Raw genomic sequence first — 136,073 nt, forward strand, 5'->3', positions numbered from 1 at the left:
TACTTTTACATCCCAGCCACCTACTGACACCTCGAGTGACCATGACCCAATGTTGACTAACAAGCTCCATTTCTCCACAATAAGAACAGACACACAAAGTAGTTGTTAGAGTCACTGTTAACATCCCAGCTTGCTGGAGGAGAGCTGTCACACACTCACTGTTGATTTGTGTACACATTTGTTTGTGCAGAAAACTTTACTTAAGACTTTACCTAAGACTTTCATTTCCATATAAACATTTTCTCCCTACTTGTTTTAAGCAATATAAATATTATGGAAAGGGTTTAAAAAAATCGAGACAATGAAGATTAGGTGGTCTTATCGTGGCAAAAGAAGGGAAACATGTAAGTGAAGTGAGACAGATTTCCTTTTGCATCTATTCATATCAGAAAAGAGATCCCCCCTATTCCAGGTGTTAATAGAGCTGGAGGAAGGGAATGTGAGAAGTGTAACTAAGTGGGAAAGGAAGGCTGCAGTGAAGGAAAACCCCTTGGTAGAGGAGGGAACGTGGAGAGCCTGGTGCTTTGACTGTATGTTATGGAGGCAGGGACAAGGACTCTGCACTGCCAGGGGATTCTCTATGATTTTGAGATCTCTTTACCAGGAGCAGTATTGGAGAAGGAATATGAAGCTGCAGGTAATGTTACCATTAATATATGAAAGCTTTTATCCAGTAGTCTCTCGGTAGAGCATGCCCTCCCTCTGTAGTCACTTTAGACTCTGAAATCCAGTTCTGTCTTAAATTCTAGTGACCCCTAGCTGAGGAGTCCTAGTGCTTCATATCCTGCAGCCAGGAATAACCATTCCTCAGCGTATTCTCTGAACCACAGCTCAGACCCTACAGGAATCTTGCTGGGATTGGTGTATTTAAAAATTCTCTTCTAATGCAGGCTTGGGATACTGTGGTTTGCATAACAAAAAGAATGCCCAAGGTGTTTTCATAAGCAGCCATCCCACAGCACATATCAGATGGGTGCAGGTGCCATCATCTGTGCTGCACCAAGGGCCAGGGTGTCTGTAAATGGGATAAGGCACTAGGAACAGATTTGCCTATCCAGGAAAACCTTGCTCCCTGCTCATGGGAGGGACAGCACAGAGCCTGTGCTGCTGGAGGGGAGCCCTGGGTAGTCTGTGCCTTTGGACAGGATGGAGTGAGTTTTAACCTCAATTAAATATGTATATAATATTTATATGTGCTTTGGGATGGCAGCCACCTGCAAAGCTACAAGATCCTTCTAATTCAGTAGGAGCTGTGGGCAGTGTGTGAAGGTGAGCCCACTTTAACCACGGGATATACCAGCAATGGGTGTTGAAATCTGACACATTGCAGATATACCTAATGTTAAAGTTAACCAGAGGGTTACAGCTGAGTTATGGCTGTTCAGTATAATTTCACTTTTTTTAAGACTTAGGGTTCCAGGAAATATATAGTCTAGCAAAACATCTCTATTTTTGTAAGCCGTTGATAAAAATTAGTTTGGCACTTGAAACAAAAATATGGTTGGCTGAATAGTTAAAATTGTAAAAGAGAATAAAACATTATTTTTAATTATTTTTTAATTCCGTGGCAGCCTCTTGGGGCTTTGCCGCCTCTGACTTTTGCAGACCCCCGGGGGTTTGCCCGGTGCTCCTGGGCTGGGGGTCGGGGGAGTTCCTGTGCTGGTGGACGACGCAGGTTGGTGACAGGAGCCTCTCAGAAGAGAGGGATCAGCCGTGCCTCCTCTCCGTTAGAAGGCACCAGAGATCCACCGTGGCTCTCCCATTTCTCCAGCCGGGAAAGCTGGGGGGGGCTGTTGCGCATGACGAGTGCCTTGCAGAGCCCACTTCACTTCCCCGAACTTCTTTTTCTAGTCCCGCTGAAAAAATTCCCCTACTTGAGGCTTCCCTCTGCTTGAGAGCCTCCTTTTTCTGAGCTGACGCAGTAGGAAAGCTCCATTCTTAAGAAAACTGAGGGAAATGTTTACTGTTTTCTTTTTTCTTAGTGTGCTCTCTGTTTACTGCAGACCAAAGCCCCAGCTGAAGGACATGAGGTTCTCTGTTTCCCATGGAAAATGAATCCCTCACTAGCTCTCGACACACTGAGCAGAGCAGTGTTTTCCCATTGCCCAGTGGGGCTGGACCAGGTGCCTTTGCAGTCCAGGGGCAGAGTTGGCTGTTCTGCAGGAGCTGTTGCAGAAGAGCTGCTTTCTGTCCTCTCATTTGCTGCTTCTTTGTCCTACTCAGTAATTAGGCTTTAATATTTCATTTCTGCCAACATACAGAGATCCTGAAACTCTCCAGATGACCCAATCTGCAGACAACAACTCTGGACTAAGACTTTTGTAACATTTCTGCTTCTTATTCCACTAATTCTCCTGGAGTATAGCTTTTGTTGGAAATAAAATTGGAAGAATAATGTTTAGAAAAAAATTCTAATGACTTACGGCAAAAAAATTTCAAATTTCATTTAAACCACTACTGTGAAAGATCAAATAGAAAGGATCTTCAGTCCAGCCAATTTTAGTCCATTTAGGAAAAGCTGCTTTGGGCATGCAGAAGACCACAGGTGGAACCTCTGAAAGGTAGGGAAGGGAATCTTGGGCCTCCCACGATGCTGGAACTGTAGATAAATCACTAACCATTTATCTGCAGCACGAATCTGTTATCCTATCCACCACAGATGGGTAAACCACTTTGTTACTTGATTTCTGTGTGGTAACTGCTGGATCCCCATCCTTGCTGTAGGGCTGTGCAGGTTGTCTCCCAGGACAGGAGCTGGGGTCCCAACACACCTGTCCCCAGAGCCCTGGTATGTGTCCTCACCTCGGGGCTGGGTGCTGAGGATGGGTGTCCCCTGGCCCAGCTCTGCAGGAATCCAGCTTCTTTCTCCCTCTGCAGTCCATGGGTTTATTTTTCAGATAATTTGATTTGGTTTAGATAGTTTTAGGGGAGTCCAAGCCGTGTTTCAGCTCGTTGGTTCTTCTCTAAGTAATACAAGAGTATGGCTAAAGCTGGATAATTGCTCTGACTTCTGTCTGCTCTGGGACAAGGACTGCTCTCCCTTGAAACCCCGGGAGTCTGAGCCTGCTCCTGGCACTTAGGAATGAGAGAAGAGAAGCCGATGTTCGAACAGTACGGACAATGGGGTGGGAAATGTGGTGTGTCTCTTCTTATGGGACCCTTTCTTTGGGAGTGCGGTCGGGCAGGGAAGGTGCCGTGAGCCCGGGACTCAGCTTTACAAAATCAGAGTGACCGGGGCCGGGCTCGAATGGGACCCTGCTCTGCTCGAGGCGGGTGGGTGTGGGGGGGGTGTGCGCACCTGGGCACGGAGGGCAGAGCCCGGCCCTCCCCTTTCCAAAAGCGATAAAAGTCACGGCACGAGGCTCGAGGAGGATAAGCCAGGAGCGAGGGCGGCAGGGTGGTTCTGGCGGTGGGCTAATCGGGGGAACCGTCCTTACCCGCCGCAGGGCGGGGACGGGGACGGGGACAGGTTCTGGCGGCGCGGGGGTGGTGGCGTGTCCGTGGCGTGTCCGTGGCGCGGTCCCGCGTGTCCCGCCCGCGCTGCCGCAGCTCCTCCCGCAGCCGAAGGGGGTCCGGCCGGGACCCCGCGGGCGGACGGGCGGGCGACGGCGGGGCTGCTCCTCTTCCTCGGCTGCTCCGCTCTTCTGCTCCCGGCTCCTCCGCTCGGGGCTCCTCCGCTCCCGGCTCCTCTCCTCCTGCCCGCCGGCTGCTCGGTCCCGCCGCGGACCCCGCGCTCCGCTCTCCCCAGGTAGGCTCTCCCCGGCTGTGCTCTCCGGACCCGGGCTCTGATCCGCTGCCCCGGCGGCGGGGCTGGGCAGTGGGGGCGATCGCTCGCTGCTGGCGGCGGCTCGGGACGTGCGGTGCCCGCCGGCGGCAGCTCCGCCGCTGCCCGCAGCGTGTTACGGGCCGGGGTTCGCGCTGCCAGGGACCGGGCTGCGGCGAGGAGAACCGCAGACGACAGCCATGGCACTGATGGTGACACCCATGGCACTGATGGTGACACCCACGGCACCTGCTCTCGTCCTTCCCGAGCGCCGTTGTGCCCGCGGGGGAGTTGAGGGTCGTTGGTTTCCCTGGGACCGCAGCGCAGGGTGATGTCCCTCCTGGCTGTGTCACCGTTCAGTCCCAGCCGCTCGGCAGAGCCGCAGCTTCCCCCCGAGCGGTGCTCGGGCAGCGCAGAGGGGGTGGGAGAAGTTGTCTGTGAACCCTCGGAGATCGTGGTCCTCTTCCAGGGGCTCAGCAGTCCCCACCAAGGGGAATGCGGCTGCTGCTCGTCCTCCAGGTGCACGTCCAGCCCTTCCCTCAGTCCCGCTGCGCTCCCTTCCTCTCAGAGCACACCCTGCTCGCGGTGCGAGTGCAAACCGCGCAGGTGGCTGCATTCCTCTGCTTTGCTTTGGGTTTGCGTTCATCTCCGGGGCTGGGGGCCGGGATCGCCCGGCTGCCTTCACGCCTGTAAGATGCTCGCTGACGAGACCCCGGGAACAACGAGGGTCCGACTCGAGCATGATGTTAGAGTGGAAGCATTAGTACTCTTGGCCCGAGGAAAAGTAATTATTTTAATAATTTTGTGACTTTGCAACGTGAAAGAGTAAAGGATGTATCATTACCGTACCCCAGGTACACTTTGTAAAGATGCAAATGATTGTAATTAGTACTCAGATTAGCTTAACTTCAAGGAATACCTGCACTCCCTCCTCGGAGCTTGTACGTATTCATGTATTTTCAATAATAAATTCAGCTCCAGACTGCTGTACAAGGGAGTTTCCTTGGGTGTCTGAGCTTGGCTGACATCAGTCAGATCACCAGGGTGTAGAAACAGTGGCATGGGAACCTGATTTATGGCTGTTGCATCTGAAGGTCTGTTTTTTCCTCTGAAGAGTAAGTTTTGGGGCTTGAAAAGAGGTGCTGGAGTGGCTTTGTTTGAAACTGAAGGCTCAGACTGTTCCTTTCAGAGGCACTGATAGGGATCGTAAACGTTTGCTGCTTCATTTGTTTTATTGTTGGATCTTGTTTCAGTTCTGAGATGGGAAATCAAGATTTTATTTTCCTTAGCATGAGAGAAGGAGCTGAGTGTGCTGATGTGGGAACCCACAGCATCCCATGGCAGCCCCAGTTCCCTGTAATTCTCTTTTCTCTGACATATATTTTATGATTCCTCCCTTTTCTGGTTCAATAACGTGATTTTGTTACTTTCAAAGTAAAAAAGTGAAGCTACTTAGTAGGTGTTTTCATAGTGTAGATCTGAGAAAATATTCCATGAACGAACAGATGCCCTGGAAAATGCTCCGGGTTGGACACAGTCCAGATCCTGATGCACTGTTACTCCCTCATTTTATTCTTTTAGGGCTTTGTACTTCCAACGAGAAATAAACTCGTATGTCAAAGGGATGTTATTATCAAAACCAGGCAAATAAAGGTGCTTTGCATGTAAATGCTTCAGATGTAAGGTGGCTGCTGTACCCTATGGAGAGCATTCAGACTCTCTCAGCTGTCACTGAACTCTACAGAGTGCTACACTCCAGTGTTCCCATACGTGTCAGGGAAAACTGAAACCTGTGCTGTCTGCTAATGACAGCTGTTCCTTTGCAATGGGAGAGGAAAGCCAGCCACTGCAGCCAGCACCAAGCCAGAAATCAGGTTTACTTTTTTGTTCATAGCTCATATATGAAAAAAATTTTTTAAGAACTTGCGTGATAACTGCACCTTGATTTTACATGGAATCTTTTCAATAAAAAAGCCCAGAAAGGTATGATTTTGTCCCAAATGAAAGACCTATGTAACAGCTTAGACCAAAAGGTTGACACTTTGAATTTCTTCTTCTATAGCTTTTACTGTCCCATGTGACCTCAGCAGTCAAAAGTGCTTTTTGATTTTTGTCTAGCCAAGTCACTATGTCCATTTATTTTGGATATTGCCCTCACTACAATTAGTCATCACTGAAGCTACAAAATATGTGTTGGATAATATAGCAAACACGAGCCAGATCCTCGGATCTTTGGGTCTGCTGATCTGTTTCTACCCTTCCCATAGTGGGCAGCAGTCCTGGTCTGGGTTACAAGGTTATGGTGTTACTGGTTTCCCTAATAAACTCCATTGTAATGTGCTTTTTCCCTGACACTCAGCGTTTCCCTCAGAGCAGTGAACCTCTAGTGAGAATTTTGCAAGCTCTAAATGCTTCTTCATCCTGAGTGATGGTGAATTTTTGCCTCCTGCCCTCTCCAGGATGCACTAGGACATTGCTGAGTTCTGCTGGGATTGACCCGCAGTAGCACCGTCCCAGGGCTGAGTGGAACCAGAGGAGTGGGGAGCACTGAGCCTGGGCTGAGCACACCATGGGGGCAAACACCTCCAGCAAGTCACCACCCTTCAGTGGGAACGAGGATGGTAAGAGCTTTTCCTGTTTGTTCTGCTGGACTGCAGAGTCCTCGGTGCAGACTGTGACTGTGAGGGTTGTGGGCAGTGCCCATCCTGGGGCTGCAAAATGCCCGGGAGCTCTGGGTCAGCAGGGGTGTGTGGAGGTCAGCAGCAGCAGCACCAGCAGCAGCAGTGTGCCCATAGTCCCTGCAGAGCTGTAATCTGTTTTTTGGGGTCCTTTTGCCTCCCCTCGCAGCAGCTGGCTCTGGGAGCAGGACTGTCAGCAGAGCTTTGGTGTTGAGGTGTCCCTGGCACGCAAAGGCAGGGACAAAACACTGCTGCTCTGGAGGCTGGGGAGGTTTGTTCTGGAGGTCCCAGCATGTGGAGGACCGGTAGGAAATGTGGTGGGAAGGTGGCTTGAGCAATGAGTGTTCCCATGGGTGTTCCTGATAGCTGCCCATCTGGGCAGTGCTGCCCACAGGCATGGGGAGGCCAAGCCTGCAGCCTAGGTCAGCTGGAAAAGGAGGGTTGGAAAAGTACTGCTTGGAGCAGTATTGAAGGCCAGGGTCCCTGTGCTGCCAAGATTACAGAGGCAGTCATTAAAAGATTGCTCCATAAATATATTTGCTGTTGCATGAGTCAGCTTGCTGACTGCCATATGGGCTTTTACCTAGGTACAACAACAAAATGCATCTGTAGATAAATACAAATACATATAATTAAAAGTAAAATATGCAAGGACCTGGATACCCCATCAACTCTTGTCCAACGTGCCCCATGGTGCCACTGCAGGTCTGTGGCTGTTTGGCTAAACCAGCTGCGCTTTCCAATTTATTAATGTAACTGCTTGCAAGTTTTCTTTGTTTTTCATATTTTTTCCCAGTTGCTGTAGTGCAAAAGAAATCAGTGCTGTAAAGTTTTCCTGGAGATTTTATTCCTGGTGCATCTCAATGCTCAGTTTTGGCATCTCTAATGAACAACCACTTGTGCTTGCTCGGGATGATGAGCACTTCTGTTCCTGACCACCTTCCTCGGGGTGATGTGCCCTGGCTGTGGGATTTTCCCTGAGGTGGCTGGTCTCTGCTGGGTGTCTCTCTGGGTTTGACGTGATTCATGCAGCACTAACTCCTGCAACAGAAACACAGCAATGCCAGGAAAGGCCCCGTCCTGACCATCTTGGGTGGTTCAGTGTCAGTCTGTTGGGCTTCAGTGGGCTCAGGGCCACCCTTCCACACTGATGCAGCTTCCAGACCAGTGCAGTTCTGCTTCCATGGCCCTACCTAAATTTAAAAAGTGGTAGCACATTTTTTTCTCTAATTTGTTGTGTTTTATTATACTGAGGGAAGAGAAATCAGGCTGAAACGGAGATGTCCTCTATGGAATTTTCCATTATCTTGCAAATCAGTGACCACAGGCTATATCACCTTAGACGTCACAATCTTGTCCTTACTCTAATTTCAACTTAAATTGTAGTTAAGTAAGAGCTGCTGGGTACAGCAGGAAGCAGCACAGTGTTCCATGGCACGGGCAGGTCCCTCCCCCGGGCTGTGGGCAGTGGGGACCAGTCCCACCTCTGTGGCTGTGCCACAGGGAGACTTTTCCTTTGGGACCAGTGAGGGTGGGTGGAACAGCACAAGTGGTATGGGTGCTCCAGTGCCAATCCTAATGACTCTTGCATATTTTCCCAAATTGCTGTTGCTATAATTTCACTCTTTTCTGTGGCACCATGATTTTTATTTGAACTTTTTGAAGGGCTTCGTTTGCCTTCAGCTGAAGCAGGGTGACAGTATTATTTTTTCTCTCAGCATTTCCTCTGATAATTGTGGATAATAAGCAAGTGAGCTGAAAAGAAAATGTAATAATCAGACAGAAGGTTCAGGGCTACAAAGTGATCTGACTCCTGGCATAGTCAGGATGAGACCATGTGAAAAGCCAGATTTTTTTTGCGCTGTTCCTGTGCTGAAGGGCGTGGGAAGAATCCAAGGGGGTGGCAGCCTGGTGTTCTCCCCACTAAATTTGGTGGAAAATAAACCAGAAATAGATAGTAGGTGAGGACAGTGGTGGGTCAGAAGGACACACATCATTCCATGGTCCTTTGCTGGTGCCCTCTCCAGCCCACCAGCAGCTGCTCTGAGTTTAAATCACCCTTGGACTGAACAGAGCATCAGCATCATCCTCTGCCTGGGTCTGCACCACGTCCCACTCTCCAGTACAGAGGGACTGGCATGATCACTGAGTGGCAGTACTTGTTTTCCTGAGGCTGCAGAGCAGAGGAGGAGAAAGGGAGGGAGAGACTATGATGAAAATGGGAGAAATTGCAGTGAGAAAAGGAAGGGGAGTTGTAACAGACTCTGTGGTGCTGTGCTTGCTGTGCTGGGGTGGGCAACAGGGTCGGGGGGACCTGAGCTCCTGAAGCACTGATTTTCCTTGGCAGATGACCCTGGGGACTTTGGCAGGGTTGACTGATCTTTGTTAAGGATGTTTTTTGTGGCTGGTTGGGATCTGTACTTTTTAATATAAATATTGTTCCTTGAACCTCAGTTTAGAAATATGATCCCTGCTTACAAAATAGTGTTTCATGATTATACCTCAGTTACTTCTTTATGGCAATTGTATTATCTTCCTTTGCATCTCCTAAACACTGTTTGTCTGAGTTGGCAGAGCACATGAGTTTTTTCTCTGAAGGGCAAAAGCTTTGTCTTTTTCTTTGTTTTAGATGCCATCAGGCAGGGAAATGTGGCTTGTCAATTCTGTAGCTGTGATTCAGAATGAACAGCATGTGTTTGGTTCCCGACTTGGACACCACAAACTTCAGTGCTCTTCAGGAGCGGGATGGTAGGAAGGCTAAACCAGGAAAAGGTTAAAATTTGCCTGTACCTAGTTTGAGAGTCTTAAATGAAGTATGCAACTTAGCTTTTTTACACCCAGCTCAGTTATAGGCCTGTGTTTAAAATGTTAATGAAAACATCAACATTAAATAACAAGGAGGAAGAGGGTGTGAACATGTTCATGAAAGCATTCCTGTAAAGGACAATAGAGATACAGGGGGTGGACATGCAAAAACTGGCTGCTGGTCTAACTCCTCTGGATTTGCAGCCGTTCCAGATGTTAATGCCCAGCTGTTAATGCCATGGTCTGCCCTGCTCTGCAGAGCCCCATGTGGGGTCCCAGTGCTGGGGACCAGAGATCCCCCTCTCCCCACAGCTGAGGCTGTGGCACAGCACAGGGCTACTGAAGCTGACCTCTCTCTGCAGCAGGCACCTCTCTCATCTTCCCCTGCAGGTGATAAGCATCTTCACCCTCCCTTTTTGTTCTGCAGGTACCCTTCTCTCTGATGGTCTCGCTGGCAAACAGGTCCAGTTAAACTCAGTCATCATCAGCTTGGATTTACTCTGATATTTGCAGCTGTTCTGGGTTTGAGAAAGGGCATCTGTGCCTGAAAGCTCGTGTTCCTTCCAAGTGCTGTAGCTGGTCACCTTAAACTTTGCTTTGGTTAGACTGTGCCATCCTACCTGAAAAGGTAATGGCAATGTTTTCATGAGGTATAAGGGTTTCATGGACTAAGCTTTGCATTTGTTCTCAGCAGGAGCAAGATGAGGCTGATATCTCTAACAGGTAGGGCAGGAGGGCAGAGTGAGAACATCAGCTTGGTGGTTCTCTGCCTGATCTACCATTGACAGAGTCTGACCCAGGGAATTTCCCTTTGCAGCTGAGCTGGAATGAAAAAAATCCCTGTTAAATGCCAAGTTTAAATAACACCCAAATCTCCAAAAGAAACAGAGTGTTGCTGGGGTATCCCTCATTTTTCTCAGCTCATATGGAGGAAAAATAGAAATAATGTGATATCATCAAGTGTTTGCTCAGCCATTTAATACTGAAATATTTCCTCTTTCTTGCAGTTACCTTCGACCATTTTGAGATTTTGCGAGCTATTGGGAAGGGCAGCTTTGGAAAAGTGAGTGTTTTGGGACCTAATCACTGTGTGGACAGCTGGAGGTGTAACTGGGTGGAAGTGGGTGAACTGGAGGCTTGCATGACAGCACAGAACCAAAGCCCTGCATTGTCAGTGAGCCTTGACCTGAGCTTCAACTCCTGGTAATCAGGAAGGATTCAGAGCTCGATTCCTCATCCATTCTGTACCCACAAATTATATTACAGGAGATTAAAATGAGAAATTGATCAATCAAATGAATGGAATTTCGTTACGTTTCTGAATTAGCATTTCCTAAGATTTCCCAGCAAATCAACACTGAACATCATGATGCATATTTAATAAACATCTACAATCAATATGAAAGCCTGGCAGGTTTTTTAATATGTTAAATATTTCTCTGTGAGACACAGTGTTTGTTATTAAGCATCAAGTTTCGGTCATGCATTTTATTTTTATGCTGTTGTGGAATTTGCCACTTGTATAGGCTGGCAGAAGGTCATTTGCCTCTTCACATAAAGGCACCCTGATGCCAGAAGTGGGATGTGTCTTGGGTGCAGAGGGCAACAAAAATCTCAGACAAAGAGACAAAGAGATTTATCTGGAGGAAAAAAAAAAAAAAAGTTTGACTGAAACTTGCAAATTCATCCCAACCTCATAAACTGTTGTGTAAACAAATCCGAGCCACTGGCCTGTTTCATTGTGCACTCTCACAGGCTCGGAGGCTTGCCTTGAAGCGATGTTTCTTTCTAGATTTGGGGACATATAAGAAAAGTTACAATTCAAAGCCCAGTATCCCTAAAACAAAGCTCAGGATTCACTGTGAGCTGAGTGACACTTCCCAGGAAGGTGAGGATCAGGTGCTGCTCCCCATGACCGAACTGTAGTTCTGTGGTGGAGGGGGCTCTCCCCAGCAGTAACTAGTGTGGGAGGGATGGACATGACCATTATTAGTGAGTGATATTAAATTAAATGTTGACTTCTGTGCCATTCCCTATCTCCCATCTTGTGGTGATAAATTCATTCTGCTCACCTTCCCCACAAAATTTCTCTTCAGGTGAAAACTAGGCAAGAAATTCCTGGGCAAGGTCCAGTGTTGCAGCATCAGTGCACGGAGTTGTGCCTTGGCAGTGTGGACTCTGCCAAAGCCACTGGAGAACACTTGTGTCATTGGGTTTTACCAGCCAAAATTAGCTGACAAATCATCTCTGATTTATCCCCTGATTTGCTCTCCTAGGTCTGCGTGGTGCAAAAGACCGACACCAAGAAGATGTACGCCATGAAATACATGAACAAACAGAAGTGTGTGGAGCGTAATGAAGTCAGAAATGTTTTCAAGGAGCTGCAGATTATGCAGGGCCTGGAACACCCCTTCTTGGTTAATTTATGGTAAGAGGTGGTTCCTTGGCTCACTGTTCCAGTCAGCACAGTCAGTTACAGACACCTTTGACACCAGACCCCCCCTAGTCTGCTGCAAGCCTGTCCTGGGACCAGCTGGTGTGTTCTGCTCACCAGGGCTCTGGTTTCAGGGGAATCCTGTTTAATGAAACAAGCAGTTATCTATCTCCCTTGTCCCCCCAGACAGCACAAGAAAGCTTATTCATGTGTCCCCTTGCAGTGCCCCCCTGGCAGATATTGCCCATCACCATAACCCACCTGTATTTAATGGTGCTCTTTGCAGCAACAGCAGGTCCCAGCAGCAGTACAGGATCGATGGCCAAGCAGGGCTCTTTGCAGAGTGTCCCTTGGCACTGCGTTCTTCTTAATTTTATTAGGACACCAGTAACATTCCAAGTGGTGTGAGCTCATATACCATGTGATAAAGTGGCTAATATCCTGTAGGTATAGGAGTCCTTTGGGGTGGTAGGTAATCACATTTATTGAAAATTGGATTTAATTTTAGAATAAAGTAGAACTTATCGATGCTAAACACAAGAAATGAGGCTAAAACACATTGAAGATCACAAATCTTTGAATTACTGTTCCTTTTTGAAATCCTCTGTAACCTGGGTACTGTTTGGTGAACCCTTGGGATTTTGCTGCAGCTGCCATTCAGTGTTGGTATGAGTGGAAAAGGTGCAGCCACACCTCCCAGGTCATATCTCCATACTTTGCTTTCCTACTTGAACACACAGTTCCAGGCAAAGCTCACTCAGCAGCTGAGAACTGACCAGCGTGTGCATATGTACAGACCTGTAGGGAACAAACCATGCAAGTGTCCCTGTTCTTGCCATGCCTTCCCTGGCCTCAGAATGCCTTTACCATTCCTGTGGCTTTCCTGCACTCCGAGTGATACACAGACTATAAGCTTTGAGTGGCCTGTGGTGTGGTTTGTGGTGCTGTTCATCCCATCAGGCAGTTGGTGTGTTGGTAAGGAAAAATCCATGAGGAAAGGGCTCATAGCTGGTAGTCTGCCCCTCTCAGAGGGACACTGGGTAAACACTCCATCAAATAAGGTCACTCACAGAGGGCTGGCAGAGAGCAGCTGCACCCCTGTTGTGCTGAGCACGTGGGTTCATGGACAGACTGCTGCTGGGAGAGCTGGCACCCGACAGCGAGACCAGAGGGTCTGGGCAGAGCTGTGCTGGGCCAGGGCTCCTCTGTGTTGCTCCTGTAGTCACTTCCCACAGGTGCTCAGAGAAGGCAGAACGTCCATCTGGAGTTGTTCAAACAGTCTGCTCTGACTCTGTTATGGATCTGAGGCTAAATTATCGTCATCACAAATGTGACCATAGGATTTTAGTCACAGTGGGAAACAGAGCACGGGAAGATTATGAAATTATTATTTCTCAAGTGAAAAAGTTGTGAGAAATGATGAGTATTCCCAGAAGTACCACGTCACTTTATGATCTGTTGTTTTTCAGTGCTGCCATCCCTGAACCATGTGTGTGCTCTTTCAGGTACTCCTTCCAGGATGAAGAGGATATGTTCATGGTTGTTGACCTGCTGCTTGGAGGGGACCTGCGTTACCACCTCCAACAAAACGTGCGGTTCCAAGAGGGCACAGTGAAACTCTTCATCTGCGAGCTGGTGCTGGCCCTCGACTACCTGCAGAGCAGGCACATCATCCACAGGTCAGCTGGGACCTCGGGAGGGCTGATGGCCACAGGCTGCACTGGGGGAAGGCTTGTTCCTCTCTGATGTGAAACGACAAATAGAAGCTTAAATACTAAACAAAATATTCTCCCACGTACGTTTGCTTTCATGTGAAACACAAGGCTTCCCCAAGAAAAGCATTTCATATACAGCAGAGAGCATCTGATTTCTCCCTCTGGGGTAGCTGTGAAATAGCATATTCTGCTGATCCTGCAAAAAGCTGTCTCTAATAGGTTTAATTAGCTGTAGCTCATTAATATTTGTCGTGGTCCAGGGAGGGTAGGTGTCAGCACTCACAACTCCCCTGTGTTCACACTTGGAGGTGCCTCCCTTTGTCCCCCTCTCTGTACCCCACCAAAATATGAGGAACGGGCCCAAACACAGCTTTTTTTCTCTGTGAGGTAAATTCCTTTCTAGGATTTGGGTACCAAGATTTCTCATGGACAATGAAAAAATGTGTGTGAGCTCTTGCCACACCTTTGAAGACCTGCAGAGAAGCAGAGGAGGAAGAGCTTTCCCCTGGCTGGGAAGCAGGGTTTGGCTGTGGAGGGATGGACATGCAGCTCTCTCCTGCTGGTGTCATGGGCAGCACAACCCTGGGCACCCACGGGTTTGACCAAGTAGCTGCTGTCAGGGAGGATGAGCAGGGAGGGACTATGAAGGTCGATAAAGGCAGGGAGAAGATCGCCTCATTTATAAATATCACTCCAGAGGAGTTTTCTTGTGCAGTGCAAGAATTAAGCATGGCACAGAGTGTAAAACTGAAATGGTCCTGGTTGTTGGTAGGGAAGGCACACTCTGGGGAGGGGCTGGGGAGGATGAACTCCTGTTCCTGTCCACAGTGTCTGGCTGCCATACCTGGGGTGTGAGGGAGGAACAACCCCTCACCTGCCCCCACAGCCATGAGACCCCAGAGTGGTTCTGCTCTACTTAGGTCGGGGCCAGACCCTGGGAACAATTCCCACCTTCTCAGGGGTCTCCTCTTTTGTACTGCTTATTCTGTGCCAAACCTGCGTGGATCTCTGCCCCAATGTGAATGTGAAGCTGTGGTGTGCACTTCGTGCAGCTGCATGTGTTTAAGGTGAATCAAGAACAACAAAACACGTATGGCAGGCTGTAAAATTTGGAAGTTATTTAATTAACACTGTAATGAAAGTTGTTTAATTAACACTGTAACCCAGTGGGACAATATGAGATAGATAAAGTGACTCAACTGAGTCAATTACACTGCAACAGCTGTAATTGGGAACATCAGGAGACAGGGAAGCAGTGGCTTCGTGTGGCTGAACAAAGCTGTGCAGAGACAGCAAACCCAGGCTGGAATTATTTCACACCTAGATGTAAAAGAATAGGAAATATTAATATATTTTAGTTTAGGAAATGGTATAACCAGTTTATAAAAAAGAAATACACAAATAAACAGTAGTCAGCATTATCCCTGGTCATCCTTTGCATCCTGAGAATGATCTTACTGTGCTGGTGTAATTCCAGAGGCTGTATGACAAACTGAGGGAAATCAGAAAAAGCCACATTAGAAATTAATAATTAAAAAAATAATTGGAAACAGTTCTGCTGTGCTTATGGGGAGAACCAGCCACTTACCTGGCACAGCCCCATGCTCTGCTCCTGATGCCTGTTTCTGTGTTTACCTGTGTGATGGGGATGGCACCAGGAAGGTAACTGGTGTTTATAATCCACTGGAAGTAGTTTGGGTGACAGGAGGCCAGAGAGCTGTAAGCTATTACATGACAATTAGGTATATTGTGTTTTCCTGATTCCAGGTGGCTTGGTGAACTTAAACTGTATCTTAGGGATCGAATTTTCAAAGATAAAATCCTAAACCTGCTCATTTCTTCCCTTAGAACCCTGGCCCTTGTGGGGAGCAGCAGCTGGCACAGGGTCACTGTAGCTGTTGCCTGCCCTGTGGCTGGGACCTTCTCCCTGGGGCACTGAATGGCATCAGCTGGGCAGGCACTCAATGGGGGCCGGTGTAATGAGCTCATTAAAGACAGGTAATAGCTTGTAAAGTCACTCAGGTGGACACAATGGGTGTATCAGTGTCTCAGGTGTGCATTTCCTCCCTTTGGTGAAAGCGTTTCCCTGCAGCGTTGCTATAGGTATTATTTTGTGGGGCTTTTTTACTCAGGAACAAAACCTGTGGAGAACATGCTTGTTTCTAGACCAAAGATGTTAAAATAATTTAATTTGTACTGAGTGAATGGGTAACCATTCTCAACGCAGTATTGAAACAGATTGAGAAGTAACAGGAGGAAAATGGTAAAAAGAAGCTCTAACTTAACTGTGGGTGGACTCACCTGAGTGCTGCTCACCCAAACCCCTGCAGCCTTCACAGCCCTGGCTCTGTACCCACTGCTGCTGTTTGATTAGTCACTGTCTCATGCCTAAATCAAACAGGAACATCAGAGCTGAGAAGCTTTGAGGCTCTGAGGGCACGGTGTCTCTGCCAGCGTGTCCCAGAGCCTGGGCTTTCCTGAAGTGCCTGCAGCCGTGTTTCCTGTCACTTCTCTAGGCTAATGGCTGTCTCTGCTTCTCTGCTTTTTTTCTCAGAGACATCAAGCCCGACAACATTTTACTGGATGAGCACGGTAAGTGCCGGGTGCTTTGTTGTCACGTGTATGTGTAAAAGCAGAGGCAGAGACAGGAGACCCAAGCTGCAGTCTCAGTGCTCGCTGGTGCCCTCATTTAGTGTTGCTGTCTTTCCCTCAGCCCAGCTGGGAGTGGCACCATCTCATCCTTTTGTGCTTCACTTGCTTTTTGAGTGGCAGTGTCTCATACCTCTGGGCACTGGGCACCCTCTAATGCTGCTTTTAGGGTTGCCTCAGTGTTTAACCCACAACTCTTTTGGCTGACTGACCTGATGATGACCCTACAAGGCGCTGGCAGGGACCTCACGTTGGTGCTGCTCGGGGTCAGTTGCTGATTTTAACACTTTCTTGGCTCTTGCTTAAAACTTACTCAAAATGCATTGTTTGAAGAGTAATACTCGTGTCACTGCAGGGTTTGTGTAGTGTGTGTTCACAAACAGAATGAATTATGGTGCAACAGATAATCTTTATTCGGGTATTTTGCTTTTCCTTGAGCACTTGGTATTGGGTGGGAGCTCCAAAGGGGATTTGGGGCTGAGTATGTTATAGATGTTGCTATCAGTTTTCCAGTAGTGTTTCTCAGCAAAACCCTTGACTATATTATTGCATGACTCTGTAGTCACATTTTTTTCCCCAGCAAACCTCTCACAGTGAAGAGTTGCCTGATATTTAATAGCTTGTAACTCATTAGAGAAATACTTTGTCATCTTATATTTTTTGAAAAATCCATGTAACTGACTTGTGAGAAATCTTAATTAGCAGCTACAGTAAGGGGCTTGAAGAGAAAAAGTCAGTACAGGGAAGAGGCACATCTGAATCTGTTATCACTTCAGATGCTGCATCTCCCAAGGGAGGCATCACCTGGCTCTGCATGACCATGTGTGTGACCAGGGTTGCCTGGCAGCACCGAGCCCAGGCTTGATCTGTTTGCATACAACCTCTAAGTTCAGAGCACTGGCTGATTATTTATTTAGGAGCTGGAAGCAAAGCAGCTTTGCCTCCAGGGGCTGGAGCCTCTGTCCTGCCTCACTTGGTCCTTCTCTGGCTGTTATCCCATGCTCAGACCGTGGAGAACACTGACCTCACTGATGTGCTGGGGACCTGCTCTGCCAGCACTGCTGGGGCTCCCTGTGCAAGGCTGTCTTTGGTCAGCCCTCGCTGGCAGACACTCCCCAGAACCCCTGTGCCCCTCAGACTGGGGTGACACAGTCCCCCAAGAGGAGCTGGGATCTCTGTGGCCGTGGGAACGTAGGTCAGTGCTCCTCAAAGAGGGGAAAAAAATGGACAAAAAACTCTGCTCATCTCTGCAGTTGCATTCAGCCCAGAAGGATGCAACCTGCAAACTTCTATAATGACACTGCAATTCAGGAGGAGTTTTGAGCCTGCTCCCTGTTCACCGCAATGTTTCACCTGTGTTTTGCAGAGGTTTCAGTTTTTTTCTGGGGACATACCCTTGACTCCAGTGTCCTTCTCTCTGTGACTTGTAGTATTCCTTTTCTTCATCCATGGCAGCAAAGGTCCTCTGAGGCATACAGAAAGCTTTGGTCACACACAGAGTTCAATTTTTTCTTGTCCCCAGAGTAGCTGTTATTGTAGCTGCATGTTTATCTATATTTAGCCTAGATGATCATGGTTGTTTTTCAGTATCTCCTTCCCTGTGGTGCAGAGCTGCAGCTCCCCATTCTCTCTCCTCTCCCATCACCATCCCACTTTCACAACTGGGATCACAAAATAGATGCAATTAGCTAACATTAAATTTTTTGTGATGTTCTTGACTGGGACCAGTTCCCCAAGAATATGAAGTACCTGAAGACCTTCAGCAATCAGACTTCAGTCCTTCATTTTTTAGATTCCTTTTGTCCCCTAACTCTGCCCTTTGGCCCATCTCCCATGGGCTGTAAAGTTCCTTTACAGCTTTGATTCCTTCGCGTTTCAGATTTAAGTTTGGAAAGGCCTCCCGTTCTGTTACAGACCCCAGCACCCTTTTTGTGGGTGTTAATGGCCAAGGAGGCTATAGGAGCCCTCGTGCACATCACCTGATCTTGGTGCAGGAGGCTGGGTTCAGTTTTTAATGCCTTTCATTATGCCACATGTTGGTCGAAATGTGTTGTGCTGACACTGTCACGGACCTGACACACACCTCCCACTTTCGCCTCTGTCACCCTGGTTGGTGACATATCAATTTCAGACAAGGAATTATAAAGTGGAATATCAGGCAAATAACTTTCTGTGCAATGAAAGAGCCATTGTTCAACATCAGAGATTAGGATCAGGTCCTCCAGGGAAAAAATCCCCAGCAAGTGACACCTCCAGCAGTCATTCCAAGCACAAAGTGATTTCCTCCTTTAAAGACACTTCTATCAATTTGGCTCAGTGACAGCACAGCTCACCTGGGAATGAACGGATATAACAGATGGCAATTTCTGGGAATTGTGGCTAATTCATCAGGAGTTTTTGACCAGGTCATTTGTCTAATAAAATTGAAGAAAGGCTCAGTTTTATCTCTGGTAAAACAGAGGTTTTTTGCAAGAGCCCTGTAATGGCTGTGCTCAGGATCCTTTCTTGTACTGCTGCCAGAAGGTTCTCTAGGGCAGTGCTGCAATGGGTGAGTTATGCCAGTGCAGGCATGGCATGTTTGCTCCCTCATCTCAGGTGAGAAAGTTAGGGCACAACCTATCCAAGAGCCTCCACGATCCACAGCTCCTGGGGACTCTAATTTCATATCCTTTAAAATGTTTTCTTAGTTGAATCTGCAGAAGCCTTGTATTTTTTGCACAAAATATGTTCTAGAAAGGTGAAGGAATTATGAAGTAACAGAAGTGCTGAATGCAATAAGAAAATTGTTTGCCTTAAGGCAAACCCAAGGATTGGTCTGGCAGTGCCAGTTTCAGGTTTGGGGAAGGAGCCATGTGGTGCCCAAGAGCAGCTCTGGCTGTGCTGGTTCAGAACTGCCTGCAATTAGAGATGATGAGAATGAGGAAAACACAAGCCTTAAGGTTCGACCCTAAAGCTCAGCAGCAACCCCCAGTACATCCCTCATGGGCCCCAGTAGCTCCCACCCTGGTCTGTAACACTGCCATAACTGTTCAGCCTTGTCACACTGCCCTGAGCCCCTTCCTCAGCCTCACTGGCTGGATTTGGTCATTTCTCAAGTGGGCTAGTTTATAAAACTTGTGATTTGTTTGAAGTGAATAATTTAAAAGATGGATCCAGAGGAAGGCATGTTTGTGCTTGGAATATCAAATTCCTAATAAGCCTTTATGATTCATATTTATGAAAACAGCTCCCCGCAAAGTGGAGTGAGAGCTGGAGTTGAAAGGAAAAACAGCACAAGGATGCAGGGGATGTATCCAGACAGGGCAGTTGGATGTCATTCTTTCTCCCAAGTGCTCCCCAGTGATGTGATGCTGCTCTTTAGTGGGCAGGCTGGGGGAGTGAGTGCCTGTGGATGGTGTGAGCAGCAGGGAGGAACACGTGCTCTGTAGGTCTGTTGGGAACTGTGTGAGGGGAGAGTGCCAATGCCTGGTTTGTGCTCTTGCAGCAGTGCCACAACTCACCAGGGCATGGGCATGATACAGAGGTTTCAGGTGAAATCACAAGTTCTGCTTTTACTCTCCACATTTCCCCAGCTAGATCAGGTATTTGCAGCAGGCAACTTGTATCACTGCTCTCACAGAACAGATATATAGGCACAGTTGTAAATATTTACCTAAATGCTCACAGTATCCAGACAAGAAAACAGGAGTTCATTGCTACAGCATCAACTTCTAGACCTATAAAGGTGATATTTTGCTTTAACTCGTGAACTAGAGCAGCAGTGGATTTCTAGCTGTTTGAAGCTAATGGCTGAGGAAGGTGTTGTCACAGCATCTCTATCAGCAAAAGCCACTTTACTTCGATCTCTGTGGTTAGAGAAAACAGCAGCAATCCAGCTCCCCTCTGTTACTGCCGAGGGGGCAATAAGGCTGCAAAACACAGGAAACAGAACAGCTGATGTGTTGATAATGAGCTCACCTTTGTCGGGGTGAGCAGCCTCAGTGCCTGAGGAGGAGATGAAGGAGGGGGGGAAGCGGAGCCTGCCTGTGTTTGATCCGGAGAACTGGGCTGAACTAACCCACGAGTTTCAGAGAGATTCTCTTCAGTGCAGCCAGCCAGGTCTGATCACCTGTATGTCCATGTGGGGCTGCTCTGCTCCCCGACAGTGAATGGGGAATAATAAATTGAGTGCCTAAAAAAACCAAAAAAGACAAGTAAAAGCACAGGCAGGAGCTAGGTGGGAGCATTGCCTTTCTCATCCCCCTGCGGATCACATCCACCTCTTTTATTTCCTTTTCGATTCAAAGGCAGCAGTTGTGCATATTATAGCCGTGGCAGCAGAGCCCATTCCTGCCCCAAGGGGGTTTCGTGATGTTTGGATTTTTGTGCAAGGCTGTTTTGCTGGCTGCCAAAGGTGCTTGGTTCCACACTGGAGGCAAATGGAGGGAGTGCTTAGTACCTGGAACACCAAATGGAAAGCAACTAGAAAGCCAAACATCAGGGATTTTTTTTTTATTATTATTTTTTAAAGCATAGTGGAATTTTTTCTGTGAGAAAAGTTCAGTTCTCTTCCCCTCAAATTTATGAAGACTCAAAACAATCATCGCTAAATTACTTCTTGGAGAACTCTCATTTTTTTGCTCCCCAAAGGGAAAATAAGGGGATATTTGAAGTAATAAGACACAACTGCAAGCAGCCTGCAAGCTGAAATATTTTCTATCAGTTCTCCCACCAGAATATTTTTTTTGCTGGAAGCTACTTTCCATGGAGTATTTTACTTCATGTTTCTGATTCAGAGCTGTTTCTCGTGTGAGACTAAAGCCAATCCTGTTACATGTTAACCTCTCTCTTTCAGGACACGTGCACATCACCGATTTCAACATCGCCACGATGCTGACGAAGGAGATCCACGTCACCACCATCGCTGGCACAAAGCCCTACATGGGTGAGAACCAACGCCAGTTAAACCTTCTTGAATTACCATTTTATGGTGGGACACGGGTGAAGTCCTTTTTGATGGGGGTTTGGACTCTTTTCTTCCTTGTCTGTGCCAAAATATACATGCTGGTTTGAAATAAGGAGCACCCCGGAGAGGGGCTACGGGGCAGGGACAGGGAATGCCTCAGTGCAGCTGGGGAACGTGCACTGTATCCCTCTGCAAATCCTAAATGCAGATGGACTCGAGTACACTGCAAACATGGATTTTAGTGCCATGATGCCACACTGTACAGCATGGGTTTGATTATAAACTAAGATGGTTGCACCCCTGAGATCCCCGAGCATTTTACAAGCAGCAGTCACGCTGTGTAGTGATGATGAAGTGCTCCTGCTACCCTTGAGAAGGGAAAATGAAGCACAAAGGTTTGTATTTGGTCCCTTAGTACATCAGCACAAGACTTATGCAGCTGCATCACTAGTAATAATCTGAATTTTTATATAAAATGGCTGCTTTAAAAACTAGTGTTACTCCATGTTCAGGCCAAGTGAGTGGCTGTAAAAAAGCATTGCTCCTTGTTTTGTTGGTTTTAGATCAGTTCTTGCCTCCCAGCTTGTACAAAAATTTTGAAGTATTTTTTTTTCCTTACTCTCAAAAGGGAAATTTATTGGCTAAGAAAGAACATTTCAGTCAGTGCCTCCCCCCCGGCTCTCCATTAAAAGCTGTGGCTCTCAGGCTTCCTTCAGTTAAAATTTGTTTTTCCCTGCCAAGGGTGCAGTTGGCACCACATCTGCATTTACGCTGCATATTAATGTTCCCAGAGAGCTGCTTTCATTGATGGTTGAGACTGGATGTGGGCTCTGCCAGATTGAACTGCTTTAAATATGAACAAAGAGATGAGTGGGATGGGAGCAGCTTCCCAAAGTGCAGATCTGCCGAGCGCTGCTGGGGCACAGAGGCTTCCTGGAGCCTGTTTACTATGGATGATGGGCAACTCCTCTGTCAGTAAAAGGAATTCGTTCCTTTTGGGCTTTGGGGGCAGAGAAGCACTGAGAGGTTCATGTGCAGGGGCCTGTGGGGCTGCTGGGTGCCGCTGGCGCAGGAGCACGGCAGCAAAGGAGGGGGGCGTGGGTCAGGCACTCTGTGTTGCTCGTTGCCACTTGGGATTGCAGCAAGGCAAACTTTCTTTTCCCTGTATTTCACAGCACCTGAAATGTTTAACTCCACAAAACCCACTGGCTACTCCTTTGCCGTGGACTGGTGGTCACTGGGAGTCACTGCCTACGAGCTGCTCAGGACCCGGGTACGTGTGGGGCTCCCGGCCCGGCCGGCTCTGTCCTTGGGACACTGTTGGGAATGTTAATGCTTTGTAGCAGGCATGAGAGGGACAAGCCAAAGTCAAGATTTTAGAGGTTATTACAGCATAGGAAGCAGAGACTACATGTCTACCATGGCTCCTGTGATGGCCAAGAGCTCAGAGAAGCTGCTGCAATACAGAACATCCTGTGGTGGTGGTTCCCTGCTCCAGCTCAGGGCCTCTGGGTTGGCATAAGCAGGACAAGGCAAACAAGCAACAGCTCCTGAGGTTTGGGCTGCAATGTCCTTTACCTGGAGCTCCCATCCTGCAAGGGAAAAAAGGAAACTTGAAAGAAAATCTCATTGCTGTTGTAATCAGACTGAGCAGCTGGAGCAAATGATGGATAAAGCCCAATCCCTGACTGTGCCAGCAGAGCTCTGCTGCTGATACAGATAAGATCATAGATAAGATTGGGGGCCTTGTAGACAGACAAATACATCAGTATTTTGGAAGTAATGTGTAAAAAATGGGACAACATTTTAAAAATTACATTCTTCAAAACAAAAGGAGAATGTAATTTAAAGTAGAATGTTTAAAATCTTGTGAGGCTCTGAAACTTCTTTCAGTATGAGTATGCAAAACATGTTTTTAAAAACTCTATCATAAGTCTTTGCAGAATGCCTTAAAAATGTTTTGATTAAGAGATTTTTCAGATGAATCTGTGTGTCTCAAATTGTGAGGGATCATGTTAGCAGACATGGAGGGGATGTGGCTACCTGACCTCTGAGGTAACTGAAGCCACATCCCTGTAAACATCTTAATGTAATATTTGAGCTTTCCATTTATAATGCTAAATGAATGTCTGGACTGCGCATCACATCGGTTTTAGAGTCGATGGCACTGTTTCCAAGGGCAGGAGCAGAGATGCCTTTGCATGCTGACACCTGATGGCACAGTCGTGGTGAGATGGTGGCACCTGGGTGGCTGCTGCGCGGGGGAAGTGAAGGGAGGCCTTGAGGTCCATCTAGTGTCGGCACACGTCAAGCACACTGCACCTGATCTGATCTCGCTGTTTATAGCCACTATTTTTTAAATGTGTCTTTAACGCCCCCTCTCCTCCCCCCAACATAAGGTAAAAATCTGGTAATCAAAACTTTCCAAATGAAAACAGCCCGCCATCGTAAGGTGTCCCTCGGGGTAAGGCAGCAGTATTGTTGTAAAGGGACAGTCATCCTGCAGCCTGACACCCACCCGGGGCTGGTTACCCTTCCTGGGTCATCTTTTTCTGAGCTAATTTGATCAGTAGGAGACATCCAGCTCCTTTTCGCTGGCATTGTCCCCAGCGTGAGTGAAGAACTGAAAACACTGGCACATTTTACAGGGAATATCAGGAATGCTCTAACCACAGCACTCTGTATCACAGTCTTGTAAGATACAAACGCTGATAAGGCTGAGCAAACCCATGCTGGTTTTAACTCTGACTTCTGGGCTTTGCTCCTGCCTGTCCTGCTGTTAAATGTCCAGTTATTAGCATAGATCTTGCTGACATTTTGTTTATTTCAACTGAGCCGCGGTCACGCAGAGAGAAATGTCCCACGGGAGGCTGGGGACTGGACAGAGAGACTGTGCAACGCTCTTAAACAGATTTCCCAAGGAGTCCTGGAAAAAAAGCAGATAAATTCAGGTGCTTTCCTTGTGGCGTTTCCCACAGAGGCCGTATCACATTCGCTCCAACACTTCCACGAACGAAATCGCCCACGTGTTCAGGACAGCCAAGGTGATGTACCCCGCCGCCTGGTCCCCGGACATGGTGTCGCTGATCAAGAAGGTGAGGTGGCCGCGGGGCGGGCGAGGGGCCGGGGTGTGCGCAGTTCTCCTGCCACTCACAGTGCACGGGGAGGGGAGTCCTTGCAAACAGTGTCCAGGCTGGTGTCAGTGACATTTGGGTGGCACCGTGTAATAAATGCCAGCGTTTGGTGCTCAGCTGCAGGAGGTGATGGCAGCGAGCAGTGCTGTGTCCCGAGCTGGTGCACGTGGCGGCTGCTGCTGCATCTCCTCTGAGGACACGGTAGCCTTTGCTTCCAGAGTGTCCTCCAGTGCTCTGGAATGACCTAGGTTAGAAGCAGATACTGATATATGTGTCAATAAGTTCAGCAAAAAAAATTATATTTTTTTAATCCTCAAAAAAACGTTTGTTCCAAGATGGAAAATATTTGTAGGAAGTGCTGATGCTGTTGAAATCCTTTGATGTCACGTGATTTATGCACCACTGCAATTTTATTCCAATAGAGCTTCCTATGCTGTAATGACCCCTAAAATCTTGAATTGCTTCAAAATCATTACTGGAATAATTTTGAAGCTGAAATCCCATCTGAAGCGAAGCCACAGCTTCAATAAACAAGACTAGCTTGACAGTGTCAGATGCTGTCTGCACACAGCGGCAGCAAAGCTGAGCACTGACCTCTGCAAAGCAGCACTGGAAGCACATTTTCAGAAAGTATGTAAATGGTTTTCTAATTTTCAAATAAGTGTAGGCAGTAAAGTAGTACTTAATGAAGCTTTCATCTATTTTTTTTCCCAAATAGTATGTGTAAGTATTCTGTCATTTCTAATGAAATACTCCGAAACATTTTTATGAAAAGAGGTCATCAATTCTTTGCTGAGACAGAATCACAGCCTATTTTCCAGGAAGAAAATTGAAGAATATTTCCATTTGCTTAAAATTCAATGAAGCCAATATTTCATTGAGCCTAACAGTAATACAGGGATATTTACTGCAGATGTCCTCTGTGTTTCTATGCTGAAAGTTTTTCCCTGGAACCACGGCATGCTGCAAGCCATGGAGGTTCCCTTGTGAATAAATAATGCAATGTCACAATTATTTAAATTGCCCGGTGCCCCTTTGCATCTGGTTTAACAGCCAGACGTATTATATATGAGGCCGACTGCGGCTCCTTCCTGGCTCAACCATCCCCTGTGGAGTTTTGTATTTATTAACGTCTGAGGCAGATGTTTGTCATTGCAGAGCCACAGCACTGGTGCTGGGCTGGAGCCCAGGGGGACCTGGGCGGTGGGGACACTGCTGTGTGCCCAGCTGCACATCAGCATGAGGAGGGCTGGGGGGGGTCACCGTATCCACACCCTCCCTGGAGGGTTTGGATCACCTGGTTTTCCTCCTGCATTTTTGATCTGCATGTTCTCAGGAGATTATGCAATGTATAAGCCTTGAACAGAGACAAACTTCAACCCTCTCCTTCCACACAAGTAATTCCTACAGCAATGTTAAAAAATGCTGAAAATAAACAGTGTGAAGGCATGGCTTTCACACTGGAATAAGAATATTCCATTAGTAGAGTGAGAAAACGGGGGGTTTTACTGATACAGTGTTAAATGCAGAACACAAAGGCCTGAGTTTAACTCCCCGTTCCAAATGGTTATTTTTAACCTTGGACAAATTGTTTAATGCCACTGTACTGCCTCAATGCCCGCTTCTTCAATGCGGATAAAAGTTGTTCATAAAAATAGGAATAAATGGAGTTAAAGCTTGTGAGCCTGTCGCATACCCTGGTGAAGGGACTGCGAGCCAGAGCAGCAGAGAGGCACCGGTCCAAGTGCCAGTGTTGATGCAGTGTCCCTTGTCCCTTGCAGTGCCACTTGTCCTCAGCCCCACTCCATGGAGCGTGTGCCCCGTGGGGATGGTCTCATCTCTTCCCTTTAACTCTCCCCGCAGTTGCTTGAGCTGAATCCCGAGAAACGTTTTTCTCAGCTGAAGGACATCCAGGCCTTCCCGTATCTGTCTGATGTGAACTGGGATGCTGTTCTCCAGAAAAGGATAATGCCAGAATTCATTCCCACGGTAAGGCTGTTTGAGTGTAAATGTTCCCGATGTGCCTGAGCGTCACATGCCACAGCCTGTCCTCACACCTGGCACTGGGACATGGGACGTTCTGACAAACTTCCACTGGAGCATCAGGTGTCACAAGGGGAAAAGGAAGACCAGGGCAGGGCTGCCACTTCCCTGTGGGTGTAATGAAGAGTAATGGGGGATGACTGCAGTATGGGTGCCCCGAAACTGATCTGCTCTGTTTACAGTGTTCCTGGAATTTTTGGGTGCAGAACTGGTGTTACAGGCTCTGGGCTATGGGTCCATGTGGGATGGAACATGTGGGCAGTGCCTGTGAGCCGTGCTCTGGACAATGCTGCTCCCAACATCCAAACACCCAGTGCACCAGAATGGGCTCAGCAGCAGCCTGGGGATCACCCATCATCTTATGGGAACTGTTTCCTCCTGTAATGCCTGCCCTAACAAGCTCATTGTTCACAGTAAATAGCACATACACTAGATTAGTGTTTCTGAGCCTTTTTTAATTGGATTAAAACAGCACACAAGTAACATTATACTTATGGAGAACAGTCTGAATGCTGCTGTGTGTGGTTTTCAGCCACGTAGAAGTTGGGGTAAACTGTGAATATTTGTTAACTATATGTATTTTCCCCCCTGTGGGTGTGATTCTGTATTGCTTTAAGACCAGTTCTGCAGGCTGCTGTGCTACTCTAAGGAGGCACATCCCAGCCAGGACACCGTCCTCATCCTCATTGCCACTCTGAAGCCACCAAAGGGCAGAGTAGAAGCAGGAGCACAAAAAGAGCCACTGTCACACTTGAATATGCCCTCTGGCTGAAGGGACTGACAGAGTATGGCAGGAGTACAGCAGTTGCTCTGGCTGCATGTGCAGCTGTAATTAGTGCATCCTTTTACAAAATTCAGCTCTCAGGCACAGTCCAGTTCATGAGAGACTTCTCAAGACAGGTTCTGACCACTTATGGTTGCCTCTCTCTCTCCCCTCCAGAAAGGCAGACTAAACTGTGACCCAACCTTTGAACTGGAAGAAATGATTCTGGAATCCAAACCTCTTCACAAAAAAAAAAAGCGCTTGGCTAAGAAGGAGAAAGGCACCAGCAAAAGCAATTCCTCCCAGGTGAGAGCAAGCAGGTACAACCATGTGGTCAAGGATGTCTCTCATTTTCCACGGAAGATGACTGCCATCTAGCAAGACCACAGCAAACTGGTTGAACAGAACATTTTTTTCCCTCATGACCAACTTTATTCCTAAAACTCTCCCGCGTCTTCCCTGTGGTTGAAGGCAGAATGTTTATGCACTGGCTTAGTGTGAGAGGAGAGCCTTAATGCCATTCTCCCCACTGCAGGGCTAAAGATGCTCTGTGTCTAAAGATATTGCTGTGTCTCCTTGAAATTGCCCTTGCAATGCCTTTCTGTGTCAGCTGTGAATTTATTTCCCATCTCTTTTATTTTTCCATTCCAATGTGAAAGGCCAGCCACATCCAGAAGCACCTGGAGATGCTCCAGAGGGACTTCATTGTTTTTAACAGAGAAAAGTAAGTTCTGATCCAGAGGCAGAAAAAGAGGCTCTGGCCCTTGCCAAAGCCTTTTACAGGTTTGGGGGGCCCAGGGCTGAGGGAGGGTCTAAAGCTGGGGGGGTTTAGGGCTGGCAAGGGGTTTGGGGCTATGGGGCCCCAGTTTTGAGGGGGCATAGAGGACCAGGGAGTGGGGTGCTCCCAGGCAGCTGCACTGCTGCAGGGTCTTGGCTCTGCCTGGGCCCCCCCCCACAGCTCAGCTGTCCTTCTCTGTCCCCAAGGGTGAGACACCACCACGACAGCATCCAGGAGACCACACCACTGACAAAAAGCGGAGGCACGTACAGGGAGGACAACCAGAACAACAACCTCTGAGAGCAGCACGGCCCCTGCAGGAGACCTCCCCGTGGGGCTGGGGCTTGCCCACCCACACATCGTCACCATGTCGGACCGTGGACTCGTCCTCTGCTGCCGGGACCCTGCCAGTAGCCCAGGGCACCAGGGGGAGTTGGGGCACCCACCCCCTCAGCCTGCCACCTCACAGCCAGAGGGTCCTGGGTGTGGGAGGAGAGGCTGTGGGTGCTGCCTTGCAACTGTCCACAGTCAGTTAGACTCAGATCCTATTATGCTGCCTTTCCTGATGGCAGGAACGTGACCATGTGACGATGGATGAGACAGTATCCACCCTTCCAGCTTGGCTGGCCGGTGCCACAGCCCTTGGTGCCCCCTGTGCTCAGAGATGCCACCACCATGTCAGCTGCAGTGCTGGGGCCACAACAGCACAGTGGGTGAGGGCTCTGCAGAGGGTGGGACTCCAGCATGGATGGGCTGCTCCAGGGGGAAGAGGTGACTCCCAGGTGCAGGGTCTCCACCAGTGCATAGTGACAAAAGTGACCTTTGCTTACAGACAGCTCCTGTGAACACCCCATGAGGGTGGGCATGGGGGGCTGGAAGTGGCAACGAGCTCCTTCCTTAGCTGGGAAGAGGCAGCAAAGGTTTCCTGTCCCTTTCCCTCTCCACATACTCAGCAGGACTGGCATGGCCTGAGTGTGCAGACAGATGTGGCACCAAGAGGTAACAACCAGGCACTGACAAATCCAGATGCTTTTCCAGCATGAAAAATGCCTGAAAAATCCATTCACCATCATGTTAAACTGCTGCCACCAGAGGGAAACTTTAATGTGTATTTTTAATCTCTCTACCATTGAAATCACACTCGATTTAAGCAGGGACTGTTTGCAGGAATGGCCACACTGCTGGTGTGGTCTTGGCCAAGACTGAGATTGGCCAAGGTGTTTTTACTGCAGTAATGCTGGGAATGATGCTATTATTTAAATGCTTTGGCAGGCCTGATGTTTCCCCTCCTTCTTTGACATTTTTCCCATTCCCAGCAATACAGTGAATGTGTGATGAACTCTTTGCCTCCTATTTACCCAAAGGGACACATCCTGTCTGGATGGAATTAGTTCAGCAGTAAGTAGGTAGTGAAGCCCTCAAAGTAGGGTCACTGCCAGGGGAAAGTCACCATGTCCTGCTCAGTCACAGCACACTCTGACTTGTGTTGCTGTGTTCTTGCCCTCCTCTTCCCCAACCATCCTGTCTTTTAATCAATAGGATTTCTGAGCGGGATGGGGGCTCCGTGTCTCTCTGCCTTTTGACTTGCCATTCCCAGGGAGGCTATCCAGAGCACCTCCAGTGTTTTCCATTGGTCCTCTGCTCTCTGCCCAGTCCTCCAGGGGGTCTGGCACAAGGCCTGATCAGGAGGGACTCTGTCAACAGCTGTCCCTGTACCCTGCACAGCACATCACTATTGCCGCCTTGCTCTGCTGCAGGTAGGGGTCCACACACCATAAGTGTGTTTATCTGGAGTCCCAGACAAGGAAACCAGCCCTGCTCCTCCTGGGGAAAAAAATCTGCTGCTACAGAAATACCTCTGTACTGGCTGGTCAAAAAACCCAAACCAACTTAAGTACTTAAATGGTAAGAACATCGCATCTTTAGAAATTCCCCAAAGATTTCTACAACCATCTCTCCCTTCCCCTCTTCTACTGTAAACAGAGGCACAGTCTCAGCTTAATCACTACCAGGCAACAGGGAAAATTCTTTAATTACTTGATAGCAGCACTTCACAAAGCTTGTAAGCATGAAAAGCCTTCCCTGCCCCTGGCACAACTATTCTGGCCTGGCTCCTTAAGGACTGCTGCATGGACAGCTTGTTCTGCCTGACTTGCAGGCATGTAAAAATAAGTATTTCAAGGTCAAATACTAAAGAAAAAAAAAAAGTGTATTTGTTTAGCACAGCCTAAACTGACCTTTAATTTTTGAAATCTTTAAAAAACTATCACTTTGTTTTTCTGCATGCTTTCCAAGCTTTAGAGGGCAGCGCCTCTCAGTCTGACAGACACTGCTGGATGGAAGGGGAGCATTTAACTCACAGGTGCCCACAGAAAACAGCCTCCAAGCCTGCCTAGCCGGGATGACCCCAGTGCCATGCCCAGGCAGTGCCACATGGAGCCAGTCCCTGTCACCACACAGACAACAGGCGCAGCTCTTGCCGGGCAGTCACAGCCCCTGGTGCCCAGGCCAGGCTCATCCAGAGACTGCATGGACAAACTGAACAGGCTTTTACAAACACTTGCAACGTGCTGTTTTGCCAATACCTTTGCCTTTGCCTGAGCAGCTACACCAACCCTCTGACACTGCACTGTGTCATCCTGACAGCCCATTCTTGCAGCCCCTCCAACCCAAACACCACCCTGAGCCCCTCGTGCCACCCCGGCCCAGCTCCCCGTGGGCACAGCTGGGCACTGCCCCTGCCAAGCAGCAGCCGCCTGAGGAAGAAAAGAGCCAGCCAGCAACACGAGTTGTTTGAAGGAACAACTTTTTTTTTTTAATAAAGTGTACAAAGTAGTAAAACTCCTTACACGAGGTGCTGTGACAGCCGTTACAGAGATGATTCGGGCTCCCCCATAGGCCTCGTGGTGAAGCGCCAGAGCGTTGGGTGGAGATGAAGGACATGAACATGACAGACCCACCTGCCCCTACCAGCTCAGTGCACCTGCCCTCCCCATCCCACATCCTGCCTCTGGCCAGACCCTGCCCCCTCGTTGGGTCACCCCACGGGCCGTTCCCACTGTCCCACAGCATCCCACACGCGTTCAACACCAATAACACACTGAACCAGCGACCTGTCCGAGCTGCATGCATACAGAGAGGAAGAGCAAAACACAACCCGACCGAACCCACAACAGTGACAACAACAGAACCTTAAGGCTATGCAAAAACAAAATGAAGCAACATCTTTAAAGCTAGGTAGCAAGTAGCATTTGTGAAACATAAGGCTTGAGGCTTATTGATTCTTCTGAACAGGTTTACTTCTTTTCCTTCTTAAAACACCAATGTACCATTTTTCTTCCTTCGCTTGAGGGACTTTGTTTCCTCCTCAGCCGGGACATTTAGCTCAGGGAGGTGATGTTGGAGCGGCCTCCCGGGGGTGCGACGATGCGCTTGCTCGCTGAGCGCACACCTTCATCGACCTGGGTACCTGGGACAGGACGAGAAAGCAAAGGGAAGGGGGAGAGCAAAGTTAAGAGCATTTTCTTCACAGGACTGAGCAGTCAAGCAGCCTGGGGTTTTGCAAAGGGCCTCCTGAGACTGTCTGCAGCAACTTGCTCCCTCTCCCAACTCCAGTAGTGACCCCGAGAGCAGCAGTGGTTTGAACATCTCTGCAGATGCTCCATGAACAGACCCACACAGCAAGAGTAGCATCGGATGCTGTGCTGGCCTCCACAGGCACAGTCTGCCTTGCTTCTACTGCAAGGTACAGCTCCAGCCATGTCCTTTAAGGAATACACAGGGTCTTGCCCTGCCTCTTGTGCTCACCTTGCCCCACGCCACCTCCCAGCTGCCCCCCGCCCCAGGAGCTGGGACACGTGGCCAGGGGCTCTGCCCTCTCCCAGCCCAGCTGCCACATGTACTCACCTGACAGGCTGAATCCGGACTGGTGGAGGTTCCTGACAGGGGGTGTCTGCCGTGTGGGGGACCCCCTGGTTGACCCCGCAGGAGTGCCCCCCTTGGGGGTGGTGGTGAGGTCAAACACGGGTCCATCATACATGCCCCGGGGCACAGCGTGCATCTCTGCCATCTGTCACCGGAGAGAAGAGGACAGTGGCACTTCTCTGAGCCCAGGGAGCATCATACTCCAGCCATCCCTGGCTCCCCAGTCCCCCTGCAGAGGGAACTCTCACTGCCAGCCCCGTGCCCCCCCAGTCCTGTACTGACAAGGCCTGGCACAGCCCCACCCTTCACCGCCCTGCAAGGTGTGCAGAACCAGCCCAACAGCCCAGATGGGGCTCATGCTGCACACATGAGGGAGGACAAGGCAATTTTGCCCAATCTCTTCATTTTTAACTCAGCACTTCCCTCCACACTCCTGCTACAGCAGGACAGGATGAGGACAGACATCACTACTGCTGACCTCGAGGAGCATCTGCCTCCAGCTTGGCACACCACCAACACAACAGGCAAAGCTGCCTACCCAAGCCTCAGCTTTATAAGTATATATTCAAAATACATCAGTCTGCAGCAAGAACAGCAGAGTAAAAATAACCAGTTAGGAAGGAAAAATGCGATTTGGGTGAGCAGTGTCCCAACTCTGTCCCCTGGCATCCCCGTCTCCTCACCTTCCTCCTGGCTTTGATGCGCTTGTAGACATAGTCAGGGAAAGGGCTGCTGGGCAGGAAGCGTCCGGTCCCCTGGGTCACATGCAGGTTGCCATCCTCCAGCATGATCTTCCCCTGGCATATGACAACCAGCGGGGCCCCACGGAGCTCCATTCCCTCAAAGATGTTGTATTCAGCCACCTGCAGCAACCCAGAGATAAAAGTCAGGAGCGATATGAGCACTGCCTGCCTACTCAGAGCAGGTCAGTCCCCACACCTCGCTGCTGGAGTCACCAGTGCGGGGAGAGGACACCTGTAACAGCCTTGCCTGCCTCAGAGGCCTCCTGAAGCTCACTAGCCCAGCACAGCAAGAACCCACCAGAGCTCCCAACTTGAACCAGGACCTGCTGCTTTGAAGCTCAGTGTGAGGACAGAGTCCAAGAACAGAGGAGGGTAGGACTTAGGCTTGAGGTAAGGCATGAACAAAGCACACTGGCAAAGCCAGGAAAAAACTGTGCCTGGAAAAGGAATCCAGATTAGGAGAAATGTGTGCCCTTACATCTGCATGGGCCAGGGTCAGGAGGAGAACACCCAAGCAGGGCGAGAAAAGCCCCACGTGCAGAGCCCAGGGCTCAAGGACATCCACAGTCACAGCTGGCACGCCCAGAGCCTGGGCTCAGTGACCCCTCCTCAAAGACAGACAGGGCAGCACCAAGCTCCCAGCAGCCAGGCAGTCTTTCTACAGAGCTACTCGCACCCCAGCCTCCAGCGTTCACACAGATGAGCACAGGACTTACAGACTGGTGGGTTTTTGCTGTGATGATCTTCACTGCATCAGGATCCCATATAACCAGATCGCTGTCCGAGCCCACTGCTATTCTCCCTTTCCGTGGGTACAGGTTGAAGATTTTTGCAGCATTAGTGCTTGTCACAGCCACAAACTGGTTTTCATCCATCTTTCCTGTGGCCTGCTCAGACACAAAGAGAACTAAGTATTCTTTTTGGGGAAAGAGAGAGTAAGAGCCCTGGGAAGCACCAGACTCCCTCCCACATGAGGTGCTGGCTGGCTGGGCCCAGGCTGTCAAGACTAATCTTACCACTGGCACCAGACAGGCCAATAAGTGGGGGCACCGTCACAGCTCCAGGCTGTTCACCCCAAACCTACAACAGCTGCCTGTCCTGCTCCAGCTTGGTTTGACTCTCAGAGTCAGAGAGGGGACAAGCAGCTGGGTGCCCAGCTCTGCGGGGCAGGAGCATAGGTGCATGAGGTGGCAGCCAACCCTGCCCGCTCTGCCCCTTCCCTGGTGGGACTCTCACCACTGCCTTGTCCCAGATGATTGACATTCGTTCCTCTATGCCGTTGGTCCCTTCTGGGATGGCTGTGAAGTTGTCTTTTCCGATGGCTTTCTGAGCGGTGCTGAAGGTACAGTGAGCACTTCCTGAAACCTGCAGGTCACCACTGAGGGGTGGTGGAACAAACACATTGTCAGTGGTGGAACAAACACATTGTCAGTCGTTCTGCAGTCAGACAGCAGCAGAGACACAAGGGACATGGATTTCCTCTGGCCACAGGCAGCCCCTGGCTCAGTTCTATTTTACTCTGCACCCTCATTTCCACAGCCCCTCAGCCTTAAGACTTCCACCTGACCCAGCCCCCGGGTCACTTGGGGGCAAGAGACCTCTGCCACGCTGTGCTGCCTGCCTGAGTATGGACAGCATCCTGCATCCAAGGGGAGTCAACAGCTCAGCTCCCAGGGAACAGGGTGGCCTTTGTGTCAGGCCAGAAGATACCCTTCCACACCAGGCTCCATCATTTGCACGAGCACAAAGGAAAAATCATCCCAGTACAAGTCAGAAAACCTATTTCTGTCAGTTTGTCGGGTCTGCTTGGGAGAGTCCTTCTGCCACACAGGGAGGAAGAGGCCTCTCTGCTGCAGGACTGTCCTGCACAACAAGCTCGTGTCATGCACTGCCAGCTCCTGCACCCCGAGGGCAAGCACAGCCCTCCCTGGCCCCGCAAAAGCCCGTGGCAGTAGGATGGAGGGAGTCAGGACTGCCCAGAAGCAGCTCTCTCCAGGAGGCCCAGAGAGATGAGATACCCTGACCCATTCCACTCCTCAGGAACAGGCAGAGCCAGTGAGCCGCCAGCGGCCAAGGCAAGCACGGAGCTGTCCATGGCTCCCTGAAAGTCACCCAGCTGCTGCCGAGTGCTCAGGGAGCAGTGGACAGGCAGCAGCTGGGAAGTCATCACTGCCAGGTGAAAGGAAGCAGATCAAGGCAGGCCAGCTCCTGGCACTGCCCACGTGAGGTGAGGGGCCTCCAGCACCCAGACAGTGCAGACACAGCGACTCTGCTCCAGGCTGTGAATCAGCCCTAATCCACTGTTAATCTCCACCTTCCTCTGATAATTTCTGCCATATGTCTGATGGACTGCACAGCCAGAGACCTGAGCTCATGACACAACACACTTCCTAATCTCCACCAGATTTGTCCTGGTGGAGGAAAACAAGCCATCCAGCCCAGCTGGAGCCTCACAGCCTCTCCTCCCACTGCAGCCTCGCAGAAAGCAGTATGGCAAAGGTGTCAGGACAGACACCTGTGGGCTGCAGGGACTAAGAAGTACTCATCTCTCCTCTGAGGTCTGGAGTAAATTGGAAGGGGAGGATTAGAAAGCCAGTGAAGGAGCTGGGCTCACTTTTCTCTCCCAGTCGCTATGACCTGCACTTATATAACATATCCAGACTGAGTGGAGGCATCTCTTGGTCCTTGACCACAGCAAAATCCAGGGCAACCTGCATACTCAGACCCCCAATGCACCTCTCTTACACCCGGGCGTGGCATCTCCACCCTGGCACAACCAGGTTTATCCTAACGTGCCCTGCTGCAGAGACACTTTGTACTGACTGCATCCCTCACTCATCTCAGCAGAGATGTTTCCAGGGTTACCTCAAAGGTCATTTCCATTTACAGCTCCCCCATTGTCAGCCATCCCCTGGCTAACACAGACCAGCCACCACACGATCGGACATACAAATGCAGGGTGAGGGGGTGTGTGATGGACACAGGGCCAGGAATGTGCTGCGTCCCCACAGCTGCTGCATGGGCCTTGCCAGTGAGAGGATGGAGTGTAACTGTGAAAGGTCACAGCAAATTGCCGAAGTGCTTTTATTGTCTGTATTTTTTTCAACAAATCCCTTCCCCACCCCCTGACCTTTAGGGTGAAAAAAAGACCTATCATCTCAGCCAGATGTGCAGAAGCTGCTCCTAAAGGCCTCCTGCACTTTGCAGGCTCTGCTACTGCTCACCTGTACAGGTGTGAGAACACTTCTGCTTTGTATTTGACTGCAGCCCCCACCAGCCTGTGACACTTGTAACCCTTCCATGTTCTCCTGCAGCATCCCAACCCAGGCAGCCATTCCTCACTTCTCCAGCTTGGTGAATGCTTCTGTTGACAAGTCTGTGTTAGCTGGTCCTCATTTCTTTTCCTTCTTCAGGGTATTTAAAATGGTTCAAGACTACATGTCCTGGTATTTTTCTCATTACTGATGTTAACCTCATGGTGCCTCTCCTGTCCTCCCTCCACTCTCAGGGATAAACCACCACAGCTTGGAGTCAGAGCCATTTCACCAGTCAGCTCAGTAAACACCTACACTGAAGTGGTTCATATTGGACTAACCTCTTCCTTCCCTATCCAGAGTCCACTTCCCCCCAGCAGCATCCCCAGCAGAGCTGTCACTCACCTGGCCAGGAGGGAGTTGATGTAGTCAGGAGTTGTTGGGTCTGGGCTCAGTGGTGGGGAGACCACAAATGCTGCGGCCTTGGCCCAGTTCTTGCTCCAGTAGTGTGTTCCATCAGTCCCCAGACTGGCTGTGATGGGCTCACCAAACACCACAATGCCTGGAGAAGGGCACAGAAAGGACACTGTTTCCATGGGGCCTGCAGGCATTCTCTGCTCTACAGCACTACCAACAGCCCAGAGAACACCCATACCCATGTCAGGCTGTCCCACACTGCTGGCCTGGGCTCCGGTGCTGGGGCAGGCAGGAGAGACAACAAGTCCTACAACAAGTCCTGCAGCAAGTCCTGCCTGCCATCACCGTAGGGTCCTCCTGCTCCAGGGCACAGATCCCAGTGCACCAGCCTCCCCCTTCACAGCTCCCAGGGCAGGGGCACAGAACCCATTGAGCACAACTGTGGATATGCCCTCATGCCTGTGGGGAATCCCTGTGCTCCACCTCCAGTGACAAACGGAGCCCCCAGTCATCTGAAAAAGCACCCAGGTGCCTCTGAGGGGCCAGCACTTCAAAGGAAGGCCAGAGCTATGTGCAGCAGCTCAAACCATCAGCAACGTGCATGGAACAAGTGTCCTCAGCAAGCCCTTCACAGCCACAGACAACGTAGTGTTTAAAGCATTGCTCCTACCTGTGCCCCACATGATGTTACCTGATGTGACAACAGGAGGTGGCTCTATGTGGCCTGGTGTAGTGTCCCCCTGCCCTTCACAAGTCAGGTAAACCCCTGAGCTAACTGCTCCCCAGCAGAAGGGGAAGCACTGGACGGCACTCCAAGCACAGTCACGGTCTTGGCAAAACAACCATGAGGAGATGGGGGCCACATAATCCAGAATCCTGGTGGCAGCAGCAGGGCTGAGTGCAGCACCAGCTGCCACTCACCTTTTTTTCTGGCTTGGGAGATGAGGTCAGCAGCACTTTTGCTCATCACTTTAGTCACGTAGAGAGGACAGTTGGTCTGGCTGGCAATAGTGATGGCCCGGAAGACAGCTTCTGCTTCCAGCTGGAAGAGAGGATGGCACACAGCTGCAAAGGAGCACTGAGTGGGCAGGGAGGAGCCCCTGCTGCTCTCAGCACAACATGGATTGAACCCTGTGTCCTTGCTTTTACCCTTGACACCCCAAGGGCAGGTTAATCAGGGAGATCTGAGGGGGGAAGCTTCAGTCTCCCCAGGGCCTGGCCCAAATCGCAGGCTACAGCAACACAATGCCTGGCACAGGAGCACTGCCTGGACCCTGCTCCATGCCCAGAACAGGAGCACTGCCTGGACCCTGCTCAGGGACCAGTAGAGTTACATCTGCTGTTTTTTCCACTGCCTGGTTCCAGCTCTCTTGACAGCTCAAGGAGCCCAGGGACTGCTGCCCAGCCTGCCAGCACAGGCTGACATCAGACAGCAGAGGGTCAGCCCTTCCAGAGCACTCCCTGCTCCAGGTTGTCCCATGGCTGCAGCAGGTTTAACCAGATGTCCCTGCCACCCCAATGGCTGGGTGCAGGGGGCCATGCCCTGGCAGGCTGCTGGCACTGGGGCCTGGCTGTCCTGCTGCTCACCCCAGGCTGCTGACACCCGCCTCACTCCACTGTCCTGCTCCTACTGCAGGGCGGATTTCCATCAGGAGGGATATCTTTGGACTATTACATCAGTCTGTGTTCAGCCTGAGCTCAACCCCAGAGTTCTGCAACTGTTTGCTCTACAGTTTGGCTTCAAGCTTTGGAATGAGGAAGTTCAAAGCAGAAGCCTTAAAAAGACACCACTAATCCAGCCCCCAGGGCAGCTCCTGGGGCTGTGCCAGCTGAACTGTCCTGGGGCAGGAGAAGCAGAGCACTGCACCCAGACACACCACCCACCCATGCCTCTCGTACTTCTGCTGAGCTATTTGCTGTACAGTGAAAAGAGGTTTTTCTCTTCTGCTTAAAGACTCTTAAAATAGAAATTTAAGCAAGAGAACAGTTTTATCAGCACACTTATAGACTGCAGTAGTTGGCGATGCTTAACAGGAGCTGGACAGGAGTAAACAGTCATCACTCAATACCCTCACAGCAGGTTACAATTTGGAGCAGCACCATCCTGCCCTATCAAGTCACCACCATCACCAGAAAGAAAAACTTGTCTTTATCCCCCACTGAGGTCCCTCCAGGACAGAGGAGACCCACAGAGCCACAGATCACCCTCCCAATGCTTTGCACCTGTGGGCTTTATGGGGTAGCAGGGCCATTTGTGTTCCACCTAAACATTTTCCCAGGTAGAATGTGTTGTGGAAGAAGAACATTGTTTATTTTCAAAGGCAATGAGATTTGAATTTGGCTGAACAGATGATATCTAGAGCGTTGCAGTGTTCTCAGTTGCCTTATACTTTAATGGCATTTCAAGACCAAACACTCAAAAATGTTTTACTGACTCTGGGAGAGATCTGCAGTGCTGTCTTATGGCAATAGGGCAGTTCTCAAATCCTGGCACAACCACAGCATCCCTGAATTGCATCTTTGCTTGCCAGCTAGTGGCAACAGGTTAGAGTCATAAAAATAAATGGCAGTTTACATGCAGAGGGACTCTGAGCCACTGTGTTTGACACTGAGACTCTTCCCTGTACAAGAAAATGCTTTACACTCTCGTACGTCTAAGAAAATAAACACTGTATTACACTAGGCCATGTATGTTGTTACCAGCCCTAATATAGCCAACTTTGTACACTTTTAATTTGAGCCAACTGATTTTATTTCAGCAGGCCCTGAAGTATAAATCCATCCCTGTGCTTCCCTGCTCGGCTTTGCTATTGTACCAAATTCCTACTGTTTTCTTCTTTCACATGTTGTGGAAAGTTAAAGCACCTCTCAGCAGGGAGTTATCTCAAGGAAACCTATCTAAAATTAGACTCAACTCAGATTAATGGACCAAACAGAAAAATACCCTGCAAGCTAAAATTAGAAGTAATCTAATTAGTATTCTGACAATGATTTGTAACCAGGGAATTCCCCCTCTCCTTCCCTCCCACTCCTTCCACCAATGGCTTTGTCCATCTGACTCTCAAACATGCTTTAGACTCTAAGCAGATATAAAGCAGGAAGAGGCTGGAATCTGTCAGCACTCAGATGTGTACACTGAATTCTCAGAGAAACTAAAACTCATCATTTCATTCTTCTCAGGTCTCTCACATCTGTGGAGTCACCAATACAAGACAAATGCCCCCAATCCAGCCCCAAAGGCTGCTACAGCCATACAGACATTTTCGTTGATTGATTCCTCTCTGTGAGACTCAGAACAAGGGCTTCTATCTCTGCTGGGCAGCTTGAGCAAGACTGAGAACTGTTTGTCACAAACATGCACCTCACTCTTTCCTGGGCTGATGATGAACCAGACAGCAGTGTCTGTATAAATGGACACCCCTGGATGCGCACACACACACCCCTGCCATGATGTTTATCTGGCCCCACTACACACACTGAGCCCCACTGTGACTGGGGAAGTTCTTCAGTGCAGCAAGGCTGAACTGTCCTCTGCATCTTACCTCCTCAGGTCTGCTCAGCACATGGCCCTCGGGGCCTGTTATTCCCATCTCCAACATCCTGGCTTGTTCCTAGGACACCAAAAGAACAGAGAGCTGTTACAAGTCTGAAACTACCAACCAGAAAAGCAGACCCCTTCTGTGTCAAGCCCTTCCCTCAGGACCATCACTACCCTGTGTCCTGTCTCAGCCATGGCGAGAGGCTGATGCATCCTTAAGGGGTTTGAGAGAAAAAGAGGAAGGATGGGGAAATGGGAGGGCAGACACTGATTGAAATCTCTTCAATGAAACAAGCACAGTGTAGAGGCAAAAAAAGGGTACAAAACTCCCCAGCCCTTCCAATTCCCAGGTTTGTGAAGTGCTACCAATTAACAGATTGGGGGCCTTTTGTGGTTAGGCTGGAGATGAAGCGGAGATAAGCTCTAGCAATACAATTTCTCTGATCACTCCCAGTTTTCATGTGCAGGAGCCATTCAGTTGTGCACTGCAGCTCTAAAAGTCCAAAGAATAACTGATTTTTGTAGTCTGAGAGAATGTTAAAAGAATGACCTTTTGGTTCATGCTCCTTCAACTCCCAAGAATAAGAGACAGAAAAAATACAAGTAATTGCAGAGCTTAATTGAACAATGTCTTCTATGTCTTAATGAAAATCAAAACATTTGGACTTTCTGTCATCCAGCACCAATTACAACAGAGCAGGCAAATACAGACTACTCCTCTGATCACCAAGCCAAATCCCTCAGAACACTTCCCTTGCAAATCGAGCTTCATTAGGCAGCTGCTTGCTTACAGGGAGAAAACTCCTCTCTTGTCATGGCACTTCTCAATGCACTTTACCTCTCCTGACTCATTATGTGCAAAGCAAAGGTCTCTTGCCTCTCCACACTGAAAAGAGCTGCAGCTGGAGTGAACATACCATAATTGATGGCTACTCTCTTCCATTTAGATAATCACTAATTCATTATTTCAGATTCACTTATGTACAACATACTAAAAACAAAACTAAATTTGACATTGCTGCTGAGCAGCAAAGTTACCACCTTACAAAAGACGTCCATGCAGCTTTAGAGCCATTTTGCTAATGTCCCACACCAAATCTGCCTGGGGTAGATTTTCAGTCCCTGCATGCCAGAAATAGTTAGTTAGTTACCTGTGCAATTATATCACCGTTTTCAGCATGAACTTGGGCTATGGCACCCAGCTCTGCCAGGCAGCTGAATATCTCATACAGCTAAAAGAGAGACAAGAAGAAATGATTCCTGAGCAGGCAGCCCACAGCCCTGGCACCTCCCATGGCCCCATAGCTGCCAGGGCCTGGTGTTGCCATGCCAGGCAATGCTCTGGCTGTGCCAGGACCAGCTTTCTGAAGAATACAGTCACCAGCAGGTGCTCTTGGTGCTCTCCACACCAGACCTGTGCCTCTGCCTGCAGCGCAGGAGCTCAGTCAGCCCACGGCCACAGCCTGGGGCAGCCCCGCACAGGTAGTCACCCCCCGCTGCCCCTTCCATCAACACAACCACGGTGGCAAAGGGGGTCTCACCTCGGTGTTGGACATCTGGTACAAATCCTTGTAGGCCATGTACACCATAAAGGAGTTAACGCCTGGGGCAGAGCAGAGAGGAGAGAGGGGTGGTCAGGCTGCCTGCTCTGGCCACCCTCCCAACAGCATGGCCGCCCCTCGCCCTCCCTGGCCAGGGCACAGGGCACACAGCCCCCGAGGCTGGGCAGGGAGCAGCAGGCAACAAACCTTTCTCCTGGACGATGGTGTGCAGCTCCTGCCGGACGCGGTCGCTCCAGCGCGGGATGTCCACGTGCAGCGCGTAGTCACAGCAGGCCTTCCCGTCCGCCCACTCCCGCCACCGCTCCAGCGCCTCCGACAGGCTGGACTCGGGCTCCGGCACCACATGGTCCACTGCAGGGGCACAGCAGAGCAAGGGCTGGGCAAGGCTTCCCCGACCGGGCCACCCCACCATGGCCTGGCACCTCCACCATCCCAGGCTGGTCTCCTCAGGGGCTTCAGGGCAGCTCCCAAGAGGTTCCTGTTACCTTCACAACGCACCTTCACTCCTCAAGTGCATTTATCGGCAGGGAAGTGCACAGAGCCCTTGCTTAATGGCCTCTGGCATGGGACCAGGGGCTTTTACAGCTTCTGCTGAGAAACTGGCTGGAAGCTGAAGGGCCGTGTCATTCCCCATCCCCACTCCCACCCCATTAGCACACAGCCTCCTCCCCCACTGCAACACTAATGCACCTTTTATTGCCCACCATGGAATCCCCACACCCTGCCATAATCCATTCCACAAAATGTATTTTTTTGGCACAGAGAGAAGGAAAACTGGTGGGGGGAGGACAAAGAACCCAGCCCTTTACTGGAAGGATCAACACTTGCTCCTGCATCCCAAGAAACCCTGCAGTACACACAGCTGTGACCACTGCACAGCAGTAACACCTGAACCTCAAACCAGTGCACAGCCATGGCCTTCTCCAGGGAAGGACCTCAGAATTCCCTTTCCTTTTTCGTTAGCACTGTTTATTTCTGAGCAGTGTGGGATGCCAGCACATTGCTCTGTTTCCCTGCTCAGAGTCATCTGAGCACCACACTGCCCTATTTTTATTTAACAGGGGAAAAAAGTTATGTCATTTTTTCTTTTTGAGGGTCCCAGGGGCAGCAGTGGCTGCAGACAAAGAAGTACTGCAGAGCGCAGGATCTGCATGGGCAAGCAGTCCTACGCAGACCTCCTGAACCATCACTTCATCATTACTAAGGATCCAAAGATTCATCCCAATCCTTACTCTCTAAACTGCACTGATAGAGATCATAGAAGATATGAACATCATGGGCCTTTAGAACAAAGACTGAGAAAAGCAAAGAGAAAAAAGATCCGGACAGTGTTGCAGGACTGCTGGGTGGTGTCATGCACAAGCCCTGCCTGCTGCACTCACTGATCATGGTGGTTCCACCAGCCAGAGCCGCTTTTGTTCCTTGGAAGAAATCGTCCACAGCAGTCATTCCCTTGTATGGCATCTGCAGGCGAGTGTGGACATCAATTCCTCCAGGGATCACCATCTTCCCATTGGCTTCTATGGTTTTGACCCCTCCAGGGACAATCAGGTTGTCTCCAATCTGCCTGATGAGATCACACCAAGATGGTCAAACAAAGGAAAACCAGCCACAGCATAACCCCTGAACAGCTCAACCAGGAACTGCCAGGTCACCTCCCTGCCCACAGAACACCCCTCTCTGTCCCACTCCCAGACCCAGGCAGAGTTGAACCCACCCCGCTGCACAGCCACATGCAGGGTGTCTGGCTTGCTGACACCTACGATGTGCTTAGTCCAGGGGTGGCTGCCATCTGTCCAGCTGCTCTGTGGGTGTCTGGGATGGAACCTGCTGCCTGGGGCAGGCCCTGGGATGGGTAGCTGGGGAGAATGGTCTGATGGCCATGCAGAGCAGATCTAAGTGCTCACCCAGGGTGCATGCTCACAAAACCCAACACCACCAGCCCTGCTCCCAGTAAGCTGCACCCCTAATCTCTCCTCTCCCCCGTCCTTCTGCCCACTATAAGTAAGGCTCAAGTCTGAGGCTTACTTACAGAGAAAGATGATTTCCACTGTAATGCCACAGCTGCTAGGCCAGCTCAGGGCTCATCAGGGACTTGCAATGCCGCTCACAGCACAAGGTCCCAAGGGTGAAGGGACTCCTGGGGGCTGGGGAGGAGCTCAGCAAGTGCCCAGCCTGACTCCAGCCCACTGGGCTCACGGCACATCCTGCAAGCTCTGGGCTCGCTGTCTTCCCAAGGCACCCAGAGTCCTCCCCTCTCACCTTGTCTCCTCCGTGCCCTGAAGGACAGCTTTGCCATGAGCAGTGCCATGCTGTAGTGAAGGCAGCTAAAATCACAAGTACCTAAAAATATCTTCTGAAAACAGGAAATCTAGAAAGTTCCAGTATACATCCACTGGTAACCGAATACACAACCACAGTCCTCTGGAGCCTGTTCTGTTTGAGCACAACTCGAAGTACCCAGCCCTCCTGCAGGCCAAGTCACCTGAACCTCAGCACTCCCTTCCCTCAGCCCCTGCCTGCTCAATCCCTTTATCTGTCCATATGTAGCACTCAGCCTTCAAATCTCTTCTTTCAGAAATCCTATTTCCACCAAGCCTTCCTCAGTCTTCCCTGATAAATCAAGATAAAAGACAAGTTGGTTTTAGTGGAAAACTTCTCATTTCCTTGGCACACTGGGGAGGTAAAAATGAGAAACAAATTCCATTTTTGCATTTCATTCAAGCTTGGTTCCTTTGCAGTTTTTTTCCTTAACATAACAAAAAGTCTGTGGACAGAACTGCTTGCTCCAGGTCCTCACAGCAATAAGCCAGCAGCTCTTCCCACTGCTTTTACGGAGATCAATCTATCACTAAAGGTTTCAAACTGCTCACTGCATTCTTACTAGAATTCACTTGTGAGAGCATTTTGCTTCCACAGCAGTGAAATTCTGTGACCTCCAGGCTGCAGATGAGGCTCAAAGATACTCAGGAAGCCTGTGCCATAACAAGACCTGAAACTGGCTCTGATTCCTGCCTGGGTGCAACTGCTGTCAGTCATGAATGCTCTTGTTCATCTAAAAACAGTCTCATAAAAATACAGTCCCACTTCTTGAACTATTTATCTGCTGCTGGATTTTTAACATATACCACCCTGGTAATGCTGGATATTTAACTCTTATCATAGAGCAAGAAACGCCTTTTCAAGTCTCTTTATTATAAACTTCCATGGTTCTTTCAGTTCACCCTCATTTCACATGTCCCAACATGATACTTTTCCCATGTCTGAACAGCAGACTTTAAACAATGAAGCTATTCCTGCAGCTCTGAGGCACACATGGAGAAGCTGGGGGAACCCAAAGGTTTCCCTGCAATTCCCGGAAATCTCAAGAGAGCAGATGACTTGCAGCACAGCACTGTCCTTGTTAGTGCTAACAAACAAGATCCTGTGTGGGGTCATTCAGGCTAATATGGTTAACACAGGGCAAAACAGGAGTCAAAGATGAATCTTGTTCCTGGTGCAATTAGACACAGCTTTGCTGTACACTGGACACTGTATCACAATCCCACAAGCCTGACTGCAATTCAGTCACTGGAGTTACCCTGAAAACATGTCATGTGCTCACAGAGAGAGCTGAGACTCTGTCCAGAGAGGGCTATCAAGTTTTCCTGGCTGGCAAGTTGGGTACAGACCACATCCACAAAAAGCCAATAACCAGCCAACCTAAAGCTGGTTTAAGGGGAGATGGAGATAATATAAGTCCCATACTTACTTAATGAGGCCATCCTCCATGTAAATGTCAGCATAGAATGACTGGTCATCATTGACTATTCTCCCTCCTTTAATAAGAAGACGATCACTCTGAGAAAGGAAGAGCACAGCAGTTGTCAGTCACAGGTAATATACACACTTCGTTCACTTTTCACTGTGAGGGTGATTAGACAATGGACAGGATGCCCAGGGAGGCTGTGGATGCCCTAGCCCTGGAAGTGTTCAAAGCCAGGCTGGATAAGGCCTTGAGCCACCTGGTCTAGTAGGAGGTGTCCCTGCCCATGTCAGGTGGGGTTGGGACTAGATGATCTTTAAGGTCCACTCCAACCCCTTAACATCCTGTGATTCTGTGATTTGCAGTGCCCTGTACAGGACCCTCCAGGGTGCTCTCCCACTGCTCACCTCAACAGGCAATGCTGCAGAAAGGTCACACTTGTAATGACTCTTGAAACAACAGGACAAGAGCAAAGATTGAAAACATCATACTCCTAAGGATGTTTCTGAATGGGACAGGGGCCACCAGAAACACCACCCAAGCAGAGTGAGCATAAAGGAGAGTCACTGAGGCCACAGCAAATATGCTTCCATAAAATATACAGAGAAGTCAAAAACTTCTTGGGACGTTATGCACATAACTGTAGGTAGCATGAGCCACACACCAGTATTTAGAGCAAGTTTATACTACGGGCGTGTCCTTAAATCTTATCCAGATACTATGTAAAATAAGTTACCTTAAAGAAAACAATTTACTCTCTCCTGTTACTACCTTGCAAGGACCACCAACAGGACAGGCAGCCTGTTGCTGGAATCTGTCCCTCCCCGGCTGTGCTCAAGGTAGTTCTTCTGAGGCATTTCACAGGTCTATACAAGGCTCAGGAGGCACTGGCCTGCGTTCCTGTCTCATGATTTACCACCTCCTCTGTTCTCCTCTCTACTGACCAAAGTGGCCAGCAACCTTCTCCAAAGGAGCACAGCCAGACAGCTGAGGAACACCCAGACCAGAACTGTGCTTATGCTCTTCCTGCATTCGCACTTTTGGACTGGGACAGCTCAGCATACACTGATGGGACAGGATGGACACTGTCCTGGGGGAACAGACCCTGTCCCGAGGAACTGGGAAGGCAGAGGTTCTGCTCTTCCACCTACCTCCACCCACACAAGTCTGCACAGCTGCAGGCAGTACAGGGGCAAACGACCTGATCTCACACATGGCTGCCATGGATTCAGGCGACACAGGCTGATTGTGCTGTGCCAGAGAATATGCCGTGTCCCCCACTGCTTAAAACACCTCCAGCAACCCCCCAGCTTTGCTCTTTGCTCCCCCCAGTGCCCACAGCCCAGGTTTTGGCACGGGAATACACTCCCCGTCTGCTGTCTGAGCCTGGACCAGGGCTGACCAGAGCCTTCAGCAGGGCTCACACGCCAGCCTCACCCTGTGAAGCTCTAGCACAATTAATTCCTCCGCAGGGAACTGGGTTTGTTCGCCATCCACCGCCCCTGGGGCAATTTCTTAAGGATCGCCACAGTGCTGGTAATTTGCAGCTTCCTCCCTGTCAACAGAAGGATGCAGAGAATAACTCCTGCGTCCCTGCAGCAGCCAAAGCCCAGAGCCCCGAGTGCGTTTGTACAGCAATCTCATCCACCCGCAGCCGAGACAAAGGAACTGGGTGGGGAAAGGCTGGGAATGCCGGCGCGGCTCAGCGCGGGGGGATCACCGCGGATCCCCGGCGGGGCCGCCCACGGCTCTACCCGTGACCGGCAACCCCGGTGTCGGCAACGCGGATTTACCCTCCCCGCCCAGCGCAGCCCATGGGGAGCCTCGTCTCCCACCAGGAAAAGAGCTCAGCCGAGCTGTTCCGCGGTTCCCGTCTCAACCACCATCCTCTCCAAGACGCAAACCTGGGATCAGCCCCGCTTCTCCCCTGACCGCAGCTAACACGTCGGGCGGGTCTGCCCGGACTGTGCTGTGTGAGTGGGGGTCTGGAAGCAAGGGCACCTTGCTGGTCACAGCTCCTTCCAACACACCTCCACGAGCACACGGAGGTAATGGCCTTGCCCTGGGGGCCCAGTGTCACCTCTCACGAGCAGCCGAGGCTCAAGGACAGCGGGTGTGCACTGACAGTCCCAGGCGCTGGGACCAGCACGCCCGTGCCACGCCTCTCCCCAAGGGCCACATGCTCAGCTTTGGGGCTGAGGACCCTGAGCACAAACAAGTGCTGCTAATGAGCTACTGATTCTCCTCCCCTTCCTTCAGCACAGGGTGCCTGTCCTCCCTTGTGCGTCTATCCAAATGTCATCAGACTAACAATACTGTAATTTTAAGTTCAGAAACCCCTAAAATGTGTTGCTTGGAGCCTGTCGGTCACGGGGGCAAGCAGCTGAGCTGTGGCTCTCATGGCGGAAAATGAAGAGTGTTTAAGTAACATACAAGAGATGTAGACAAAAACTACTGAGCAATGGTCTCAGGTGTCAGCTATGGATAAATCAGGGCCAAGGTCAGAAACACAGGGAAGAAGATTCTTGTCTTCTATTTCAGCCAACCATAGATAGAATTTCTCCCACGTAACCAGTCCCCTACTCCCTGGCAGATCCCCCTTGGCTTTACCTAGCCTACACAATGAGAAAAAAAGAGTCTACCTGCCCAGATCCAGTAACACAACCGAGCCTCCACTTTTTTGTCTTGCCCATACCCTTTAAACCTCTCTAACTGACCCTCCCAATACTGGAGTTTGTTCTCAGCAGAGTGGGAGCACCAGCAAATACTGATGCTGGCCTGCCCTTCCCTGCACGTTGGACAAGAGCAAGCCAAGGGAGTCAGGCACAGGCATCACAGGGGCAGGAGACTGTAGCCCTTGACTATTAGTGAATAAACTGTTAATATGAGCTCAGGAAATATGCCTGCCCCCCCACACACACACAAATGGTCATTCTGTGGCAGATGTGAAGGGCTGCTCAGTGCTAACTCTGTTAGTACACAAAATCGAGGGGTCCATAATGGCTGGAGCACAAACAAGGCGTCTATTTAGGGGATTGGGCACTGCCAGAATCCCCCGCACTCACCCGACAGTGAAGGGGCTGCACTGGCACCCACCCACTGACTTCAAGGAAAAAATGCAACAAAGTAGAATAAGGAAAATCCAAATGACACATCTACAGGCTCTGGCATCATTCAGGAGTGCGCCCAGATGTCAAGAGGCGGGGGAAGAAGAAAGGAAGAGAATGAAGCAGTTATGAGGAAACGAGTCTGATTTAATAGCCAGGCTTTGCAACACACGCTGCCAGAGCAGCTCCAGACCACAATAAACACACTGTTCCCCTGCCAGGGCTCACTGTGTCTCTGCACACCCACCACAGCTTCCACCAGCCAGTGTCAGGCTGTGTCATCAGCCACTGTCAGCAGAGGGAAAAGCTCTCCTGCGCCAGGAGCTGTGGGGCACGGCCGGGGAGGAGCAGCCAGGGCCTGACCCCGGGCACTGCCCAGCGCAGCCTCTGGGCAAAGGGAAACAGTGAGTGTGAGGGGCTGCACAGACCTGGCTGCTCGTGGCTCTACCTGACTGCTGGCACTGACCTGTCGGGTTCACTGGCCTGACCTCCACTGCTGACCACGTCTCAGAAGTCCCTGGGCAGCCAGTGACAGCCCATCTGTTACTGGCGTGGTGCTTTCCAGGAGGATCCATTTCTGCAGGCACAGGGGATGCCCGTGAGGCCAAGCCTGGAGCTTCCTTCCAAAACAGCTCTGCCAAAACCTTCCAGGATCACCACCAGCCCCCAACACCTCACCACACCAGGAAACCCTTTTGCTGAACACTCCCTGTCTCTCTGCCTATTGGCATTTGGGATCAAGCTTTCAAACCCATTACCCGTTGCCTCATGCCCACACTCTGCCCTTGATGCTCTTAAGCATCATCTGGTCATTTTGAGTTCCCAAAATATCAGGCGGTCTCTTAATATTTCTCAGAGTGATGCTGCAGGAGGAAAGGCAGGCAGCAGCTTCCAGAAGGCTGCTGAACCCAGCCAAGAACAGTGCTCACCTCATTTACAAAGCACAAGGGCATAATTAGGGGAGCGTGGAAGCAGGTGTATGGTTTCACTGTTTTCTTCCTTGTAAAAGAAGAGACACTACTTGCAGTGGTGTTTCATCAGAAGCTGATGTCTTCTCCTTACTAATGTACTACAGGACAGCACGGAAGAACCCCTGGCTGGAGTCAAAGGGACAGACAGCCAGCTGCCAGCTATACCGTGATTCCCAGGGGCCTGTGGGCAAGATATGATATAACAATAGCTGCCAGTTAACCAAAATCTGCCTGAAGCCTTCCTTCCCACTTGCACCTGATACAACATACTGGCCATCCCCATGCCACCTCCTTTCTATTAGAGGTGTCAGAGACATCACAGAGATTGTGCTCATGGGCTCTGGCAGGGTGACTGGGATGGACATGGCTTACATCAAGAAAAAATGTGGGCTAGGAAAGTATGTTATGACAAAAGCACAATGACTGAGTAATTTTGATTCAACCAACAGCTCTGCTAATAGGTATTTTGTGAAATCAGGGCAAGACTTTAGTCTTCCACCTCTCTTTCTGCAGGAAAACATGCTGTGGACAACAAGAAGGGAAATACTTTGATTATCTCTCCAAACAACCAAAGAAAACGAACTAATAAAAAGTCTCTCAACAGACACACAGGATTTGAAATTAATATTCTCCTGAGCTGGGCATCCCAGCATCAGCACACATCTGGAAAGTAATACCATGTTTAGTGGTCTCTGATGCATGGTGCACAACCCAAGGCACACTGAAGAGCAACACATCCATACCGAGCCGATGGAGCCATCACTGAAAAATCCAAAAGCTTGGTTAACCTCCCCTTCCTATGTTTCCTCCACTGCATAACCAACAGACACGCCTGTACTTTCCAGTATTCCATCAGTGGCTACAGTCTTGCCTGTCACACTGTCACATACAGCTTTTGACCAGACTTTTACAATTCAGGTTGTGAATAATTTGCACAGCAATGTAATCTCATACTAACACATGCACCACTCACTCTTGCTCCTGGCTTCTCCACTAAAATGGCTGTCCTAGAAAAGCCCAGAAATTGCTGCAAACAGATACAAAAGGCAAACTGTGGTTTTTCAGATGTTACTGTCAGAAACCAACTACAAATACTGACCGCAGCACTGTTGAGTACAAGAGGAATCAGAAGGGAGTGTTTATGCATCTCCAGAAACACACTAGGCAGTTCAAACAATAGCTGTTGGGAAGTACAAATACCCAGTTTTCCAATACATCCTTCACAAAAGCCCAACCTGCCCATTGCTTGGGTGACAGAGGCAAGGAAAGCACTGCTCCCCTTGTTTGTGGGCTCAGCCCCCGATTCCGTGCTATCAGCTCAAAGATCTATAGCTGAGATACCTGCCAGTGGGAGGTGGCTCCTGTATTCTCTGCATACTCTCAAGCTCCAGACCTTCCCTCCCCCGCCCCTCTGCCTGCAATGCTTTAGATGCTTTAAAGGAAATGGCACAACACAGTCCCAAACGTTTCTCTACTAACAAGCACAGCTTAGGTGACAATCTGCCATCCCCATCAGCTGCTATCTGTACTGACATGCAAGAAGATTCTGGGGCAGAAATCTAGGAAGGAGGAATAAAAAGTGCCAGCAGTGCTCGGGGGCACAATCAGTAGAAAGGGACAGAAGAGGCTTTGTTCTAGGGGAGTCACCAGAGCTGAGCTTTTATTTCTGTCACTCCATTAAAACAGATGAGTCCACCCAACACCTGACTTCATTGCCTCCCCTGCATCTGAAGTATGGATTCAGGACATACTAGTCATTTGACCAGAATTCCAGAGCCATCTCCTCCGCTCCAACCAGGATATGACAATGCTGCAGAAGGGGGCCATTGAGTCCTGGAGGGTCATCCCCAGGCTGCACAAGTCAGAGGAGAACAACAGCGACCTGTAACATCAGCAACAGACACCATGTGCCCTCAGCATTGTCAGCTTTGGCAGAAAAGGAAAGGACTTAATAGGGAGAAATCAAGCAACTTGGGAGATTTTGTTACCATTAAGGTGAGAGAGCTCCTGTTGGATCCCAGAGGAACAGGCACAAGCCCTGCACGTGGGTAAAACGTATCATAAAGGTCCCTGTACAAAAAACCCCAGGGAATGGGAGAAATCCCACCTGCACTAGCAATGGTGGTGTCTCCATAGTGGTCTAAAGATACAGAAGAGGCAAGATGTGTAAAGCCATAATATTGCTTATAAAGCAACTGAATCAGGGCTGACAAAGGAATTTCTCTTTACAGTGGTAAAGCCCCCAGTGCTTCTTTGGGAGCATTTTGTTCACATCTGTAGATTCAAAAGAAGAATTAAAAGCAAACGCTTTGCTTTTCCTTTTTCTTCAGGGGGCCAGAGCTGACCTCAGGGGGAAAATCAGGAGCTACACGAAGCCAGTGAAAAGCCATCAACAAGATGAAAGACCCGACTGCCTTCCCAGGAGCAAGCCCCGTGCAGCCTTCGAGGGGCGGGCCGGGGCGCACAGCTGGCCCGGCAGAGATCGGAGCAGCACGATCCGGAGGGAGGGCACAGCCGGGGGCACCGGCGGCACCGGGGCTCCCGCAGCTTCAGGACCAACCCACGCCCGGGCGGGCCGGGGCAGGCGGGTCCCTGCGCACCTGATGCGGCGAGACCGGGGAGCGGCTCAGCGGGGACACCGAGCGCGGGGAGCGCACCCGGCCCCGCCCGGGGGGAGCCGCCCGCCCGGCCCCGGGCTCTCCGGTCCGGTGCGCGCCCCGCGGGTGCCACCGGGCACCGACCGCCGCAGACGCTCCAGCCCGAGCTGCCCCGCCGGGACGCGGCTCTGCCCAGCCCGGTTCACCTGCGCGGGCGGCGGCTCTTTGTCTGCGCGGCGCCGCCGCCCCGCTCCGACCCGACCCGCACCGCACCGCCGGACACCGGCACCGCACCGACCGCCCCGCGGGGCGCGCTGCCCCGCCCGCCCGCCGCACCCACCGTGATGCGCGGGATGTTCTTCTTGCCCTGGTACGACATGGTGCCGCCCGGCCCGGCCCGACCCGCCGCCGCCCGCGCTGCCTCCGCGCCGCTCCGCACAAAGGCGAGACCGAGCCCGCGCCCGCCGCACCGGGACGGCCGCCCGTCCGCCCCGCCCACCGCGCCGCCCGCCGCCGCCAGGGGGCGCTCGGCCGCGGGCCCCGGGCAGGGCGCGCCCCGCCCCGCCCCGCGCGGCAGGTGCCGGGACCGGGACCGGGACAGGGACAGGGACCGGGACAGGGACAGGGACAGGGCAGTGACAGCGGGCACTGACATCGGCATCGGGACCAGGCACTGACACCGGGCACTGACATTGGGCAGTGACATCGGCACCGGCACCGGGCACTGACATCGGCATCGGGACCAGGCAATGACACTAGGCACTGGGCACTGAGACCGAGCATTGACACTGGGCAGTGACACCGGCATAGGGTGCTGACAGCAGGCACTGAGCACCGGGCACTGGCACGGAGAGCAGACACTAGGCATTCACACCAGGCACTGAGTGCTGACACCAGCACCAAACAACAGGCACTGACATCGGGCACTGACAGCAGGCACCAAGCACTGGGCATCAGCACCAAGCACTGGGTGCTGACACCAGGTATTGACATCGGGCACTGACAGCAGGCACCAGGCACCAACAGCAGGCATTGACACTGGGCACTGACAGCAGGCACTGAACACCAGGTACTGCACTGAGCACCGACACCAGACACCAACACTGGGCACCGGCAGCGGGCACCGCCACTGTCACCAACACCATCCAATGTGCACCTGCATCCAGCCTGCAGGGAGGGCCCGAGGGGAATGGTCACAATCAGGGCTCTGTGCCAGCCGAGATTTTCCATGTAACAACAGCGAGTACAATGATTGAGGCTGTAATGGAATGGGTGGTCTTGGGCCACTGGAGCACACCTGCATTACTTCAAACTTTCTTTCACAAGCACAAGAATTAGAAACATTAAAAAATAATAAAATACACCACACCTCTGGCTCCGGGAATCCTGTGTGCTACATAAACGCTGCCGGTTCTGGCAGCACCAAGGACTTCTTGCCTTTCCTCCACTGTGACCTTGGTAGGAAGGTTTGAATGGTGGAATTGGTTACGAGTACCCAGCGTGTGCTGAGACAGACGATGCTGAGCCTGGGACCCCACAGCCAGCCAGGACCAGGCCAGCTGGAGCTGTGCCATGATGGGATAAACTCATCTGCCCTCTCCTGCCTGCCACGATCTGTGGTGCTGCCAGCATGTCCAAGAGCCAGGGCTGGCCTGAACCTCACTTTCTCTCCTCTCTCACATGCGACTCCGCTCATGTGCAGAGCTTTGAACACCATCAGCAAGATGTTCCTACAGATCCTGCTGCCAGGCAGCAGCCAGTGGTGTGCTCTCCACTAGACAAATTTTAGAGACACACCTGGCACGGACATGGCTGTAAATCCAATTTCTGTCTCCTGGCAGAAAAACAAGCCATCCAACCTGGGTGACCAACACCCAACCCCTCCTCCAGTTTGCTTCCTGGCCTAGAACCTAACAATGGCAGCGGGGGCCTCACGAGCACCCTGCTCACCAGTGCGTGCACAGGCAGAGCAATCTCACAGCACAACCCCTGACACTGCAGCCAACTCGGACTGCTACTGAGCTCTGGAGAAGCGGGTGACAGCAGCATGGACTGTCAGGAGTTCCTGCTCTGCCGCCAGGTTCAGTGGGGGGTCACAACAGCGTTAACTGTCTGTTCTCCTTGCCCAAGGGTTTATGTACACAGACTGGTGCAGCTCTCCCTCCTCCCTCACCACAAGCTTGGATGTCTCCACCAGTTCCATAACACAGCCCAAAGCTTTTACTACCCACTGAGTCTGTTACTCTATGTGTGCTTCCGCTGAAGCTCTTGGAGAGTTTTACTGGATATGCATTTATTCTAAACCCAAAAATCTTTCACCAGCTTAAAGTGAAAGTCAGCAGATGCTCAATAACTTATTACTGCCAGGACTGTGAGAATGGACAAAATTGCAAGGGCTGCTTGGCACAGCTGCCTCCCTGTCCCAGCTCCTGTGCCGCTGCCTGTGAGCTGCTGCACCTCCACAGTCAGCAAGAGGCAGCTGGAAACCACCCCCTCCCCAGTGGATCTATGGGCAGGGGGTGTCTGCAAGTGCCAGGCAGGGAATGGGGGAGCAGCGCTGTGCCAGAGCCTCTGCAACTAAGGAGCATGGGGAGAGAAGATCAGGTACCAGACCATGCTGTTCTTGTCACAACACCGTAATGCTTCAAGAACAAGTCCTGGTCTCTACTGAAATTAGACTGGATGGGGCTGGGAGATGACAAAGATCCCCAACTCCTATCCCCAAACCTTCTGAAACTTCACTTGCCCATTCTCCAGAAAGTTTAAGAGGATCCCCATGCCAGGTGGTGTCACTGTAACTTTGTCTGGAGTCAGTCACAGAAAGAGCAGCAGTTAATTAGTTAATAACAGATAAATGACTATGCAGACAGATGCTGCTGACTTCAACACTTGGACAGTTTCAAGAGCTGAGCTTGCATCAGCCCTCTGGATGCTGGCCAGCCACAGTGACTTCAGACCCCTCGTTTGAAGAGATGTGCTTTCCTCCTGGTTGCTATGTGACACTCGCACAAATACAGTCAAACATGCTGCCCTGGGCCCAAAACATTCAGAATGGAAAAAGGCTTTTTCCATAGGATCTCTTCCAGGTGCAGTCTGCGAGGCATTACTCACATGCTTCAAAACATCCTCTATGAGAAGCATGGTCAATTTGAAAGGTATTTAAAATGGCAATCCTCAGAGCTCACAACATCCTCAGAAACACCTGCAGGGATAACATGGCACCAGATGTTCATGGCCAGCCACGAGTGACAGGAGCACGGCGAGGAGCACCAGCGGTGTGAACACGCAGTAGAAGGCACGTGCTGCCACAAGGACTTTGCCACCAAAACAGGCCCAGCTCTGACTGTGGCCTGCCAGTGCTTGGTGGCCTGGCTCAACCCCCATCTGTAAGGACCCTGGAGCTGCTGACAGTGCAAAGGACAGAAGCAGCCCTACGCGTCCGTGACTGATGGTTCTCAGACAGCCACAGCCGAGGCTCAGTGAATGTCACTGGTCACAGAACAATCTGGGCTCAAATGTCATAATGTTCAGCACATTTGCCAGGACAGCCTGTCCCCATGCACACCATCTCCTCCTCCCCATACATATTCTTTGCATGAAACTGTCCCCTCTGCTCTCCCAGCAGACAAGTTCTCAGGGGCTAAGTTGCCTCAGCGGCACTGAACCCAAGGGACAGAAACATCATCCCTGCACTGAAGCTGGGAGTCCTGTGGCCCCAAAACAGCTCCTGCACCCTGCAGGCATGTAGAGAAGGTGTCCAGGTAAGGGAGAGGTTGTTTCTTCTCTTTGCCAAAAATAAATGAGGTTGAAACCAAACATGTCAAGTGGAATACGCAAATATGTGTACACAAGTGACTGCTGCTTCAAGGCCAATTACTTCAATTACAGCCTGATCCCTCAGAGCAATGAAGTGTCCTTGAGATGGGTGGCTCAACAAGGGTTTTTCCTCTCCTGGGGCTGGGTTAGCTGAGTGACTCACAGTGACCCACAGGAGGCCAGGGGGTTGGCCCAGCAGGCTACAGGACCAGTCTCTGCCGGGGGCCCTGTCTCTCTGCTCAGCATTGCTGCCAGCAGCAGCAGCAGTGACCGTCTGAGACATTTCACCCCTGCCAGCTCTGGTGGAGAATCACCTCTCTCCAGTTCCTCTCTCCAAAGGCACAGTGAAAATGTTCCCACTGCAGGCAGGGGCATCCCTCCCTCCTCCTGCTGTGCTTGGGCTGCTCACCCAGGCAGCCATTCCTGGCGAAAGGCTGATGCCAAGCCTGCAGGGAGATGGCTCCCACTTCACTCTTGGCTCCCTTTGCGGGGTGAGCTTTGGCTGCACATGAGCATCTGTACTTCCACTGAAACAACTCAGTTCCAACAGAGCGCAGATGGACCAGCCCGAGTCCCTGAAACACAGGCACCCATCTCACCCCCTTTAACATGCAGAGCAAAGACTAGAAAGGTCTGAGCTCTCTGCTTAGCATCACTTCTTTTCACCCCTCAGCTGTATGAAAACATCTGATACTGGACAGAAATCTGTGTGCTGTAAAATGGAGCTCAGCTGTTCCCAGCAGAGTGATGGGAAAGATGCTCCTGGATCTGACCCACCGTCGAGAGCCAGCCCAGCTGAATGAGCCAAGGTCCAGCTATATTTTCCAGCTTCTCAGCCCTGTCTCCAGGAAGGCTGCTAGCATGTTTGGTTTTTGTTTTTCTCCCATTTCCTCTAGCCACCTCCAACAACTGATCCCTGGGAGAAAAATCAACCTTCTCCGCCTTCCATCTCTTGGCAGACGTGACAATGGAAGGGGTCTGTGTAGGGAAAGCTTTTGCCCAAAATAAAGCGACAGAGCACACATTGCTCCAGCTGTTCTCCACCATGGTTTTCCTCAGGATTAGGGCTGTCAGGGACCAGCTTTGCTCTCACCTGGACCACCTCTCAAGAGTAGACCACACATAGAAAATTACTTTTCTGGGTCTCATCACAAAACGTCCCTATTTTGTTGCCATTTGCAACAGCATCAACACTTTACAGTCTTTCTCTAGGTCTGTTTGCTTGTACTTTTCAGAGCTGAATCTCTTTTTGTCCTTCCCGGCTCATGTCTCTGAGCCCTCCACACCACATCAGGATGGTTCCTTCCCAGCTGGCACTCACAACATCACTGTCACCTGCACACATGCTGTACCTCTCCTTCCAGATCACTAGAGATACTGGAGAAGAGTCACTTCTAGCACAGATGCAGCCAGCTGCCCACTGAACAACTCGTGCACCCTCCCTTTAAGCCCCACTCAATTTTCCTATAGAGCCGTATCTGCTGAGCCAATTCCAAGCTCCTGCTCCAGTGCAGACACCCCAGATGGGAAACAAAAGCCCCCAAAAGTTGATCCACCTTGTGGCTGCACATAAGGGAGACAAACCCCCCAGCCTGGGCAGGCAGAGCCGTGAGGTTCTGGCCTGCTGGAGGTACTGACATCTTAGATAAAAAGGAAAAGGTTATTTTGGACAGAGCCAACTATTTTGCTACAGCCAAACCACAATGTTTAGTTTCAATTTAAACCTACTGAAGTTTGCATTTGACACTTTTAACTATGTTCATAAAAAATGCTTAGAGGAGTTTCCAACACAACGAAGCCTCTTCCAACCAAGAAAGCAGCGAGCCTTGCCTTGCAAATCTCAAATCTCAAGTGTCACATGAATTTGTGAGAACAAGAAGACTTGTCCACATGGCTCATGCAGTTTGGTTCCCAAAGTATGTTTGTGGATTGACTGCTACCTACCAGGAGGTGACACCTCCCCAACACCCCTGTCAGGACCACAGACACCCAGGAACCAGCCTTCATCACTGTGCCTCGTGCTACAGCAGCATGGCAGGGACAGAGACCCCTCATACCCTGCTGGGTCTCACTGGCCAGTCAGAGAGATACTGCTGCATCGCTGCTGCCATGTCCTGCTGCATCGCTGCTGCCATGTCCATGTCCTGCTGCAGGTGTTTTCCCTGGGCATCCCCCCAAGCACCAAGAGAGCCCACGGCTGGCCTGCTGTCACAGGAGAAGCAGTGGCAGCTACTCTGGAAGCTGCTCCTGAAAACAGCCCTTTCCTGATGCAGCACCAGGTGAGGGCTTGCTGTGTTTTCTGACAACCTCAGAAAATATATACAGCATAAAAAGAAGCATCACCTCTCCTACCTGCTGCAATGACCTATGGCTAGAAAAGCACGAGGTTTTCAAGAACACATCACACAGAATAACACTCACAGCATCATTCCAAAGCACCGGCAGAGCAAGCCTGGCGTGCCCTGGACACGGTGGCCAGGTACCCCACGGTGGCCACACCTGCCAGCCAGCTCCCTGCTCCCACTGCACTGCCCACACACAGGGACCAGCCAATTCCAAAGCCCTGACCACCCAGAGCTGAGAACGAGGACAGAAGGAAACCAAGCACTGCCGCCACAAGGTAGTGTGAAAGATCAAACTATTTCCATGTTAGGGTAAGTTTTGTGGTAAAACATAAGCAGCGAGCAGAAACGCTTCAATTGAATCCCTAACTTCTAGCCCTACTGCGTAACTCCCACAGAATCCAGTATCTGTCTTCTTACACAAGGGTTGGGTTATCAAACTCTGCAGTTTTCATAACTGCTAGCAATAACCTCTGTACTGGCATGAGCAGCCAAAGAACTGACTCATTACTGTGCTTCAGGCATCAGATTTCTTAAAAAAAACAAACACACACATGGAGGATTTTTTTCAATAAAAACCTGAGTATTATCATTCAACTCCATGAACTGTAACACGTTTCACTGTCGTATTTGCATTATGGGAACTAGTTCACTGGCTTGGATTTGTTCCTGCTGTTTGTAAAAGTAACAGAAATAAAGTAACTCCAAATCACTGTCTTATAAAAAGAGCAAGCAAAACCAAAACACAGATGCTGAACAGGGTGATACTGAGGTGATGAATTAATATTATCAAAGTGCTTTATGAGGATCCCTTCCACAAATGCAAGATTTTAAACTGTGCTAAAGGCACTGCACAACTGCAACTTCAGACTGAGCCAAGCTGCCTCGTGAGGCACAGCCTGCCGTTGGCTTGGTGCTCCTGCCATAAATTACTGGCAAGGGAAACCAGAAAGCTGAATGCAGAAGTCAGAGCACATTTTACAAGTGTCAGAAAAACTAAGAGAGCATCAAGTTAGCCCAAGCTTTGTTCTCCATTTGAGGCAGCCCTGCCTGTCTTTCCAGCCTTTATCACAAGTTGAACCCGAGCGGTGTCACACAACCGGACACGTGTGACGCTGGCTGCCTGCAGGAGAAAGCCAAGGATGGCTCCCAACAGTCTTCTGGAGGGGAGAGCCCCTTTGCCTGCTTTCACTGCCTGATAGTTTCCCTCACACTCCTCCTCCTCGATGGAGCTGCCCCAGCCTGCGGTGCAGCCGCAATCCCGTGTTTGTGGGACCACAGCCAGTTGCCTTGGAAATGACGACTTCACTGCAGAACCACGCAGCAGGACAAACGGACAGAGTGTCTGGGGGTGAGCACAGCGAGCCACGTGCCCCTGCCTGTGTGACTGCACAGGAGGATGGAAACATGGGGTCTCTGCATGGCTGAGCAGTGAGGAGGCCACCGCAGGCGTCTGGTTGACCTTCTTCCCAGCCACCAGGCACAGAGTGTAAAGCTCTTTCCCTGTTGCCTCTGCAGATGCCCAGTGCTGCAGCTCTCCAGTACCTGTTCACACATCAGCAGCCCTTGGTGAACATCCTGACCACAGCAATTCAGAGGGTGTTATCTGCGACCTACAGAGAAACTCTCCTTGACTTCACTGTAGTAAAGTGAGCACAGTAATCCACTCTGGCTACACGAATGGCATGACATCTCTCAAGGAAAACTGCAAGACACTTCACAAGGGTAGAGTCCATATTGGCTATTACAGATGGAAACCTGCCCCAAGTTAAATCACTCTTGTTAAAAAAGGTCTCTGCAAATAGTTCAGAGCAGAGCAGAATGTGGCCTCCCAGTGTCGTTCTTCCAAATTTTAAGTGTTCTGCAATGACAACCCTTGCTGCAAGCAGAACTTTTTACCAGGGAAAGGGGCCTCCTGCTCTGAGCAAAGAGCACTTGAAAGGCTCATCTCTTTTTCCTCAGGAAGCCCATTTGCCCACACAGGCAGGCAGCAGCAGCCCCTCATAGCCAGGGTTTCCCCCAGCAGCCTCCTAGCCCCTGCCCAAACAAGTCACTCTCTGCCCCTGAATCCACTGGCAAAGCTCAAACTCCCACTGATGGAGCAAAGGCACCGCCCCCAACTGCTCTGAGCCACATCTCCACTATGGCTTCACTGTGCCCCAATACACAGCCCAGGTTTTGTCCTTCCACTAGACTCTGTGATAGAACAAAGTGAGGTTGAACTATGAGCCTGGGCCCGTACTATACCATCCAGCTGCATGACACCACATGTTATCACTGGGCAGTCATTCACTGCAGTTGTGTCCCTGCAAAAATGTTGGTGCTTTAATTGTAGTTAATGTCATTACAAAAAAAAAAAAAAAAAAAAAAAAAGGAAACTTTTCACTGCAAAAATTAGACGACGGATCTCTGTCCACTGCCCTGGGCAAAGGCAAGCCTCTTACTCTCAGCTTCTCTAATAAACAGGTTGCTTGGGCAAGGGTAGACGACTTGAGCTCTCTCTCTGATTGTTAATCTGTGAAATTATTCAAAGAAGGTCAATTTGCCTTGACAAAAGTGCCTTTGTGTGCTCTGAGTCTGCAGAGTCCAATGCAGGCAAACTCCCTGTGGCTGTGCAGGCAGCGAGGCTCAGTGTGCACAACGTGCATTTCCCACTGGACTGTCCTACTCTGGGATGAGTCATATGATTCCTTCTAGCCATGCACACACAAGAACACATGTATGAAGCTTCCCACCCTCTTAGGCCAGACATGGAGACAAAAGGGGTTTGGTTCCTGATGCTTGTCCGGTGGAAGGCCTCGGAGGAAGAAATCTAGAGGCAGAAATCATCAGGAAGAGAGGACTGCTGGAGAAAAACCTCAGCTACAAAATGCCAGAGACAACGGTCTACATAAGACCTTAAAAGGGAACAAGACTGTTTCAAATTTTTGGTAGAGCTAATAAAGAAAAGCTCACAGCAAAGCCTGCAGACAGGCTGTCGGGAGCTTCTGCTTCTTTTCCAACAGGCAGCAGCATAAAATTGTTAATGCGGTGGTCAGTTCTGCAGCTGCTATTCAAACCACATGGACAAGGTTGGTACTGACAGGAATAATCCTGACTCTGTAAAACGGACTGTAAAGGAGCAAAGCTCGAGAACAGGAACTGAGAAGCATGCCAGTAAGAAATTAAAAAGCAGAGGCTGAAGAAGTTGAAGTGCAATGAAGAAAGCCCAAAGCAAGCATTGCCTAGCTGGACATTCCTACAGAAGACAGCAGACACTAAGGACAGCCTGATGCTATTCCCTAAAACCCAGATAGGCCAAGTCATCACAGTTCACTGCTGCGCTCCCACCAGGCTCTAGCTGGTGAGGTCAGGACTCCAGATCACAAATGCCTTCAGTTTATCAGGGTTTGCACTCCAGACCCAAGTGGAGGTTTCTGCTGAACCCCGAGACATTCAGGCCACCTCTTTGTGCTCACAGATGATTTTTGATTCCCTCCTCAAAAATGGGTTTTATTAATTTGCCCCATTCACCATTGAAAACGAGTGACCTTAAGATGGCTATTAAAAAGTTCAGCTCCAAAAAAAACTCATTGACCAGCAGAAGCGAGTGGCCTTACTTGCCTGATATAAAAATGAGCCACAGGGCCCATTGAAACCTCAACCAGGGGATTCACTCCACAGCATTAACTTAATCATCTTCCTGCCCAACTGCTGGTGCAAATGGGACCAGAACCAGCACAGCGAGCCATCTCACCCTCTGGCAGAAGGACCTACCCCGTGGAGCTGGATGGATCAGTTTATCACCTTCAGTTTAATGTAAGCGGAGAAACTTTGTGCCTGATGATACCTCCGGCACTGCCACTTCCAGATCAACGTGCTGCCCCTCACTCCTGATGCGGTACTTCTAGTTTGTGTCCATGGGAGATAAGGATCGCCTGCTTTGGACCAACAGCCCCAAAATCCCTACTTTTTTTTTTTTCCTATGCCCGGTGGCGAGGGGACAGGTACTCTTTCACTCAAGTATAAAAGAACAGCTGCAGCAAACCGAGCCCGCGGCTCTGACACTCGGCCTTTGCCGCTGCCGGTGCCGCGGTGACACCGCCGACACCCCACCGGGCGGGCGGAGCTCCGCGTACCGGGCACGGCCGCGACCCCGCCGGGCAGCCGGGCCGGGGGAGCCACCGGCGGCTCTTCCGGGCCGGCCCCGGGGGCGAGCGGAGCCGGACCCGCCCCCGAGCCCCCGCCGCGGGGCCCGCGCCCGCCGCCCCGGTCCCGGCCCCGGCCCAGCCCCGCCGCAACGCCGGCCCCTACCCTGTGGTCCGCGGGGGCCGCGTCCTGGAGCCGCTCCTCGCCGGGGGTGGCGCGGGGGTCGCCAGCGGCCGGGTCGGGGCCGGGGGCCGCGGCGGGCGGCGGGTCGGGCTCGGGGCCGGGGCGGGAGGGCGGCGGGGCGCGGCGCTGCCCGACGCGCAGCGCCCCGAAGTCCAGGGTCTTGCTCTCGAAGGCGCCCTCGACGCTGCAGAAGAGCCCCCCGCGCTTCTGCCGCGGCACCGCCGCCGAGCCGGGCCGCGCCAGGTACACCGGCAGCTCCTCGTCTTCGCGCCGCCCGTCCGCCGCCATCCCCGCCGCGCCGCGGGACGGCACCGACGGGGCGGGCGGGGCGGGACGGGGCGGGCCCGGGCCGCGGGCGGGGCGGGGCGGGGCCCGCGGGACACGGGCGGGCTCCGCCCGGGCGGCCCCGGGGCGGCTGCTCCGGCGTCCCCCGGGCCGGGCGGGGCTGCCCGGGCCGCCGCGGGGACCTGACACCGGCCCCTTCCCGGGACGGAGCGGACACACGGGAGCGCACACGGGCTGTGCCCGGGCGCAGCGACAGCAGCACCGTCAGAGTTTGCCCCCGCCGGTTCCTGGGCGCTGCCCGCAAACCGCCGTTCGCGCATCTCATCCCGCTTGGCCACGGCCCCTGCACGGGCGCTGCGGTTGGGCGAACGCTGCAGCCCGACACGAGCGATGTCTGCTGCACAAAAGCTTCACTGCTCCCACACGGGTGCTGCTGTCACGCAAACACCACCAGACGAGCAGCACGAACAAGCTCCGTGTGTTCGCTAATTTAAGGTGTTGCTTTGAGAGTTCCATTGCAACTTTATTTCAAAAGCACTGGAGGCCCGGAGGACAGATGGAGAGCCAAGGCAATGCTAATGGCTTGGCAGCAATGCTAATAGCAGCAGCAGCAGCCTGTGAAATCTATCACGCAGCACCAGAACTGGAGCTCTGACTAAAATTGTTTTTCGAAGTGCTCATTTCTTTATCTAAAACAAGTGTACGTGGTACCTGGGCTCAACATTCCTACCAAGTGATTCCTCACACCACATATTTGCATTATGACATTGTCAGTTATGCTTTTTCCAACCTTTTCTGCACAAAGCAAACCAGTGCCATTGTCCCTACCGATCCTCCGAGGACCGGTGGTTCTTAAGGAAAATCCGCATGGAGCCTGACCCATCATGGAGAACAATGACCCTGTGATTAGGCCTGGAGAGGCGGTCTGTGGGTACTGGCTGACTGAGGCTTGAAGTTATGAGAGAGGAAATGGTTTGGGACTGTTTCCTTCCTTTTGCACTCTGGGAAGCTTTTGTAACTGGGCTTGTACCAGTGTCATTAACTCACTCGGTTTTTTTCTCCACTTAAGTGGAAAAATCTACAGAATCTTGAATTTTTGACTAATTATTCAGGTCTGAAGGGTCAGGAGAAGAGAAGATGCACTAAATATAAACAGGCTGTGTCAGCAAACTTGAAAGAGTTACTTCAACAGCCTTGTGTCACGCAGCAGAGTAAAATGCTGGTCAGTGTCTGCCCTTACTTTCTTTAGAACAGCACCAGAGAAGGTTGCATTGGGTTGTTATTGTGTTCTTACGTGAACTTTACCATGCAGCTGCCTCAGCGTTGTGCCTTCATGGTGCTCAGCACCACGGGTGCTGTGCCTGCACCAGAGCCCAGCTGCCCCTGGCCAGGGTGTGCCAGGAGAAGAGCCTGGCGCTGACCCTGGTGGGGTACTCGCTGTCCTGTTTCAGGTGCAGGGGCAGCAGCAGTGCCTGGCAGCTAAGGAAGGAAGTATCCTTTCAAATAGCCAGAACAAGTTTGTTTTGGAGTTTTTTTTTCTACTATTCTCCTGGCAAATGCTCTTCCTCTGTAACTCGCTCAGTGGCAAGACCACCAGTACTGGCCAAACAAACACACACAAAGGGGCCGCCTACTAGGTCTTTACCTTCCTAAGGGACTGCCTTAGCATAAAGAAATTTATCCTCCCCTTGCTGCAAGTCGGATCCACTGAGTACAAGACGAAAAACATCTCAGCCAGTTTCTGCCCCTCGTGAGAGGGATGTGCTGCTCTCGGAGCTGGCGGCCGTCCTGCTCCACACAGAGAGCTGAGCCCCGACCTTCCCAGGGCCAAGCACGTGAAGACTGAGCCTTTCCTGGGACAAACAGCCCTGAGCTGCAGCTGCCCCGTGGCTGCGTGCTCTGACCACAGTGAAGTTAGAGTGAACCCCTTGTTTTGGTTGGGACCTCTCCATATGGTTGTGCAGCTTTATGAGGAATTAAAATTCTTTGGAACAAGGCCTGGCCTTTGTCTGATTCTGCAAATGTGCAAAAGTTTCAGCATTGTACTTTAATAGCAATATTTATTCAAATCCTGATTCCAGTGTTTATCTTTCCTAGTGCCTTGCTGCATAAATGGTTGCACTGCAATTATTTGCACCAGTAAAAGGAGTATGGGGGCTCTTCTGAGAAGTGGAGGCTTTAAAATCTAACCTTTAAGGAAAATCACTCACTGTGTAAGAGATAATTCTTGATTTTTATTTCTCAAATTGCCATTTGCTTTTAAGATCTTTTTTGTGAGGTGTTGTAAGGGCACTAGTTCAAGAATACCATGAAAATTGAAGTTTGGGTTCAGTGTGTGTTCACTGCACACTTGCTTTTGGGCCCAGCAGAATGCATTATTTATATTTCTGTGTATGTATATCTTGGATCTGATGTGAAGCTTTTAATTACACAATGACAAAATGCATGCCCCCTGTAATTAAGGAAATTTTCCTTTCTTTAAATCACATGTTTACATGCTCGTGGACAAAAATGCTTGTCAGGCAAACAGTCATGAGTGGTGCATCTTCAGATCCTGCTGGGAAAACAGCTCTCCTTTTGCTTCTCTGTGCAAAGCAGATGGGAGATAGAGATCAGGGAGGGATCTGGCGGGAATGCTGTCTCCCCTGCCCAAGCCCAGGGAAGATGGAGATGGCAGACATGTGAGCTCATGTGCTTGGTGCTGCCTCAGGACCCAGCAGAGCCAACCATCAGCCCTGCGGGGATTTCCTCGGCTCCAGGGCTGGGTTCACATCCTGACTCCAGAACAAGAGTGCTGGTCCATGTGGGTCAGGAGTCTGAGCTGAGCCTGCCACATGGGCACTGCTGATTCTAGCATGAAGGAAAAGACATAGGCTGCTCTTCTGATCGAGGGAACAGCATTTTTTTAATGGGAAATTATGTTTTGTGGTGGTAAGCTTCTCATTCACGTCTGACTGCATCTTTCTAGTGGAGTAAGAACTGTTTAAGGTGCACTGAGAAATGGAAATCAGTCACGTTACAAGGTGAGCCTCACTGGTTATGAATGATGGAATGCTGCCTTCTGGGAAGTGGTCTTTAGGCAAATCCCTTTCTGCAAAAGGATTAGTTAATAAGATGGGAGATAATCACTCTGTCTGGGATGGGCGTTTTCTTGTTCTGTGCACTCAGCCCCCGTGCTGGTTTTCTTTGTTGCTCCCTCAGCTGCTGCCAGAGCTCTGTCTGGGGTTCCCATCAGAGCCTGTGCAGGGAATGAGGGGCTCCAAGTACTGGAGCTGCAGAGTAACCAGTGAAAGGCACAACACGTGGTGTAACTTTTACAAGTTACTAAGTGTTATCTTTAAAATGTTTGAAGAGGAATTCAAATTGCCAACTGAATCATTCAAACAGCAAAAGTATTGACAGAGAAGTCAAATTAAGTCATCTTGCCTCCCACTGCCAAGGCATCGTTTTTCTCTGATGAGTATTTTCTGATGACTTTGCTAATTCATTTTCTGTTTGTCAGGGCAGTGGACAGTTTCTTAATTGGAAAAACTCTGCATCCTCTGCTGGCAAACTCTGTGCTGGTTCCCGGATCCCAGATGCTTTGTGCAACACCCTTCTATCTGTAATAAAACCAGAAAACAGAAAAAGTGAAGCATGTCACAGCTTGTGATTTCTTGTTCGCATAATGCTGCCTGTGTCACTGGAAGTTGCTTATTACACCAGGAAGCATCTCAGGCTCCATAGCTGTGACTACAATGTTCATTAGACTCAGAGAATGTTGTGTCATTTGAAGGAAAAAGACTGTTGACATTAGGTGGGATTTGACCCCCTCCTTCACCAACACTCACGAGCTCGAGCAAAGGAAAGCCATGTCCTGAATGAGGACATTTCCTTCCTTGATGTCAAATCCATACAGAATGGCTTTACACTGGTTTTCCTGTGGGCCTGGAGGCAGCAGACCTTTGATTGCACATGAAAGGGATGTAATAATAGTGTAACTTTGTTAGCATGATAAATAAGCGTCAGCTTTCATAGCTCATTTTCCTCTAAGGTCTGTGGGTTCAGCTAGAGAAGCACAGGGAAGCAGCAGGGCAGTAGTAGTGGCAGGTTAACACTGATTTCTTCACCCTCATCTGCTTCCTACAGGGCTTGATAAAATTGCATCCCTTCACTTACATGCACGTAAAGTAGCAATGGTGAAATAGGCCTGAGTTATCTTGTTTCGTGCAAAGTCAGAGCTGCCTTCTCATACTCTGCAGTCCTGATTTACGAGGGTGTCCTATTTTTGGAGGCTGCCAGACAAACAGGGTTTTTCTGCTGATTCGTTCTTGCAGCAACATCAGGACAGCCCCCAGCACTGCCTTCCATGCACCTCAGGGAGAGTCAGGCTAAGGACAAACACAGAAGAAACAGTGAAAGAGCCAAACTTGACAAGAAAATTTGATTGTCCTATTTACCTTTAGAAGCAGAGGTCAGAGATGGGTGGGATCTTTCGTTCCCCAAGAAATGGCATGTTCATGAAGGGCAGGTGACTGACAAACCTGCTCTCAGTCAGCTGGAGAGGGCCAGGGGCTGATGCCTCCTTCACCACGCTCCAGTTTCTAAACTTTTGGACACAGCAGGTTAGAAGATGAGACAGACCTTTGTGATCCTCCAGGCTGCTCTGCATATCAGTCCCTGTGGGACTGCTGTGCTCAGGGTGATGTCTTTGATGAAATCCTTTACCAAAGTGAAACTGCCGCAGAGTCAGAAAGACAAAGCATTTGACTCTGTCAAAAGCCTGTTCAGTGTTTCATATCAAAGCCACAGGGAAAGTGGGTTCATAGCATGGTAATTTCAATTGCAAAATGCTATTGTATTGTTGGAGGGTGTAATTTCAAGCAACACACACAGCCTGACTTCAGCGTGCTGTCAGTCTGTCATGCTAACAGAGACCACAACTCTGATGAGCAGCTGGAAGTTATAATGTTCTATACTGGGTTATTCCAAGAATATTTCTGAAATGCAGTAATGCTTTTTGCTCCCAGATTTATTTAGTGCGGAGCAAAATCTATGGAAAATTTTGGCATTTCAACATGTGTTTGTTTTTTTTTTTCCTTCCTGAAATGAGCTGCTACTCAAAATGTTAACAAATAATAATTGTGGAACAAGGGTTCTGAAAATTTCCCTGTGGGGAATCTGGGTTCTCCTTCTCCCTCTCCAAGTCCTCCAAGGAAGGACTATTATCTCCTCCTCATTGCCCAAGGACTCCTGTGGCACTGCAGATGCAAACTGAGTCACCCAGTCATGAAGTTGTTGGGGACAGAAGGGGACAGAGATAAAGCTCTTACAAGGCAGAAGAAGTAATGTTTTCAAGAGAGTCAGAAGCACAGATCTGGCATCAGTATGAACCCCAAAATATTCCAACCTGGCTAGAGTCTGCTGGGCCCTCCTGAAGTAACAAGGAGGAAGAGGTGGTGACCCAGGAGGTTGTGCACATCAGGTGAGCTCCAGCCACCTTTAAGATGGAGATAGTTCAGGACCACCCCAGAGATGTCACTCCAGACTTCCAGGAACAACCAAGTAAACTTGTAGATATCTTCTGTTGGTTGCAGGTCAGTGGGCATCTTCAGGATCACAGTTTGGGGAAGGGTGAAACTGTAGCCACTGTAAGAGCTGTCTAGCTTCATGTGGAGTAGACTGTTAGGGCTTGGATGAGATGGATTTACATAAAAAACACACATTCAGTATAAGTTTGAAGCCTAAAATATTCTGCCATTACATGTGCCAGGTTCACTTCAAGAGCAGCCAGCTCAGCTCCTCTGAGTTCATGTTCTGCCTCTCAAAATCAGTCTCTTTCCACCTGTTCTGTTTGTTCCCTGCTTCCCAGATGGCATCATCATCCAGCATCTTCCCCAGGCTGTGCAGCCTGGCTTGGCTGGTCTCACTCTGCATTTGGCCTCTGCTGTGATGGCAAATGCTGACTTGCTTCCAAACATCAGTCTGCTGTTGTGACTGCCTCTCATTCCAGCCTATCCTAGGGTTCACCAGCTACTCTCCTCCGTGCCTGCTTTTGTTCCCAGAAAGGACTTTGAGGACTAAGCTGAGATTTCCTTGTTTCCATGGTGTTGCACTTGACCTAATCAACCACTGCAGACCTCAAATGTCCTTGCCTTCAACCTCCCTGCCCATGGCTTCAGGAGAGCACGCTGACACTCTACAGCAAAAACAGGTGGTGTATCTAGAGATAATTAGTGATTACATGCCAGTGATTACAAGCCTATAATGAGTAATTAGATGTCAACAGAGTAGAATTACAGTGGATTTAAAGGCACTATGTTTGTTTGTTTGTTTATATGGTTCCTTGTGATTGTAAGGAAGCAAGCAGTCAAATATGTTTTGGCCAGGCTGGTGAAGGAGGCGGAGCTGCCATTTGTTCACATTTTTTGTCATGGCCCTGTCCCCTCTGGAATAACCCATGACAAAAGCTGAGTAAGTTCCGCAGGAACCAGGCTGTGACTGAAGATCCTGGTCTGTTTTCCTGTCAGCCCATTTGCTGCCACTTTGGAGGAAAACTGTACTCTCTAAACTGACTGGTGCCTTGCAGGAACTAGAACCTGTGCTTGTTATGGTCAGGACTACTTCTTAATTTTTCACTTAATTTTCACACCCCCAGCTAATCTAGTTATGTTAGAAATTGCGTTCAGTCTGTATTCACTGTCCCACCAAACTTTCCTTTGAAATCACTGTCAGATTATCCCACTCTTATGGACTGGGGGGCTATCCCTTCCACACAGATGTTAAAAATAGATAAAAATAGATAATATCCATCTATGTTCCTTTTAAGTATGTCCCGGGGACAAGCAAACAGAGCTTACAGGCTCCCTTTTGCAGGGGATAGAAAAAGGCTTCTGTACTACCAATATCCATCACCCCAACACAGCTTGCCCACCACCTCCTTTGCAAGATCACTCTTTTGCAAGTGGTCTTGGAATGAGTTCTTCCCTAAACTCTTCTTCAGCTGCTCTTGTGAAACCCAAGACTCTGACACTGCATCAAACACACCTGGAAGAAGTGAAGAAGTCGCCTGAAAAAGAGGGACTTAGTCCAGAGTAAATCTTGCCACATCAAGGTCAGTGTCAGCTATGACAGACCCACAGGGTGGAGGAGAGCAGGTTGTGCCAGTTCCAGACCACCCACCATCCCTATTTCCCAGGGAAATCCTCACCTTAGCTTATAGGATTACCGCGTTGCACAGACACTAAATTAACATCAATGTTTTATCTGTATTATACATGCTCATACCCACCTTTGCTCAGGATGAAGGGCCTTTCCCTAACTTCTGGCTTGGTTCTTTCATCTCAGTTGCTTTTACTTCTAAACCAGTGGCCTGTGAGTGCCACACCACGAGCAGAGTGTGGTGGAAGGAGCTGAGCTGACTCATCAGACCACAGGCTCGTTCCTGTCTAATAGGGGATTGTGCACCACAAAATTCCATTGTGCTGAGTGTCACCACTCTACGAATTTTACTAAATATGAAAAAAATAAAGACCAAAGAGAGAGATGAACTGATAAAGAGCCAGATGCTTTCTTGCTGGAGAGGCTGGAACCCAAGGTCAAATTGCAGCATTTCACAGAGCACGGGTGAGTTATCAGCATCAACTGATAACTTTCTAACACGGTGAGGTGTTTGGGGTTGGGGAAAGACAGCTTGTTAGTCATTTCCCCACAAAAGCATATGAATGTTGTATCTGTTCATGATAAACTTTGAATGCCTGAAGTTGAAATCAGTCTGCACCCCAGATGTGCTAATGCCTTAACTGCAATACAGCTTTCGTGCATCCATAAAACACACAGTATTTTAAGAATTTCAGACCCATAACTGCCAAATGAACCACTTGCAGTATGTGGAGCTAAAATTCTTTTCCCTGTACTTGTTCCATTGCTACAGATTTCTCTTGATAGAACATGGATAAGAAGGTGGCAGGTTACTTTTACATTAACTGTTAGTGATTTACCTTTCTATTATTTCTGACACTGTGATACAGAAGTGAGGATCTGTGTGTGTTACAGACTGATATGTGCACGTGAACAGACAGTGTTAGGCACCATATCCATGGTTTGTTCTTACAGGTTTAGACTAACTGGCTGTCCATCATCAGAGTATTCAAATCCTTTATTCAGTGACTGGGCTAGCTGATAAAAATCCAAGTAACAGATGCCACAGTAACCTCTGGAAGTTTCTGTGCTGAGAATGTGAAAACAGAGGCTTGTCTTTCCTGCCAAGTCAGAATACTTGAATTCTTTTCACAGCCCCTATCAGTTAAGCAACTGCAACTGTACTGGCTGGCTTACCTGGGACTGGGGAACTGGACACTTCAAAAGTTCCCTGTTCCATAGGCAAAAGAATCCAAACTACTATAGGTTGTTGTCTTTTTACTGTATACTTGGCAGATTTTGCCATTCTTTCTTCATTCTCTGAAGTGACAGGGCAAGTTTAGCACCAATGCTTTCTGTATGTGTCCAAAACCAAGAGTCTGGTTTGAGAGTGTGTGTTGGCTCTGGATGAGGAGGTTTACAGACAGAGCTTTCCCAGCATCATTTCTGGGCTCGAGGGGAGCCCTAATGGCTCAGGGGGACTGAACTCCAGCTCATACAGCTGCCTTCTGCTCTCCTCTGGCTTGTCTTATATACATGTAATGTGTGTGCCTTAACCCTGTTAAGGAGTCTGTACCTTTTCTGTACTTTTTCTGTGCTTTCCTTTGTTTGAAACTGCAGTTTCTCTACTCACACTTGCACTGTAATAGTTTCTAACACACTCACATTTTTCCTTTGAAGATTGCAAGGCACTTTCCACAACAAAGAGGAAAGGACCAGAGAGGTTCACATTTTCCCTGCAGAACTCTAGCAACGAGGGCAGCTACGGCACAACCTGGAGTGTGGGGACAGTGCAGGCATCAGTGGGTGGACTGCAGCTGAGGAAGTGTTGCTGAGAACATGGCAAGGAAAGCCCTAAAACATGCTGACTGAGAGAGTTACTGTGGTTCTAAGATACTGCGCTTGTCATCCTGAAAAACTGTTTCATGTGTTCTACGCTCATGATTAATGCTATTTTTGTAGATTAGAATGTTTCCATGGTTTTAAATTAGAGAGAGTATCACAGCTTGCAAACTCAGGACCTAAAAGATAACTGCAGCCAGTACTACTTGTCAGAATGATCCTGTAGAATTTACTTGGCTTCCATTCATAAAATTCTATTTTAGATGCCTAATGAAAACAGACTGATTTTCCTGTGTGTGCTGAGCACTTCCAAATCTGCCTTTTTCCCTCCTTCTTTTTCAGTGTAGCCTCTCCATTAATCCTAAAAAACATCCAGTTGTATTCTCTGCATGCCTGGACAGGAGTTCAGATCCCTAACTTGGAAACTGCTGTTGAAAAATGTTGTCTTCTGCCAGCTCTCAGACCTCCTTTATCTGTCTCCAGGAAGTGAAGCTCATTATATTTCTCCTGGACCATGCAAAGCAGAATAATAATCTTGTTTTGTAAAGTATGTTTTGTGTCAGGTTAACATGACTTAACTTCTGGGATGGTTGAAAACATACAAAGAATGTGCAAACAAAAGATTTCCAGTTCCATTCAGATCTCTGAATGCACATAACCTAATTAGGCTGTTATGAAGAAATCAGAACTAATGAGCCACTATTACTTGATCCTGACTGTATTTTTTATCTCAGTTTGTTATTAAAGGAAATGGTCTGCTCAAGACCTGAGCATTTGAAGCACCTGAGAATCAGCAGCTGCTCCTCAGCAGATGTGGGGCTGGGCCATGGAGACACTGACCCGTGGGTGTAACTTCATTAGAGCGTGAATGGAGCCACAGCAGAAAGCACACAGATCTCCTGCTGTCTGTGAGCATGGACAGGCAGCCAAACCCGGGTTGGGGTGTAGTTGAAGCATTTCAGAACAATGTTAGTTCATGCAAAGGATCAGATGTCCTCCCTGGGAGGCAACTTTCCCTGCACAGATGTCTGCTGTGGGTGGGTACCAGGCTGCACATCTGCCTCTTGCAGGCATTCTACAGCAGTTAGGTCATGGTGTGTGGCTGTCTGAGAAAGAAACTGGTGTCTACCCTGGTTGTGAACTCACTCCTCTGCTGCTGGCTCATCCCAGTGTCCCTCCACAGAGCTTCCCAGCGCAGGCACTCACAGTGGAGAGCAGGCCCTGCCACCTGTGCCCCAGCTCAGTGTGTCTCACTTGGGGACAGAGCTTTACTGGGTGGGTTTGCTTCCCTGGTTGTGCCACACATGGCACCCACGGACGTGGGAGCTGGTGGGTCCTGCCCTGCCAGCCCGTGTTCACACACAGGGCAGGGAACGACCTTGACGCCCGCACGGGGCCCTGGGGTGCGGGTTTGCTGCGGGTGCTGCCACAGTGGCACAAGGGCAACTGCCCTCCCAGCAGCCCAGAGCTCACACCACTGCTGAAGTCAGCAGTTTGGGCTGGAGGCACTGAAAACATATTTGATGACTGTGTCTGGCCAGATCCCAGGTTTTCGTTACTAATCTCTGCCATTGCCTTACACTTCCTTCTGTGGGTAAGAGGTGTCCCCAAGTCACAGTCACACAATCATTTAGGTTGGAAAAGGGCTTCAAAGTCATGACTGGAGGTTGAATTTCCTGCTCCTGCTAGACTCTTGTGGCTCAAATATAGGTGTTTTTCCTGTGTCTGAGGTAGTTGAGGAATTTGGGCAACTTCAGCATTAGGTCTGCATTTTAGAAGGTAGGTTGGTATAGGGTAAGGCCAGAAGTAAATAAAAGAGCTATCATTAATTTAGGTACAACAGGAAGCAGGGTTGGTGATGGGGTCTTGGTTGGGGCTGTGGACTCAAAGCACTGCTGGCTCTAGGCAAGCGCCCCAGGTTCATCAATGCCAAAGCTGTTTTCTCTCCCAGCCATTATCTTGTAGCTAAATCATGTAGCATGTTGTTAGAAACAACAAACAACACAGGGACAGGTTGACAGGATTGTTCTTAGGGTTAGGAATCTGGAATAAAACAGTTGTTTACCTTAGTTTATAGATGACCCTTGCCAGTGACAATGGGATCACCTGCTTGGTTGCTGATTGCTTTAGTTCTTGTGTCCCAGGGCTCAAAGTATCAGTTAGAGAACAGATCCCAGTGCTAGAGGTAACACCAGGGTCCAGTTTTGTGGGCTCTGTAAATCTCAGTGGATGGTTTGTAATACAACTGACTGGGACAGAAGTAGGCACAAAGGAGCAGGAATAATGTGTTTCCATCTGTTCCAAGGCCAGGACTCAGTAAGATGGGACCAGGCTGGGATTAGTATTATGGACAATGTTGAGGTTCACATTTGGAGGTGCTGAAGATCTGTGACTGGTTTATAGAGGTTCTCCTCTTTGTGTTGAGAAATGTGACTGACTGACAGCTGGTCTGTCCTCAAGGGAGTGCCTGGTGTGGAGGAGCCTGCTCTGTGCAGCTGGGGCCCTGCTCCATGCAGCTGGGGTCCTGCTCCATGTGTCTAGGGTCCTGTTCTGTGCAGCTGGGGTCCTGATCCATATATCTGGGGCCCTGCTCTGTGTCTCTGGGGTCTTGCCTTTGAGTGCACATGCCAGGCCCCCAGACATGTCCCAGTTTCAAGATCTGCAGTAGACCAGAACTAAATGCAAGATATTCCAATATACAAATGAGCAAGAAGTTGGTACAGTGAAATTTTCCAGTCTGTGTTCCTTCCCTAGTTATCCCTCACATGGCATTCAATTGTTGAGCACTGACCTGCAAGATCCCTCCCTCAGTGGAAGTGCCTCTCTCTCATAAATGGTAAGTGTTAGCCTATAATTAGGGAGTCTGTAATCCATAGATTAGTGGCTCCATGCTCTAAAGTCTCCATCTGTTGTACACACTGAAATCATTATATCTCAAGTCTCAGTCCTGTTTCAGGCTTCTAAAATGGTTTTCACAGGATTTTCTTTGTTGTGCAAAGCAGCTTGTTCATGGTTGTCTCTTGCTGTCCAGGCACTGGAGCAGACATTGCACAATGGCCTCTTGTCAGTGTGGCACAAACTGTGGGATGCACCTCTGTCCCAGGCAGGAATGGGACTTTGGAATGTATATTTCTGCCATGTTCAGAGACTCAGCCCCCCTCAACACAAAGCATATGGCACACTGCCAGTTATTAGGGTTTTTACTATGTTTAGACAATCTCTCAAACAATGGAAAACTTTTGCCTTCCAAACAGGCTGCAGAGACAACCCAGAGACCTTCTAACACGCTGCCAGACTTCCCTTCACACAAGCCACTGGCACTGGCCGTGCCTGCCCTGGCAGAGGCACAGTCTGGGACAGGGCTCAGTCCTTCACTCTCCAAAGCCTGTTCAGTGATAAACCACTGCACAAACTGGAGATGTCTCAAGGGTGGCCCACACAGCTGCAGCCTGGGGCTCATCCTGCCACCATACACCCTGCCTGGGGCAGGCTGACCTGCTGTCGTGGGACAGGGACAGGCTCACACGGGGCTTGCCCATGGCTTGTGCCAGGACAGTCTGGGGCTCCCTGGCATTGTCCCATGCTTTTATTGTATTGTAGCTGAAGACACCTTGCAGCTGTCCCAGAGGAACACCCAGAGCATTCTGGACCCAAAAGCTCCCACAGAATTTTTTTTTATTAGAGTTCTTTTTATTAAAGTTCTTTTTATTATAACTTATAAAAAATGATCCCTTGGGTGGCCATGCTTCCATGTACATACAGACATGACAGATGTTGACACCTAGGCTTACCATTCTGAGCTGTATCCGTGCAGGATGCTGGTTTCCTTGCACTGTCTCTTCGTTCCATCAGCAAAGTACTCCTGGTATGGGAGCAGTTATTCAGGCTGGAAGCTAATCCAGGAGCTTTTCTACACCCCTACTGATCTGAGTCCCATTTTCAGCACCTTGCCTGAAACACATTTCTAATTTTATTACAGGTTTTTAAAAGTCTGAATGTCTCCCGGTCTGGTCACTGAGCAACTGTTGCAGAAGAGATGTTTGTAGGGGTACAGGAGCTGCACCCCACAGCCTCATCCAGGGAAGATCCACAAAGTCCTTCTGAGCTGAGCTTATCCCATGGGCCCTGTAGTGCACATCTATTTTACACTGCATATCTATTATCTTTAAATTAGTGCATTTTAATATTAAATGGCCCTTACATTTTTTTACTGTCAAAGAAAATAAGACTGCTTGGCTCAAGTTCTTTGCGTCATTCATTATTTGAAGATTATTGTGCAAGGGAGATGGAGATGAACATGTTTGAACTCTGTAATAGAAGAGAAATAAGTCTAGATCCAAGTTTCTGTGGTTTGGACCCATTTATGTGTTTCAGTCTTCTAAGAACACTTTAAAGATATGAGCTGCAGTTCTTGGGAACCAGAGGTTATTGGTCACTCCTGGGGTTACTGGTCAGTCCCAGGAGTTATTGGTCAGTCCCAGGGGTTACAAGTCACTTCTGGGGTCTTTGGTCACTCTCAGGGGTTATTAGTCAATCCCAGGGGTTATAGGTCACTCCTTCAGTCATTGGGCACTCCTAGGGTTATTGGTCACTCACAGGTTACTGGTCTCTCCCAGGTCATTGGTCACTCATTGGTCTCTCATGGGTCATTGGTCGCTCAGGTCACTGGTCACTCACTGGTCACTCACAGGTCACTGGTCATTCATTGGTCACTCCCAGGTCACTGGTGACTCCCAGGTCAGTGGTCTCTCAGGTCATTGGTCCCTCCCAGGTCATTAATTGGTCACTCACTGGTCACTCAAAGGTCATTGGTCACTCACTGGTCTCTCCCAGGTCCGTGGTCACTCTCAGATCAGTGGTCACTCCCAAGTCATTCACTGGTCACCCCCAGGTCACTCATTGGTCACTCCCTGGGTCACTGGTCACTCCCAGGTCACTCATTGGTCACTCCCAGGGTCAGTGGTCATTCTCAGGGTCACTGGTCACTCCCAGGTCACTCACTGGTCACCCCCAGATCACTCACTGGTCACCCCCAGGTCACTCATTGGTCACTCCCAGGTCACTCATTGGTCACCCCCAGGTCACTCATTGGTCACTCCCAGGGTCAGTGGTCACTCCCAGGTCACTCACTGGTCACCCCCAGGTCACTCATTGGTCACTCCCAGGGTCAGTGATCACTCCCAGGTCACTCACTGGCCACTCCCAGGGTCAGTGGTCACTCCCAGGGTCAGTGGTCACCCCCAGGTCACTCGCTGGTCACTCCCAGGGTCAGTGGTCACTCTCAGGGTCAGTGGTCACTCCCAGGGTCAGTGGTCACCCCCAGGTCACTCGCTGGTCACTCCCAGGACATCGAGCCCTTCCCGAGCCGCCGTTGCCGCTCCCGCTGTCCCGGTGCTGCCCCCTGGCGGCGCGCGGGGAGAGCGGCTCGGCGGCCCCGCCCCCCGCCCGGCCCCGCCCCCAGCACGCCCCCGGCCCCGCCCCCCGGCCCCGCCCCGCAATCGGCGGCTTCTTTCACAAACTGGGACAAGAGACTCGAAGGACCCCCGACCCCGCTCCCCGAGCTCCAGTAAAGGGAGGCAGCAGCTTTCCGTTGTGTTTTGGTTTCTGCTCAGGCCCGGCAAAAAGCAATAAATCCGCCCGTGGCCCCTGCCTGGACCACTACCTGCCCCCCGCTTTCCCACTGATCCCCCCGGGACCTCGCTAACCCTTTAACCGATGCACCCCCATCCCCAAGTACCCCCATCCCGCTGTACACCCCAATCCAATGAACCCCTACCCCGATGTACCCCATCCCGATGAACCCCCTCTCCGATGAACCCCCATCCCAGTGTACCGCCCCACCCCATGCCGTGTCACAGCCCCCGCCCCAGCCGAGCCCCAGCCTGTGCCCCCACAGCTCGGCTGTACAGTGATTCCTCTGAACAGATTCCAGACAGATGCCGAGTATCTCCGTGAATGTAAAGTGATTTTTTTTTTATTATTTTTTTAAAAATGCTGCTGTTTTATTTTTTATACAAACTAAAACACCAGAGGTCATTGAATCCTATATTAAATACATAAATTAAAAAATAACCATTCATAAAACTTTACATACAATAAGGATTCTCTCCTACACGTTAATACATATAGTACAGATACATGTCCAGTGTTTATCAAAGGGTCATTCTGCCAAGTCATTTACAATTTTGTTCTGGAATAGACACCAAAAAAATTGGGAACAAAAAGTATATATAAAACCACAGAGGTGCTGATGTGAGGGAGGGCAGGGGAAGAGAAAACCCTTTGGATCACCAGCAGCTGTGTGTCTGTTGTCTGAGCCCTGCCCCAGTCAGGAGAGCCTGGCCTGGGCAGTCCTCTTGGGATGCCACGGAACGGAAAGCAGTGGGGTTCAGAGGATGTTTCCCACTGAGATGAGGGCAGGGGGTTGGAAGATGAAGAACACCTACAAAAAAGTCTCCATGACCCCCCAGGCACATCAGTAAGAGAGGATGGAGCTGTGAGCCAGGCTGACAGCACTGCAAGAAGAGCCATTTACTTCTGCAACCCCAACTGCCTAAATTCATCTTGCCTAACCAGGCCCTCATCTGAAGAGCTTAAATTGAAACTGTCTTCAAAATCTCCCAACTTGGTCAGTGGAGAAAAAGCAGCAAGTCAAATTGTGGTCAAGCTGATGTGCACTACCTTCTGTGGCTCACCTCCTGCCTCAGCAGGACAGAGAGCCTGGAGTGCTGGTACTCCTGAACAGGGATGGATGGGAGGGATCCAGGGCTGTATTTGCTGTCCTCAAAGGCTGCAGTAAATTGATTTTTATTTTGCTGGTTGGTTTTGGGGAGGGGAGGTTGGCTGCAGTGACTAATCTGAGGGGGGATTCTCAATCCTTTGATTCGATGAACATCAGGAACAGCAGAAAACCCAGGATTAACAGTCCCAGGACAGAGAAGGGTCCAGAAAAAGGATCAAAAAACTAGTTGCCCATGAGATGTGAAACTAAAACTGGAGGAGTGAACCAGTTGGGGCAGCTAAACAGGGTCTAGATTCAGTTCCCCATACCTAGATTGAAGTATACTTTCATCAGCTATAGCAACGATTTCTATATACAACAGGGAATAGATAGGTATATGCATATATATGTATATATATGTACATATACACTATATATAGATACATGTATATATATATACACAGACATCAAACTCATTTAGATCTAGCTGATAGCAGGACGTTTGTATTAACTCATATCAGCAAGTGTGTTTTAGGCATGGCATGTGTTATGCTGCAAGGGGAGTAAAGCAGCGGCGGTTCAGCTCCATGGAGGGAACAGCAATCTCTGAAAGGTTTGCAGACCCAGGTCTGCTGTGGCCAGACCACCACCCCACCCTGAGCCCTTGGGAATGGAGCACCTGCAGGCATATGTATACACACAGGAGTAAGGGAGGGCAAATTGGGTAAAAAAGAGAAATTAAATAAGACAACAAGGCTCAGAGAGTCTAAATGATGAAGCCTGCCACAAGATCAGTCAGTTTTTTCTATCTGTGCCATAAACCTTCCCTATGATTGCCTGAAATAAATGTTTCTAGTCCCTTTTTTTTTTTCTTTAGCCAAACCAGTGGCGGAAGTTATTGCACTGTCATTGAAACCAGGTGCTGCTTATTCTTCTGCAAGAAGAGCTCAGTGCTTTAACTGCCAGCCCTAATGCTGAGGAAAGCAGCCTAATGGTGTGAAATTAAGTGGTGCTGCAAGAGGGGAGAAAAGAGTGAGGGGGGAAGAACGAATAGCCAGTGAGACACCCCCCCCCTTTTTTGTAGCTATCAAGCTATTGTAAAGCTGCTAGTGATCTCCAGCTGTCACAGGGGTGGGACAAGGCTTCCCCCGACTCCAGAACTTCAGGACTGAACTGCTGGCTCATGGAAAGCACGTGTACATTTGGGTCAACCTGATCCACAGTCTTCTGCTGAGGAAAAGGAATTTGAACAAAGAGCATGCAACGTACCTGCAGTCGTGTAACATATATGCCTACAAGCCTGTCTTTTAAAACAATGAACCAACAAACATACAGCAGAATTCAGTGCAGAAGTCAGTGAACCCCTCGGCTGAACCAGAGTGCTTCAAGAAGATGTGGTTATTCTACAATTTAAATCAATTTTAAGGAGCAGGGAAAAAAAATGACTTGCTAATAGCTTCTAACCTTTGATGAAAGGCTTATCACAATATCCTGGCATTCAAGAAATGAGGATGTAAGGAGTCTGTGGAGAAACTGAGCCCAGGATTGCTATGCAGTTGGGTGAATGGACATTACTGATTAAAAGCTATTCTGGCCAAGAAAAAAAGATATCTGTGAGGGGCTGGCACCCTTGATACTAGAGAACTTCCTCCCTGCTAAGGCCACAGAACTGCTTTTGACCTGACAAGTTGCTGTGGCAAGTGACTTCACTGCTTTGTGCCTCAGAAGCTTCATATGTAAAAGTAAACAGGCAAACAAAGGAGAAGCTCTTTGAAAAGCACTTTTTGATGAGCCATCTGTGTGCGTAAGATGTTGGTACATGTGAGCCCTGTTTTGAAGGTGTAGGTAATGCACAGGCTGTATTCTGGCCCTTAATTTTCTAGTTTGTAGTACAGACATCCACTTCTCCCAGTTAAAATTAAGGCTCCATCGTGGAAGACACAGCCTTGCCACAGGAACCCCGAAGTCTGCCCAGGCATGACTCCATTCCCAGGAAAATGAAAGCCGAGGCACAGAGATGTGCACTGTCAGCCCACCAGTGAGGGAAGGGAGGGTGGGTGCAGCTGGCTGTGCTGCTCCCCGCAGCACAGGACCCTCGCAGGGTTTGCTGCAGGGTGATGCTTCTCAGGGTCGTTTTTATAGAGTACTGGGGGCGTGGACCTGTGACCCTCAGGGAGGCACCAGGGCCGGGTTCCAGGCTTTGTGATTAGAGAGGTAAGTAATGCTTTGAAATGCAAACTGCTTTTAGTTACTCTTAACAGTGGAAAAATCTAAACAGACTAGCAATACCTCTTACTTGTAATGAGGCTCTGTTCACACAGCTTTTCCCCATTTTTAGTTTATGTGTCATTACTCAGGAAGCCAGCTAACAAAGTCAGCAGACAAGCTGAACCAAAACATTTGTTCCAAGCCGGGATAAAACAGTTGGAAGCTGATGCTTTATGGATCATGTCAAATGGGCTTCCCCCGCCCCCCCCATCCTCCAACATTTGTTTTCTTTCTCAGAAGCTACTCTGTAGGTCCAATCCAGTGATCCTCAGTGGTTATTCAATAGTAAAACCAAGTATAGTCATTATTATCTCAACGGCAGTCTTTAAAGAGTATGAAAAGTATCTGATAATAGACAGGCTGTTCTTCATGGAGGGACAGTGAAGAGAGATAAGGCTTCAACTCTGTCGGGAACCCTCCTTACACCACACACCCTCTTCTCCCCTTCCTTGGCCAAGGAGGGTGGTGCTGTGTTACGACCTCAAGCACAAAACGTGGTGACCTGTCCTGCCCATCCTGCAATAACCCAGACCGGTTCATTTTCCTTCCTTCCTCCCACATTGCAGCTGTCATTTGTTCCTGAGGTTAAAACCAAAGAGGGAGAGCAGGAGTCCCTGCAGCGAGAAAGCCGCACAGTTCAAGCCGAGCGCTTGGTTGTCGGCGTCTCCCCACGGCTCGAGCTTCTCCTGCTCTGTCCTGTTCACTTTTGATCCATTTGTGGGATGACAGGGTGACATTTAAATGATTGCCCTGCACAGCAGGGATAGATTTTTCTGTTGTAACTTTGGTTCCATGCCCAAGACACACTGACTTGATCAGCTGAAAGTGGTTCCTTCCCTTTAAGTTCTTCCCAGGTGATGTAGGTTCACAGTTTATTTTTCTTCCCCTTTCGTAATTTCAACATATAGAATTTCATTAGATGCAGCATATGTCATAGCTTTAGACAGGAACTGTCAGGTAACAAATTTTGAGTGATGGCTTTAAAATACAAGGTGGTTGCAGTCTTGGCTACAGGTTGTTCATTTTTATACTTTTTAAAATAGGTGTAAACAATATTCTCTTCATCAGGGGATGGAAGCATTTGCCTTTATAAGGACTTATCTGGGTAGTCGGGCACTCTAAAAATAAAAATAAAAAAAAAAATCTGTATCAGGTAAGTGGTAAGTTCCTCTACCTACCTATCCCAGCTGCCAAGATGCAATCTATCAATCAGGAAGCTGAAAAGGTCTGATCTTACAGCTACCAGTGTTAAACTGGTTTTGTTTGTCTGTATGAAAAGCATTTGTGGTAATTCCAGGCATTTTGCTAAGCCTGTCCATTTAAACCCCTCAAAGCCCAGCCCTCTGGTCCAGAAAAGTCCCCATAGGCATCTTCAGATGAATAGTTATGCACAAGTTTCAATGACTCTTGAACCAAAGCTGCCCAAAATTCACCACTGACAGGAGACATGGCAGCAAGCAATACCCTCGTGGTGTCAGGGCAAGCCCAGAATTTTGGCTAATACAGCACCGAGGCAAACACAGAATGCTGCTGTCCTGAGGAAACCTTCCCTACGGCTTTCCCTATGGAAAAGAACTTTAGTTCTCAGGTTTGCACCTAGGGAAAAAAGGGCACCATTTTGTCTTTGTTCTCTCAGCATTCAAGCCTACATAGTAAAATTCACTGGGTGCAAAATCCACACAGACCACGCTCCCTTATGTGATCACCAATAAGTGAATGTGTAAGTTCACAAACACAGAGAGAATGCAGGTAGGAAAATCCCACATAAACAGGAATTAGAGAGCTTCTGGTCTGCACACAATATACTGCTGCACATGGTTTCCTCCATGCTTGTCCCTTGTTATCTCAGTTCAGCAGTGAGTGCTGTGTTCACTCTGGGCAAGAAAGAAACCAGAAAGTATAATCTGTGACTGCACTGTGGTTTTCTCTCACCTGGTGAAAAGGTCCATAAAGAATAAACTGCATCAGGGCATGAACAAAACCAAAGACCTTTCACCACCAAGTGGCTCCCTAGGTGCATTTCAAGGAGGAGTTGAGGGTTTTGTTTGTTTGTTTGTTTGTTTGAAGTCCCTTATGATAAGGGTAACACAGTTCACTTGCATCCAGTGGAAATAAAGAAATACACCTCAGTAGTTGTAATAAGAAGAAATGGTGATGGCACACTCCCCCTGCCATTCTCACCTTTGCTGAGTTTGTCACCTAGGTAGGCAGGTGGTTTTTAACGTGAGTGGGAAACACAAATCAATGTTAGTTATTCTCTCTGATTCCATGTATTCCAGCCTCAGAAAATATGATGTTGTTAAAATCCCTCTCAATCTCGCCAACTCCATTCCCAAATTGCTTCTGTCTGGAGATTTTCCCTCAGGTAGTGAGGGGAAAGAATCCCGTGGAGGAAAACGGAGGGGTGAAGGCAGGGGACGAGGAGCTTACCATTGCCTTGTTTTTGAGGAACTGCTACAAGACTTGATGCTTTGCACCTGTGGAGTGCCTGGCCTTGGTAAAACACTCTACAGGTATCATGCGTGCTGTGATGCTGGGCCTGCTGCAGCTCTTACAGTTCAAGGGAGTTCACAGCAGTGCAGATCCTCTGGAAAAGCATTGAGTTTATGTATCCCACACACACACCTCACCCATAAGATTTTTCCACTTTCACTGCCAATGTCCCGTTCTCTAAGTCACTGTATCTCCACCGCTGTCACGGCTCCTGCCCCGGTCACTCAGCTCACCCTAACCCGTCTTCTTGATTCCTACCTGGCATTCATAAAGCCAAATATGCAAAAGAATCCTTCATCTCCTGAGCGGTCCTAGGAGTAGCACAACCCAACAGCAGGCTCCCTGGGGCTGTAAACCACATTTCAGCTCTCGCTGATGCTTCTTGTCCTCTCTGTGGGGAACTGGACCCCCGTGTGCCCCCGGGACCAGCCACTACGGAGCAACAGTGAATTCCAGGAGTGAAACTCATCTTGGCACTGTAGTCAGAGCAGCCTTCCTGGGCTCACCAAAGTGACACCAAAGGGATTTACACCTGCTAAACCTTAGATGCTGCATAAAACAAGTGGAAAACCCACTGAAGGAGACTGGGCTGGGCTGGGGGGCAGGCTGTGGTGCAGGGAGGGAAGTGAAGTCTTGACACATCCCTAAGGGATCCATGTAAACCCCCTGCAATGACAGCAGTCAGTGCTGCAGCTGGGACAGTCCTGTCAGCCCTAAAGACAGCAGAGAAAGGCTTATGTTGCCTTTCATTACTAGCCCTGCTCAAGGAACGTGCCAGCGAGGTGGATCAGCTCAGTGGAGAGCGAGAGCTGGACAGGACCCAGCAGCCCCTGCAGGCAGAATGACTGCAAGTGAATAACAGCAAATCTGCTAGAATTTTAGGAGAAATGTGGAGTTCTGACCTTAAACACCCCATCAGCTTTTCTAACCACCAATACCTCCCCTCAAATTAGGCCAAAAGGACATAAGTGTTAGCAAATGTGGAGGTGGTGGTCTATTTTAGATGGTCTTGATTCTTCTCCTTTTCTATTCTTGGTTCCCCCCTTCCTACTTTGAGAAGAGGGAAGGAATGGCTGCTCTGCAAAGAAGAATGCAGTCTGCCTTCGAGTACATTGCAGAGCTCATTGTGAGGCTGCTCAAACACATTTTTTCTTTGCATGCAGACACTGAAATGTTACAAGGCACTAGAGATATTTTCATAGGCTCCAAGACAAAAGATTAATCAGCATTACTGGAATTCCAATGTCAGAATAATAGGGGATTTTCTTTTCTGTTTTGAGAAATGCCTATTTCAAAAGATACTGCTATATAATTGCAGTTCCTGAAAAGCCAATTTTCTTGTCTAGAGGGTCTGTAATTCTCAGCACGCCTTCCTTTCTCCTCTGTGCTGGCATACCAAACCATGCAGACAGTCCCAGGAAGTACACACTGGCATTTTTTCCCAGGACTAGGGATTTTGTATTCTAAATTACAGTAGAATTAAATTTTTCATGTGAATCATATTTTTCTTTTCTAATGAAAAATATTCTAATGGAAAGATTTTTACGCATTTTTGTGAATATTTTTGTCAGTTGTATCTACCACTGATGTTTTTTTTAAGCTTCAGGAAAAAAAGTTATTTTCAAAACTAATAACCATTTAAAAATCAGGAAGACAACATTTCCTGATGAGTTCTAATACTAATGAAAATTTTAATTGTTATTTCTCAGGATGCATGCTCTACTGCAAAGGTTTCACTGCATGCTTCATCTTAAAAGAGACAGGATTAGGAAAAACTGTTCAGTAGTTGAATGTCATGAATAAATTTTTAATCAAAGTGACCTAAACTGAGCAATGTTGTCCTTTGAGGTACTCACTGGTTTCTTACTTTTGAAGAACTCTTACTCCACCATAGCCAATACCAGTATTGGTAAAACTAGGATGTATAAGCTTCTTCCCAATTCTGTAGCTGTACCAGAAGAGGCAAATACTCACTAGAGAACCAATTCCATACCCACACAGGTGGAAAATGTAGGTACAAAATGTATATACAGCAAACTCTGAACCTCCTATTACCCAAGTTTTTCTCGTATGCTGCACAAGGACATTGTTGTAGCTGTGACAGGAACTGAAAAAGGATGACACTACAGGCAAATGGAAAAAACTCAGGCAGACAGGTTATTGCAAATGTCACTGTCAGCTCCTGTGAGTTTTCAAGGTGCATCTTAAATCCAAGAATTTTTTTTATTTGGAATCCCCCCCTAGGTTGACTGCTTGTTCTGGACTCCTGATCCTGCGGTACAGCAGAAGACACAGTCACGTAAAACTATTTGCTGCTACTGCATACAGTGAAAATTACTTAATATTACCCTGTCCCTAATTTGGCTGTTTCAGAAGACTTTCTGATTTTTTTTCCCCACTGTGAATAAGTGAGAAATTGTAAAGTCACATTTCCACCAGTCACAGCCACTCAAAACATCTCGCAGCTGCTGTGCTGTGTCACGGTTCCCAGAAACCCTGCAGCAGGAACATTACTAAGTATGCAGTCAGAACTTAATCTGTTTAATGATCACTGGATCGAGGCAGCATGTTTTAAATAGCAGCAGCTCAATAATGATATTGGCTGTTGTTTACAGGAGCTGCGATCACTGATCTGTCCATTCCTCTGATTCTTTTCTACGGCTCGTTCCCCATCCAGCCCAACCTACACATATATTGGTGCCTCAGCCCATGGAAACATTCATTTTGAGGTCTGGCTGGACAAGGAGGCAGCAGATTCCATTTGATGTGGATAACTCTGAGAGTTGTGTCTGCATCTGCACAAAACTGAAATCCTTGATCTAGCTGGAACGAAGCACAAAGTAGGGGCTTTTCCTTAAAGGGAAAAGGAAAACCCACGGACCTGGACCCATGGCACTTAATTGTAATCAATACCTTGAATTGCACCTGGAAACAAAGGCTGAGCTGGTACAAACGGTGGAAGGACATGGAAGAACATCTTTCACACAACTGTATTCTTGGCTTGCCTTAAGTGCAGACCAGAGGAATTTATTCACTGACATAGCTGAAGCCAGAGCCAAGAGATACAGTGAGAAATTCAATGGTATGGGTCTGCCCCCAAATCAGAAAATTCTGCTCCACCATTACAGGTTCTTGAGACTTTAACATAACGTTTTCTAGGCTGTGTTCTACTTCTGTTATCCTGGATCAAAGAAAGATTGTCCTATCCCAGCATCCCGGTTCTGGAAGTGGCTAGCCACAGATGGAAAAATGGGACCATTACAGTTCCCTGATTTACTTCCCCATCTTCACACTGCTTTTTGAACTCTGAACTTTCAGCTGCAAAACATGCTGTGACAAAGCCTTCTTTACAACCCTGTATCCTTAACTATCAATTTTCGTTTCCTTTAAGCTTATCACACGATGATTGCTTGTATTTGAGGAGACAGTGAATGATAGCAAGCTATCCATCCACCCATCCATCCTATGACAAATTTTCTAAACCTCTCCAATACCACCTTTTAACAGTGTGACTTCCTGAGCCAGAAAAATCCTTCCATCTCTCTGTCTCCCCCTTCCTGTCTCTCAGCAGCTCATCATTCTTCCTTGCCCTCCTTTGCATCCTTCCTACTGCTGGACACGGAGCTCTCTACCTGTTACAACCTCCTGACTTATTTCCTGAGTGTCACTTCAGAGCCCATCACAGTGTGTATATGGTTGAGATTATTATAACTGTTTTCCATCTGCATCCCTTTGCAAACATCAACATTGAATTTCACCAGCTGTTCTCTTAGCCGTGTGATATTGTGAAATTCTTGTTAGCTTTTATTTTTACAATTCTGAGTAGCACAGTATCACCAGTAACTCAGCAGCAGGACAACCCCCTGTTGTGAACTATTACAAATTGACAACAACCTGCTGAATTCGCTGGCTCCAAACATCCACCAGAACACACAAGGATGTGATCCTCAGCTCTCTGCAAGAAGTGCTAGCTTTGGGGAAATAAATAAAACAGTCTTACCTTTCCAAGAGGCACATTGACATCAAGGCCAAAGAATAAAGGCAAGAGAGAAGAACAAGAATAGAAATAGAAACTGCAGAAGAAAAAGAAGATTGTGTAAGCATCAGAATTATTTTTGCACTCAGCAGAACAATTAGAGTAACTATGTATTCCAAAACCACTGTATTTCCCTAGTTACTTCTGTAAGTACCATACCACCTCCCAGGCTTAGAAAACAGATCCCACTAATTCTGGTGATGGATTACAACTGGCACAATATTGAAAGCCTGAGGTGTAACTGTTACTATGAACTCCCAAGGGTTGACTTAAGTCACAAAGCTGGATATCAAAAATAGCATGGGGAGTATTTTTAAGTGCATTAAAAAACAGTGGCTGCAAGCCACGCTGGAAATGGCCTGGGAATATATCTATGTATACATGCACATACACACACACAAAATATTTATCAAAGATTAAATTAATTAACAATTTAACACATTTAAATAATGTAATGTAGTATTGTAATATTAAAGTCTGTATCAACTGACACAGACTGAAAAGAAAGGACAGTAAATCACCACCAGTGGGTGCAGCTGATTGAGTGGAACAGAAAGGTCATGCAGTTCAAGAGCACTGGGTCCCTACTTTCAAACCACAGTTGATCAGCTTGCTTCAGAAGCATAAGAAAACCAACCTTCTCCTCCAGATCCTTAATTTGTCTCTTTTGGATGTCAGTTTTATCTTCCAAATCTCGGATCCTCTGGAAGTCAGAAAAGAAAGCATCTACCTTAATTTCTCAGTAAATCTGTTCCACTGAACTAGTAACTTAATGTTCCAAGTGCAAAAATCCTAGAAGTCCATTTCTGTGGCAGGGATAATCTTGTGTCATACTGTGACTCCATCCCCCCACCCTGCCAAACCACAGCTTTACCACATGTTCAACTGCTCAAAATACGATCCTACACACATGTAACTGGATTCTCAAATGCTGGAAATTAATATCAATGGTGGCTTTGTTTCACATTATCTGTTTTTTTATTAATCCTTTGTTAAATAGATGGAAAGTGTAAGATCATGGTTATACTCTTTGCATGCACAGAAAAGACACAAAGCATGAAACAATTCTAAAAGCTAGATGCCAGGCTCCCTCATGGCCTGGAGCTTGCCTAAATTTGACCTCAGATTGTGTTCCTGTACAGCAAGGCTGAGTAGACACATGTGTGTAGTTCTTTTCTTACCTGATGAGCCTGCTGGAGCAGCTCCATCCTCTCCTGAAGAATCTGGCAATCATATTCTCTGCTCTTCCTCAGCATCTGACGCCTTAGCTTTTCTACTGCTGTCCTCAGCTCTTCCTGCTGTTTTTCAGTGAGTAGTTCCCCAAACTTTATCACCGTTTCTTGCTGCAAAGCATTGTACAAGGTGGCCTCAAGCTCCTGGATCCTCTGGTTGATGCAATACCAAAAGCCAGTTAGAGGTGAAACATGGTTTAAAGCACATTGGGAACTGGGGGGGTTGGTGGCAGATTCCCTGCATGAGAGGTGGTCCCTGTGCTCAATTGTGCAAAAATGTGAAAAAGAGAACTCAGAAAACGATTCCATGTTCTGGAAAAAGGATATGAACTTTTATTTTTAAAATATTTTAATACTAATTTTCACTGAAATCCTGTACTTTTTTTAAATGCACTTAACAGAGATGGAGTTTGATAGAATTTTCATACCTATTTTAAGTGTAAAATATTTCACCAATTCTAAAATTTCAAGCCATTGTGCTAAAAAACTCCAGTTGGACAAGCTGACATTAATGAGCAATATCTGCTTTTAACTGTTCCAGATTTCAGGAAATGTTGCCTTTTTATGACATGAAAAGGCAAGATGTTGTGTTGAAGCCATGCAGATTGCATGCTAGGACATCAAAGAATGAGAAAAAAATTAAAATTAAAAAACCCCCAATGCTAAGAAAAAAAGCAAAACCCTCTCTTCCTGATTCAACAAGAGTCTATGTCCTGTTGCAGGGCTGTCCAGTATGTGCTGCACAATTTCCTTTGTACATACCATGTATGCTTGGTCAAGAGCTTGTTTCCTGTAGTCTAATTCTTCCTCCAAATAACCTTTTATTTTGCAAAATTGCTCCTACAATGAAGGATCATTTGGACAGAAAAATGAATTAGTTACTCCAAATACTTTGGGAAGTTTTATGAAATCATCTACAGATACCTGATTCAGCAGGATGAGGAGACTGGTTCTCAACTGACTCTCTGCAGAGTTATTAATAAGGTAGTAACTTTAACATAACACTGCTTGCTTTCATTACATAATTCATCAGTTTCTCACTGGTCCTGAATAAAATGCAATATAACAGCTGATGTTTAGACTATGAATCTTATGAGACAAAGAGTGCAGGCACTTACATCTCTGAAAATTATTGAGCAACCTTTGAGCCCTCTGTACTTATTAATAAACAGTCATCCTCATGGAAAGAGCGAGAAAGCTTTCAAACTTTCACTATTTCTGTTTCTGTTATTCTGCTGTTGCATGTGAACCAGACTAGGAACAATTTCATGGATTCACCAATAATCAGAGAAAGGCTGCATAGTGCATTTGCCAATAGACTCTCCTACTTCTCTTTTGGCACATCAACTAAGTGTGACACATTCAGTGTCCCCAGAATGTGTAATAAGGAGAGTTTTCTTACCATATCACTTTCCAGTTCCATCATTTTCTGATGCAGAGCAGCTTCAGCTCCCTCAATCTGCTGGATCCACTGGAGGGAAGACAATGAGAGCTGTACCCTGCTGTGTTTTCTAGGCACACGAGCAGTGGGATATCTACAGCTTCTTGTTAGTCTGTTTTTAGTAACCTATTTAGTTCTGGGCTCATCCTGGGGCTGTTCTCCTCCTGTGACAGAGGCAGCCAGGATGTCTGCAGGCAGCACTTGGCAGGGAAGCAGCAGGAGGGTCACCACTGCCGTGTCACTGGAAGATGGACACATCCTTGGATGGGCAGGGAGCCCATTTCATCCCATGGATAAAGGCCCACAATGAGGCTGTAGCTTCTCAAAAATAGCTTAGCTGGCCAGATGGCAATTCTGCTTGCAGAAGTGGAATTGTTCACTAGAGTCCTTCGAAGCTCTCATGTTGACAAAACTGTTTTGCACTTGAGCCTCAGAAAGCAATTTTAACCAACTTTTAACCCCACTTTCTTTTTCCTTTCCAAAGCACGGAACTTAAAACACATACTGCCAGTGAAATTTTGGGCACAGATCCCTTCAGAAGCTTTAGAAACCTCAGGCCTAGAAATCTCAAACTATATCTACTTATGGCTTAAATGTCTGATGGTTTTTCATTCAGTTTTCCATTTCAAGTTTCGTTTGATATTCTTTTTGTATTTGCAGTTGTCTCCACAGCTTGAGCCAGCTGAGTTTGATATTTTTGCTGGTTTAGCAAGGTGTTTGGGATTCTGCTGGCACAATTTATTTGGGGAATCACTTTCAGTGCTAGAAAGTTCAACAATATTGACAACAATGGGGCATAAAATGTGTTAGATGAGGCTTTAGATAACACCTGAGAAAAGCAAGCACACAATTTACCTTTTCTGCCAAGGACAATACGGTGGAAGCCTGAATTATAGCCACTTGTTCTTCATTTCTTAAATTCTGTGAAAAGAGAGTGAGGAAAGGAGAAAATTGGCAGCAGTTTCCTGCATGAATAAGGACAATCCAGCCTACAGACGAGGTGTACAGTTTTCAGAGGATCCCTGAAGTGCTGAATATCCTATTCCCATTGAAACATTCAGAGCCCACTGCTTCTGCCCTTCCATATGATATGGACTAACTGTATGTCTTCATTAAATTGCATCTTATGAGAAATGTAAACTAAAATTAGACCCATTTGTTTCTCTTCATGCTAGTTTTACAAAGGTGAGTTTCCATTATTAAAGCTTTTGTAAAAATAATGCTGATTTACAGCAGCACATGAATAGACAATCATGATGCTTTGGGGTTTTTTTATCTTGTACACTCTCTTAAGACATATCTAATGTTGGCCAGAGATACAGGATGATCACTTTTATGTGGGCAGCAGTGCCCTCTTAGAAAGTCACAGGGAATTTGATAATTATTGCCTATTTATGAAACTGTTTGGAGGAATCTTAGTCCTGAGGAAGAGTGGTTGACTCAGACTGTCAAACTAATTCATGTGCTTTCCTGAGTGAATGGAGCACAGTCAGGCCCAGTTCCAAATATCAGTGGCCTCTGGACATTCTTCCCAGTCTGCTAAACCAGATGTAAAAGATGCATAATTTAAAAAGCATCTTACAAAACAGACATAATTACAGATATCACTTACTGTACTGTACAGAATGCAGCTTGTAAAGGGAAAATATCTCCCATTTCAACTTACCCCATTATCACCCAGGATGTCTAACTGCTTTATGAGGTCTGGGATGCTGACATCCTGCAACGAGACAATAAGGTAAAGGCATGGCATGCACCTTTCATCATGGTTGCAATATCCACCCCTCCTATGAACCATGTGGAAATCAGCCATTTTGTTTTATCCTGTGGAAATGCATCACACATTGATTTTGGTTGCCTTTGAACCAGATTTTATCATTATGGTGAGAATTTAGAGTCTAACTGAACTGTGTCAGTCACCACACTCTTACATTAGACTGAGTTTAAATGCCTGAAATTTAGTGGAATTATTAGTAAGGGGTTATATGGGCAGCACCCACCACCCCTGCAGGGAGAAGCACTTGTAAAACTGACCTACCTTAACCCCTTCCTTCATACAGTAGATCTGTAGAGCACTCACACCATCTGAGAATGGGTGAATCTGGAGATTAAATGGTGGGGACCGTCTCTCTCTTTCCTGCAAACAAATTGGCAAACATGCCAGAAGAAGATATTAAAATAAATGCACACAGAAAATGCCACAGCTGCTGTTTACATCATGTTTCACAAAGCCAAGCTCTTCATTTTACAAGTCGAAAGAAGAAACATTTAGACCTAGTCTGAAAAAGTGTGCCAAGAGGGGCAGGATCCTAAACCCAAGCTAATTGTTTTACAGGAGATTATTTGATGAATTATGTCAATTTGCAAATTGTCTGTGGAAAGGCTGTCACCTAGCTCAAGTGATTCGATATCTGAAGTTTTGAAGAACTATGTGTTGTTGTAAACACTCCCTTGAGAAATAGGTGTTTGACTTTACACCATTAGGACACTCAGATTAAACATTTGCTATCCCAGTACCTTGTACTTTCTAACATCTGTGGAAAACAATATGGTCAAAAAAGTTGATCAACTTAGGTATTTCTACATCTTTGTTGCTTAAAATTTACAAATATTTGTCCAGTTTTAAAGGATCAAAGACAAAAATAAAAATTTGATGATGTTATTTCTTATTCCTTTCAGGTATTCAGACAAGCGCAGAAGTGAAGACAAAACTTCACTTTCAAATTCATTTTTAGTTTATGAACATGTAATTCACTTGATCAGTCCAGCTCCCTGTCACATGGAAACACAGCTGTCAGGTAGAACTGTGGGTCACTTCTATAAATAAGGGGAGAGACTCACACAGCACTGATTTACGAGACCCAGGAAGGGCTCTGTGTGGCAAATGTATTTGGCCTTGGGCAGCAACTGAAATGAACAACTGAAAAATAAACCAGTTTACAGTGGATATTAGGGCAGGTGAAGTTTTGGTTGGCTGGCATGACAAGAATCTCTAACTAGGGGCAGTCTGTGAAGAGGGAGCTTGAGGTCTGGCCCGTCCATACTTCAGCGCACAATTAACAGTGCTGGGCCTGATTTGTTACTGTTTTATCGCCACATCACTTGTTTAAACCCTTGATTAAAGTGGGTGTCCAGTGCAAGTGCACTCTAATTTTCTACCAGCTCTCCTGCAAGGAGCCCATCCATCACCTCCAGCTCAAGGTTGCGGAACTCCAGCAGCTCGTTCTGGTCTCGGGCATCCTGCAGCTCCTGTTGCAGACGGTTGTTTTCTGCTTCCAGTTTCTCTATCTAACAGAAATATGTAAAATCAGGATCTGTGTGACTGTTACAAGAAACATTAAATATTTGGTGAGTAGTAGTTGAGGTAGCACAGGCTGTGCAAAATCAAAACCCTAGAGATGGTTCACAGGATCCAGATAACCCTCCAGAGTGAACATGCAAAACTTGGGAACATACCTTGTCTAAAAGTTCTTGGTTCCTCTTAATGAAAAGCTGCTTGTCTTCCACCCAGTGTGAGTCCTGTTGGATGAAGCAGTACTGTTACACAGTAATCAAATTCCACAAGGCTGGGCACATTTATTGACAACTGGAGCCACAATATTCAGGCTTTAAAATCCTACAGGAACAAACTGCCATTTACAGATCAACATATTAGTCTACCAAGCTGTAGCAAGACTTATGACCTTGCTAGACCTGCCTGTTTACTGACCAGCAACACTGCATCTCATGGAACTTTATACTGAAACTGTGCCAGGTATTTTGTAAGCAGAGCGGGTAAGATACAAAACAGGGGAAAAAAATACACAATAATTACTTACCTGTCCTTTCTGTGCCAAAGTTTTCTCCAGATCTTCTATTTTGGCCCTATACCTCTGGACTTCAGCTTGGAGCTGCTCCTGAGCCTGTTGAAGTCAGACACAGCATTAAACAGTAACAAAACCAGCACTGTGACTGGTAGCAAAAGGAAACCAAAACCAGCAGGGCCTGGGTTCATGCTGTCAGTTCCACTGAGTGAGAAACCATTAGAAAGATTCGGACTCAGTGATGTTTTGTGCCAGCCCTCAGACTGGCACACAGATGACACAAGGGAACACAGTGGTGGATCAGCCCCAGCTCCCCACTCAAGCCTGTTATTACCATGAATTGGCAGCAGAGCAGCAAAACACAAGTTCAGGTACTTGAGGTGCTCTGCTCAAAGACCCTGGTAAAGGGCAGTCCCTGAATTTAAAAATAAAGGTGCTTAGTAGAAGATGACAGTGGCAAAAGGTAGTGGGAAGAAGCAGTTACTACTGCTGGGGGGGTCTTAAAGAGCTGACTCAACAAACTAGTATGATCTCACAGCTGACTACTTTGAGCAGGAGTTTGGGCTGGAGACTGCCTGAGGTCCCTTCCAGCCTGAATGGTTCTATAATTTTATTAAAGGCACAACATTTTTAGCCTTGAAAGGTTTACTGTAGTCTGCATCACCTGAATATTTGAATTCAATTTGCATTTCTCTGCTAGAAACATTCAGGTCTTCCTAAAGTAGGTGCAATGTGTGCTTTTGTGAAAACCCACAAGGCTTCATTTACCTTTAAAATGCAACCCTATCATATGCAGGCAAAAGATGAGAAAACCTTGTGATTCTGTGCCAGGCTGCAGAGTTGTCTGCTTTGGCAGACCTGCCTAACTGCAGAGTTTTCAGGTTCAGGTGGAGGACAGCCTCTTGTGAACTGAGTGATTAAAAGTCACTCTCTTTAAAAATGCCCTCAGCAAACGAGTGAAGAGATATCTCTCAGTGTCAGGGACGTTGTATGTACTCCATTCCCCTGTATGTCCCTTTGAGGGGTTTGTATATCCTGAGAGCAATGAAATGCTGGTACCCCCAAACAAATACTGACCTTGGCTTCTCTTTCAGCATCTATGACCCCTCCTGTCTGCTCCTGCAGCAGTGCATATGCTCTCTGCAGGGCCTGGTACTCCTTTGTCAGCTGCCGAAACCGCAGCTCTGACTCTTCCGCTGCTAAACCCTGAAGAATAGGAAGGGACATGTCTGAGCACTGGGACAGCAAAGCACTGCCAGAGCAAAGAATGCAAGTGTGATTTGTTAAGCACAGTAGTTGGTTTACAAGTCTTGATTCAAATAGCTTTTTGAATCAGAATGAGCTTGCTGTGATATGAAATAATAAGAATGGGGAGTTTATATAGCATTTATAGGTCTTTAAGCTGAAAGAAATGTGATAGGTTTGTTTCCTTGAAGGGGGAATAGGAAAAAAACCAACCTCAAATTGCAATGTAGTCATAGCTGTAGACTCTATGGACTAGGTTGTGGAAGAAACTCTCAGCATTTCAGTACATGAGTAACCAAAATAAAGGTCAAACTTAATGAAATACTTATCACTCAATATGCACTATAAAAACCTAAGTGTTCTTTAGAGCCTGACCACTTTTTTTGGAAGTCATAGTATGAAAACCTGTATTTGTTATGGAAAGAGTCAGATCTTACCTCATCCAGATCATCATCTGGGGTTGCTGGTGTCCTGTCTGTTCTATATGAGGCCACAGAGGATGTTTCAGAGTCCATGGAATCATCATCATACCCAAAAAATGTATCCACCACATGTCTCTATAGAAGGAAAAACATGATTTCTGAACCTTCTTGGAAACTCGTAGCTTGAGTTGTGAAGGGGGGCAGGGGAGAGTTGCTAGTTACTTAAAAGACAAGGTATGAAAAATGAGCAATGGGCTTCCCCTGCAATTACCAAATCCAAACAAACTCAAACCACACTGAAGATGAGATCTTGTGCTGGTGGAGAACAAGTTTGCTGATTAACTTTCCTGAACCGAGGATCTGTCTGAGAATTGTTTTGTTAACCACAAAGCTCTTCAGAAGACATCTATCAACATGCAGACAGGTAATACCACAGAGAGCTGGAAATGTGTGCAGAATGTCTCCTCTCATGGACACTGCTGATACTTTTAATGTCTCGGTGCTTCTCTTGCTGATATTGCTGTCGGACTAAGTGAGTGAAAGCTGTGCTCATACAAAACTAGCACGAAAGAACTTTTATCACATCTTTCCAGGACTGCAGTAACCAGCACATGTTGCAAGAGATGGCTCACACTGCACAGTTTGGTTGTATGTCTGACACTTCACTGTTGCCAATCTCAGCAGCTGAATTAAATCAAATTAAAATGGTCAGATGTGTCCTGTAAAGGCACAGATGTTTGACCCTGCAGGCTTGGTTTCAGGGTACAGATTTGAGCATTTAAATACTTGGCTTTTGAATAATTCTGCAGACAAACTGATCTATGAGCAATTAAGATGCACTTCTGCTTAGTAACATTTTTCACTTTTGCTGACAGGTTAAAACCTTCTAAACCTGGAATTTGAATCACACAAAAAAATGTACCAAAGATGCCAATTACCTTTTGCATATATTATAATTTTTGTTCAGTGTGTTGTCAAGGGAAGATAATTGCCATATTCTCTGATGTTACGCTCTCTTGTTTAGAAATAAAGTTTACTGATGAAAACACTTTTCAGTCCTTGTCTCCCACTTGTGTCTACTGTGTATTGCTTCACAATCCATATAGAAACAATGTGATGACACCTCTAGGATTTACTGGTCTGAAACTCCCTGTGTGTAGGACAGTGTTGCATTACTTTCACAGAACATGCTGATGCACAAAGGGATGTCCTTGGAGGACCAAGAGCAAGCAAGCAACCAGTATTTTTACTGTTTGGAGGTGGGACGTGAGTGTTGCAAAGTCATTCTTCACATCTAGCTGATAAAGGAGCTATTTGAACCACTACTGACTACTCAGCTCTAAAATTGTTGTAAATTATTCCAGTTTTGGATTTAACCCAATTCAGGCTGATACAAAGGCCTGTGGAACCGAGCAGGAGAGAACCACACTCAATTTCTCAGGCAGGAACTTCTACGTGAAGAGTAGAGATGCACAAGGATTTTGCTTTAGCCCATATGTGCTGTGAAAAATAGATCACAGAAAACAGTGGGAAGGTCTCTTGAAATGTAAATAACTCTCAGACTAACAGACCTTGAGATCAATATTTATAGAAACCAGATGGAAGGACGATTATTGCTATTTCAGGGGGAGGGGAGAAGCCCCATTTTGCTGAAAGTAAAATAGCTGCACACCCTTAAACGAATTTCAGAGCGGATTTAAAAAGCTCTCCCAAAGTAACTAAGGTGTTTATAAACCTGATCGTTAAAGCAGATTGTTATAATCCACAAAGCTCTCTGTAATCTGATTGCTAAAGTGTGTTTTCCTACACAGCCTACTAGCATTTTGTAAACTGAAAACAATTTTTCTTCTTACCTTAATTGGCTTTGAGCTCCTTTTATGCTTCCTGCGACGAATGAGTTTCTCCCTGTCCTGGAAAATAAGATTAAAAATTTACTCTCTCTTCTTCTTTGCAGAAGGCCAAACCTACAGAGGAAATAAATCAGAACTTCCAGTGGCTCTCTGCATACATTCAAACAGGAGTCTGATTCCAGGTGGAAGGGAGGATTCATATCCAAATCTGAATGTGTGTCAGCTGAAAATCACCTGAAGAAAGCCCCTGTGCAGTTGCCTTGAGCAGCTGTCAAACAACAGACACTGAGGGATTGCCCTCCAAAATCCCTGGGAGACCTTGTACACGGGACTGGTTTGGACCTCTGTCTGCCTTCCCTGCCAAGGAGATGCTGCCTCTACCTCAAAGTCATTAAATGATGGGAGTGTTGATCTCACCACTCCTGGCAGTGATGTCTCAGAAGAGACAACAGCCTGTTTTGGAGTCCTTCTCCTTCTCCTCAATATTATAATGCAAAGTCAACTGACAAACAAATTGTCAGCATTAAATGACAGAACATGCCCTGTGAACATGTAGGTACCTTCCCAAGCTCCACAGTTCTTAGTCTGCATTCCTTTCTGGAGCTCAATTCACACACAGTGTTATGCTTTGAGCTGTAGAGGCTGATGCTGCACTAGAAATTCAGTTAAACTGCACACATGCACACCTACATCTAAACACCTGCAGATGTTAAAAGTGGGCAAAGTATTAACTTTCAGACCTCTGGTTAGAAGAAGAAATATCACCAGTGGTGGGCAGTACACAGCAATCATTCCTAACTTCTGGGTGCTCTGGACATACCCTTGTTAACTCATCGATTATGTTCTGCTGTTCTATGACCTGAAGCTTTAAGAATTCGGTTTCTTGTTCCTCATTGGCCTGATCCAGGTCATTGAGAGATCTTAACTTCTTTAGAGGGGGATGTGATGTTATTTTTTCTCTCTGTGGTAAGAAGAAACACATAAAATAAGATCCAGCACCTAAAAGACCATCCTTTAGTTAAAAATTAGACATTACCTCTCATTTAAGCTGTACAGCCCTTTTAATATGCTTCAGCTAAACCATTTTTATTAATACCCATCAGTGCCAGCAGCACAGTAAGGCTGAGTTCTTCAACCAGAACAACAAATCTTTATCTATTTAGTTACAGTGTGTCAATACAGCTTCTATAGCAGCCCTTAAAAGTCACATACTGTAGTTCTTCCCTGGCCACGCATCAAGATGCCCCCAGATGTGGCAAATAGAGTTGAACCTGTCCAGTGGGTATGCAAATAGTATCTACTCCCATGACCCCATGTGCTTACTGATGCTCAGTGTATGACCATACACAGTGAGGAAACGGACATGCTTTACTCATGTGAAGGACATGCACCCAGTCAGACCAGGAGGGAAGGCAAAAAGTGGTGGTAACAGATCTATTTTAACTACAAGTCCATATCCTGCCTGCTCCTGAGCATAAGTGGGAAAAGAGATGGCTACAGCCTGTGAGAATTACTGTAGCCACCCACAGCTCACTAAGGTTCATGATTTGGGCATCCATAGCATGAAGAGCAGATGTCAGGGAGCTGAGTTAGAACATATATGCTGTGTGAGCAGATATGCACCAGCAGTGCTGCCCACTGATGCCTAATGCATGCAGATTCCCCAGTCCCTTCTCTGCTCTGAGAGAACCCAGGGGACTGTGATCTGCACTACCACTGCTGTGGAAGAATAACTCTGACCCATGACACCTGCAATAAGTTTATCTGTCTTCTGGGCATGGGTGAATTGCAGTCTTAAAGTGGATTAACCTTGTAACACTAAAGTCTTTTTTCTATGAGACAAGAAAGTGAATCTGATCGTCTCAGCCTAATCACCAGGAAAGCTGCTCCCACTGCAGGGCACTCAGCCTGCTCAGGACAGTGGCTGCTGCAAGCCAAGGACAAGGCCCACAGACACACTTAGCAGGGGAAGCTTAGACATGGCAACCCAGAACATCCATCTCCCTGTTTATTAATGCTAAAGCAACATCAGTGCATGTGTAGGGGCCTGGATGCTGACTGATACTCAGGGCAATCCCCCTTGAAGGATATGCAGACATAAATGCTTTGAGCCCGCTTCATATAGCCCCTACATGTGAAATTTATAGCCCTAGCCAAATTTAAACACCACCATTCTCCCTTTCCCATATCCATCTATCATGTATATGTTTTATGGAAAGCAGTATGTGCTCAGTGCCACATCAGAACTTAAGTTTGCATCATCAGCTCTAACAAGAACATATACATGCAAGATGAACATTATGCTGGCTGAAAACAACACTCTGAACAGCTTCCTTTTTGAGTTCCAGGTGCAAAATAGAACAGTAGGACATGCCTCAATAATGCAACTTTTGTTTTTTCTTCTTTTTTTTTTAAGCAATTGAAACTTAATATTCTAAATTTGGGGATAGAATTAAAGACTGTGATTATGCATTCACCTAAATATATTGCCCATCTATGCATAATACACAGAGTTATAGTATGTAAGTCTATAATAATACAGACCTAACCACGGCTGTATATTAGCAATAGTATTACACTCCATATACAACAGATACTCTCTGTGTATATATACATGCATACACTATGAAGATTTGGCCACCAAAACAGACATAGATCATCCATTCAGTACCAACCATTTCTATATTTTCTTTAGTGACTGCTTTGAGTTTATCTTCCATGCGCTGCAAAGACTGCATAAGTTCATCATTTCTCTTCGTGAGGCACTTGTTCTTTTCCAGAAGAGGTTTACATTGTTTCTCAGCTTCTCGGACACGTTTCAACTGGATTGATAACAGTAATAAATACTTGTCATGAGAGACATGAACACACTTGTAATTTGCAACCTTGTTAAGACACTATTTTGCAATTTTGACATCAAGAACATTGAGGAGATCCAAGCCAGCTAAACTGATATGAAAAGAGTGCATTAAGAATTATAGCTCAGGAATAAAAAAAACAACAAGAGTTGAACTTATCACACTCATCCTTAATCGCAGAAGTAGGAATGTGAACAGGTCAAAAACCCAGTGTGATTCAACACACAGGTATCACCAGAGGAGAAAATCAGACAAAGAGATCAATTCTCTGTTGTCCATACTCCCTAGACCCAGTACTTTAATATTCTCAGCCTGGTCAATTACTGGAAAGACACTATAGACCCTATTTTATTTACAAGTCTCACCACACACTGCTGTACACTCAAAAGTCAAGGAGGAAACAGAAGCATTCATGTGGAATCCTATAAAGCCTCAGTGCCTCAACTTCCATTGTGATTTTGTACTCACATAACTTCAGTGAAATTACCATTTAACACTAGGATAAAAAAATCCTTCTCAGCCTCCCCTCTCTGCCTTCCCTTATGGCTCTCTACCTCCTCTCTCTGCCAGAGCAAAGCTCACACACCAGTTCATTTCGTTCATCAACGAGCAACGTGTTCCTGTCCTCCAGCTTGCGGATGGTGGCGTTCAGCTCCGCTATCCTCTTCTGGTTCCTGCGCAGGTCCTGCGGGCAACAACGTCACAGTCACTGATCCTCCTCAACACACATGCTTGGGAAGAGAATCCTCAGAAAACACACACACCAGCCAACCTCAGCTGCCATCACCAAGTTATCTTTAGGGACTTTTACAACACCGAACATGCCGGCAAAAACACATGAGTTTTTGGAAGGAAGTGTCTGGTTTGGGGAATACTTTATTTGAAAACGTTAAGCTGTTTGAAAAATTAAAGAAAACCAACCAGATGATAATTTTTTAGGATGGGTAGAAAAAAGCTAAAACATTCCAATTTTTATTGCCTTTTCCTAGAGATTGCTTCTATTTGCTGAGCCACTACATCAGGTGAAAAGGTAAGGACAACCCTTTCAGTATCAATTTACTTTCTTATTCCTCATTTGTGTATGTGTAAATATGCTCTCACATATACTTTAGTTGTGTAAACACCTTCAGTTTAGTCACACAATGGGTGGGTTTATATATACATTCGTTGTGTAAACATCTTCGGGTTAGACACACAATGGGTGAGTTTATATATACATTTGTTGTGTAAACATCTTCAGGTTAGTCACACAACGGGTGAGTTGCATGCTTTGTGAATGACACCTGTGGGAAGAGTAAGACAGACAAAAAGGAGGATCTCCTAAGAGTCTCATGGATTCTCCAGCCCCTGCCCCTCCCAGCCCATCCTCCTAATTTTATTTGGTTTTGAGAATGCATGTTATCAAGGCAGTTATGGCCATCAAATGATTCTTTCAAAGGGGCACTAATTACTTAAGGTGTTTTATATTTGTAAATAGAACAACCGAGGAAACAAAGTTTTGCCCAACTAGCATTCTCCCTGAAGACTCTACAGACATAATTTTTCTGTAGTGAATAAAACAAAATGTTTTCCAGGGCCTGAGAAGCTATTTCAGCAAGCAAAACACATCCGTGCTTCTGTTTTTCAGGGACCAGTAAAACCTGCATACAGGGCTGCTGCAGTGCTCTGAGCCATCTCCAGCCCTTCCTGGGATCTCTCTCTTGGGACTGCTCATGTTACACTCTGCCTCCTTCACCAAGAAGAGCTGTTCATCCAGAGCTTCCTTCTGCAGCTGCAGCTTCTGCACATAGCCTGTCTGTGTCTCCAGTTCTTTCTCCAAGGAAAATATGATCCTGTCTTTAGCCTTGATCTCGTCCATCTGAATGAGAGAAACACCAGAACAATATTACTGTGTGAAGGCAACAGCATTTCAGCCTTCTCCAATCTTGTAGTATATGATTTACTTAAGAGCACTGTTCACTCCTCAAATCTGCTCTACCAAACTGCCCCAGTTTCTGCAAAACACTCTGGTAAAATGAAAGTACTATTATCTAGGAATGATATGAATCATTGCCTGAAAACAAAACTTATATCTATGTTAAATTTTGCCTGAAGCTGTCAAAGATCCTTTCTAGTCTTGCAGCTTTCTAGGCCTGCCAAAATCCTCCCCATAGCATTTTTCAAAGGGTAGGGTTAGGTGATGATCTCCATTAACTAGATGTCACTCTGATACAACTTCCTCCACTCTGACAGCAATACAGTGCCATTGGAAAGCATTGTGTAAGTCTGAGAAAAGTAATTCTGGACTTGTTCAAGGTTCTTATGCAAGTAAATAGCCTTCAAAAAGCCTTTCATCAGTTGCTAAAGATAAAACCATATAATACATATGTAGAACCTGAGTTGATTTTAGTAAATTGCTTTGTTTCGTCCTGAAATTCACTGCAGTTCTTTTTTATACCAAAAAACTGAAAACAGCTCCTCAATTTCAGATGAGAAAAAGAGAAGAGTAGTTTGTCCTCAGGGTGAGGTGGAACGAGCAAGTGCCAGTGTGGTTTGGAGAGTCTCAGTGGGAGCACTAAACTGGGGAGTACCATTCCTAGACCACGGCACAGGGAAACAAGGCAACCTGCACCACTGCTGGTGTGGGCCTCTTCTGGTTCATTTTCCCCAGTAATTACTGAAGGCTATGCCAAGGCCAAATCAAAAGGTGTCTCCCCTCCTGCCATGGTTTAACATGTTCAAGGTACCATAACATGAGCTGGAGAAACCAACAAACTGCAAGTGCAGATGCTAACGCTCTTTATCTAACCCTTTTCACCACGCAGGTATTAACATCTCAGGAAGCCAGATCCTTACGGACCAGGCCAACCCCTCTCCTGCTTTAAGTTATTAGCTGCCATCACAGTGCTCTAGCTGACTCACCATGATCTATCTCTTCCTGAGAAATGACAGTGAGAAGTTTGTAACACTTTTTCCAAAGTGAGGTACATTGCAAGAGTTCTGTTATGCACAAAAAGCTAAGAGACACAGAAGGCAAACTCAGGGCAGCATAAGAGAACACACGAACTGTTTTGATTACTGACCAGGCGTCGGATATCCCTTTCACTCTCCCATTTGATCTTGGAAATGGCTTCCTGGTGGGACTGGTGCTCGCTCCGAAGATCCCCCGCCTTGATCTTATCGGCCTGGATCATGTTGTTAAGGGCCTCATCTACCTGCTTTTTGGCAGACTTCAGTTCAGTAATTTCCTGCAGAAGCTTAAGGCGCTCAGAGTCGAACTGTTTCCTGGCCTCCTCGCGAGCCTCGATGGTCAGCGCTGTCCGTACTTTGTCGCTGCTCCCGTCCCGCAGCGCGCACAGCGCAGACTTGAGCCGCTGGATCTCGCTGTCCCGCACTTTCACCATCCGCGTCATCTCCTGCTCGTGCTGCTTGATGAGGTTCTCCCTCACAGCCTGCAGCTCCTTCATTTTCTCCTCATGGAGCTTGGCTTTCAGCTCCGTGATCTGCACGGTCTGCTTGCGCTGCTCCACCTCGCGGATACGCTTCGTTTCTTGGGTCTTCTCTCTTTCGAGTTTAGCAACCTGCATTGAGATACAATGAAAGTCACCTGCTGCCAACCTAACGTTGTCAAAACAAGCCCACCCAGACGCATCCATGCCAACACCCTGCTGCAGACCCCAGATAATCCTCCACCCTCCTGCAAAAAAATATGGGCCAGCTCCTGAGGCACTCACGTAAGTTACACTGCCTTTACTCAAACAAAACAACCCTGTCTTCTCCAGGTGTCCTGCCTCCCACAGTGACACTACACGTACTTCCAGTATTCCCTTAGGAAATAAGACTCTGTGTATGTGTGTGCATTTGTTTAAAACCCTTTCTAATCCAGCAGTCAACATCAGTCAAATTCACCAGAAAACTGGAGGGCTCAGGAATAGCAAGGTTCCTACAACCCTCACGAATGTACTGCTCCATTTGAGGGCCAGAGGCTTCTTAAACTTGTAGCTCAGTAAAAAGGAGTCTTTTCCAAGGGAGCCACAGGACATCCACAGCAAATGCTGCAAGCTGGGAAAGAATCAGACCACTGTTCTAGGAAAGAGCTGCGTGGCATCTGTTGAATTCTGTGGTACCACTTTTTCCATATGTTTCTCTTCCTCAGCACAGACATTGCTATTTAAAACCAAATCCTCACTCACCTTAGATTTCTCCTGATGCAGCTCAATTTGAATGTCTGTTAGCTTGGTCCTGAGTTCCTCATTGGCAGCCTGTAGGGCAACAATCAGTGCCTCAGGCTTTTCGCCCTTGCTACGTCCTTTTTTTGACATGGTTTCTTATCTGCGAGAGTCCACGTGTTTATTTCAAATACAGACTGCCATCTTTTTCTGGTCCTTTCAGTGCCAGTTAGTTCAGCAACCACTGCGTGACATTCCTTAAGGTCCTGGACTCAGCTGCTTTGGAAGCCCTGCAAAAAGTAAGACATACAATTTTTTGTCAGTGGACACTGCAGCAGGGCAGCTCACATGGTTACAGATCACAATAGAAAGCTCCCATCTCCAAACACTGCAATCTTTGTCTGAAAACCTGCAAGGGACACCCCAGCACAATCATGCTTCTGTCCACCAGCCTGGCCCACTCGTGGGGATTGCATGTATGTCCTTTTTCAGTTCTCAGAAAAGGGCACCGTGCACTGAAGACAGGAGTTCTTTTACTGTAAGGATTAGTGCTGTTGAAGGCACAGGACTAGAATGGACAGGTTATCTAATCCAATCCTTGCAGTCTGAGGTAACCACAAAGCAGACACCTCACTCTCAAGGATCTAACAACCATATCATTCTCTTCCCCTTCCCAACCCTTGATCCCCTGAAAGATCTTGTGCCAAACTCAAAGACTTTTCACAGCACTCCTACCATCTGCCACAGGAGGAAAGGGCAAGTGCTGGTCCTCATCAGCATTCTGGGTCTCTGTAGAAGCAGAGAACTAATGATGTACAAAAGCCTGTTCAGATTGAAAATTGATCCCTTCACCATTTCCAAGGGATTTTAAAAAAAATTCAACCAATGGTTTCTGTCAACTGCATTTTATTGGGAAAATTCTGTCCTAAGCCAAGATGATGCAATAAGCTTAAATCCAAGCACATCAGCATGATATACAGATCAGGAAGCCAAGGGGGTTTTCCATATCACTGAGAACACGAGTGCCCCTTTGTCTCATATACCTGTTGTTCAGGGTTTTTCGGTGGGGGGGGAGGTGGGGGTGGTTTTTTTGCCATGGTGCCATGTTCACGTTCACATGGTCATTCTGACTTTCCTACCACATCCATGAAACATGCAGAAATGACACATCCATACTGATCCTGCTATCCTGAAAACAGTCCTCCATCACCCAGGGCTTCCTATGCTGCTCCCAGTTACACCACCTCTGAAATCTTGGCATTGCTTTGTATACAGCTAAACATTGGTCTTTTATGAACTGTTTTCATTCCAGAATGAGCCACCTTGGATGCTTAGTCCTGAAAGAATAAAGAGATAAATAGAGAGGTGCCCACCCTACAGATGGAATGCTGGGGTGCCTCTGGACAGCACAGAGTGAATGGCAGCAAAAAAGCCCACGTCAAATGGCAGCACACTTGAGCTGGAGAAAGAACATATTAAAGGAAAAATCCATAATGAGGGTCAAAAAACATATTCTCAGTCTTCTACTAAAGTGTAATTTAATCCTTAACAGCTAATCAAACAGGCATTTTTATTTTTTCCTCTGCAGACTTAAACCAGAGGTTTGGTATTTAGTATGCACAGCCATTCTAGAGGCAGCAGTGATATGCTGAGAGCATAGAAATTTGTGGGACCCCAGGACTGCTGAGCTACTGATCTTGAGCTGAGCAGACAAGGCTTCAAGGAAAGTAGCAAAGGGCAAACAGAGAAAGCAGAATATTTTCTACTCCTGTGAAAGGAAAAATGGGACACAAAGCATGAAATTAGTCTCATTATCCTGTGACAAAACACCAGCAACTCCATGGTTTAGAAACTGAAAGTGGGTTTTTTTTTTTGCTTATGAGCCCCCTTCCTTCCTCACTGCAAGCCTACACAGTTCATTGCTTTCACTACCACTGTCAGGTTTAATATTATCCTGCAGGCTCCTCCAGCAAAAGCCAGCTCTCACAGTCACGCTGCCAACAGTACCAACTCCAGGAGTTCTGCTATTTTGTGTGCAGTTTGCCATTTGATACAATTGATGTTTGGTCAAAACACAAAGATTTGCTCTGAAAAGCAAAGGGCATCACTTAATAACTGAAGCCACCATCCTGATCTTCTGAAATGCGAAATACTAAGAAAACAGGGAGCACCAGAACCATCTGAAAGGGAATGACACGTGTGGATATACACTGTCTACCTGGCCTGCAAAGAATGAATGTGATAAAGCTGGGCATAATGTCACCAGAAGTGCAGTGCTGTGTGCAGCTTTCCTGGTGAATGAAAACAAAATCTCTATGGCATAAGGACAAAGCAGATGTCAAGGATGGCAGAATGACTGATGAATGTACAACTGCTCTTCAGCAGTCAGTGTAAACAGTGCATCCCTAAGAGGCCACAACCTTATTCCTGTTGAAATCACTGCAGACTGCCCTCTGCCTTTTCTGAACTGTGTCTGAGAGACGAAGAAAATCTTTCAATTAAGCCCAAATTAAACAGAGCTTGGAAACAGGAATAAGCCCGAGAGCAGTACCGTCCTCCTCAAATCTCTGATAGCTCCTTAAAATGAAACTAGATGCAGGTAACCCTCTGACTCTTGATGCAACAGCAAGGAGGACCTAAACACCTCTGAAGCTGCTGCACACCTTGGAGGATACTGGATGGCAAGTCCTTCAGTTACAACACATCCACCACCCCACATCATGTAACAGATGAGAGTCTGAGCTGGGTTTAGCAGGGCTGAACAAAGCACTTCAGGTACTAATGGCAATTAATTTCAAGAAGTCCCAGCTCATGGGACTGGCTGCAGGTCTGTTCAGGAATTATCTAGTAATGGAATGACTCCACAGGAAGTATAACAGCCACAGGCCACATTGTCACTTCCCCGCCTTAGCTTCCACTGAAAGGAAAACTGCATGGTTTGGAAGAGCCTATTCCTACTGTATCTCTTAATCTGGACATCAGGCTAGAGAACCAGACTTCACAGCAAGCTATGGGGCACTGCATCTTCTGAGATGCACATTGAGTTAAAATCTAGTTAATTCACTGGAGAATTTGCCACACTTTTCATGAGAAATAACAGCACATTGCTATAGGCTGTGGAGTATTTATCAGTAAGAGCTCATAGCTACACTGGAACTTAAACTGCTACAGCACTACAAAAAGGCACATTTGAGTCTCAAGGTTTGTTTGTTAGTTGTTTTGGGGGTTGACTTCTGTTGGGGCTTGTTTTAGGATCAATTCAAGCTTAGCTGCATGATATAAGCAGGTGGAAGTTTATTTGTATTCACGCTCCCAGAGGTCTCAAACAAATATTAGCCTCTCAGCATGACAAACACTGAGTGTGCAGATAACAGTGTGTTGCTTCCCATGGCAGAACAAGCCATAAAAGCATATATGCCTCAAGGAAAACACTCCATAATCTTTAAGGCTGAATGTAAAAAGACAAGTATAACTGGATGAGCAATTACACTCGAAGCTTCTTCCTATACAGTTTCTTTCATCTTTTGTTTTCCTTCCTTCCTACAAATTTCACCCATTGCTATTTCTTTTATTGTGGCTTCCATCCTTTCCTTTTTAAATTCTTTTTCCCGTTATTTGCTGTTTGCTCTAGTTCTTTCTTTTCCATGGCATTGCAGGTTACCTTCTTGTTGATATTTGAGTTTAGTAATACCTTAGGAGAGTACAGAGGAAAACAACACCTGCACGTGCTCCTCGATAACAGCATTATCCTTTATCTGAAGTGGCAAAGGAATCTGTTCTGAATGCTGCTCCCAATTATAATCTATGTATAACACAGCTAACCTCTACCTACCTAATCCATTTCTCTCCCTTTCTCCTATAGTCATTTGTTGTTTTGTTTTCTCCAAACCAATAAACACATTTATTTACCAAAACAGGCTTTGCATAATACAGAAAAATACCTTTCTCTGTCTTTACAAGAGACACCTCGGGATGGAAACACCTGGGAAAGAAGAAATGAGCACTTCACCACCACAGCCTCTACCCTCTTGAATCAGAGTATTCTGGGCCATGAGGTAGGTGGAGATGCCAAAGCATTACAAAGCCCTGTGCCTCTGCTTCAGGGACTGGGGATCACTCAATTATTTTCATCAGTAGCTCTCACGCTTTTATTCTCTGCGAAATTGTTGCTGCATGATACTGTCCAGAGCAGGAAAATGGTCACAGATGTCTAGCTCCTTGAGTATGAAGTGTGCAGGTCTCTGCAGGGAGACACAAAGCCTCCACTGGTTACACCCAGATCTCAGAAGCAAAGAATATGAAGAACAGTCCAACCCCTCCCCATCAGTCATGTCTCTATTGATTACAACCCTGAAACACAATTTCAGGCTGAAGGTGAAAAAGCAGTGGAATGAAGTTTGCTTTGAACACTCTTTTTTCTCTCTCTCTCAGCATGCGTCCTGCTGATGAGGCCCTGGGAATGACTGCTCCATTTCAAAGTTCTTTTTAAGCCAGGCATGCCTTTCAGGGTTAAGCAATTAAGCAATTGCTTAAGACAAGACACAGATGTGCCCTGCCACCATAGGGAAGGTCAATCTGAACTCTTGGCACATGAAGAGGTGGCTCTGGGATGGCTGCTGAGAGCTGAACTCTGCTGGCTTTGGCCAAGAGAACCCAAATCCTCCTCAGTCAGGCCCCCACAGTCACAGCCACAGTCAGACCTCGGACTTGCCTCTGCTACTGCAAGTCTGAGCAGGACCTGAATATGCTGCAGGCTGCTTCCTCCAAGCTCACACTAAAATGTCAGCATGACCTTAGGCTGAACAGCCTTCAGCCTCTGAGGTGCTGAAGCCAACCAAGATGGATTAGTAGGGGCAGGAATCAGCTGATAACAGTTTCTCAAGAGGGCTTGTCCCCTGAAGCTGCTGTTGCAGTGAGTTCAAACATATGCTTGCCTGTTCACATCAGGACAAGGTCAGTCATAGCCCCTTATCTGAAAGGATTCACGATGAAACAATCCCACAAAAGATATCTGAAAGTTTGGGGAGGGTTGGAGTTTAGCCTTCCCCTCTAAATCTGTAAAAATCACTACTATACTGAATATTAATCTGTCATGTTGGGGTCAGGCTATTTCAAAGCAATCTGTTTTTAGGGAAGGACTTTGTCATGAGAGTTGAAGGCTCAAAATTGGCTCCTTTCTCTGTTTTGGTCTGCCAGGAACAAGACAAGTTGCAGAAAATGCCTTCCCAGTTTCACTGGAATTAACAGCACAAGAGAAACAACACTGCCTTTGCAGGGAAAGTTCAGCCAAGTATGAAGGGGTGTGAGCATGTACCAATTAAACAGCCATGGGCATATATGCCCCAGTTCGCACAAGTGACAGGCGACCCCGTATTTACAGAAATTGCCTGGTGCCTTGTCAGGAAAAAAGCTGAGGCCGTTGTCTCTTACAGCTCTCTGTTGGAGTTTCCCCATTTTTAGTAAGACTCTTATTTGTTTTATCTTGTTTTACTGTAATAAAGTGCATTAGAGGAATCTAGCCAACCAGTTTTGTCTTCTGAACCACTGGTTTGCTTTTTCCACAAACTGTGTACAAGATCCACTTGAAATTGTGCAAGCAAAATGAACTTCATGTGGAACTTCACAGTGGACTATACATGGTGGACAGAACTTGATTGTGGGTGCAAAGAGGGTCAAGGCCACACACCAGAAAATAATATGCATAATGCAAATTTTGCTCTTGCCCCAGCAAACACACTATGTTATACACTTTTATCAGACCTATATTCAAGGACATAATATATATAACATATATATTATATAATATATATAATATATATATTATATATATTATGTCCTTGAATATAGGTCTGAGATAGATAGATAGATAGATAGATAGATATAATGACATAACTGCAGACTACGCCTTTCCAACCTGGTAGTTACTAGGTAGGTTGTCTATGAATTCCAAAACATAGCTAACAGTGCAAACACACATCAGCTCAAAGAAGCCTTTAAAACAGTAGTCCTGAGCTCTTTCTCACCCCTGGGAAATAATCCTGGGCACACTATCCTCTGAGAGACTAGGACATGCTTTACTCTCCATCTTGACCTCATGTTTAAATTGTCATGTCCACAAGCAGCACAAGGTTTCACTGGCAACTTCTAACTGCAAAGAACTGGACCAGCCTCACAAAGTCATTAAAAAACCATAAATTATGTTGCATTCCCATCACTCTTGCCTACAGCTATTCAGAAAAAGTAGAGAAACAATCTGTAAAACATGATCTCGGAGAAGACAAAAATCAGAACGGAAGAATATAACCAATCCCATTGTTAATCTATCAGCACAAAGCTAACTTTCCACTTGTACAGAAAACAACAAAAGAAATGAGAATAAAACAAGTACTTCTGGGACTTACAGATTCTTTCTCATCTGTCAAAAAGACTTGCTGCTGTATTTTGGGAATTCCTTGGCATTCCAAGAAAAGCTTTTATTCTTATGTGGAATCGGTTTCAAGTAAAAAGTGAAGAGACAGCAGGTCGAGCAACCCCCTCTGCCCCAGACACTTTACAGCCCGATGTGCTCCTCCTCCTCCTCAGTGCCCAGAGGGAGCTGGTCTAGGATGGGGGACAGGAGAGGATGGGGGTGACAGGCAGATCATTAACTGCTCATCATGTACACCAAGGCATCCAGCCGTGAGGACACTCACACTCGGAATGTGGCAGTCGTCCCACATGGCTAAGGGAAAGAACCTGTCCACATCCCCGCACAGACATACCTCTGCTCCTCTAGGCACCTTTGTTTTGTGTCCTTCTCTCAGCCATCCACCTCACTGTCTTCTCTAATCGACTCTCCAGAACACTGGGCATGGGGAGCCATGCGGCACCCAATGGCCTCGGTGGTTCCTTGTGCCCCAGGAGCCTGGTTTTGAGCCCCCGGAGCCCGGCTTGGAGCCCCCGGAGCCCGGCTTGGAGCCCCCGGAGCCCGGCTTTGTGCCATGCACGAGGCAGCCCAGCCATGACCACTCCACTGGCTCGAACAGCACAGGGCTGCCAGCGCAGCCACAAGTGACTACAGCCACACTTCAGCCACAGGAGTCAGGTTAAATTACATATCTCCAGGCATCTTTCCTGTATCAGAAATAAGTGTTCCCGAAATGACAGGTGATTTTGCCCGAAAGGTTTTGCCGCCTCTCCAGGTGAGCTCACCAGCAGACGCGGGTCCTGCCGCACCGCAGTGACCCCCCCGCAGCACCGAGGGTTTGCAGCTGTGTGGGCATTTTCTAGGTCATCCCCACACAGCACAGCCAGAGCACAGACACAGCCTCGGCGTGCCCAGAAAAACGCAGCAAATCGGAATTGATCTGGACCACAGGGGAAGGGGAGCAGCTGGAGAGGGATGCACGAGGGCCGTGCTCCTCTGGCCGCCGCAGCACCAAGACCACACTGTCACTGCGGTCCCTCTGAAGTCTCTGGTTAGATGGAGGCCTGTGGCAGTGGAGCTCCCCTGAAACCCAGATGCAATTCTGACCCCAAGGTCAAAGAGCACAGGTTTTTATGCCTGTACTTAGCAAGCAAGCCTGAACGGTAATTTTTCAGAAAAGCAGAAACATGGCAGTTTCCATAGAATTTAGAGTCATTCAGCGTCCCTTTAAAACATATTCTAAAGCATAGCTCCTCCTTACAGCAAAGCAAAGTGTCTCATGAGCTAAATTTTGCCTCCATACACAAAAACTCCAAGTCTTAACACAGGAATAACCTTGACTATGAAAGAACAAAAAGCACACGTTGTACCTCCTGAGGAACAATGAAACCTACATTCATTCAAAGTAGTAAAGATCACAGCACAGGCATCTAGCAAAGGCAAAACTAAAACCAAACAAATGCTCATAACAGCCTTTTGCAAGGGCAGAGAAAACAGCTCATCCCAGTAACTTCCATCATCTGGCCTTCAGACACCCCATAGAAATGGATCCAAAAATAGACTAAGAATGCTCCCTCCTGCATATTTTGTGCCCAAATATTTCAGGGGAATTTTGGCATGTAACGCTTTTAGGTTTTGTAGAAAATGCAGCTGCAATATTTTCCTGTAAAAAATAAAATCTTGAAAAAACTTTTTATCTGCTTAGTGTAGTACCTTACAACCTACCACAGGGTGAAAAATGAGTGCCTATGCCTTTTGGAGGATTAGGATCCTAGTTTACAAATGAGGCAAGAAATGCCAATATCACACTACAATCTAACCATTGGGGTTTTAACATCTGTTTATTAACTGTATAAAATAAAATCCTGGACATAAGACAAACATCATCATTATCCCTGTATTCGTTTCCATTTGATAGCATTATTATTCCCATTTGTGGCTGCTAGATAAGAGAATGTTTGGAGATCTGGTTTATCAGTTTGGAGATGGGTAAACTGCTGAAAAATGAAGACTGCAAAGAAGGGGATAGTGCATAATGCAGTGCCAGTGATGAAGCTTTGCAGGAACCATGATCAGAGCTCCAATGCCAGATTCCAGGCAAGCTTTCCTGCATTATTCTCAGGCTGCACACTAACTTTCATTTTTTATTTAAGTACAAAACATGAACAGAATCATAATGATAATCTCCTGTGTTCAAACAGAAGAGACCTCTAAATATTTAAGTCTGTTTAACTCAACAAAAACTTCCATGCATCAGTAGAAGGAAGGGCAAGAAAAGAACTTAATTCCCCTGTGTTTTAACCAAAGAGGGAATTTTGAGGCTGTTCAGGTAAGTCTGACCATCATCTGAAGGTATTTCCTATGGCACTTTACTCATCCCTGTTCTTCTCTAGAGTGCTACAGTGACAGCATCAGGACATTACGAGAGCAGCTTAACACTAAAGCTACTAGAGAAAGATCACTTGCAAGCTGTAGACCACTTTCCCTGGCATGCTCCAGCTGTGGAGTGCTGTTTGTACAACCAAGAGCATCCACAAACCTTGTCTAGCCAGAAAGTCACATGGGATTTGCCATCAGTATCACAAAGCAAAGCGGGAGAAGCACAGTAACAAATCTCCTGTTCTGTCTGGTGATACAGTCAGTATGGAGGCTGAGATGGCCTATGGAATTCAAACCTGCACTTCAGAGCAAAAGGTCCTGTTGCAGCAATAATAGCTCAGTTCAAAGCCAGAGGAGCAATCTCACACAACAACAAATCCTCAGAATTAACCTCAGTGAGTTACTGCATACCACTAGGGTAAGACAGAGGAAAAATTTTAAATGTAGTCTCTGCCCCAACAATCTTATAACTTGTTCAAAACCCCAATTCAGTTACTGTGAACCAAGTACTTTCCAAAACACAGAAAAACCTATCCCTTTTCTAACACCAGGTGCTGTGCCCATTCTGACTGCACAGCATGAATCTGTACCACAGTCACCACAGTCCCTTACTCTGTTATTAATGCATCTCCCAGCAGGCCTCATTACAGAAGAATATGCATATAGCTGTACATTTATAGCAAGTAGAATGACTCTGCTAATTATGCAACAGCTGCCTAATATGAGGACCACCAAATGCAAGAGGCATCTGAAACACTTGTGTGAAATAATTTTACAGAGATCCAGTGAAAAACTGATTCCATCCCTGAAAAACTGATTCCATCCCTGTAACAAGAAGTTCCAATTGAACAGTTATCCACTTGTCTAGCAAACTGCAGTTAAAAAAAAAAATCTTACTTGAAATATATAACAGTGCCTGCAGTAGAAAACTGCTTTACCAGTACATCTGTACAATGCTAAAGTAAAAGGAAACTTTGCCATGGATTGCAACAGAAGCAGGAGACCAACATGCCTCCCATGGTAAGTGAATCCATAAAATGTACTTACAGCTGAGCCTGGGGACTTGGAAAAAAGAAGGAAACAGAACTCTATTAACTCTTAGAATCTTAATCAGCCATACTGCCTTTCATCTTGATGAATGAATAAATTAAAGCACTCACGTTTTTTCTTGCTCTTTGAACAATGCCACACATGTACCAGACTGCTGCAGTGAGGGGCTGAGAATTCATAGCTCTGGTCTGACTAAGAACACTTCAGCAGTGTTAAGCAGCATCCAGACTACTCAGATAACACATCTTAATTTCCTCTCTCAGGAGAGACCCAGAGAAGCACCATTTAGCCCAATTAAAGTTTAAATATGAAACCAGGTTTAAAGTAAAACATAACTGAACAGTCCCCTTTGCTTCATGGGTACTATCTGCTCTGGACGTGTGTTGAAGATGGGCACAAGTACCCAACTTTCATCTCTGACAAGTAACCTCTCCAGGGGATGCTGCTCTTTGTAGGGTCACTCCAGCTCTTTTTACCACAGACTTGAAAGCTAAAAGACACATATTGTAACCATAGATGTGTGTGGCATACTAGATTGGGATTCAAATGAAAATAACTTGGAACACAGTAGACAAAACTCTGTGCAGAACAAGCTGGAGAGAAACACAGAAAATATTCACTGACAGGTGCTGCACAATGAACATAATTGCAGCATAGTTCAAAGTGGTGATTTATCAGACCCAGGCACAGGAGTGGGTCTGATAACACACCCTGGGTTATCGGGAAAAATCAAGAACAGACTCAGTAGTCTCCTCTCAAAATAGAAAGTCCTTTTTCCAGACAGGAAAAACATATCTGAGCTAAGAGATTTATGGAGTACCTTCGGATTCAAAGCAAAGGAAGTGAAACAAATGCTGCCCTCACTAAGCGTAGCCCTTGAGATAAAGGAAAGCAGCCTGAAGAAGCTGCAAACCCCTGTTGGACAGGACTGTGATGGGCAGTATCAGCAAACACACCTTTATAACCACATCATCACCACACACTAACTCTGGAAAGGACTCTGCCTCTAAGTTATTGTCTGGCCAGTCCCTTGCCAGGTTTGGATTTTGTGACCTGACTGAACCTCAGCTGGGGTTCCAAACCTCACCAGCCTTCTGTAAGTGCTCATGTTCCCCTTGTAGCAGCAGTCAGGTGCTCACAGTGAATCTGCTCACAGTTCATACTACTACACTTGATTCTGTGAGACTTACCAGAAAGCAAAAGCATCAATGGACTTAGGACTTCCAGAGCTGGCTCAGACTTCAGGGGCAGACAACACAAAAATGAGCAAACTGTGCAGTTCAGCCCAACTGAGGATCACTTCTCAACAGTATTTAAAAGTTAACAGCTCAGTGAACTGTTGATATAACGTGTTCTACCAACAATGAGAAACAGGGCACATGCCAAGTTTGCTTACTTATTCCCAGGATTTGACAGTCCCCTTTCTCAGAAATCCCTAATACAAGGAAAAACACACTTCAATAAGGATGTTGGTACAAGCACCAGCTCATCTCTAAGTCCATTTCAAGGATCAACTGATCACCTGTAACAAAGCATCTCTGACTGAATCCTCCAAAATCTGCAATCCCAGGAGGAAGTTTCTGGGGATAACATAGCACCTAAAGTACTAGCAAGGGACTATCAGAAATTCTTGAATTGTCTCATTTATGTGATCATCTGTGCTCTACTGAAGAGGAACAGATCACATGGGCAAATAATTTTACTGCCATTGACCAAGCTGCTTATAGATGAAATTGCAATTAAAAGAAAGGGGCTTTCATTTTTCTTGCCCATAGGAAAGGTCTCACTCCCTCTGGGCTCACTCCAAGGGTCACACTTCAATTTCAGTTACATTATAATTTTCTGCTTTCTGAGAGCAAGAGCAGGTAGAAACCACAACTCATACACATGTTCCTCCTGACACCTTGCTCTCAGTGACATTCACTCCACTGTGAAGTGGATTTAGCTGTGTGAACATGTAAAAACTCTGATCTAAACTTGTTTTCTTCTGGGCCCAGAGCCAGCGTTTCAGCTCTTGCCAAGGTAACGATTAACATGCTAATTTGGAACTCCACTGACCCAACCCCCCATCAGAAAAGGGTGCTGTGATTCAGGTTAGGTAACCCTAACATCAGGGGGTTTTCCAAATCAAGACTGCTGATCCAAGCAGCCTGGCTCTAGATCCCAATCCTGACTCTAGAACCAGAACTTCAGAACATGGCAAGCATGATGCAAATACCATGTGAAGCTTTTTCATCCTCAGCAAATCCTTTTCGTGGTTCACAGTTTCTGCCAGCAACCTGCAACAATTTTAAAAGAGGCATTTTCTACTCCCACAAAATAGTGAAACTCCCTTGGAACTAGACGAGCAGTTTCAGTGCTTACCTGCTGGAAATTTCACCCAGTAGCTAGACTGGATTCATGCTTGTTTGCTGATGTGGTCTTAAGCAATATTTTAAGGAACTAATACTTCCACATAAGCCAATTCCCATCACTACACCAACTGTGTTAGCTACAAGGGCAACACCAGCCATACACGATCCCCTATGTCTCCAAAACCTGTCTCATTTGGCTAGTGGGATTTGAATGAATCCTAAATGAAATCTTTGCTTTGGCTTTTGTTTACCAGGTTTCATCTATGCTTTGCATTCTTTCAGAGTAAAATTCAAGCTCTAATTATTGCATCCCACCCTGTGCGTGTTATACCACATAACAAAATACATAATTAATGAAAGCTGTGATTAATAGCATGACTTATATTATTTTACTATTACATCATAATTCAGCATCCTGAGATCAACCCAAAAACTCAGACTTGCTGAAAATATTTCCACCATTTACACAACTTTGTTCTGCATTTCTGTTTGTCAGAAAATTCCAGATGTTACATGGTAGTAGTTTATGTGCATTTTATTCCACCAAAAGGTGACAAACAGCTCTTCAGAACAAATCCCAACCACCCTCTGCTTTTGACTGCACAAAAATCACTGTATTGTAGTTAAATTTTTAATCAATACCATAGTTATTTTCAGGAATATTAAAATACATTCTGGGCTAAACTCACAATATCCCTTGGCTTTGGGGCTCTGCACACAGAATACAGGATGAATCTGGCACTGCGAGGCTGCTCATGCTAAAATTACCTTGGCCCTTGCTCTAAAACATGAACCAAAAACACCCTATCCAAGTTGCTGGCAACTCCATGGAAACAGTCAAAAGGGGACAGAAGCATTATTGTTATCTGCAGCAAAGCTAAGCAGATTTGTTAAACCAATATTCCAGTATTCTGTGGTTAAAATACCATCTGTCTCTTTTCCATACAATTATTTCTCCAGGACTTGCCATAACACAGTGCACACCGAGATCAAGACTACCAGGGAAAAACAAAATCCTGCCCTATCCTGAAAGGAAACAGCCATTTTCCAGAACTGGTACTTTTCAGCATGAGATGCACATGGACACTGACTGGAGACTCTATTTAAGAACAGAAGGACTGCCAGGACAAGGATGAGCTCCACCAACCTGCTCAGCTCACTGCAAGAAAACATTTCAGTGGGTTTGTACTGTGGGCATTATTCAAGGCCCATTCTTAGTTTACTAAAAAGATGGTTTTTGTAAACGTATTTTATGCAAGTAGGGTCACACTCACCCACGAGACAACACGCACTGCCTGGAAGAGAAACTCTGCAGTTCACAAAGCTTATGGTACCAGCCTCTCCTTTATTTGATTTTGACTTTAAAACCCAACAAAACCATCTTTTATTTAACTGAAATGCATATAAACAAGACAACAACAAACAGTGAGGGAAAATTCATGCCCCGTATCCTTCTCCTGCAAACCTCTCCTTTTCTTTCTAAGGCCATAACCAAGATTATCTCTTATCTTACAGATACAAAAGGAAGACATTTTACATTCACCACTAAAGACTGTCAGGTATTAAAGTTTCTCTATTTAAAGCAATAAGGTTAACTTTGGAAGTTTTTGCCATTTTTAGCTCAGCTCTTGATACAGCCAATAATGGTAGATATTGGTTTCAGAATGAAGGAGAAAAAAACCTGCACTCCAGCCTCCCACGTTCACTTTTAACAATGTAGATCTCTACCATGAATTCTTTTCTTTTTTGAACACCTTACTTCCAATCAGATTACCACCTTCTTGCAGTTTCTTATCAGGTTGCAATTCAGCGTGGCTTCAAAAAATGTATTTTCTTCTCCCATCCTATTGCTAATAATGCCTTATAGAACCTCATGTACACATTGCTCTAATTTCCCATGTCCTGTATCCCTCTTGCCTTTTCCTTCCATATACTGGGAAAAGAATATGAATGTTCCCATTACCAGGGAAATTCAGAAAAAAAACTAATCCAACAGTATGTCTCTTCACATCAGCTTTTCAGCAGAAATGCAAACACATATTTTACATTAGCCATTTCTAACCATCTTTTAGAGTCAAAATACCTCTAAAAATAAAGACATTACAAGCAACATTGGCTAGAAACACTCAAGATTATTCACTTATGAACACACTGTAACCCGAGTTACAGTTCCCATTTGTGAATTGTTGTGAATCTCACCCCTCTATCATATGCTGAAAGATGGGTTCCTTCATCATCCCTGGAGTCTGTGAACTCTTCAAGAATGGTCTGAAACAGGACTTTCATCAGATAAGAACAGAAACCTTTTTTTCCCACCAGTGGCACTGCTCAGCTGAGGAACAAGTGCCTGTCATGCCTCGCTCTCTCAACAAAACAAAAATGAAAACGTGTAACACCACACATGCTGACTTAAGTAGTTCTGCCTATAATGGGAAGAATAGAACTTGACAAATAAACAATTAGGCTAAAGTGAAACTCATGTTAAATGTAGAATTTATCCTTACAGTTTACTATTTAAAAACTACCCCTGAAACTTGCAGGGTGATTTTTAGCTGAACTGTGCTGCTTTAAAAATGGGAGCACCAGCTTCCATTTTTATGATGATGACCAGGTCTCTTCCCATGTAAGCAGGTGATGAGTTGGATTCTCAGCTGGAAAAGCTGTAAGCATGAAACACCACCCACTAGATCCAGCTGAGATGCTGGTTCATAGTTGACGTGACAAAGCACAAAAAAAAAAAAAATCAAGAGGTTTCCCTTATGAGACATTCAGGATACTGTTTTGAACACAGATTTCCATGAAGGCTGAAACCAGAAAAATAATTTTCTGGTAATTTCAGAGAGATTTGAATATTCATTAAGCTATTGGATACAATTTCAAATCAACTTCCAAGGACAATGCTTACATCTTCATTGAGCTCACCTAACACAGGCTCCCACTCACCAACACCCACTGCACGTTCCGAGGAAACGGCAACATGTAGGTCAGGCTGTGACCCACAAAAACACAATGCAGGAGGGATCTGTGAGCACAGAGCCCTGCTGGGCTCTGCCAGGCAGGGATCCCACCTCTGGGAAGGCAGGGATGTGTGTCACCCATCAGCTGTGCCCCTGAAACACGCGCTGGACACACTCTAAACTCACGGCTTTGTTCTTTAGAGCATTTCCAAATTAATTAGTGCAGCCTTTCCTTAGTTATAAGCTACCAAACAGTAACCAGCACAATTATTCTCTCAGCTGTAAATAACCCAATCTTCCTCCAGTGCAACAGTCCCCACATACTCTTTGTTTGCCAAAGACTGTAACTGATCACAATTTCCCATCAGAGAGGGGACATGAGAAGGTGATACTATTAAGGGCTGTATTAAATTAAAGCAGACTCTTTAAAAATGACTGCATCTCATTTTGTTCCTCACTAACACACAGAAATGGAACACAGCAGCTTACAGGACCTTAAACATTAAGTACAAATAAATACAGTGAAAAAAACTTAACTACAAATCACAGAAGTTCAAAACAAAAATCACATTAATGTTCATAAAAACCTAAGTGTATATTATGCATTAATATAATTTTAAGTCTTTTTAAAATTTTTGTACACCAGGCTTACCCCAAATGCACACAAAACAGTACAGTATTGGTTCTAATTAATTTCTATCACCTCTAACATTAAGAGTTCTAAGGATTTGGCTTAAACTGTCGAAATTAATAACTAAAAGTATTTTTCCACCCATTAAAAAAAACAATCGAGTGAATTTTAAGCAAACCAGTGCACATGCAGAAAAAAACAAATGCAGAAGCCCTGACTCCACCATTTCTCCCAACTTTATTTGCTCGCTCATTACTGATTGCCCTAAACCACCTGGGACCCCAAAGCAATTTTCAACAGCTGTTTCTTCTCTTTTCAGTTTTAGTTTCCATGTTACTTAGACCTTTTGTTTACAGTCCATGCAATGTGAGGTTTAACAAGTCTTTCCCCTAAACACTTAAAAGAATATTACAACAAAAAAATTTCAACGAACACCAACAAATATCTTGAGAAATGGAGTACAGGTGTGAGGCTATTACCTCCTGGGTGGAGATGGAAGGAATGAAGAAAGTGGGAGACAATGTGCATTTGAGCATCAGCTGTTCTCAATTAATTCAAATAATTAATTTTATTATTTTTTACTAAGTAATCTGAAATGCTGTTATACTTTGCATTATCATTTCCAACATAAAAGAAGGTCTGGCATACCCTACCAACTCTTCTATCCTAGCAATTTTCTCAGGTACATCAGTTTGCTTTGTTATCCATCTGAGTACATTTCATCCAAAGTTAGAAGAGCAACTGTAGTCTAGCCAGTCTTCATTTGTATTCCTTATTTGTTGGTACTTGTTAAGCTGTTAACTAGCAAGGTTTCACTGTGCAGCTCTGTACTAAAATGTGTGCTGTATTTCTGTGCATCTTTCTTGTGCAAAGCTGCCGTGGGGATGGTCACAGACATCAGTTCACTCCTGACAGCTCCCCTTCTGACAACTGCTGGTGCAGACTGTTCAGCACAGGGAACTGCAACGTCCAAATGTCATCTTCCAGGGAAAACACAGATCCTGAAGTTTCCAGGACGTGTGATAGTTTCTCAGCAACCCACCAGTGATCCAAATGCACGGCCACCAAAGCAAACAGCACCACCAGTTCCAGTGAGAAGAACTAAAAGCCCATGTTCCTGAAAATGCTTGCAGGTATCATTTCTCCTTTAAAGTTCATTGGATGCTTTGGAACCCAAACTGTAGACTGTGATCCACGCTGTTCTTCTGTCATTTCCAAGGAGCTGTATTTACACTCATTTGACCTGGCAGCGTTCAGTGTGGCTGCACCACAGAGCTTTCTCATGGTTCTTCCCAGCATGCTGTCGAATTTTCTATTTAGAGCCCCACCTCCTGGAGCAAAGATTTCTAGTCCTCATATTTTAAAGGAGAAACTCAAATAGCCCTTAAAGATGCAAAACCTAGAAGTACTACCAAAATTACATTTTTCTGCCCTCATGGATTCTGGACATTGAGAGCTGATGACAGAGAACTGCACAGGTGCTTTGCACAGACCTAGAAAGAGAAGGCAACAGAGAATCCATCTCTGAAGATGGGAAGATAAATTTGTTATAATCTGGTAAAGACCAGATCTTCAAGGGATATAGATTTATAGAGGAACTTTGAAAATGTTACCTGCCTGGAATTTAAGTAAGGTATTGATTTAGAAACACATAATGCAAACATGTAATTGTAAATTCAAGTAAAGCTATAAACGTAAATATAAAACAAAATAACTGTGTTTTTAAAACAAAAATATTTGTTTTGCAGGCTTGTAGTGCAAACATTGCGTTGCCATGCACAAAGATTAAAGAGAAATCTGACAGAACACAGAAGATATGAAATCACTGGAAAGTGATTCAGAATTTGGGTGTCTGGTAAGGACTATTTTGCTGCCTTGTGACTTCAAAAAGCCAATAGAAAGCACAAATACTGGGCACAATTAAAAATTACTATGGCTCAGTAGTGAAAGCATCTTCAGGCTAACATAGTTTGGTTAAAAAGAAGAGGGGGAAAAAACAGAAGTTATAATTAACAAACTATTTGGATTTCAGCTGCTCAAGCTACACCTGAGTTACATCAGCCTTATGACAGTAGAATCCACCACCATACCTTTGTTACAGCTGGAGGACTATTTTTATAACTTTCTAAACTGCAATATCAACTATCAAATGAGTGAATATGAATTAAAATTGAAAATTATTCTGGGCATTGTTTCTACCAGTTACATTTCACAGCATTTTCCTGACTTGAATACCCTGAGGTCACTTATCCTTTGTAATGGAAGAGAAATTATGCAGCATCTTTCCAGATACATTAAACTCTTGATAATAAAAGGTCTACCAGAACCCAGCATACATTTACAAATAACAACAGCCAATCACCTCCTCAAAACACAACCATGTTTTAGCTGTACCTTATTTTCAATTCACAATGAGCAGGACACAGAAGTTGTCATTCAGAAGATTATTTAGCTGGGAATGGCCCCTGAAAGCAGAGGGATTACCAGAAGCCACTGAAAGGTGACAGGGACAAGGTTCTGGGAAGGGAGGCTGAGGCAAAATCACAGAGCCTGAAGTGGGGCTTGGGGAGGACACTGGAAACACCTGGCTCAAACTAATCTCCAAGGTAAGGGACATGTTTCTCTACCTTAGGCACTACCAGGACAGTTTGAGAGCAGAAAGTCAGAAAGGTTGCACCATCTGTCACTGGCAGCCTACTCCTTTCTGCTGGGAGTTCTGCTGACAGCCAGGGAATCCCAGCAAGCCCACCTCACTGCCACAGTTCTGGGAAAGGGACAAAGCCAAAGGGGCAATCCATCAATAGCTCCTGGCAGCCACCTCCACCAGGCAACTCCTATGGAAATCCCAGAAAAAACTTGCCAACCTTTCCTCCCTGAGGCTTCTCCTTGGGATTTTGCTGCCTGTGGAAGCAAAGGTGGAAGTGGCTGCAGTCCCATAACTTGATTAGAATCACAGAGCATCTCAAGTTGGAAGACACCCATGAGGATCACTGAGTCCAACTCCCTGCTCCTCACAGGACCACCTAACACTAACCACACGACTAAGAGCATCAACCAGACACTCCTTGAACTCTGACAGGTTTAGTGCCCTGATCACTTCCCTGGGGAGTTTGTTCCATTGCCCAACCACCCTCAGTGAATCAGCTTTTCCTACTGTCCAATCTGAACCTCCCCTGATGCAGCTTCATTCCATTTCCTTGTGTCCCATGGCTGGGAAAGAGGAGACCAGCACCTCCCCCTCTGACCCCCCTGAGGAAGCTGTGATGGGGTCACCCCTCACCCTTCTCTTCTCCAAGCTGAACAAAGCAAGTGACCTCAGCTGCTCCTCCTAAGCCTTGTCCTCAAGACCTTTCACCATCTTGGTTGCCCTGCTCTGGACACACTCTAATAGTTTGATGTCCTTCTTGTATCGAGGCACCCATGGTGTCTTTTGATTGACACAGAAGTACTGATAGAGCACTTGTGTCCTGTGCCCTCTTCAACAATAACCATCTCACCACTCCCAAATTTCACCAAAAGTGTGGCCATTCCTGGAGAACCTCTTAGGATCACTGGGTATTTACCTCACTGAAGCACCCATCTGAACCGGGTCAAGTGCCAGCAGAGGCAGCATTTACAGCACAGCAGGCCTGGGTCTGAAATTCCTGTGCAGACCAGCAGGCCAGATCAATAGAAACAAAACCTGAGTCAGAGCAGACGCAATAAATCCCACATTACTGTCTGAAAAGGGACAATACATTCTCCTGATGGGCTACCCAGATGGCTAGACCAGGCATGATATCTGCACTACTGCAGAATCTGACCCAGCAAATCAGAGACATTGAGAACGAGAGTCCAACGTGTCACCTTGGACACTGGACAGCATCAGAATGCAAATGTTTTAAATAATACACGTAGTTCATTTTTTTCCTTACAAGAGTTGAAATTAAACTTCTAAAATATGTAATTCTCTATGTTTCCAACCTATAAGGTATGATCAGCACCTTTTATATATTTGCATTCCCGGTCTACAAATGAGTATTCAGTGCCATAACGTAGCAAAAATGCAGGATCTGGATCTGACCTGAGTAGCCATAATGAAACTGAGGGATGGCAATCCGGTAATTTCAGCATAAATTGCACACCAGCCCAAGAGGCAGGTTTCACCCATCAGTGGCTGTGAAAAAGGCACTGCACGTACAAAGAGATGCATCCTGCGGGGTCCGTGGTTGCGAGGGAGAACAGAATGTCTTCACACACACACACACACGGCAGCCCTGACAGCCCAGGACACGCACAGGTGCCATTCCGAGCATCCCGCTGGGCAGGGAGCCTTGTGCACGGCCGTGTGAGCGCCGGGGCGGCCACAGACACCCCGCGAGTGCGAACGAGCGCGGGGAGCGCCCGCAGGGCCGCGCCGGCCCCGCTCCGCTCGGGCTGCCCCGCCGAGGCCCAGCCAGAACGGCCCCGCAGCATCCCGGGCTCCGCCGATCGCCCCCGGCCCCGGAGCATCCCTTCCCTTCGCTTCCCTTCCCTGCAGCAGCCGCCGCGCCCAGCGCGCCGCGCCCGCACCGTGCGGACAATGACCGGCGGGCGCACAATGGTGCGGGGCCGGCGGGCGGCTGCGGGCTGCGCCTGCCACGCCTCTCCCGCCATCGCCTCTCCATCACCAGCGCCGGCTCCCGCTCCCCTCCCCTCCTCTCCATCACCTCCATCGCTGCCTCTCCCCCGCCGCGCCGCCGCCCCGGCCCCGGCCCCCCGCAGCCGCCCGGTCATTGTTCCGCCGCCGCGGGCACCGGGCGACCCTCCTCGACCGCCGCCGCTCACCGTGCCGCGGCCAGGGGAGGATGCCGAGCGGCGAGGGACGAGCGCGGCGCATCCATCTTCCCGCCGCCGCGGCGGCTCCAGCGCCCGCACCGGCCCCGCCGCCTCCTGCGCGCCGGCGCTGAGGGCGGGCGCCCGCCCCGCCGCCGCCCCGCGGCCGAGGCTGCGCTGCCGGGCCGGGGATGCGGCAGCCCCGCCCGCCCCGCCGCAGCTGCGCGGGGAGCGCGGCACGGACCGGCCGGGAGCGCCCCGGCCCCGCCGCTCCCCGCCCGCCGAGGGGCCGCAGCCCTCGGGCCACAGCCAAGGCGACGCGAAGCCTCCGCAGCCCCCGCGGCCCCAGCCCGGAGCTCGCCCCAGGCCTTGCGACCACCCAGGGACACCCCTCGTCACTGGTCTCCCCTTGGACAGTGAGCTGATGGCCACAACTCTTGGAATGTGACCATCCGGCTTAATTCCATACCCACTCATCTAATCCATGTCTCTCCAGCACAGAGCCAAGGACACTGTGCGGGTCAGTATCAGGTGCTTTGCCCAAGTCCAGGTAAATGACATCAGTCACTCTTCCCTTACGCCCCAACACATTAACCCCATTGTAGAAGGCCACCAAGTTCATCAGGCACAATTTGCCCTCAATGACAATAATTTTACAAATGGTCTCATTCATATCCTCAGGTTTGCATGGAATAATTAGGAGAGTGCTTCCAAAATACATCAAGATCCAGCTGCTCTGTTTAAAACCATCTGCTGTAGAAATGCTGGTTTGATCGGTGCTATGGAGCAGTAATTTCTAGGGATGCCCAGAACCAAGAACATGGGATCCCTCTGCTCCATGCACATGCATCACAGAGAGGGCCCAGGGCTTTGACCCACAGGCTTCCACCTGTACAACTCGTCTCATGAAGCACAGGAAGCGATGGGTAAATGGCAAAGGGCTTTTAAAATGCCTTGTCCTGGATTAAAATCACACCACAGCCATAGGGATAAGGCTGTAATAAATTTATAGAGGTGAACAAGGACACCAACTCTGAAAAAAGGCATAATTATCTTTTTGCCTCCTCAACAAAATGATCCACTATGGTTCATCCAATTCCATTTGCTACAGTACACATGAAAGCTGCACCATAAAGAAACCCAAGGACAGTTACTTATTGTTAGTTTTTTAATTGTACCATCCCACTGGCTGCTTTTCTACTAAAAGCCAAAATTATCTGTCAGATCCACTGACAGAACACCAGACAGCTGTCACCTGTGGCTACTTGGGACTCCTCTGATACTTGTCAATCCTTCAGCATAGACATGGCACCTATACAAGTGCCTATTCTACTGCTTTAGTGAAACATCTCCCATGTTGGTCAAGACAAGCCAAAGCCATTAAGTAGCCAAGCAGGTAACAGTCTCTGATGAGGACAGCAGTGATATCGCTAAGAGGTCATCCAAAGAAATGCAGTAAAGACCAGAAGTCACGGGGCAGAATCAAACCTCAAATGTACTTTAACTTCAGCAGACAAGCCCCTTCAGTGCCTCAGTTAGTCCTGTGTACTGGCACACGTCTGCCCTCTAACTGGAATGATGTGGCGAGAAGTAGAGCAGGTTCTCACACTCTCAGCACAGGCACTTTCACATCAGCTGCCCCTTTGCCTGTTGGGGCACATCTGTCTTCAGCTGTGGGCTCTGCTAACTCCTGCCCTCCATGGGAGGGCAGCAACCAAAGGAGGAATTTCCCTAGAAAGAAGTGGTTACACGTCCCATGTGCAGTGTCACATCCAACGCACAGGTCAGAGGTATCAGCACTGTTCATGGTGTTACAGAGGACAGATTGAGCGGGGAGACACGACGTGTGGGAGTGTTGTTGGCTGACAGTGATGCAGGGAGGAATAAGGGAGCAGGAACATCTGTGGATGATGTTTCTCCTTGGTTGCGAAGCTGTAAGATCTGCCGCAGCAGGGCCTTTCCCTCTTCTCTAGTCTGAAATTCATTTGTAGAAAACAAAACAATGCAAATATGAATGAGTGGTTTCTGGGTCAAATTCAGTATGGAAGCAGCGTAAGTTATAGTAGTTTGTCATTCTGTAAGGCTACAAGCTATAAAACCCATCCTCATTTCTTTTTTCTTCTGCTCCTTAAAAACACTAAGGTATGTCACTTTTTTTGGTTTTAGTCTTTCCTCCTTTTACTCCCCTGATTGGCACATTTCTTGGGTATTTCAGAGACTGGAACAACTGAAGCATTCCAGCAAAAAGTAGATTGGAAAAGCTTCAAACAAGCTGAATTCAGGTTTTCTAGAGCTCCAGGCAGCTTTGTTAAGCACAGGCCAAACATCCTGCACTCGTGGCTAGTGTGTGGCACTAGGCTGGGCTTAAAAATCCCAAACTGCCCACTTAGAGAACATCACAGAATATGGAGATGCACACAAAAACCAAGTATTATTATATCCTCTGCACTGCCTACACACAGAAGATGAGATAAAGAAGTTTTATGAGTACCATCACTACACAGCGTGTGGGAGTTTGTGACCAGTTAACTAGCTTCTCACCACCAAGATTTTCAGCAGCCTTAGGATTGCCATGTGGAGCCTCAAATCCTTTTATTTAGTGAACACTATCTACACCACATTCCATGACTTTTATCAATCATAAGCAGCATCAGTTATCAGGTGTACACCACCACTCAGGATGTGACCTGCATGGCAGACAGCCCTCATTCCCTCATAAAGGACTCTGAGGGGGGCCAAGATCAAGGTCATAGATCCCCTAAGCAGGAAGCACCACAGACTGCACAGCTACTCACATCATTGAAGGCACAGCATTTCTGAGCACACGCTGAGGCTTCATCCCAGAGCTTACACTTGAAGTAGTACTGGGCCAGGTAACGGAATGCAGTGCTGACCTCCAGGTGCTCCACTATCTCCTGCAATGAGGAGGGTAAAAAACACCTTCTGTAAGTGCCTTCCAAGACAGTTCTGCATCATGTTTACTTCTCCTTTTATCCCCAAGTTATCCTCTTACCCCACAGGAATAGATATCCTGGATGTATTTGATGTAGCATTGAGCTGCCTGTTCAGATTCATTCAGCTGTTCGTGCAGCCTAGAAAAAGAGAAAAGTGGGTCACTGGAACAAGACTGAACTGTTAAAGACCTTCTTGGTCTACAAGAAAGCACCTGCTCAACCTGACCTCGACTAAAGCCAGGTCCTTTCCTTCAGAATTTGCAGGACATGCACGATGCACTGCCTCTCATGGAAAGAGACGATCCAGCTTGAGAACATTCAGGCTGGCAGGCAGAGAGGCAGTTAAATACTGACTGCCAGAAGCAGTGGCAACCAAAGCAGGGACCTTTGCTTATTTTGTTCCATTTTAAAGCTTTTAACAGACCTTTGCAATTCTATTTACATGTTATCTCCCCCCAGTGCTCCTTCTTCCCCACTACATCCCAGATTTGTACAGCAGCTTCACCTTCCACTTGCCCTTTTTTTCTCCTTCACTTTCCCATTTTATATTACTTTATCCCCACTAAAAAAAAATAGTGCTGATGTCACAAGATTCGTATTTATTTCACATTAGACCCTTTCCCAATGTTACAGCCATATACTAGAGAGAAAAATAAAATCAATCAAGCTACAATTTTGTACATCATCTACCATCATGGATTGCTTTTAAGCTGCAATACAAAAAATGCAATTGCTAGCACTGCCTGCTCAAATCACCTCAGGATTCAGAGGTGCCTGGCAACCCACATTATGCTATCATTCCCTCTAGTTATCCTCATGGAAACTTAAAGCTAAAGCTGGACACCAGAATTTGCAGTCACTACAGACCTAAAGACACCAGTTCTTACACAGCTCCAAAAGTAATACTACCTAACAGCAATTCCACTTGTTTACATTCAGTATTTTATCATTAGGTATCAAAGTGTAACTTGCATTTTAGCACAACCCTGACGGTTCAGTGACAGTACATACTCACTTGGAAAGTTTCACAAGTGCCATTTTCTCCACATCTCCCACAGCATAAGCCCTCCAATAGCACTGTCAAGGAAGGAAAGTCAGTCAAGCATGCCAAAAAATGACCCCAGCACAGAAGTCAACAACAGAAAACTACAAGGTTTGTCAGCAAAAGGGGCAGGTATCTGTAGACAACTCCTTATTTATCAGCTGCTCTAATTACATTGCAGCAGTTGTACCTGCCACAGGAATGAATTCCAGCTACGTGGAGTTTGGGTGGCACTAGCTACACAATTTTGCTGTGATTCCACCCACTGTCCTGGGAGACACCTTAAAGTCACATATATCAGTTCTCACCTTTTTGGCTTCCACCAACTGATTGAGTTTCTCATAGCATTCTCCTAGAGCAACCAGCATACGAGAATCGTTCGGTCTGTAAAAGAGCAAAAAACTGAAATGGTTAATGATTTACACATTCTAGGATCGCCAGGGGAATTTTGCAGGCTGGGAAGAGGTGGCTGCTCACCCAGCAGGGCCCACCCCCTGCCAGTGCTGCTGAGGGGTCGAGTCCTGAAAGGTGAGAAGAGCCGTGTTTGCCATGCCCTTCACAGGAACTCTGCATGGAGACGTTGGACGCTCGTGGCACGGCCTGTGACACTAGCCATGGAAAAACTCCCTGCCCCAAGAGGTACAAGGCATTCCCACCTGAGCTGGAAATATATAATAACTCACAGCTTCCTTGAGCGTGTGGGCTTCCCTCCCCCAGCCCCAATGGATCAAGGCCATCACTTCAATTAACAGACATGGAAGCTGCAACTACCAAATTTCATTGGTGGACCCCGTGGGCAGTGACCATATACATTTTTCCACCCTTATCCTTTCTTTCCTTTTCTCTCCCTTGTGTATTTTCCTTAAAGATTATCTTTATGCCATATTGCTATAGACAACAGATATAGATGATAACACCCAAAATGGCAACATATCTGTTTACCTTTGAAACAAAACTGTTTTAAAGTAAACCCGACATATATATGTTTTCAAACACCAATTATTCAGCGTCGCTTTTCACTCTCATCCACATCAAGGGATTTATTAATAAGAAGCTGGTTACCTCCCCACACCCTTTTCCTGGGGCAGGTCACAACATTTTTGGCATCATGGACAGGATCCTTTGGATGTGGTGGAGTAATCGGTGTAGTCCAAAACTGATACTGAGGACGAGTCAAATGGTGACTGTCCCCTCATTATAAAATTAAAGTGATAATTTTTCTCCTCTCAGTGTGACCTGGGCACATCAGACCTGTTGAAAGGCTTTCTGGTGTAGCCTGGACCTGTTGAAAGGTTCTCTGGTACCTGTTGAAAGGTTTTTCCAGGAGAGAGTCAAGCTGACCCTCAGAGAGTTAAGGGGGAGAAAGACATTACCCTGAGCTGGGTTAATGACTGAGTCAAAAGGAATAACATCCCAGGGTGAGTTATATGGGGATTATTCCCTCTTGATGTCTGTCCTTGGATTAGGACTACTTCTTGTACGTGCTGTTTTGGGTGTTGTCCTTAGAGCAACGCAAAAGGAGAGAAATCAGAAATCTTCAAGTGAAATTATAAGATCTTTACAAGAGTCAATGAAAGCATTGCAGGAACAACTAGAAAAAGAACGCTTGCAATTAACTGCTGAGCGTGAAGCAGTTTGGGGGGAAAAGGAAAATTAATCTGCTGCTTTGGTCAGCTCTCCAAGATGAGGAGGAGCAAAATGAAAAGCTTGAAAAGGCACAAAGAAACAAAAAATTGTGAATTATGAGGCATCAATTTAAGAAGTCCCAGACCAGTGGATGTTGATAAGTCCCTGTACCCCTCTGGGGAACTGGAAGAGTTTAAGCAAAGTTATCCAGAGGACAAAGTAATACATACATGTCCCCCTTCATTAAAAGTGAAACCATTGGCCAAGGGGCAGCTCGGCAAACTGCACAAATTACAAAGTACTGATTTTTTTTCTCCTTCCCCAACTTACTTCCTGTATGTAAGTCCTTAGCCAGTAGCAACTATGTCAGAACAAAGACTGATAAACACGGCTCCATTCTCAACTCTACCTGAGCTGGTGGGCCCGTCTGTAGTAGTAGAGACAATAAAATGGCATCTTGAGGATTTCATAGGTTTGCCCCAAGCCATACCACGCTCTGTAGTCCCTTTTGTTCACCTCTATTGCATGTCTGTCAAAGAAAAGGAGATGAACTAGTCAGAAAGCCATCAGGATCAAAAACAAGTTCAGCAAAACACTAACTAAAAACAGAAGGTACTATTACAGACACAAACATCATTTTGTGCAGTACATGAGTGATACCTGTAAGCCTGGATAGCTGCAGATGTGTTCTTCATTTCCATATACTCATGTCCCATAAGTGTCCAGGCTCCCAGATAACGAGGATTCAGTTTCAAGGCCCTTTGGAAATAGAGTGCTGCTTTTTCATGCTGGGAACGCAAGCTATAATAATTTCCTAAAGCAAAAGTCACAATATTTAAATAAATTTTAAAAATCCACAACCAACCAACAAAAAAAATCCCAATACCAACAGAGAAGTAGAAAAAAGGTTGTAATAGGTATTATCTACTACCTCCTAACTTACATTATAAAAAGTAAAGAGTACCACTAAAGGCAGATCTGATTCAAACCTCAAGAGACCTAACAGCATTCTGTTCTCCAGTGTTCTGGTCAATCCTTTTCCAGTTGTACCAACCAATTTAAGAACCCATCCCCTTGGAATGTCATGATCTTTCAAATTAATTTCCTGGTGCTGACACATGATTATTTCCATTATAGAAGACTACAAAGAGATTTTCAGGTACATGGGTCTCCTTCCTGCACTGGCAGAAATGAGGGAAAAGGGTATTCTGTCATTTAGTCTGCTTCTCGGGCTGCCTGAATCCACATTCACCAAGTGGTTTGGACAGCCTTGCTGGCTGATGACTTTCACAAGTGTTTCCTTGCACAGCCTGCAGACAGCAAAATAAGGAGCTGTAAAAGAGCTGGCTCTCACCGATGACACAGCAGGTCTCAACACGGTACTTGTCTATCTCACAGAGATTATGAGCCAGGTAGCTCAGCTCAGGCTTCATGCTCTAGTGAAACAAAGAAATGAAAGAGATGAGAAAGAGAGCATAGTAGGTTTTCTCAGAAAACCTAGGCAGTCAGCAATGCATACATCTCTTATATGGAGCTGGGAAGCAGGAAGCCTGCATTCAGACAGCACCAGCTGCATTGCCAATGTTTTACATACCTCTGATAAACACCAAAAGTATGGACAGGCCACAGAAAGAGTGCTTACCCTTACATAGAGCAAGTTGGAGAAAGTGTCCATGTTTTCTATCCTGTAAGGATCTTGTTTCCTTAGCTCATTAAAGATGGATAAGGCTTTGTCAATATCTGAAGAAGAAACAGCAGATGGGACACCAAGAACTATAAATGCCAAGTTTGCATCAAGGTGCTCATTCCTACTAGTTAGTATCACTGACCTCGAATATTGTGGTAGGCAACTGCGATCTGAGAGATGATGTAAGTGCTCTTGGAAAATCCTGCATCAATGAGGCTCTGATACTTCTGCAGGGCCTCCTCTATCAGCTGTAGCTCTGTATAAATGTGTGCAAGAAAGAACTCTTTCATCCATGTATCTGGCAAGGACAGGAACTTCAACTATCAAGAACCAAAGAAGAGGAGGAAGAGATGACAATCAGTAGCATTCTACGAGCCACTTGTGGCAAAGAATCCATTATCTTCCCTCCCATGATTTAGCGATGGTCTCGAGGTAGGAGGCTTTCCTGCAATTGCTTTCTTAAACCATAAGACCAGCTACAAAAGAGCAGTATTAGGACCAAGAATTAATGTCAGGTTCCTCTGCAGGACAGACTAAATAATGCCTATAAACTGAGAGTATTGAAACAGCAAAGGAGCGCTAAGACATGGCGTCTAAAAAAGCAGTACAATATGTAATTCTACTTAGTTACTCCCAATCTATTCCCATGACTCTTGAAATTGCAGATAAATTGAAACCATTTGGTCAACTGGTGAAGATATTGTCAAATCTGACATCACCTGGCTCTTGCTTCTGCCACTAAGCTTATTTCTCCTTTAAAATTAGAAGTCCTTCGAAAAACTGCACTTTCTTCCTATGCTTGAACATCAGTATCATATCACTGTTTTCAAGGAACTAAGTGAACAGACTCCAAATGAGCTCAAAAAAATGCATTTCCCTTCTTCCACAAATCAGTGAGGCTCTATTCTGTGTCTATTTTAAATACTTCATCAGCCAGAATTTACTGAAGACTTCCAGCAGTGGACTCATAAATTCCATGCAGAAGGAAAAATAATCTGTTTTGGTTTTATATCTAAGTTTGGTTCTTTGATACCATTCACCTCATATGTGTGGCTCTGTGTACATTACTGTCTCAGCTTTAGAAAAAGGAAGTCTTGGGAGGATGTCCTTCATGGGACAAGGTGATAACCCTGGTGACAACTACTTCAGAAAACATGAATTAGACATTTCTTAAACTACTTCATGGGTGAATGGTATGAAACTAACCCTGCCTGTATAAGGATTCTCAAGCTACAGCATGGCAAGCAATTGAAGAAAAAGGGGCTCTAACAACATAATTTAGTCTTGGATTGCCTTGCCTGAGAGAGTCTTAGAATAAAGCAGAGGGCAACATCAATCTTGTGGCAACAGAATCATTGGTTACTTAATCAGGCTAAACTCTGGAATTTGTTAACACATCTTGGTATCTCTCAAGTTTTACCATCTCTTTATCTGTAATCAAGTTGCAAAGCTCCAGCCAGGCTCCCCAGTGCAAAGGCAAGACATGAGCAGCTTCAACAAACACATCTATTGCTTCTTTCACCAGGTCCAGCTTCCGCAGCACAACACCATACCTGTAAAAAGAGTTATCACGTTAATCACAATCATAAAACTCTGCATATCCACACAAATATATAAAAAATGCATGCAGATGCCTACAGATAAAGGCCAAATCCATCCAGTTCCCGTGCCTTGTGCTTCTTGCTGAGCTCAACTCTCAGTTCTCGCAGAGCTTCATTTTTCACCTGTCCTTTTTCCAGAGGTCCTGCATGAAGAGCAAGTCACACAACAAGCTTTCAATCAGGAGTCTCACCACAGCAACTGCAAAGTCTGGGGCACATTCAGAATCATCACGGACAAAGGCTTCACAGCCTGTGAATATTTTCCTTATTTTAAAGAAAATCACTTAGTCTAGTTACCTACTTTAACAGAAGACCTAAGAGATGAAAATCTGTAAGCTGTAATTAAGCCAGTGAATGGAAAGAGAATGAAAGAAATCATGTTACAGCATACTATTATCCAAAAAATTGAGAGGAAAGCCATAAACCCAAGATGATTCACATGAAGAGATAATAGTGATAGTTTTGTTATATTGTCTTGTAAGTCTTGAAACTAGAGACTTACCCAAACTATCCACTGTCTCATCATCTTTCTTCTTTTCCCCTGACTGTGGAATAGAGGAAATTCAAGATTACAAAAGCATATTCCCTGTTTGCTGCAGTGCTTGCAGCAGCACATAAACTGAGTTTTCACAAACATTACAGTTCTGCCAAAAACAGTCCTATTTTCCTTTCCCCCAACACAGAATTTGGACTTCAAGGTGGCCATTTGGAAAAGAATAGGCAAAAAATAAGGTATGCCAGGGAGGGGTGAGAAGCAAAGGAGTTTAGTGCTAAAATGCAACTTTTTCCTCTCCCTTACCAGGTATCTGGAGTACATGTACAAGAAGTAAGCTTTCTGGCTCTTGCAGCCCCGTAAAAAGTAGGCAGCCCTGTCATATTCCTTCAGATCAAAGTAAGACTTGGCCAGCGTGTAGGCATCCAGGTCACGAGCATCCTCCTGCAGGGACACACGGGACTTTTTAAGACCTGAGAAGCTCCAACATACTTTAGGAAAATCACAGTTACAAACATATCAATGAAACTGCTCCAAAAGCTAAAACTGTAGTTTATTCACCCTCAAAGATGGTTTGAGCACTATCAGAAAAGTCCCTCCGCTCCCTCACACGATCAGATTCTGGAGTTTTCAAATAACAAGTACAGACTAGTTAGGAACATTTAAAATACACAGGGAGATTCCAGAAACAAATCGTGGCAAGCTGCCATAAGGCAGGAATTAGCTGCCCAATAAGTACAAATGACCACAAGCAAGAAACCTGCTCAGGAATTCCATATCCAAGAACATTAACTGGCTAATATGCACAAGAACATGTCCTTGGTAACTACACCTTGACATACATTTATGACACGTTACACTTGTGCAAGTTATCAGCACAGGCACACACCTATGGGTCCTACCGTACACCTACAGAGGTGGGGATAGACACACACCTTGTGTCCTAAGGAGCACGAGTTTAGTGGCGTAACATAATTTGTATTAAAGTAAATTTTTAGCACAGTAAAGAGGAATAATTTGGCTTTCAGAGTACTTCATTCAGGACACGGCAGCAGAGAATGCTTTCATCTGGGAAAGCACACTCAGCTCTGCCGCCCCACTGAAACGGAAAAGGAAGCTCCTCGCGTTCCGGCCTCCCGCCCGCGGGCTTTGGGAGATCGGGGATCACGTTTTTTTTCCGCAGGACTTGGTATTAAGCGGCCCCAGCCCGCGGGAGCTGCAGCGCCTTCCCCGGGGCTCGCAGCCCGCCCCCGGCCGTACCTCGGTGAGCGCGGGCGGCGGCGGCAGCTCGCTCAGCGGCAGCGGCTCCAGCGCGAACGCGAGCTCGGCGGCCCTGGGCGGGAGAGAGCGTTACAGTCATCGCAACCCCCCGGCTGCAGGAGATCTTTAGGGCCGTCAGGTCCAAGCCCAGCACTGCCGCTGTAACCCCCTACACCACTGAACATCACCCAGCGCCAGATCCAGACGCCTCTTGAACACCTCCAAGGGACGGTGACTCCACCACCTCCCTGGGCAACCGATTCCAATGCCTGACCGCCCCAACAGTGAAAAAATAGTTTCTTATATCTGACTGAATCTCCCCTGCCTCAGCCTAAGGCCCATTTCCCCTGCTCTTCTCACTGCGGGAGAGACAAGGCCCCACCTCACCGCAACCTCCTGTCGGGGGGTTGCAGAGAGCGATGCGGCCCCCCCTGAGCCTCCTCGAGGCTGAACCACCCCGGCTCGCTCAACCGCCCCTCACACAACACGTTGGCGCCGGGCCCGCCGCGCCCGGCCCGGCCCCGCTCCCCGTTCCCCGCTCCCCGCTCCCCGCTCCCCGCCGTGCCCGGCCCCGCTCACCATTTCCCGCTGTGCTGCAGGCCCCGCTCGCGGCTCCGCTCCGCCACGCTCAGCAGCTGCTTCTTGATCTCCCGCAGGTCCGAGAAGTCGGCGGCACCGCCGCTGCCGGGCGCCATCGCCACAGCCGCCGCCATTGCTCGGGGTCTCGAGCGGGAGCGCTGAGGGCGCGGTCTCCGCGCTGAGGGCGGGCTGTCAGGCACGGTTTAGAGACTATCGCAAAATACCTGCATTTCCTCCCGCGCACCCTTTTATTAGAGATTTGCTGCTTCGGTAATGTGCAGAGGGGGCAACGTGAATTCCTTTTACCTTCAGGGGGAAATCGTGTGAATTTCTTAAAACTCTCTCCAGGTTTTAGGACCTTTATGAAAGCATAAATTCTGCTCGCAGCAAAAGCGGTTTCTTTAAAACCCATTTCAAAATGCACGTGCTAACCAGCCTGTCCCACAGCAAGCTAGGGCTCGCA

At 47.3% G+C, this 136,073-nt stretch overlaps 4 protein-coding genes across 6 annotated transcripts; 1 reads left to right on the forward strand and 3 right to left on the reverse strand.

The window, feature by feature from the left end:
* Positions 1-3,078: 3,078 nt before the first annotated feature.
* STK32A (serine/threonine kinase 32A) lies at positions 3,079-29,046 on the forward strand. 2 transcript variants are annotated; one of them, XM_039385237.1, is made up of 13 exons: positions 3,079-3,111; positions 6,223-6,384; positions 10,254-10,309; positions 11,523-11,674; positions 13,186-13,359; positions 15,950-15,987; positions 20,879-20,968; positions 22,165-22,262; positions 23,968-24,084; positions 25,987-26,112; positions 27,107-27,235; positions 27,589-27,653; positions 27,914-29,046. In XM_039385237.1, the coding sequence occupies exons 2-13, from the start codon at positions 6,333-6,335 to the stop codon at positions 28,005-28,007; spliced, it is 1,191 nt and encodes a 396-aa protein (XP_039241171.1). In that variant the 5' UTR covers positions 3,079-3,111; positions 6,223-6,332; the 3' UTR covers positions 28,008-29,046. The 2 variants fall into 2 exon arrangements, with proteins under 2 accessions (XP_039241171.1, XP_027574456.1); XM_027718655.2 differs by lacking the exon at positions 3,079-3,111 and adding an exon at positions 3,512-3,748.
* Positions 29,047-30,496: 1,450 nt separating this feature from the next.
* DPYSL3 (dihydropyrimidinase like 3) lies at positions 30,497-62,361 on the reverse strand. 2 transcript variants are annotated; one of them, XM_027718730.2, is made up of 14 exons: positions 62,017-62,361; positions 44,897-44,985; positions 42,528-42,712; positions 41,332-41,496; positions 41,125-41,186; positions 40,735-40,815; positions 39,588-39,656; positions 36,967-37,087; positions 36,034-36,190; positions 33,611-33,752; positions 33,091-33,261; positions 32,315-32,494; positions 31,614-31,776; positions 30,497-31,176 (listed from the first exon to the last, which is right to left on the reverse strand). In XM_027718730.2, exons 1-14 carry the CDS (start codon positions 62,320-62,322, stop codon positions 31,088-31,090), a joined length of 1,980 nt encoding a protein of 659 aa, XP_027574531.1. In that variant the 5' UTR covers positions 62,323-62,361; the 3' UTR covers positions 30,497-31,087. The 2 variants fall into 2 exon arrangements, with proteins under 2 accessions (XP_027574531.1, XP_027574532.1); XM_027718731.1 differs by lacking the exon at positions 62,017-62,361 and adding an exon at positions 51,906-52,056.
* Positions 62,362-77,226: 14,865 nt separating this feature from the next.
* JAKMIP2 (janus kinase and microtubule interacting protein 2) lies at positions 77,227-124,482 on the reverse strand. The gene is made up of 22 exons (XM_027718521.2): positions 124,381-124,482; positions 103,822-104,087; positions 102,712-103,209; positions 101,298-101,507; positions 100,236-100,334; positions 99,467-99,613; positions 97,612-97,752; positions 96,795-96,851; positions 94,957-95,076; positions 94,352-94,480; positions 93,290-93,373; positions 92,928-92,990; positions 92,661-92,759; positions 91,510-91,608; positions 91,138-91,191; positions 90,327-90,392; positions 89,433-89,501; positions 88,793-88,870; positions 87,980-88,183; positions 87,436-87,501; positions 86,763-86,835; positions 77,227-81,387 (listed from the first exon to the last, which is right to left on the reverse strand). Exons 2-21 carry the CDS (start codon positions 103,948-103,950, stop codon positions 86,785-86,787), a joined length of 2,463 nt encoding a protein of 820 aa, XP_027574322.1. The 5' UTR covers positions 103,951-104,087; positions 124,381-124,482; the 3' UTR covers positions 77,227-81,387; positions 86,763-86,784.
* Positions 124,483-125,358: 876 nt separating this feature from the next.
* CDC23 (cell division cycle 23) lies at positions 125,359-135,759 on the reverse strand. Its single transcript, XM_027718524.2, has 16 exons — positions 135,611-135,759; positions 135,032-135,104; positions 134,078-134,215; positions 133,781-133,823; positions 133,316-133,421; positions 133,098-133,230; positions 131,820-131,997; positions 131,633-131,730; positions 131,345-131,426; positions 130,651-130,804; positions 130,400-130,519; positions 128,673-128,748; positions 128,338-128,399; positions 127,382-127,460; positions 127,164-127,283; positions 125,359-126,342 (listed from the first exon to the last, which is right to left on the reverse strand). Exons 1-16 carry the CDS (start codon positions 135,742-135,744, stop codon positions 126,172-126,174), a joined length of 1,767 nt encoding a protein of 588 aa, XP_027574325.1. The 5' UTR covers positions 135,745-135,759; the 3' UTR covers positions 125,359-126,171.
* Positions 135,760-136,073: the final 314 nt, after the last annotated feature.

The sequence above is a fragment of the Pipra filicauda genome, unplaced genomic scaffold (assembly GCF_003945595.2).
Source record: "Pipra filicauda isolate LSUMZ 115617 unplaced genomic scaffold, ASM394559v2 scaffold3_size10097308_pilon, whole genome shotgun sequence".
NCBI classification, from domain to species: domain Eukaryota; kingdom Metazoa; phylum Chordata; class Aves; order Passeriformes; family Pipridae; genus Pipra; species Pipra filicauda.

Excerpts from the sequence above, each read along its gene's own strand:
- STK32A (XM_039385237.1), top strand. The coding sequence starts at position 6,333 with ATGGGGGCAAACACCTCCAGCAAGTCACCACCCTTCAGTGGGAACGAG. Across the intron at positions 10,310-11,522 it reads GGAAGGGCAGCTTTGGAAAA|GTCTGCGTGGTGCAAAAGAC; the intron begins GTGAGTGTTTTG and ends TTGCTCTCCTAG. Across the intron at positions 24,085-25,986 it reads TGGTGTCGCTGATCAAGAAG|TTGCTTGAGCTGAATCCCGA; the intron begins GTGAGGTGGCCG and ends CTCTCCCCGCAG.
- DPYSL3 (XM_027718730.2), bottom strand. The coding sequence starts at position 62,322 with ATGGCGGCGGACGGGCGGCGCGAAGACGAGGAGCTGCCGGTGTACCTG. Across the intron at positions 40,816-41,124 it reads ACCAGATGTCCAACACCGAG|CTGTATGAGATATTCAGCTG; the intron begins GTGAGACCCCCT and ends TCTCTCTTTTAG. Across the intron at positions 33,262-33,610 it reads TCATCTGGGACAAGGCAGTG|GCCACAGGAAAGATGGATGA; the intron begins GTGAGAGTCCCA and ends GTGTCTGAGCAG.
- JAKMIP2 (XM_027718521.2), bottom strand. The coding sequence starts at position 103,950 with ATGTCAAAAAAAGGACGTAGCAAGGGCGAAAAGCCTGAGGCACTGATT. Across the intron at positions 90,393-91,137 it reads ACATCCTGGGTGATAATGGG|AATTTAAGAAATGAAGAACA; the intron begins GTAAGTTGAAAT and ends CTCTTTTCACAG. Across the intron at positions 89,502-90,326 it reads TATTGTCCTTGGCAGAAAAG|TGGATCCAGCAGATTGAGGG; the intron begins GTAAATTGTGTG and ends TCTTCCCTCCAG.
- CDC23 (XM_027718524.2), bottom strand. The coding sequence starts at position 135,744 with ATGGCGGCGGCTGTGGCGATGGCGCCCGGCAGCGGCGGTGCCGCCGAC. Across the intron at positions 134,216-135,031 it reads CGCCGCCCGCGCTCACCGAG|GAGGATGCTCGTGACCTGGA; the intron begins GTACGGCCGGGG and ends GTGTCCCTGCAG. Across the intron at positions 130,520-130,650 it reads GCAGCTATCCAGGCTTACAG|ACATGCAATAGAGGTGAACA; the intron begins GTATCACTCATG and ends TTTCTTTGACAG.